The sequence below is a fragment of the Anopheles moucheti genome, chromosome 2 (genome assembly GCF_943734755.1).
Source record: "Anopheles moucheti chromosome 2, idAnoMoucSN_F20_07, whole genome shotgun sequence".
Lineage (NCBI taxonomy): Eukaryota > Metazoa > Arthropoda > Insecta > Diptera > Culicidae > Anopheles > Anopheles moucheti.
In genome coordinates this window covers 71,830,367-71,957,167 of record NC_069140.1, presented here as the reverse complement: position 1 = coordinate 71,957,167, position 126,801 = coordinate 71,830,367, and the positions used below count along the sequence as shown (strand labels likewise).

Here is a 126,801-nt window from a genome sequence, read left to right as displayed (position 1 = left end):
GCTATAATTCATGCCATAATTCCCAATTGGCAAATCCTAAACATCCCGACCACCATAAAAATCTTATTTTTATCTACTTCTATAAGTTCATTGATTAATATTCATGCAAGTTCAATTATCTTCTGTTCTGCTTATTTCACTAGTTCATGCAATTATCTTAAATTTTCTGCATCTTAACTGTTGCTCTCGATTTCCTTTTTGCCTGCTTCAATTGGTACAATACATATTTTTGTTGCAGGTCTTTTTACATGATCTGATTGAGCCGTTCGTAATGATACTACTCGCACTACATTATCCTTTCCGGGATGTACATCTGTAATTCTAGCTAACGGCCATTTTGATGGCGCCACGTTATCTTCCCGGACTATTACCATCATTCCTGGTTTAAGCTCTGTAGCAATCCCATTCCACTTTGTCCTCGCATTCAGTTGTTGCAAATACTCCTTATGCCATCGGTTCCAGAAATGTTGAGCGCGTTGTTGCGTGGCTCGCCAATGATTCAAACGATTTTCTGGGACGTCCTTCATGTCGAGGTTTGGTAGCTGCTGCATGTTTGATCCAGTTAAGAAGTGCCCTGGGGTTAGCGCTTCTAGGTCCGCAGGATCGTCGGACATCGGAGTGATCGGTCGCGAATTCAAACATCCCTCTATTTCAGTCAGCAAAGTCGTCATGTCCTCGTACGTCAGCGATGTGTCTCCAAGTACACGTTTAAGATGAAGCTTCATTGAACGTACCGCTGCTTCCCACAGTCCACCGAAATGCGGAGCACGAGGAGGAATAAATCGCCAGGTGATACGACTCGAGCTGCTCCACTCTTGTACCGAATTCTGAAATTGAGACGACTGTAATAGTTTATAAAGGGCGTTTAACTCGTTTGCGGCACCCTTAAAATTGGTTCCGTTGTCCGAATGCATCTCCGACACTAGTCCTCTCCTCGCGACAAATCTCCTTAAAGCCGCTAAGAATGCTTCTGTGCTGAGGTTTGAAACCAACTCTAGATGTACCGCCTTGGTGACGAAACAAACAAAAACTGCGATGAAGGCCTTAATTGGTGCTGCCTTCCGATGACTTCCTTTGATGAAGACAGGCCCACAATAGTCCACACCAGATATTGAAAAAGGTCGAGCCTTCATGACCCTTTCTGCTGGTAATTGTGCCATTGGTTGAACAACACTCGATGGCTTGGCCTTGAAGCATATCACACACTCACGGCACACCTTCCTAATAGTCGTTCTCGCGCCAAGCACCCAAAAACGTTGACGAAGTGCGATGGCTGTTAACTGCGGTGCTGCATGCAGTAACTTTCGATGATAGTGTTGCGCTAACAGTTCTGATAGCTGATGCGTCTTCGGGATAACTATCGGATGTTTCGTCCAGTCGCTCAATGATGAATTATCCAGCCTCCCCTTCACTCGTACTAAACCATGGTCGTCCAGATAAGTGGCAAGCGTTGATAATGGTGACTTTCCAGGTACTCGATCACCCTTTCGCAACTGCTTTATCTCTTCCGAAAATACTTCCACTTGAGCCAACCGACTTATGCGAATTTCAGCATTTAATATCTCCTCCGTTGACAGACTCGTAGAAAGCTGCTTTCGTTTCGATTTCATCGCCGTCCCAAATCTCATACAATATGCTACAACTCGACATAGAGTAGTGTACGACGATATTCGCTTGAACAAATGTTCACTAAACATATTCTTCTTTTCTGATGACTCAGTTGATGCACTGGCTGCAGCTCGCTCCTCTTCAATCGCTATTGTCACTATCTCCGGTGATGCTCCTGTCTCAGGTGGGTCCGGCCAATTTTCTTCATTTAGTGCCAACCATTCTGGCCCCGACCACCACAGCGAGTTCTTGCAGAAATCATCTGGATCACAACCTCGTGACACGAGGTCAGCTGGATTCTGCAACCCAGGCACATGTCGCCAAACGCAATGCTTTGTCAGGGTCTGGATCTTAGCTACTCTATTGGCCACAAACGTCTTCCAGGTATGCGGGGACCCATTTATCCAGTGCCAAGTGGTCATCGAATCCGTCCAGATGAAACATGGTGCTTCTTGCAGCTGTGCATTACGAATGAACTGATACAACCGACTCGCCAAAAGTGCTCCGCACAACTCCAACCTCGCGATCACCAGTTTTTTCGATAACGGTGCCACCTTCGACTTTGATATGATCAAACTGATATTGAATCCTTTCGTAACTGAGCCGCTTCGAATGTAGACACACGCACCGTAGCCTCGCTCGGAAGCATCACAAAAAATGTGATATTGCCAATTGGTGCCCAACTTCGGGTACCGTGGAACGACAATGCCATCCAACAGGTTCAACTTGCCGGAGAATACACTGTACTCTGATTGGATCTTCTCTGGTAGTTCTGCATCCCACGACCACGTTCTTCCATTAGGCTCCTTCAGTGTCCATAGGGTTTGCATCAGTAGTTTCCCTTTCATCTTGATCGGATCTAAAAATCCAAGAGGATCATACATCTTGGCCAGGTTGCTCAGCACGTTCCGTTTCGTAATCGGCTTGGATGTATCTATAACCGGTACCCGAATGCTGAAGACATCGAGGTTTGGCTTCCACACCAGTCCTAACGTGCCAACACCTGCTCCTTCAATATTCACTTCTTCGCTCACAGCTAGGTCTTCTTTCGGAACATCTTTCAAGGCATTTGCCGCATTCGAAGCCCATTTTCGAATTCTGAAGCCAGCGCTACCAAGCATCTCAACCAGCTGACTCCGAATCTGTTGAACTTCTTTTTCTGTATCAGCACCACTAAGAAGATCGTCGACGTAAAAGTCGTTGTACCAACACATAGCCTTCGGATGGCTTTCTTCGTGATCTTCGAATATTTTCCGCAATGTTCGAATGGCCAAATAAGGAGCGCAGGCCGTTCCGTACGTTATGGTGTTCAATTGGAAAGTTGAGACGTTTTCCGACCCTTCTTTGCGCCAGAGGATGCATTGTAGATTTCTGTCTGCCGGTGACACTAGAACCTGCCTGTACATTTTTTCCACATCGGCAACAACCCCTATTCTTCTCATCCTAAAACGAAGAAGAATTGATACAATATCATCTTGTAGCTGCGGACCGTTAAGAAGGATGTCATTCAATGATGTTCCCGTGCTGGTCTTATGCGAGGCATCAAATACCACGCGGCACTTTGTAGTTGTGCTCGCTTGTTTCAACACCGCATGATGAGGTAGATAATAACGACTTCCCTCCATATGCTCCTTCTCAGCGGATGAAACTTCGGTCATGTGACCCAGTCGAAGGTATTCTTCCATGAACTCGCTATATTGCTCCTTGAGTCTGTTGTCTCGTGCCAAACGCCTTTCTATTGATGCAAATCGTTTTACGGCACCTTGCATGGAATCACCTAGCCTTTCCTCGTACTGAGGTATCTTGGGGAGTTCGACTACATAACGTCCAGTTTTCTCTCGTGTGGTCGTGTGTAGATACCACTGTTCCATAGCTTCCTCTTCGCTGGACTGAACTCTTTCCTCCGGTATGTTTTCGAGCATTACTAGTTGTTCCATGGCTGCATTTAGATTTTCTTCCGATAATACGCAATTAGCTAGTGTAACCGAAGACTCGATGGAACCCTTACATACTTCACGTCCACTAATTATCCAGCCAAGTTTCGTTTCTAAAAGCATGGGTAGATGTGGTGCCAATCTTAGTTGTCCTTGTTGTAACAACTCTCCGAATATTTCTGCACCAATCAGTAGGTCTATCTTCTCTGGCTGGTTGAACCCTGGATCTGCTAGCGGCAAGTCTTCTGGAATTTTCCACCCTTTGATATCGATGTATTGCGCTGGGAATCTCGCCGTAACCTTCGGAAGCACCAAACACTCCAAACACGCTGCATACGATGAGTTACGAGATTTAACGTCTACCGACACCAAGGTTTCCACGTTGAACACTGCCGCTCCAACACCAGAAAGTGGTCTCTGCACCCGCCTTTTCTTCAGCCTTTGCAAATCTTGCATCTTTCTCTGCTTCTGCAAAACCGAGCACGATGGTTTCCCTTTAAACAGTTGAAGCACAAGGTGTCCGATGCTATAACTCGCTGTCGCTCATCTAGAGACATTTCCTCGAACTTCGAACAACTTGCCAAGGGGTGATTTTCGCTACATAGTGAACAGCAAGCCATATTTTCTCCTCGAGCTTCTGCCGTACATGCCATTGCGACCGCTTGTGAACCTCTCGGCTGACTGATACGCCCAAGTGCCTTTCCAGATAGTTTACCTGGAAGACTAGAAGACACATTATTAGAAGTTGCACTTTTCGTATTACTTGCCGATTTCGTGGTGATAACTCTGATACTATGACTCGAAACGTTGTTGAACATCTTCGTCTGCTTCTCGAGGAATTCTATCATCATCTTGTACTTGTCTTCCGTCGCATCGGCTGACGACCTCTCCCACTCCAGCAACTGCTGCTTATCCAGCTTTAGCATGGTCAATGCGACCAGTGGTGTATCCCAGTGAGTGATTGGTTCCTTAAGACGTTCCATTCCTCTAACCAGACGCTTGATCTCGTTAACAACACGCGTAAGCTCTGATACGCTATCCGACATCATCGGCTCCAGGTGCACTAACGCCTTGAAGTACTCTCGCCTGGTCACCTTGGAATTATCATAGCGATCCGTTAGGGCCTTCCATGTGCTAGCATAATTGCCGTCGATCAACTGCACATGGTCAAACTGCTGCGCTGCTTCCCCCTTCAGTGACGCTAACAAATACTGGAGCTTTAACACGTCAGACAAATCGGCGACATCATGCACCATCGATGTAAACCTGTCTTTGTAAGTGAGCCATTGCGTTATTTCACCACTGAATGTCGGTAATTCCATCTTTGGCAATCTCACTCGCGACGCTCCGTGTAAAGTTTGCGACAAGGTACTGTTCCCACCGAATCGGACACTCGTGTCCAGACGTGTAATATTCTCTTCGGCCATTTTGTTGTTCAAAAAACCCTTAACTTGGTAGTACTGCTGGTAGAATAACTCACGATCAATTCGCAATTGCTCCGAATCACAATCATCATTCTCGACCAGAAGCTTATCTCGAGCCACTTCAAACGCCAACCTTGCATCTTCTAAACCTTGTAACCGTGTCTCTATTTCTACACTATGCACTAATGCATCGTACTTCGTGATGAAATTAACGAAACCTTGTATAATACTCGCTCGATCGTTGTAAGTACGCGTTAGCTGTTGCAGAATCTTTTTTTCCTTGGTCGCCATTTTATTTTTTACAATTTGCGCGCCTTCTAGCAGCGATGGTGTGATGTCGTAAAAATGACGCTATCGGCACTCACTAGCGATCTCCTTATTGAGTTACACCTTACTGAGTTACCCGTGCCGCGCGGTAAACTAACACTGATGTCCAACTGCTTAGCAACACTATTGGCACCTGCTAAAAACGAGTAGCTCACGCGAGTTACGCTACGTACACTGATTACCGACGCTATCACTCAGCACGATAGTAGTTGTAACTAGTTGAAAGTTCAACGGTCGATCTTAGTGGCGTCACCTTGGTCATTCACCCGATCGTGATCCTCCACTGTTGCACTTACGATTCCATGACGGTTCGAACCGATAAAATTACACGAACCTCACTTTGCAGACCGTGGATAGCGCACAGAATGTTCCAATACGATGCGATACGATCAACCTTTACACACCAACACACTGCCAACTTACACGAAAAACTAGCCCAAGCACGATAGCGTCGCTGGCACGCACTCAATCACACTGTCCACGTTATTGTGTGTCCCGCAGAATTTCGATTACTTATCTGTGACACACGATTCCGTATGGTAGCGAGCAATAACCGCAGTTAACACTTTCACCTAAACTGCTCAAACACGAAATACTCAGGCCAAATATTCTTGGCGCCTATAGTGTAACTCGCTCGCGAGACGCCTTCGACAGTACTGCCATATCCAACAACGGCTACAGACGTTCGCGAAACTTTCCGAAATAACCACTCTTACAAATTCAATACAATTCTTCAATATCAAAATATCCGGTTCGAAGGACCATGTTCAATAGCTCGAATTTCGGATCGCGAAACCACGTCTGAGCCCAATGAGTGCTTGTCGAAGAGTCCTCTTTATTAATCCTTTTTATGATTTTTCGTTTGTCACTAATACTATCAGCTGCTATAATTCATGCCATAATTCCCAATTGGCAAATCCTAAACAGAAACCTTACAACAGCATTGCTGTTGTAAGGGGCTACTCTAGTGTAAACAACGCGCGTTGTGATAACAGTCACAACAAACGGTGTACGGATCGTGGAACCATCTGTTCCCAGGACTTCCAGCTCGTGAACGTACTGGGAAACCCGGTCGATATTCGGGCGTGGAACATCTTCGGTTTGACAAGTGATGCATTTTCAGTGGAGAGTGCTATCATCTTTCAGTAAGAATTGACCAGGGGCTTTGGGAATATTTAGAGAATAGCGATCGTGTTTTTGTATCGATGCGATGGTAAGACTCGAGATGTGAAGTGTAATGTGTGCTCTTTTTCCTCTTTTTAGCAATGCTCGACGCTGGCCTCTGATGATCGATCCCCAAGGGCAGGCTAACACATGGGTACGCAATCTGGAGAAGGCGAACCGTATTTGTATAATACGTCTCTCACACCCTGACTATACACGCGTACTGGAGAACGCCATACAGTTTGGTCTACCAGTGCTACTGGAGAATGTCGGTGAAGAGATCGAACCAATGCTGGAACCGATTCAGTTGAAACAAATCTTCCGACAGGGGGGAACAATGTGTATCAAGCTGAGTGACTCAATCATAGAGTACAATGATTCGTTTAAATTTTACATCACAACAAAACTCCGTAGTCCCCATTACTTGCCGGAAATAGCGGTGAAGGTGACGCTACTCAACTTCATGATCACCCAGACTGGACTGCAGGATCAGCTGCTTTCGATAACAGTGGCGCGCGAACGGCCCGAACTCGAGACAGAAAAGAACGCATTGATCGTGCAAGGGGTGGAGAACAAGCGGCAGCTGCAGGAGATCGAAGACAAGATCCTGCAGGTCCTCTCGTCCGAGGGTAACATTCTCGAGGATGAAACCGCTGTATCGGTCCTAAGCTCGTCGAAAACGCTGGCCAACGAGATCAACGAGAAGCAAATCGTTGCCGAGGGGACCGAACGTCAGATCGATGCGGCCCGTCTGCAGTACACGCCGATAGCGGCCCACTCGACGGTGCTGTTCTTCACGATTGCCGACTTGGCCTGCATCGATCCGATGTATCAGTACAGCCTGAACTGGTTCGTAAACCTCTTTACCGCGACTATCGACAATACCGAGAAGGTGGATGAGGTACCAGCCCGCTTGGAGGATCTTAGGACCTACTTTACGTACAGCCTTTACGAGAATATCTGCCGCAGCCTGTTTGAAAAGGACAAGATACTGTTCTCGCTATTGCTGGCTACGAATCTGCAGCAGGATGCCGGCCAGCTCGGGTCGCCCGAGCTGATGTTTTTGCTTACCGGAGGTGTTGGATTGGACAATCTTGATCCCTACCCGCCAGCCGTTTGGCTACCGGACAAAAATTGGGATGAGATCTGTCGTTTGAAGATTTCGCCCCGTTGAAGGAACATGTGGTTCAGAACTGGAAGCGGTACTTTGACGACGATACACCACATGAGGCATCCATTCCGGAGCCGTGGAATTCCACGGTGATAGCGTTCCAGAAGCTGCTGGTACTTCGATGTTTCCGGGCGGATAAGTTGGTTCCCACGATCGAGTTATATGTGGCAGGTAGGTGAACAGTTACCCTATAGGATATCGGAGATTTGATTATTGTAGACTGACTGTTCCAATCAATCAAGCAATCAATTCCAGAAACAATGGAACCGAAATACGTGGAACCTCCGGCCTTCAATTTGGCTGCATCGTACGACGAATCGAACTGTTGTGTGCCATTGATCTTCGTGCTAACACCGGGTACCGATCCGATGGCCACGCTGATAAAATTTGCTGACGCCCAGGGTCTGGGGGCAAATCGGCTCTTCTCACTATCGCTCGGACAGGGTCAGGGACCTATCGCAACCAAAATGATCGACGAAGGTACCAAGTTCGGCAATTGGGTTCTGCTGCAAAACTGTCACCTCGCCCAGAGCTGGATGCCGACGCTAGAGAAGATCTGCGAAAGCTTCCAACCGGACACAACGCATCCCGACTTTCGGCTCTGGCTAACCTCCTATCCGACGGAACACTTCCCGGTGGTGGTACTACAAAATGGAATCAAAATTACCAACGAACCACCGAAAGGTCTACGCATGAACGTGTCGCGCTCGTTCATGAGCGATCCAATATCCAACGTCGAATGGTTCGAGGCGTGCAAACAATCGGCCAACTTCAAAAAGCTCCTGTTCAGTCTGTGCTTCTTCCACGGTGTCGTGCAGGAGCGGCGCCAGTTTGGTCCGATCGGTTGGAACATACCGTACGAGTTTAACGAGACCGATCTGAGCATCAGCTTGACGCAGTTGCGAATGTTTTTGGACGAGTATGAAGAAGTACCGTATGTGGCACTACGCTACCTAACCGGAGAGTGTAACTACGGTGGCCGTGTAACGGATGATTGGGATCGTCGGTGTTTGAATACGCTTCTAGCAAAGTTCTACACGGCGCAGGTGCTGGAGAACGAGAGAACGGACACTTTGTTGGCCAATACGCTCAAGACACAGGTATGTCGGTTGTTAGGTGTAGTACATCTGTAGTCAGTAACGCCATTTTCTTATCGGATTCAAACTGAAGGATCGTACCGTAAGTATGCCAGGTATTCTTCTGGTTAATTCCCACAGTACCTCACTGATTAGTAAATATAGGTGAAATACATTTAAACTGCCTTGACTGTCACACACTGGAACTTTAAAACAATTTACTTTTCAATGTTAAGTAACTTTATTATCTGAATTTAATGCTACATTCCCAAAATACCCACCATTAGCATTTGCTGCAAATGAAGATAATGTAAAATTAGGTTAAATTGCCAAACCTGGTTCAAAAAATTTTAAACAAAAATTGATTATGTTTCATTCTACTAATTGGCTAAATTTCCATTGGATTTCCACATTCAATTGACAATGGTAGATTCTTGAGGATTTAAAGGTTTGTAAAAAATTGGAAACTGTTTGATTTTGTTTTTAAGTTTCATTAAATTACTGTAACCAATTCTTGATTTTCTAAAACATTAACGTAACGTAAGTAGTCTACTAATTGAGTATGTTATTCTCGCACAGAACACATCAACCGGTGTGTTCAGGGAAACTCCTGCCGAGCTTGTGATTAGCGTATCGTCAAACATTTTGAAGCTTCTTCCGCCAGAGTTTGATCGGGACGCCGCACTGGAGAAGTATCCGACCGACTATCATCAGGTAACTCGTCAGTTCTCGCACTGAGATTTCTCTCGATTACAGGAATGTTATATACACGATACTCCCTTATCTTCTGCAGAGCATGAATACGGTACTGGTGCAGGAGATGGTACCGTTTAACAATCTACTCATCTGCATCCGGGGTAGACTCCAGACGGCTCGCAAAGCCATGCAGGGTCTTGTCGCCATGTCACCAACCGTGGAAGAGGTGGTCAGCGCGATACTGGTCGTCAAGATCCCATCCGTCTGGGCGAAGCGTTCCTACCCGAGCCTGAAAACGCTCGGCTCGTACATTGCGGACTTTATCGCGCGGTTAGAATTCCTGCAAAAATGGTACGACGAAGGCCCGCCAGCAACATTCTGGGTGTCGGGCTTTTTCTTCACCCAGGCATTTTTGACCGGCGCACAGCAAAACTTTGCCCGCAAGTACGTCATACCGATCGATCTGCTAGTGTTCGATAATGGGATAGGGAAAAGGGCAGGATGGGATCTGCAGGAGTCTATACCACGCGTCCTGTTTGATACCGTGCCATACGTGAGTACTGCTTAAGATGGTAAGGTTTTCCTGTCGCTAAATTCATATTTGCTCTTTTAGATTCTGCTGAAACCGATGAAAAAAGACGATTTTGTTCCGCGGCACACGTACCGCTGTCCGGTATACAAGACGGCCGAACGGCGCGGTACGCTTTCCACGACGGGCCACAGTACTAACTTTGTCATAGCGTTGTTGCTAAATTGTGATCCCAATGTGAAACCGGACCATTGGGTTTTGCGTGGTGCGGCTATGCTTTGTCAGCTTAGTCACTAACCGGTTTCAACGCACAGCACGGAGGAAGAAGCATGAAGTATAAAATAGGCTCCTAATGCTTTTTTGCCCCTTTCTGCGATCAATGACGTAGGGGATTTTCGTTTAATGAGGGTTTTTCAGAATTACAAGTCATTTTACAAGCAAATTAAGACATGATACGAAAATAGCACGATATACATATTTAACAAAAGCAACTTTTTTACGTCTAAAATATACAAAATAATTCAATTTTTACAAATATTTCATGGATATCTTATTAAAATTGGTTTGAGTTGCAAAACATAATATAAGCTACACGTGTACTGCTACCGTTCCGTCGACTCAACAATAATAAAGCACCAGGCACCGACTGATAAAAAATTGAGGTTGCAGCACTAGAAAACAAAATTCATCGCATTTAAACTAGGTCGTTACGCCAGGAATAGTAGTTGGAAATTATCACACAGGGAAATCAACCACCACCACCGAATCAACCACCGAAACGGGAAATCAACCACTGATCAGATGCTCTCACTATGCGGCAGATCTTGGAGAACTGCTGACGGAACAGCAACTCTATTCTTTCCATCTCTTCAATGACTTCAAGGCCGCATACGATAGTCAGGTTAGCCAGATAACGGTTACGACGCAATGAACTCTGTTGGAATCCCGGACAAACTTGCCATACTAGTACGAATGATAATGACCAAAGTCGCTAATGACCAAAGTCGACCAAATTACGGGGACCATCTTCTATAAGTCAAAGTGATAGACTCTCGTGACAGCTAGAATTTACGTTTAGTTATCTTCCCAAACGTTGGAGGACTCAATCCCCTCCTTTTCTGCGCTGCGTCACCATCTACTTGGGGTTGTCAGGATCATCAAGTGGCTTCGGATCATACCCCATTGCAAGAGCAAGGTAAATTGATTTGAGTCAAAGAAACTATTAAAGTGAGTATAGCGGCGGATCAAACGGTAGGCGGTGTAGGCGGTCGCCTAGGGCCTCGCCGTGTCGGGGGCCCCAAAAAATTTGTGTAGTAGTAACTTTCCACTTTGCACTTTGCACTATGCAAAATTTGCCTCTTCCTTTCGAAGAAACTTGGTGAGCGAGAGTGTAACTTGTTCAGTTTTTCATCGGAAAATGTTTGCCACTTATTTTTGACGAAATTGTTGTTCAGACTATTAATACGGTTAGATTAGTGTTTTAAGATGTAGAGAAAGACAATTTATTATAGGACTTGTAAATTCAGTTCACCAAGAAAGAAAATCTACAGCATTTTGGATGAGGAACGATGTAACAAAAGAATAAAAATCACTGTAACGTTTAGCATTACACAATTAACAAAACAATGGCTCATAAAGTATGAAAAGAAGCTAAAAGAAGAGAAAACAACTTGCAATATAAATATAAATATAAAAAAGGTTACTTTAAGGTTAGGTTACCACGGAATTTAAAACAAAATTTAACAAACAGAATGTAAAGAAATTACCATTAAAATTGAAATTTATGTAAAAAACCAGGTAAGATAATTTGTTATAACTTTATTAAAGCCTTAGCTGTCTTCGCTTGACTTGCATAATTGCCAAACATTTTCAGTAAAAAATTAGCTATGCATCATAGGTATAGTACAGTGAAGATATATGTTCTCGTTGAAACAGATGTGATTTAAAACACACTTTTATTAATTTCAACTATTCGACAACGTCAATACTAATTCACCTTCTCTTAAGAAAATGAAAACATATTACTAAAGGGTGCACTCCAACTCATTATTGCATCATTTAATTGTTGACGAGTGCAAAGCGATGACATAATGGCAACATGTGTCACCGTTCCCTTTTTAATTGTCACGAGGTTCACGTTAATTTCCACTACGAAATTATGCACTATCCGAGAAATTATCTTTCCCCTCCACATTTACTACTGCTGAAACTGCTGGCAACTAAATGTGCCGAATCTAAAGCCGTGTTTGTTTAACTGTAGCTGTAAACTGTAGCACAAACGCTTCTTAAAAATGGAAACATGCAGAAAAATAACTATTACATTATTTAATAAAAAAAACCTTCATGCAGTACTTTGTTTTTAGTATCTTTAATTTCATCTTTTATTAATACATTCCAGATTTACTTGATTGGTGTAACAAAGTACATGTGTGATATTTGCCATTTCACTAATTCGATGTAAAATATTATTTTTTTTATCCGAGAATACGCGAATTTCTATTTTTAGTTCCAAAGGTACGATACAAGATAACGAAATATGTGTATAAAGAAATAAGATAAAGAAATAGGTGTATAAGAACGGCTGCGATTAGTCGGACATGTTGGAGAAATATCCAACAAACCGAACAGTATCGCCATCTGACGGCATCGAGGCTTCAAAACGAAACACTAACTGTTGTGGTGTGATTTACTTTTTGCTGCCCTTTCCAGTAGGTTTGCTTTCCTTCGCTGCACCTCCACCTACTCCGGGAGCTTTGGATTTGACATCTTTCCGTTGGTGAATCGTTGGTTTCTGCTTGTGATCCCCTTGTGCAGGATCATCCGTACGGAAGCCGACTGTTTTTTTCCGCGAAACGGGTACATTGTCGTTGTAGTTTTCGCGAATCTGTGCCGCCCTGACACGATCTTTGCCATCAGCAGTCGGCTGGTTGGTAGCGGGTTTGGGACCGTGGGATGGACGACCGATACGCCACGGACGACGGGTAACAGGTCTGGCCGCATTGACACGATCTTTGCCATCAGCAGTCGGCTGGTTGGTAGATTCGTTGTTGTCATTTCCCAGCATAACGCAGGCGGGTTTGGGACCGTGGGATGGACGACCAGTACGCCACGGACGACGGTTAACAGGTCTGGCCTTTGTGGCCGTCGTTGGAGCGGTTGCAGATATAATCTGTCGAGGAACACAGCTGAAAGAGCTGAAAGAGCTGGACGATTTGGACTCATCCTTCAGACTCATTTGGTATGCGCAATCGATACAACGAATTTGGCAAATGTGGCACAATCGACACGATTGGGAACAACACGATTGGGAACTTCCATCGACACGATTCGGAACTTCCATTGTGTCCAAACCGTAGAAAGATGGCGTTTTTCCTTTGGGTGCCGGCCCCAATTCGGACGGGTCGTTGAAGCAGGTTGGCAGCATAGATTTTGCCAAAGGTTCATCCTTTTGAGTTTTGTCGCCACACTTTGAACAGCAGCACTCGATTGACAGCCACTTCAAACAGGCCTGGCAACGTTCACAACATTTGAAATATTGCAAACAGCGATTTTCTGCAATTTGGTGCACTGGTCGTGTTTGGCTGGATCGCAAACCAGCAGCTGATTTACAAGTTTCTCCGGTAACGGTCATGTTGTCGTTTATGCGATAAATAATGTCGGAAGTAGTCCTGGAATCTGCAATCGCAACATCATGCACGACTTGCGGCATCATCGTAATCGTTCCTACCACTTCGTTGTCGGCGTCGTGTACGAAAAGTTGAACTTGCACCGGTGAACCATCTCCGGCAGCGCAATCGAGATTCTTCGTTAAATACGCTTCCTTTATAAGAAGCACCCCCTGGAACACGAATCCACTAGCGGGAATCCGTGGAATGCGTAGAGGCACTTCGATGAACTCCATCATGTAAGCTGTGTATAGTTGAACGTATGGTTGCTTTGATGGTAATGTTCTGAATGATTATATTTCAATGTTGCTAAAGGTTTATATTAGACGTATGGTTGCTTCGATTGTAAACTTCTGACAGTAGTTACAGTAGTCCTTTGTAGAACTGTCAAATAGTGCAGGATTTGCTTTCCTAACAAGTTTCAGTCGTCGTAAACAAATTCCTTCACGCTTCTTTGCAGCCAATCAACGAAATGAAAAAGACGTCAATCTGTTGTGGACACTGCTCGGGTCACTATATCGGACGGTGGAAGGTTACGATATCGATGCGGTGGCGTGCATTCAACGAACGGTTTGCTGGTACGTGAAGGAAGCCACCATAGCCGTCGCCGAAAGCAAGGCAACCTCCATTGACACTATCGTGGAAGGACTTTCGAGGGCCGATTGGATGGGACAGTTCATCAGCGGTACCGCCATCGAAGAAGCGGTTCGGACGGCGCGAGAAGCTCGGAAGGGCTGTGAAAAATCATACCCCAAAACTCACATTTAATCATTTAGCCTGTAGAAAATGTTCTACTTACGTTTGTTTTATAATACAGATGCTTATAAAGCTTATTGTAACACATCTTCAAATAATTGTATTTCACCAATGTTTGCTTAACACTCGCTATAATTTCAGGTTATCTCAAGAAGACGATCAAACGGGACCTTCACAGTTACACAGCTTCCCCGCTTCGGTTCAGGAATCTGTGTTTAAAATTGAAGAGTGGTCCACACTAAAACGAAGCAAGGATCGCATCAACGCACTGCGCAAACTGGATCACCAGCAACCGGTGCACCAAGCACAGAGCAGTCAATTGGATCTGACGTCCAAAAACTCCACCGGAAGCGAAGACGTTACTGGCTCGCTCGATTGCATTCATCCCGTGAAGAGTTCTCGCCCGTTTCCATCCTTCGAACATCACGCGGCAAGTCTCACGCGCGTGGACAGAATGACGCACGGTGAATCGTCGGATCCTTCCCACATATCATCCACACCGGATCCATCTTCAGGATGTTGAAGCCTACCATTTATGATTTTTTTTTACTTTATTTACCCGTTGGATAGTCAATGCTGCGTACGGAGGTTTGGTGGTTCAGATGAAATTTTTCCGTGGTCTTGTGCAGACAGGATGCGCTACCAAAATCTATTTGATCGTCTTCCGCTCAAGTATGGCTATACGAGCTTCATCAGTATGGGCTGAATGATCATGTCGAGGTTTGAACCCAAGTCGGATCTATTGGTGCACGAATATCACGAATATGACAAATATGGAAGCAAGAATATTCTCCAATTATTTTGGTGCTTATAAATTAGAATTTTAATTCTTATATTATATTTAGATATATTTAGATTTATAATTTAGAAGAGAGAATTCTTAAATTTATTTTTTAATATATTTTAGAAGCTAGTAGCATAGAAAAATCATGAAATCATCACTCACTTAATGTTAGTAGTTAATGATTTTACCTCTCGCTAGGTGGATTTGTTTCCAGTTCCCCGTAGTACGTTTCTCTGGTGTGTATATTCGACCAATAAACGTACACTCGTACGCAAACGTAAACAACACCAACACCAGCTGGAACGTCGTGCACGCGTTTTGCGGCAAACGCTGTCGCAAATGTATAAATAAAATCGTTGCGCTCGCCGCTGAACCTATTCACGTTCGAACCGTCTTCTGATCTAGCCGATCGCATCCAAGTGCCTTCACCCTGCTAGTTGCATTTCCATTTACAGTGTGTCCTATGTCTCGCTATTTTACATCTGTGTATTGCGTATCATTCGGGTCATCCCAGCCTACCGTTTGACAGTTGATGCGAAAACCAACAAAAAGAACACAGCACCGTTTTTGGTGAAAGTGAGCAAGTGTGACAGAGAAGCACCGAATCAAAACAACCGTACAGCTTTGTGTAGACGGCTGTACGTAGCAGACCCATTTCGTCCTCACGTCTGGTCAATTGAAAGGAATGCCCTTTAACTGCAGTCGCGATTGTGTAGGTATTCGATACCGCATCAACTCGCTGCACCAAACCTGGAAGTGGCTTCACCAGACTATCGCCCTGCACGAGTACCTGATTTCGATGAGCGCAGCTGACACGAATAACAGCAGCCGAAAGTCGCACCATCCACTGCAACAGGGAATCAACAGCACCAGCAGCATTACCGTGGCGTGTTGCTAAATTATCTACCACAGGCAGTTCAAAGCCCCCGTACGCAGTGTAGTGACGTAAAAACGGTGCATTATCATTCCAGTTCCAGTGTTTTACTTAAGGCATTAGTTAGTTCTTTAGACCTTAATAGTGTGTAAAACGAAACTCTTCCAGCCTTGCATTTTCCGCTTATTGTGTTCTATGTTTGTTAGTGATCGCACACCAAAACAGTGTCTTCGGTCTACATAGTCAGCAAACAGTAATCATAAAACTCTAGTCAAGAAGTGACCATCATCTAATGTCTTAACCTGAAAAGGACTACGAAACTATCATCGTTAACTGTGTGTGTGAGCATTCATGAGATTCTCCTTGGAGGTAAAAATAGAATTTGACTTCCCTCAGAAACCATCCGTAGCTAACGTGTGGACACTGCCAATCTTAGCCAACGCGTAGCAAATAGTAGTCCGAAGACTGATTTACGTAGTGGGAGTGTGTCCGAGAACACCTCTGAAAGAACGTTACGAAACCAGCAACTGATTGAGCCAAAATTTGATCCAGTGACCTACGCCGTCAAACCAACAGGTGGTTACGAATTTGCGTATCAAAACAAAGGAACCGGCCAAAAACAGCGGTTGGCTGGAACGCACAACGCAAAAAGCAAGCGCACGATCCACAGCCGATATAACAAAGAAAGTGCAAGCGAAGTCGCACATATACAGTGCGTCTGTTGCGTCCGTTTGGCTGAGTGTTGGTGATTCTGATCGTAGCGTGTGTGTTTGTGTGTGTGTGCGTGCAAACCCCGCGAAACAAGCGAAACGAGCGCATCGCGAGCGGAACAGCTGGTTATCAAAGTACGAAGAGTGAAAAACCTCCCAACAACAACACCCCCCTGTGCAAGATGGCTGCCTTGGTAGTGAAACGATCGGTGCGATCACTCTGCCGGATGTACGCCCTTTCGTCCCCGTCAGCGACGTCGCATCTTTCCCAGCAAGCACAAACGTGTGGCTACTCCTCCTCCACGAAGCATCCGTTCCAGGGCAATGGAGCGGGCAGTAGCCCGACAGGTCATCTGACCATGACCAGCAGCAGCAAGCAGCTGTCAACGGCCGACATCAAGAAGATCCCGGATGCGGAGGTGCGCAAATCCGTCTTCATCTCGCAATCGAACGATGTGTTCACGAACCTCGCGTTGGAGGATTGGATCTATCGGAACTTCGACTTGACCAACCATCACATACTGATGCTGTGGATTAACAAGCCGTCGGTGGTGATCGGCCGGCACCAGAATCCCTTCTCCGAGACGAACGTTTCCGCGCTGGAGCGTAATGGGATCGAGCTGGCTCGACGGAATAGTGGCGGCGGGGCCGTCTATCACGATCCCGGTAACCTGAACTGTACCTTCTTTATGCCGCGGGCCCGGTACGATCGGAAGTACAACCTGACACTGCTGACACGCGCCCTTTATCGGGAGTACGGTATCAATGCGGAACTTTCCACACGGGACGATATTGTGCTGTTGGGCAAAAAGGTAATTCTGGAAGGAATTATTGTATTAATGAAATTTACTTTTAGGTCAGAACGCAAAACTTTAAAATTTACAAATCAATGTATGGATAAACATATACGTACAGGGTTCAAATTCTATCAGGATTCATCTTGCAGTTTCAGCTAAAAAAAGAATACACCCTAGAATGGATTCAGAATTCTACTGCGAATTACACTGCATTACTCGTACGATCGTTTGAAGATGTTAACATCTCAACGAATTAAAGAATAATGATCTTTAGTGGGGCTATAACCTCAAGAGGTCTAGGCCTGCGATTTCTTTGACTTTATTTACCCGTAGCTGGATAATTATTCTTGCGTACAAGGGATTGATTCGGATGGGATTTTGTACTGGTTATACCCCGTCGAACCAGCGGCGCTACCAAATACACCACCTTAGAAGGATTAAACCCAATGCGAAAATTAAGAAAAGAGATCTGTACTACCCTCGATGATTAAAATACGGCATTGCCGTCATAATATAAATTAAATAAAAAAATACCCTTAATGAGATGGGGTTTACTTTTCTTTCGAACAATTTAATAACTTCCCATGAAGGACACCCACTTAAAGAAAACATATCGTTTTCTTACGTGCAAACAGTCACGTCCTCAGTGCAAAAGATGGAATCCACGCCACATTTATTTATTTTTTCCTGTATCTTCCGATGCAAAAGAAGGTATGTGTATCTCGCGGCAGCGCAGGGTAGTTTCACGTGTTGTGAGCATGACCCATCAAACCGGTTCTACCGTACGCGTCCAGTTCGGAAGGAAGAGAGAACACTACAGGCGACGCGGTTTCCGCACACACATTCGCGAACTCGCGCACAAAGCAACAACCTCACACTGCCGGTGCACGTGCACCGGGTGCGAATTTGCATGCCGTACGCACGCCGCGCGCTTCGTTTGAGTGAGTACGATTGTATGCGTGTGTGCCCACCCATGATTCGGCTGCGTGAACAAGCCATTCCATGCGAACGCAACTTAGTAGAGCGTAGAGGGTTTTTAAGATAAGCCGGAGGAAGAAGCGGAATGGATTTCTTGCCTTCTTGCTCTTTGCTAGGCAAGCTTGTTCCAATGACGCCTACCGGAATGGTCCAATGGTTCGCAGCTGACCGCGCTTCACCCTTGAACCTTGGGCGCGTTTCGAACTCTTAAGCTTAGCTGGGGGCTATGTAGGGACAATAACGAGCAGATTGGTCTTGTTCGTGTCTGTTACCAGGCCAACTGCAAGAAGAGTCACCGTTGTTGTCCATGTTTTAAGATGCCTCCTTGTGCCGTTGCTAGGTGCTTTCATTGCTTGCGCTGTGTACACCCGTCTGCTGAATGATATCTAGTGACTCGAAGCTATTAAACCGGACCCCATCATGTGTGTGTGTGGACTCTCGTACTTCGCCCAGCTGTGGGATGCCGCGATGTCAATGACATTTGCGTCGAAGATATTAAAACACCTTCGCAGGTGTACGTGTACCTCCGTTTTCGTTTGCTACGCTTACCATGAATACTTATAGGAAATGATTATGAAAATCAATTCCTTACTTATGGAAATGATTTAAAAACGCATCCCTGGTAACATATCGTTTCATAGACAACAGGAACGGCTTATCTGTCTCAAGATTTTGCAAAAAAAGAAGCAAAGTCATCGCGTCTGCCATGCGGCCCTGGGTGGTAAACCATTGGCGTGTAATTTGATGCTTATCTGGAAAGACATTAAGAATAGAAGCTGATTTAGATTGTACACTAATCTAATCGGTTGTTTTTGTTTTTCCACCTTGCAAACTGGACTCTGTTACTTTGTGAAGAAACTTTATAAGAAACCTGAATCTCAACGCTCTTTGGATTAGTTCTAATAGACGATTCGTTTTTCAAACCATATTTTACAGATATCAGGAACCGCTGCTAAACTAGGCCAACCGAACGCTTATCATCACTGTACGCTGCTGGTAAACTCGAACAAGCTTCACCTGGGTGCATCCCTTGCGAAAGATAACGTAAGTATAGAAGGCTTACGCAGCAAATCAAAAACAGCGTTGAGAAGAAAAACAACACACCGATGTGCAGTCCGAACGCATCTGTTGCTATGCCAAAATTCGAAACAACAATAACAAGCGACCCGGGACGAATACGCGCGTACGAAGATGGTCTGATCTAACAAGATAAACCGGTTGGTCACACCATACCATAAATAATGTCCCGCGTCTTCCAATGCGTCCCGGCATCTGGGAGGCTTACACAGAACCCGACGAAGCACAGTGTAAATGAAAGCGAGAGTGTGTGTGCGCTTTTGTTCTCACCGGGTCCGCAATGGAAAAACACGCATACACACGAACAATGAAGCTTTGTGATGATAAATTATCATAATGATAACTCTTTATGGAACAGCTGATAGGGAGATATACCGGGGGTGTTTGTTTGCTCAAAACAAAATTCATGCAATTGCACGCGGTGTTCCTTTGCGCAGCATGTTTATTCCGCTTTGTGCGGAATTAAATCTTCCACATACGATCATTCCTGTGAGTGTTTTCCATTCTATATAATTGATAGAACCTACTTTCACTCACTGCAACTGCAACTGTCCATTTCTGTATCGTTCGCAAACACGCAACACAGCTCACAGCTGATTGGCGTAAAATGAATAAATTGTATTGCATCAGCCTCTCGCCTCTATCGTTGGCCCTTTGTTCGTTCGCGTACGAATTCGCGGATGAGTTCATCGTATCGTTGTACCACGCAAGGGGTTGCTTTACCCCATATCCTTGACCACACTCACTGAACTTTAGACGGTGAGTCTTCCTTTTTCGAACACTGGAGAAGCATCGCAACAACAAAACGCTCAACGTTTCGCACGCAGGCGGGCGAAACCATGTGCGAATCATCGCTGATAAATTATATCCCCGATAAGATGCGAGTAGAGGAGAGGAAACAAAACATGCCCAACGGAAGCGGGTGAAGATGTGTATGTTTCGTGCAGAAATTAAGGCCAAATGTCTATGAACTGGTTCGTCACACCGGTTCTAACCGGTACGTCCTGCTCTATGTAGATAAGCCTTCTCTCCCGGTCTTTATGTATTTTTGGAAGAACGGTGGCGAATGCGTGAGGTAAGAGCTTGTTTGCTACAAAGCAGATGATAAGCGCTGCCTTGGTGTGGGGGGACCAAATGTCTGATGGAAATAATGTGCCCCTCGGCCCATGTGCTTGTGATATGGGAGTTTTTTTTCCCCATTAAAAGATTGTGTGTTTGCAGTGCTTCGCCTAGGGCCTGAATTGAACGATAATGATTGCCAAACGACCTTATTTTGAAGCTCAACACGCCGGCTAGAAACTTTCCGCTGTCAATGGTGGTTAATGGAAGGTTGGACCATCAACGCCGAAAGAAGAAGAGTCTTTCGCGTGTACAAACAATGGGTCGTTTTGCGACAAGGGAGATAACGGAATAACCGGCGAGTACACGCTTTTGGTGCGGAGATGTATGGAAAAATACCAACCCCATCCTTCCAGATAAAGTCCATGATCTTCTCAGCAACTGTTGGTAAAAGTAATTTTCGACAAAAAAAAAAACACACACAAGATAAGCAAATCAGTTCTGAGAATGCAATTGAGAAATGATAAGACGGGACCCTCATCATTTAGTACATATCTCTATGCTGCACTCTCCGAAACAACACAATAACTCATTATAGATAGAGAATGTGTAGACATCTCATAACACCTAGAAATTGTGACAATTTAAACATTTTTACGATCATAAGTTATATAGCAGAAGAACATTGAAAAAGTCAGTGATCGCTGGTACATAACAGAATAGAGAATTTATATATTTCGGGTATATCCCCAATGAATAGTAAATTTCTCCCGAACGGTTGAAATTTTCTCTTGTATGATTCGAAACCCTGTAGACCCCTCTTGAGCTTGTAAGCACCGCTAAAGACCTCTATAGGACGCGCAAATATTTCAATTGTGTGAACTTTCTCAACAGTTATGTTTAAATTATTTTATAGCAAAAAATTCTTATTTTGGAACTCCAGTTCGTTCAGAATTCGTAAGAATAACATAATTCCTTAAAGTGTAGTTTCCATAAAACTCATTTGGCTGAGGCAACTGACTAACTGGAACATAGAGTCACAGATACTCAAAGCCATGGTCAACAATTGGGAGGGAATAGAAACAAATACCACCGTTAATAATAGTATGCCGTAAATGAACGGGATATCTCCTGACATAACCTGTGTACAGCCTTGAACAACGTCTATGTAACATTACATTACAAAGCGATCCCCTTCCCTTCAAGCTGGAATGTAAGATCACAATACGAAGACATTCTGTCAGATCGACCACGTCGAAAATACCAGTTGTTACATTCGTTACATTGTACGAGATGCTAGTACAACAAGCTCAATATACTCCGTTTAACTTGCTGACTGCGTTGTCCCGCGTTTCCGCAAATGTCTGCCTCCTGTACCGCTCGACTACCCGTCAACTCAATCTCGGTCATATACTATTCCCCAGACCAGGCCATCAATTTATCTTGATTAAAATCGTTTGCTTCAGCTCGTCGTTTAATGAAAACTGGCGCGAACCGGTTCCTCATCGATAGAGCGAACCGGAATGATGAAGGGCCAGTCTGCATACACACGTATGCGTCCCCTCTGCACATGAAGGGGCATCTCTATGCGCAGGTGGTAGTAGCGCACAAAGCACCGGGAATGTACGGGACGACGATGCGTTTCTAGCGCTATATGACGCCGCAAAAATGAAGCTCTCGGCGCAGCCACACGCGCCCTTTGTACTGCGGACAGGCTTTTGATTTCGATTCTGGAATAGAAATGAAGGACACCGGTTAATACGGGGGCGCTGTTTTGGGAGGTGTTTTGTAAGCAACTGGTGCGTTGTAAGTGGGAAGGAGAGAGGCATTCGGTGTTGATAAGGGACTGTTAAACAATCTCGTTTCATTAGCTTTGGTTTGTCCAAGCTGGGGGTTCTAGTTTCCCCTCTTGCTTGGGGGTTATCGGTGTAAGTTAAGGATGAACATAAGCATTTTGGTGTAGGCTTCGTACAGCATATGCCAAAAGAGAGATGCCATGCCTGTAGCTTTGAGCATTGTATAGAATTAAATCGTTGATTTTGTTTCTTTTTCTCCATTTCCGTGCAGGTTGAAATAACAAGCAAGGCTACCGCTTCCATTCCATCGCCGATCAAGAATCTTGTTGACGTAAACCGAACCGTAAACATCCAGCAACTCCTGTCGGCCATTGGGTAAGCGATTATCTGCGATCCGGATTTGCGACTATGTTGCAATGTATCAATGAAACACAAATTTAATCCGACACACGCTCGGTGTTACTCTTTGTTGCAGCTACGAATTTCTTCGCACACCCGCCACCCAACTGACCGACGGTGGTCGCGAACTGTTGATGAAACAGCGTGGCTTCCAGCTGATCAATCCTACGGACAAGTGGTTCCCGGGCATTACCGAGCTGCGCGAAAATTTTGCCTCGTGGGAGTGGCGGTTTGGGAAGACGCCCAACTTTTCCGTACAGAAAACGATCCAGCTCAAATCGGCCGGAGAGCATCAGCATGAGATGAAGGTGAAAGTGGACGTTGAAAAGGTGAGCCTTATCAGCTATGGATTAGGTTAAGCTTTCCACCAGGGGTTTGTGTTTTAGCTGACGGTGCAACTAATCGCAAAAAATTGTTTTGTCTTCCTTTCTTATCACAGGCACTTATTAAAGAAATTAGTCTCGTCCTGCCCAACCACGAGCCGATTCCGGTTGTGTCGGATATGGTGGGCCGCATGTATAACGAGGATTGCTTCCATGGTATCGCGGAAGCACTGCGAGGTGCAAACACCGAAAATATGCAACAGGCGATGGGATTATGAAGGTTAGTCCTGCCAGCGACTGCTGTATCTTCCAGCCCATCTGCTAACTCCTCGTCGACGATCGTAGAAGAAGGTGGCGGACCGGACGATGGACGCAGTTGAAAGCGAACGCGTTCCGTATGCTGACTCATCGAACTACGTACCTCTCTAGAGTTCTTGAGCAAAAAAAAAAGGGGTGTGTAAGGAGGGAATGCTGAAGTTATTTGAAATTCAAACGCCACAGTTAACAGATGGTACTAACCCATCACCATTAGTGCAGCAGTAGGTACAGTCCGAGTCGAAGGCTTGTCCAACCGGTTGGCAACAGAGTAAACAAGGTCCGATCGTACGATCGTCCCCTTTCAGTATACCTCAACCCTGAACTTAAGCGACGTTAAACGGGGCAACAAAATAACACACTCGTGTGCACAACCCATCAACCTGGATAGGCGTGTTTAGGGAGGTTAATCGATGGGTACACCAATACTTCCGCTCTTTGTCTACCTTTTCGGTTGTTGTAGGATTAGGAAAGCAAAAAAAAAATCGCGACATTCATAATGCATGCGGTAAGGGTTTGATTCGTGCTTGAATCGGAACCGCTAAACGAACCTAGTGACAAACCTTTTGTGCAATACGCAAGCAAACAAACAAAACAACCTTCAACGACGGTAAACGACGAGGAGCTTGTGGTCAATCGATCGACCTTGCATAACACACCCGACCACCACAACGGGGAACATTATGCACCGCTAATCAGCTGTTGTTTGTCGAAGGAAAATGCAATCGAAAGCACCGAACGACCGACCCGGCTGTGGACGTGCGGGGGTAGAGCCTTCTTTCCGTGCCTTGCTGCACTAGTTTGCATTTCACCGTGTTTTTAAACCTACTATTGACTGAAACCGATTGACAGGAACCATCTGGAAAAAAATCCTCATTTAGTAAAAATCATCAAATTAGTGCGAGCAAACTTTTCTGTTTATTTCTTTTGTAATGCCGTCAGAAGGCTTTCGTGAGATAAGGCTTGTATAGGTTTTGTGTTTAATTTTGAATGTGAGTTGCACATAGACGATAAATTGTGATTTGGTTAAAGTTGAACTATACAGAGAGCTGCGAAATTGGTATCACCTGGTTTAGTATCTGCCATTTAATTAAAGGAAATATTCGTTTTCATACTATTAATTCTAATCAGTGCGGACTTTAGCCCCAATGGCAATGCAAGTATAGGACAGCTTACAGTTACAGTATGGACACAGCTTCAGGCAGATCGCTATCAATTATTCCATTTTTGTTAGGGTTTTAGTTACTTATGTTAGCGCTCGTCTTAGGTGTGTAGGATCCTCGAATTGTGAGGTCCACCACCGTGGCTTGCCAATGCAGGAGGATACATCAAGAATACGATCATATCATTTCGTCTCGACATCACCGCTAACAAGTTTTAGTTGAATGGCCGGTTGTCGTTTGGTAGGTTAACCTTTACATGTTTATTTCCTCGTTTCTGAGCTCCTGTATTTTTAACGTGACCTTGCTTAGTGTTGATACATTTTTTTCTATTCCAACAGAGGTTAATAATATACTGGTAGTGTTGAAGTAGAGATTTGTAGCGTAAGATTCGAACTTTAACGAAAACAATCAAACCAGTTCGTAAAATTGTTGATCATAAAAACCAAATAAGATAGACTCTAGTATGAGTGCTAATAAATAAATAAAAAAACATGTATAAAACGAAATGACGATCTTGTTTGATGTGCTTCTTGCAACCTCGTATGTGTACCTAAAGTATAAGAGAAACATTTTACTCTAAAAAAGAAAAAAAAAGAAAAGTTTTAAAGAGAGTCTTAAGTTGTCTGGCGATCTTAATATACCCATTCTAATAAAATGATCAGCCAAGCGCAAGGCAGCCTGCCAATACAGTGATATGAAGAGGTTCTCAATAATCTGCTACGAATCATTATTTTTCCTATCCGTTGCATTATTCAATCTCTTTTTCGGTGGCCTTCTAGTGCGAACCGAATTTCCTTACCTTTTGTCAGATCGAGCCATTGCTATGGTAAAGATGGATCATGTGGTTTACACTAGAGATGTGCGCGCTGAGTAAGAGTGAATGAGTGAGTTGAAACCTTCGAGAGAGTGAATGAGTATAAATCAGCACAAAGAGTTTTTATGATTCCTTTAACCTCAAATCTCAATCTCAAAAGAGTTATACTACTCTTTTACTCACTCTTACAGAATGATTATTAAGAGTGATAAAACAGTTTTACTCACTCCTGAGTGAGATTCTAGTCGGCACAGAGAGTGAGAGTGAGTATACACGCAAAAGAGTGGTAAAATCATTAATGCACTGCAATACTCTTTAATGAATCTCAAAAGAGTGAGTAAAGGTTTCAAATCTTTAAACCCATTCTTTGACTCTGTATATCTTTACACTGTATATCTTGAATTGATTCTATTGATACTACAGGCTCCAAATGAATTTGATTATGTTTAGCGAATTATGTTGAAAATTTATTAAAAAGCCTATTATGATATTATTTTTGTTCATAAAACTGTGGTGTTACAGTGAAATCGTACAGTAAATCGACTATTAAAACGAAGTAAAAACTGTAAATTTCAAATATTTTTTTCCTACTTCTCCAAACACGAACAGATAACATGCTCTAACTTACAACTTACAAGAATACAGTATAAACAGAGCGTCATTTTGACATCGTGCAACTGACAGCTGCACTAGACGTTCGTCCGAAAACGTCAGGCACGATTTCGTTCTCATTTTTGCAAAAAGTCGCAAGTTTGCTCCCAGCACATCGGAGAAGGTTTTACTAACTTTTTTCGACGATCAAAATGTCGTACGTTGCTCGCAAAGGACCCGCCATCTACTGTGAGTGTTCTGGAGGGGTTTCAAACGTTCAATGTTGATTCTGCAATGGATTTTTACCGCCCAAAGGTTTTGTTTTGGCGGCACAGACTGGTGCATTCGGCTCTGTAAATTACATAATGTTATAGAAAATTGAATGCCTATGTTGAAGCGAGAAAAGGACTGTTGAATGGTTTGTTTACTAATTGCTGTGCGTTTTATCGTTCTTTTGCAGCTGCCCTCGGAAAATGGGCCTATAACATGGCCGGTTTCAACCAGTACGGTGAGTTTTGTTTTGTTGTTATAGCGAGAAAGGATCGGAGCGTGCTGGACCCGTTCTGTTACCATTGTTTATTGTATTCTTTCTTACTGTACATCGTAGGGCTCCACCGTGATGATTGTCTGTACGAGAACGACGACGTAAAGGAAGCGATCCGCCGCCTGCCTGAGAAGCTGAAGGATGAGCGCAATTTCCGCATTACGCGCGCCCTGCACCTTTCGATGACGAAAACCATTCTCCCGAAGGAACAGTGGACGAAGTACGAGGAAGATACCAAATACCTTGAACCGTACCTGCAGGAGGTGGTCCACGAACGTGAGGAGAAGGTTAAATGGGAATCGAACAAGTAAATTGCGACGCGGTTCGAAGAATACGCACAGCCGTGGGTTTGACCCGTGCATTGACGATGGGCTGTTAACATCTTGCTTGGGTGTAGTGTAGATTGCACCCAACCTTCCCATCATCACGGCCTTTGTGTATTATTGTGAAAAAAAACAACTTAGGAATAAATCATGTACCGTTGAAACACATATCAATAGCCGTATTCATATTTAAAAGAAAATTAAGTATAAATCGCATATGAATCCAAACCCATCTAAAACACAGAGCTGCTGCTGACGGTGCTGACAGGGAAAGCTTTTTCTAAGCAATGCCATAAGCTTTCCTGTTGTCAGCTGATTTTGACGGCAGTGTTTGTTTACATGCGGAAGCTTTGTTAGTCTGGCTGAAAAGAGCACCTTTTGCAAGATGTTTTATTTTGTTGTCGAAATTTAATCAAAAAGGCCACAAATGACTGAAAATGGAGATATAATTATAGAAAGTAAGTAAAACTATTGGATAACTAAATGTAATGTGATATATTGTTAGTGATGAGTGGCATAAACGTTAGTGCGGTGTCGTAATTGAGCCCTCCAGGAATAGCCAGGGCAGTGTTTGCAATGGATTAATTGCTCCCCCAAGAATTTTTTTATCTGCATCATGCAAGTAATTACAGATTATTCGCGGAACATTAGGCCGTTTGATAAGAGTAGTTCATTAATCGATACTCATTTTTCTTAGCAATGAAATTTATCGTACTACTCGTTGAGTAGCAAAACCCGACCGATGAACCGAGCTGTAGGGAAGTTTGGGAAGCTGCTTAAGGTGCATGTACTTTACCTTATGTTTAATAATCTGTTTCGTCTATTTTCGTGCTATATGCTTTTGGCATTGGTTCGCCAACAAAAATCACGCCCCGCCCCGTGGTCACTAAAAGGGCAATTATGTTTGTCATTAAAAATGTATCATTTCAGCGAATGTACTTCTAATCGTTTCCGTAACCTATTTTAATTACAGCTTACAAGTGCAATTACATCACCAGCTGGCCTGTCCACAGACAACCGTCTGCCCGCTTCTACCGCTAGCATCGGACCGTAAACTCTGTTCCTGTTTCTTCCTTGCTTACGTTTGCTGTGTTTTTGTGACGATCCAACGAACGTCACGCCGCAAAAAAAATTCCGTGTGCCAAACACGGCTAAACATACGTCGTAATACACATGTGCCAATCTAACACACCAAGCAAAAATGGTCGCCCTGAAGATTGTCCTAAATATTTTAGACTTTGGTCGTTTTCCGACAGTTATGTTAGCGAAATGAAAGTCTTTGCGTCGCATTTCGGATCGTAACATCGGAGGACAAGTCGCAACAAGAAAGTTGATCTTTAATGTTTAAGCCGCCTTCCCAGCGATACCCAATTGTTGATACGTTTTCCACTTCGTACCCGGTCTTAATTAATACGCAAGCAAACCTGAACATATAAATCGGCTACGTGCTGCACTTTCGCTCTGCCGCCGTAGAGCTCACGGAAAACGCGGGGAAAAAAAGACAACGCAAATCGTGGTACGCAACGCGCGCATCTTAACTGCTTGTCAAATTTGTTCGCGCACTGGGAAGATTTTGCGAGCCGGTGTATATTTTACCGCGACCTTTACCGACTATTAATGTACCACACGAAGCCGTGCAACTGATGTCCCAGCATTCATTGGAAGGAAACCCCGAGCTAGCGAACGGAATACGCTACCGGTCAGTTTTGTAACGCATTTCATACTGCGTGAATCGCGTCGCTTTGCTGCGCATAATTTTCGTGTGCAGTGTTTTTCAAGCTTGTGGCCATTTGCAAGAAGCAAAAGTAACCAGTTTTATGGTTCACCGGCGTATAGTAGTAATTTTGTACGGTTTGGCAGTTGCCTAATTACGCCATCAACTTGTGCGTCACCGTGAGTGAGTGTATCAGTGAATGTTGTTGATACACAGGGCCGCCGGATGTTGATGCAGCTGGAACCCGGTTGGCCACGATAGTGTGGTTTGCTGCAAGTGTGGGTGCAAATTGCCATTCGCAACGCAGTAGCGCGATTCCGTATCGCATATCTAGTGTGTGTGTTGTGTGTGGGGCGCGGAAAACAACAGTGCGATTGTTAATCGCGGCTCCGGTCGGTCGAGCTCATCGTCAGCATCGCGGGAATTGTGCGTATTCAGCGGCCATACCGTACGCAGGCATGTACTGGTGTCCAACCGTCAAGCGGCGCGCTCTCAAAAGGTGATTACGAATAGCAGTGCGTGGCTCCAGAGTCGGTATCAGATGTTTGCCCTTTTTCCACCCGATCTGATCGGCCATAGTTGGTAGTGTGCGAAAGGAAGCTAAAAACGACAAAAAACACAGGACAAACAAAACTTATTGCGTGTTGTGTATACAGGGAACGTTGGCAGTAAAAAGGGCGTCTCCATGACGACGTCGAACGGGTGCGCTGGGAATGTGTGTTAGTTACTTGCTGCTGCTTGTGTGCGTGTGTGAAAGAGGGTTTGTGTGAACTGCCCAGCATAAAAAAACTCCCTATGTTAAACATCAGCGAAATTCCAACAGGCAGATCGTGAAAAAATTCGCGGTGTCAAATTAACACAACACAATAAAAAAGCCCGTGTGTTAATATGCATTTGGCAGTTCGGTAGTTTCGGCATTGAACCGCGCGTGCGATCCGAGAACCGACGTGGCGGTGTATAAAATCCGACCACGATTCTATAAACAAATCAATCTAATCGTTCCAACGGCGAGAAAGTGAATCCTCGAGCGGCCGCCGGTTTGTGCTGTTCCCTTTGTTCAAACAAAGGGCGGCTTGCTTGGCACTGCATGGGAAGAACCATTTCCTTCCTGCCTTGAGCTGCAGTCAGTGTTGTGCGTGATTCATATTTCTGCCTACTGTGCCGTGTACATATGATCAGCTGCTACCAGATCATACGCATCATCTAGTTCGCTCGTTTTGATTTGCAGTGATCCTCCCGAACAGTGTTTGCTGTGTGAAGATTGGCGCTGCTTTCCTTTAATCCCCACCAAATTTCCCACCAAATCCTTGGCGAGACAAAGGAGGCTTGTGTGTGTGCGTGTGTGATCCCCCTTTTGACAGGCTTGCGGAAAGTTTGGGCAGCAATAACAATCACCAAAGCAAAACGCAACAAAACCATGGCAATGTTCGATCTCGATCGGCTCATTACCGATCTCTTCAAGACGACCGTCCTGCCCGGGATAGCGATCGGGCTGTGGTTGACCGATTTGTAAGTAAAATCATCCGATACGGATATGCTGCATACTCGTGGGTACATCCTCGTCCTTCGGGCGATCGCCAATTCCTTTGTGTTGTGTCGATCGTGTTGTGATTTATTTTCTTCTTTGCACTGCAGATTTGCCATTCAATGTTATGTAAGTCGGGTACACTGCCATCGTCTGGCGATCGTTGCTTGTGGTGGGCATAAACATTGCAACCTCCACCCCAGTTCTGGAAGGATGTTAATAGAATTAAAGCGACTAGCAAACGGTCAAGGGCGTAGAACGGTTGGCTAGAGATGGTTCTGGACACATTCAAATGGTGCTCGCAAATGGATAGCTGCCGTTCTTGAATGAGCTGGTCGAATGATCAACGGGAATCCATTGTTCGCTTTCGTTTAGTTTGTTGCTAGCTTTTTGCTTTCCTTTTGCTGGCTGGATGTGTGTCTTTATAAAAGAAAATAACACATGCTTTTATAGCGCCATCGTGTGCTAAATTAGGGACCATTTAGCATATGCTACGCGGTTTCGATCCCGCTGCTCTTGTTATCTGTATCTGGTTTGGTTGTTTTTGGTTCTGCGCGCTGCTTTTGCAAATGCCGTAACGAAATCTGAAAGATGATTTATAAACAATTGTTGCCTTTACGTAATCGATAGATGAACTTTGTATTTTCTGGTTATCATGCTGGCAGCATTCTTGACGCATTTGCTATTGAAATGGGTGGGGGGGTTAAAATGTAAAACACTCCTAGCTGGTTGCAGTAAACAGATTTACAGATCCCTTTTGCTGTCGCTCATTTGTGGGCACTTTTCTTTGAAGTTGTTCCATGTTTAAATCACAATTTTTATACCTTTTTAAATAATGTTCGTTTGTTAAACTTCATGTTTTAACTTCATAATGTGAACAACTGAGGTCCATAGATCCGCTGCAGCATCTGTAGGATGTACTTCGAACAGAATGTTTTTATTTTAGATACTAATAATGAAAAATTGCGTAAAATCGTCGTCGAATCTTTGAGAATTTACGAACACTAAAAATATTTATAAGTTTTTAGGATCCTTGAAACTAAGGAGGGTAAATATTTTATGAACTTCTGAACAGAGAGTATGAGTCATTTAATTCATACAAATATTCATGAATTCAGATCAGATTCTTTTAAAACTTCTAAACCACCTTTTTTCTTTTGTTATCGTGTTGTTTTGGTTAGTTCGATTAACCTGTTTTATTTTAACACTGTGTTCTGTCTTTTTATATGAACATACTTGTTAAATGTTGCATTGAAACTCGTCTTGAAAGATTCGAAAGTTACAATTTATTCTTTATTGTATGTTTTCTGTCCATGCTTTCAATCCTGTAAAATGCAAACAAGGCTTTTGTTAATTCTTTCGGTTTCGCACTTTTATTCTTTAAGTTTTTAAAACACAAATTAAGCAAGTTTTCTTTTAAATTATGCTTATAGAAACAATCTTAAGTTTCTACAGCTTTCGCAGCCAATTTTGTTAAAGTTGTATGCTTTAAAACAGTGCTTTACATACTTACAAAATAACAATTGCCATGAGTGTGTCATCGTGTTATTTGTAAGACTCCAACAACTCCTACACTCAGTTTGAACTTATCAGAACTGAAGAAATGTTTTTTAATCACACCCAAGAAGCTACTAATCATACGATCAATGCATGCACACAATAAAACTCTATTATTTACTTAAATAACTCATAAGCAGTACGATTCTTACCGCTGCACTTAAGAACAACTTCGCACGGAAGTAATAATATGGAGTGTTTAAAGATCGTTTCGTGTTACGAACGCAGATAAGGCTGCCGCAATAATTCTCACTTATCTCGGTTCGATTGCGCTGCGTATTATCTAAGCTCCTGCATGTGTTGTTGCTTTCTTCCAAGGAATTCTTGCTCGACGTTACTCACTGGTACACACGTGCATCTATTGAACCGAGCAACATTCTTGATCGTTAACTATTTGCAGCTATTTACAGCGAGCCCCAGCTTCCCTTATGCTATATCTCGAAGCAAATACATTCTTGTACTAACATCAGCTCCAGCAGTGTGCAATGTAGTATTCCGGTGTTTGTGTAAGATTACCAAGATGTGCAGATTTGTCAGAGATTACGCGATACGCGCTAGGTATTCTGCCGTTTGCTTACGTTCAGTGTCAAGTGCAGACAGGCACGACTTCACGTACAAATGCGCAATGTATTCGCACTCAGACAAACACACACACAAGCATACAGCTCCACCGAACCAGCCCCGGTTCAGTTTTAGCCCACCTTCGCGAAGAAGTAGTTTCATTCGAGCACACTAATCGTACTAATCACATGCTAACGCATTGCCCATCCGAATGCAGCGTAAAACGATGCCCCTGTGTTGCAAGTAATGCACTTTTGTGTGTCGTATGTTTGAAGAAACATCGTTTCGCACGCGTAAATGCGTGAGCGAATGTCGAACTGCAGAGACCATAATCGCATCTAATCGGGTTCCGTTCTCTTACTTCCAGAATCGGTAAGCTGACGTGTACGGTAGCGCTGGTACTGTTTGCCATCGTGTTCGTCATACTACCGATCATCTTTAGGTTCTCGGTCACCGTTCAAAAGCACATCCTGTTCCTCACGTTCAGTAAGTAAATTGGCCCCCAGGGTTGTAGTGTGTCGAACCTGAATTGACTCTAATGAAATTCTATTACACTCTCGCTACGCACAGTAACCTATCCGCCGAACCTGGACCTAAAGCGGCCGGAAAAGAGTGGCCTGTACGCGACGAGAAACTTCTACATCAATCACCGCGATCAGGAGGAGGAGATCGATGTGAACATTGCCGTGTGGCACGTGCTACCGAACGATTTGGTGCGCCGTTACGCGAAGGAACTGCACGTTGATGAGGTAAGACAGAAGAAGACGGGTGCCCACCTTGTGGCCCCTCTGCGGGCTACGTCTACTGCGGCTTGCAGTGGCTCTGTTCGGAACTCGGTGCCATTTCGTGCAAATTCGTGCATGCACGCTGGCCTCGTGGGGGAAACCACCATCGTGTGTCGGTGTGGTGCTATTTTTACGAATTTTTGTCACAAAGCGGTAAACCGAGGCGCACGCTCGCCGATGGTCACACGACGCCATTGTTGAGGCACGAACGATGTTTAATCCAAAAGCCGCGGGATCAGGCCTGACCTTACCAAGGGACCAAGGGGTATGGTTATGATCATTTTGATCCATTATGCAATTAGACAGGCCGTTGGAATGGGAAGAAAACTATCCAACGTACAAGGTTAAGGGTGTTTTTATTTTTTCTATTTTCCTTTCAAAACGTTCGAGCACCGTCGTACTGCTGCTTTCTCAAGGGAAACATACTGCACCCAAACAGCTGCCAGGAAAGTCGATAAGAGAAATGAAATTATTAATACAACTCGGTTAAGGTTTTGCTTTGTACGATTGTTTGTTTGACGTGTTTCGCCGTACAGGTGTTGGGAATGAATATTGTATAACCCAATTTCACCGCATGTCCGGTTTTACACATGACACTGATTGACGTAGACGAAGGAAATTGAATGATAAGCAACGGAAAACAAGTTTCCCTCGGATTTTGGAACTTTTTTCTTGTGTGGTGTTTTTTTTATCTACCTATTTTTTCCGTAATTGTACAAAGAAGAATTACTGTTTTTCTTTTAGTAACTTTGTTTGTCCTGCCGCAAATACTGGTCTCTCTTGATGAATAATGCGCTAAAACTCAGTGGGCATTACACTAAAGGCTCTTTTTTGTATAAAATTTTTCGAAAGTATGCTCCATTCCGAAAACCATTCCGATTTTCAATTAATCGTTAATTACTATAATACGTTAAAAAGAATTTTAGAAAATGTAGACCGCAAACTATTTCTTCCCTACACTATCTACCAGACATATAATTTCTTCAATGGTTGGAGGTTTTAAAATGGTCAAACGTCATTTATATACATTGTAGATTCTTTTTTATCTCTGTTACCTTACTGAAACACTTGAACCATTCATAAAAATAGTGATCTTAGCATGACTTGGATCTGATCTTTACATTTCAAATCTTGTAATTTGAATAGGATATTGTAATGTCTATTTCTTCATAAATCTGCAAATGGATCTATAAACGAGATCGAACGGCGAATCGAACTTTAAAAGACAAATTAATTTTTTAACTTCATTATTAATCTTAATCTCATCTTATCTCATATCATCTCATTTAATCTCATCTCATTTTCTTAGGAGGTATTCACTTCATTAGTTTCAATCCTATAGAATGCTGATTCTATAGTGGTGAAAATGATCATACTCGGTCGAGAGATCAGAGTTATTAATCGATATATTTAAATAATAAATAATATTAACTCCACTACATCCCCAATTTTTACCATTTTCATAGATTTTGAAAAAATATTTTAATATTATGCCTATCCTGAAGTTTTAAATGGAACTGTATATATTTGGTTGTCGTATTTTAAAACAATAATTTAAAACAATATGATTATTGCAATGTTCTAACCGTACCGCTTTGTCTATTCTTTCCAGCGAAAGTTATCGAACATAACGCTCCCAACGATAGATGGCAGCACTAGCAATGGAGGAAGCATATCGCACGACGCGACGGACTCCGTTGGCGATGCATCGGATCGCTATAGCCGGTTGGAAAAAGTGCTCGGAGCAGACCATTTTAAGCTAACGGATGAAGCACACCAACGGGAACTATTCGAAGAGGCTCTACGGGCAACGACGAATGATGTTGTACTGTACCTGCACGGCAATACGGCGTCCCGCGGTGCGCCGCATCGGGTCGAGCTGTACCAGACGCTGCGTGCCCTTAACTATCATGTGATAGCGATGGATTACCGCGGGTACGGTGATTCGGCCGATGTATCACCAACGGAACGTGGCGTCGTGTACGATGCGCTCGCCGTCTATCAATACATTACTAGCATTACCAAGAACCCGGTCTATCTGTGGGGCCATTCGCTTGGTACGGGCGTTTCCACCCATCTGCTGTCGCTGTTAACCGAGATGAGCCTTCCCGGTCCACGAGCACTTGTGCTGGAAAGTCCTTTCAATAACATTAAGGAGGAGATATGTGCCCATCCATTTTCGAAGGTATATGACCGGTGGCATGATGTGGAGTTGCTTGCAGAGATAATGTTGTTTGCCTTGTGTTCTAGCTGTACCGTCATCTACCTTGGTTTGACTTCTTGATCTCAAGACCTATGTACAATAATAAGCTGCGCTTCGAGTCCGACCAGCATATAGCCGAGTTCCGTCAGCCGGTGCTGATACTGCACGCGGAAGATGATCTTGTCGTCCCATTCGAGTTAGGTTATAAGGTACGTATCGGTGAGTTGGAAGGCGCAAAACAACATGCTAAAGGTGATGTTTCCGTTTCCATGTTTCGTTTTCGGTAGCTTTACCGCAGAGCGCTAGATACGCGGGGCAAATCGTGGGGTCCGATCGAGTTCCATCGGTTCGAGAAGAGCAGCCACTACGGACATAAATATATCTGCCGGGCACCGAACCTGCCAGAGATTGTCGTTCGCTTTTTCCATGCCTACCGTAATGAGCAGTACTAACCGGCAAGGGGAAGAAACAAGAATGTGCGGTTTGTCCGAGTCTCGACGATACGTGAGACACTCGCTTAAGACACTGGGCCATATAAAGCATGCGAATGAAGCCTTTTACCATGTAGAAGATGAAGAATAGGTGCAAAAGAAGTTTGTATGCATAGAAGAACAGGGATGTTATTTGTGTGCGTGTGTTACATGCAATCAGAAAGTGCTTGCGGAACGGCGATCCATTTTGCATCCGTTTCCGTTCCACCTGCAGTAGTATACAGTTGACCAAATGTTAAACACAAACCTTCGAATTTAGCGGTCAGGGTTAGTTGCAGTGAGGTGTGGGAATGTTTCGTTTTCCACGGGGAAAGCAACTGGAAGATACGAGAGCGTTGTTTACACCCTTTCCATCGTAATGATGTGTACCTTTTTAGATGCACTATTTCGGGGATTAATATCTATAAATAAATGAACAACCGAGGAAATTACAGTCAACGCTATCGCTATACTATTATTGTTGAGAAATGATATTATTTTAGTACGAGCATCTACTGTTTTAGTGTGTTTGGGCTGCTACAAGAAGGGAACTCCCTTTGGCATTATCTGTATCTGTGTTTGATTTCTCTATTCACCGTTCATTTATCTCCTTATTGTGCGTTGCATTTAACATTTTCAAACCCCGGTGATCATGTTGGTCCTCCGATGGACCTCAATCGGTTGATATTCTTCCCAACCCTAAGCTTAACTCCCCATGGTGCTGATATATGATCTCAATAGGTTCCAGCCAAAGAAGGGTGCGACTGACCGGCTTCGTATATTACATAATCTATCAATATAGGCCGCATATAGGCTTGTGGGGACTGGTCGATAGCAGTAACTCTGATCTTGATAGCCTGAAGTCCTAAAATTAATAAAACATTCTCGAGTTCTTCAAAGTTGTTTACAAAGTGACCATCAATAACTAAATGCATAAAACACTTAGAAGTTACAGTGTTAACAGATAATGGGAGGTCGTCAGCTATTTATAATTAATCACTGTACGCAATGTTCCCTGAGAGAAACTCCCAGCCTAGAGCCACTCATGAGACTGCGTTACATGATCAACCGAGTAAATTTACTCACCACGTGACTGATACCTGATGACTTCAACTTTCACGAGGCAAGGTGGACAAAGACAAAGAGTCAATTGTGAAGACCGTTCAAATTCACAAAACGAACATCAGTATCTAGAAAGTGATCTATACCTGACATCTCTACTGCAGTTTGTTATCCGGCAAATGATTCCGAGGCTCGATGTGCCCCGTGGCTTCCCCATCGTCAGATTCCCGTGACAGGTTATGGTTGTCTATGAAAATTCTATTATAAATTTATAGTAGAATAATTAATTTAAGTAATTTAAGATTAATTTAAGATAAGCAATTAAGTAATTTATAGATAGTATTTATATTTATAAATTTGGAGCGACCCGGTGGCATGATGTAGCGGAGCCGGTCTTCACACGAACGGACCGGACCAAATCCCATCCGGACCAATCCCCCGTAGCAAGGACTGACTATCCGGCTACATGGTAAAATAAGTCGATACGGCCAGGCCGTTCTAACGAAACAAAAAAAATCTATAAATGTATAGCATAAAAGCTAAAAAGAAAGAAAATGAATTCATCCATGACACCCACCGTAAGACAGATAACGTCATACAGATAAAAAAAATAGGTCATAAATCCACATCGTACACGTTTGTAACAATATATTAACGTTTATTCATTCACTTTCACCCTTAACTGAACAGTGTTTTAAATTAACCGTTGTGTGTCAACAGAAGTTTACAAAAAATAGACTCGTACTATAACAGTAAGGGTAAGAACAATAATATTAAAAGCAAAATTCATGATCCAGTTACATAAAACGCCACATCAACAGAAACAACAACAGTGGTGCAAGCTAAAACTTCACTTTCTACGGTGTCCATCCGTTGCGATTAATCCAGACTGACTGACTGTTCTACCGATTTGACTAACAACTGTCGTTTTCTAGTGGAGAAGGAGTGTGAGTGTGTGTATTTTGATTTAGTTGATTGTTGTCACGTTTTGGTCACCACTTTACGAATTCGAGAGAGAGGTATTAACGATTGCTGGCAAACACGCTTTGTATCGAACGGGTTTCAAAGACGCATTTGTTTCTCGCAAAATCCTACAGTCAATGTGTCGTACACAGGTAGGAAATCATACATATTTTGGCGCTAGTAAATCAATTGTTTCTCCTGATTGGGTTTTGTTCTGTTCTTATGTAGTAATGACTAATCACGCTCAGATTCATAACCCGCTTTAGGCACTGATTCGATATCCTTTCCCAAGCTACTACTAACACGATATACCCTCACTATTCGTCCCCGCTATTGTACAACCTTAACGATTTTGTGTTTAGTGTGATGAAATTCTTTACTTGTTAATCTGAGAAACATGCGCGAGGAATACGCGCGTATAGGTAGTGTTTTTTTGTGAAGGAGAAATAGAGAGAGCTGGAAGTTTTTTAAATAAGTGAGCTATCCGCGCATATAGAATGCAAACAGAAGCGTAATTAAAAAAATAAACACTACATTTCGTTTGCTTGTTTTGATTCTTCGAAAGATCGTTATCATATTGTTTTACGTATAGTTAGGCACTATAGCGTTCGAGAAATGTGTGCATTTTGTTTTTTTTTGTTAAATTTTAAAGTTACAACTTTTTCATTTTTTTACACTATTTTTGTTATCCACTTTTTTAAATAGTTCAGCAAAATAAGCCAAGAAAGCTGAAATCGAGGATGCGAAGCAAATTTCGTATGGCTGGTTTTTTATGCACGCGTTGATGCATTTTTCTAATGTTTGTCCCAATTTTTTTTTCTCGTGTTCATCTAATGTTTGTGTGTTACTGCTGTTCCTGTTTACTTCTGCATCTGCATTTCGTTCTTTATCAGTCGCCTGTATCGATGATAGGGTATGAGTTTCTCTGTGTGTAAATGCTGCTTTGGCAGAGTTGTATCTGTTCACCGTGTGGTTTGGGGAAGTGTCCTTACTGCGTCCAGGGCCACCGTAAACTGGAATGGAGAAGACTGTGCATTAGTAAACAGTGGAAAGCGTCTGATGTGGTTGTAGCATTTTTTTAGTATTACACTCGCAGGGAAAAAGAATTCAACAATAAAACATAAAAAAATAATTGGGGATGAGTAAAATTAATTGAAAAAGAAAGATAACAAGAATGAAATAGGTAAATAGGAAAAAAAGAATTAAAAAACAATAAATTTTAATATAACAAAAATACAATATAAGACTGAGTATAGAATAACAGCTACATAAAAGAATTATCAAACAAAAACCAAAATGATGTAAAATGAACAGAAATACTTGTGAAACACAAGTAATTAAATACAGCTGTAGTTTCGCAAGATGTAATTTTGTTAGCACTTCAATTAGTCACGGAATATGATTTGCTTAGCCAAATTAAAATCGCCAGCCAATTGGTTAACACATTTAATACAAAACGAGCTAAAGCCTGCAACATGTACATTCACACCGTAAGCGTTGAAAACATGGAACGGAAAGCTTAAGTGAACGCTTCATTCAAGGACACTTACGAAACGGTTCGCAGATATGTTGAAGTTGCGATACGGATGGGAAAGAATATTGTTTGTTTTGGGCAAGCAGCAAAATTTGGCGTTTAACATTATCCAAAGTGAAGCAAAGTTCAAAATGTTTCCTTTACTTCCAAAAAACCAATCCTGAAGGAGGTGTCCAAAATGAAAGCCAAACTACTGCACTATGGACATGTGGGAAAATGATGCAGACCAAAGAAAAACAGATGGTACAGGCAAGCACGGGAGTTGGCATCGGTGTTGGTACCGCTCTAATCTCTAAGTACGGGTAGTGAAGACCTTCGGAATAAATTGGGGTAAGGAAACAAACGATAATTTATGTTTCAACAAAAGGAGCTCAGCTTTTCGCGTAGTAATGGTTTTTGGACACATTAGAGGGAAGCTCCCGTCACCAAAGCGGAGATGTGCTCGCTCGGACGGTACCCGTTGGTACTTACAGCTGCATGGACAGTATTTTCGGATTCGGACAGGCTTGGGGAGCCCGCACGTGGCACGGCTTGTGGCACTGGATCGCACAGTCCCGGCATTCGTAGCCCTGCTTTCCCGGGCGCCTTGGTATGCTGCGATTGCAAACAAAGCACAGAAGTCCACTAAAACATAACCATAATGGAGTAAACGTTAAAAATCAATCATTCACACATTCGACAGCATATATTGCGCAAACTAACCCAGGGATGTGTTTTGCAACGAACGTGTGATCGTTGTAGATGTGTAGCTTGGTCCCTTTGCGCTTCCAGTTCTTCTGCTTGTTGGCCACCTCGAGCGGGACCAGATAATGGCGAACCACATTGTTTTCCGTCGTTTCGAGCAGTAGCGTTGACTCTTCGTGCACGTACGTTCGCCCACTGCCGGTGGACAATCCCGATATGGCGGACGATTCCGAGATGGATGACTTGCGCGATAGGTTGCGGAAAATGTTCGATCCTGGGGAGGGAAGAACAGGGACACGAATCATCATCATTAGTTCAGAAACCATCGCACCGAAGCGCACGCATGAAATGTCGCAACCAACTTTGATCGAGCGACGATCCTCGACTGAGCGTTGACGATGCGCTGCGCACGTTACCTCCGGTTGCGGTTGGACTGTACTGGGGCACATCCAACGATTTGGACTTCTTGGACGGTGTCAGCTTGCTGCGCAACGTGCCAAAGATGTTGCGCGGTTTTTTAACTGGCGGCACTGAGTTGACGCTCACCGGCGCACTGTTGCTTAGGTTGGCCGTCATGGACTGGGAGGTGGCTGAGGCCGAGGAGAGCGCCGGCGAGGCGGGCGTCGATTCCGATTTGCCACCGTTGAAGCTGTTCATGTGTCCAGCAGCGGATGGTTTCAGGAACGAGTTGTTCTAAAATTTAAAAAATAATCATTGTGTTGAACAGCACAGCGCCATCTATTGATGGGGGAGAGTACTAGTATGTCTTTTAGGCTGTGTATCGACGAGTATATTCGCTACCATTGACTGCCATGATAACTTTGAATATTCGAATTTGATGAATATTATAATTACATTATATGAGTATTATGGGTATTGTATTGTAAATTATTTTCAAATATTTGTGAATTTATCGCGAATATCTTCTGATCAGTTCTGGGTTCTTTTCAAGTTGATCTGAAATATGTTGAGATAAATCTGTAATACGTTCCATTTTCTGAGTGATTTCTTCGCAGCTTTGTAAGTGCCAGCTGTAAGAGCATTGTGCAGGGATCGATTTAACCTTACCAAATGTTCATGAAGGAGGGAGAAATTCCAAATCTACCTTAATATGCTCCATTTCAACTTGAAAATAATCCATAAACGATTCCAACTTGATCAATCAATTGCAAAAATTGTTTACCATTCGATTAGCCTCTGCCGCTTGGAACCTTTGGTTGCGTTCTGCCATCGCCTGTGCTTTGTTTGACAGTAGCTTGGACGGTGAGGACGGAGACATCGGTGATCCGGTAGTGCCCGTACCACCATTTACCGCATTCGGGCTTCCCGGGCCGGGCGTGCTCGTGATGGCATCTGAGAAAAAAGAACAATAATGAGAAATCAATGCAATAAATCCAGTTATGTGGAAGAACCAAACACGAATTAAAAAAAATTAAATAAAACAATCTGAACGACACACTGTAACAATTCAATAAGTTTTTCAAGCAGTTTGGAAACGGCCAGATCCGAGGATTTATAGGCTGTACGGTAACACTCTTGTAGGAGAGGATTTTCACTACACTCAGGGAATTGGGAGGAGGGAAAAACAATATCGGACCCTCATTTTTTACTACTGTATTAACCCGTTTTGAAGAGTTTATAAGCTGGATGGAGAAGCACATGCAAGATGGATGGAAAATATACGCTTCATCACAAATTATCGATACCAGCATGAACTGGCAAACTGGTGCTGGTGTTTTCTTTCGTTCTGAAAACTACTTTTATGAGTTCCAAACATGATGACATCATTAGTCTTAAAACGCTCATTAATATCGCAAACCATATACCGATTAGTTGTGGATTAATGCTTGTCGGAGCTGAGCAGGCAAAAATATCTTTACTCACATAGATCTCTCTTTCTCTCACAGTGCAAATAAATGAATGGTTACGTTTTTCCGCTCAAAAATTTTGAAATGTTTTTATACAAGCTAATTTTTTCCGATTAATTCCTACAAAATTTACTGCTGCTTTGCAGTGGTCTTTAAGTGATCCGTGTATGCATTGCGAGCTTGCGTGAGTGTACTCATCGATCAGTTTTCGTATGGTTACTATAACTGTCTGTCACCGGTTGGTCTGGCGTAAAGCTGATGTGAGTAGAAAGGTGCGGCTGTGCTGTGAACTGAGCTGAAAATCTGCCCATTGCTACTGACACTTAGTAGCAACACTAGTGACATTTAGTACCATCGACTGTGGATTGTCATGCATACTGAACCTCACAGTAAGTATGTAAAGACATTCGGAAAACTCACGTACATTCCCTTTTTTCCAATAAATAAATTTCTACACTTCGAAATTTTCTGATTACACCAATAACGAAAGAGGTTTATTTTTCATACATAACAATGCCGCGAATTCACGAATTAAAAATATAACAGATATAACTTTGCACAGACGATAGGGCTACTCTGAGCTTATTGTGTGTTTTTCAATTAGAAATGCGAGAACTCAAAGCGATTTTTAAACATCGTGCCCGTTGCAAATTGAATATTTTGTTATCAGTACCGCATAACAAATAGCAAATGGTTACCCAACAAAATTTATTAGCGAAAATTCTGTTCAGCACTGTCCACGGTTCGATCAAAGCTCTCGATGGCATTTAGTAACAATTGAAACAAAAGAAACCCACAGAAAAGCATATCGTCTATACAAACCCTAACATAAATAGTTCAACTGAAGGTGGCATTTAAAATAATAAACAACAAAGCGAACATATTTGCTACCAACGAAATTACACCTTAGAGACAGAAACAGAAGAGAGCAGCATTAGTATATTGGTTGAACAGCGACTTCGAAGATTGCTACACGAATAAGACGGAAGCGCATTTATAAAGTGTGTGTGCGTGTGTGTCGTGTTTGAATAAAATTTCGAAAGTTTTAGTCTTGTGTTTGGTATTGTGTTTGATTTAGTATTCTGAAACAAATAGACAGAAAAAAAGAAAAATAGATAACAGACAGATCAGGGATTATGTGAGAAAATATACTTTGTTTACTTCGTTTGTTTTTCGATGAGGTTAGACATAGTTCTGCCCGGAAGTAAAGGTTAATAGCTCTACGATTGTTTTGATTTTTTTAAATGTTACAGTAGAGTTACATCTGTGAAAATGCGATATGCGTCGGGAGGAACGATACGGAATTCCAATAATCAATATTACAGGAAATGTGGCAGGAGTTGATGAAAATGAAATGATTCGTGCATATGCTGCAATGTGTTCGTGACCCTCTGCTTTCTGACACTAAACCTACATTTATCCTGCACTAAATGAAGGAATAAAACGAAAAAACCAAAAAATACAAACAAGTGCACCAGCAGTGAATTTAGTTTGTAACAAAACAAAAAGAGAAAAAGAAAAACCTAATAAAACTATTATCTAATAAAATAATGAAAACAAAACCAATAGCAAACATCATAACATGGCGCAACGGTAAATAAACAAAATCGATTTCATCAACAAACTAAATTGCAAAACTAAACTCAACGTAACAAAAGTAACTAACTAATCAAATCAACCAAATAAGACACACAAGGTGCAAGAACGATTTATATAATACGAAACAAAAAGGTAACAAATGGGTCGCAATGAAGAGTCACGGAAGAGAGAATGAGATACGATCAGTGTGCTTTGGATAAGAAATAAGAAAACTTCAAATATACTGATGCTAGGGATTTATGATGAGAGTGTTGGTCCGAAGAAAACAAAAAAAAACAAAATAAAGTTTGCCACAGTATATCTTACCTCGGGCAAAGTTGGACATTCCATTCGCGTGGAAAGATTGCTGAGTGTACTGTCGCCGTGCTGCAGGTACCGGTGGCGAATCGATGAACACAAACTGGAAAAATAAAAACAAAGCAATTTCACGGTGTTCCACAATTCCAGCAATCGGTCGAAAATAAGTCCTTAATCAAACACATACCTCAACCGTTAAGGAACCGGTAATGGTTTCCGTTTCGTATGGACGGGGCTGCAGCTCGAGTATCTGTGTTGTGGCTGGACCGTTGGCCAATTCGTCGATCCCTACCAAACCCAATCCAAGGAACTTTTGGCCACCAGCTGTATTGTTGCAGGAGTATATAAAAAAGTAGAATATGAGCAACAATGCAGAACTGTTTTTTTTAATTAATGTGTCGTAAGGCATCATTCTGTTTATTTAATTGCTTTAAAATCTTATTTCATAGCATGCAAAAATTACTTGCATTGTTCTAGTTGTTTAATACAAAGCGGCAAAATATTTCCGGGATTATAGTAAATACTCTAGAGAAACAAAAAATATGGTTAGATAAAAACACTATTCGAATACTTTAAAATTCATCGCAAATAGTCAGAATTGACTATTTTGTACATACATTGCATACATTCAGGCTTCAATGCAATGTGCTTCAATCATGAATAATTCACCTATAATTATTATAGCTACTACTACTTTACTCAATACACATTAGTAGTACAAGCAATGTGCTACAGTATGTTTTGTTTGTTATACTCAGCGTGTTACACTCACATGCATTACGGGATTTAGATTGGTTAGTATCAGAACATGCAGGTTCGCCACAGGAGTCAGTAACGGTAGCTTTGGCGGTTAGCGGATTGACGGTATCGTCCTCCGATACGGCACCCGGTTCTGGACATTCGGCAACGGTGGCTAGCATACCATCGCTGCCATTGCCCAGTTCGTTCGGTTCACACGTGTTGTTAGTACTATCGACGACCGGCGTCGAAGGCATGCTCGATGTCGGCGTGTTAACCGTCGGAGAAGGAACCGCTTGAGGATCGCCGCTAGTCTCAATCCCAGCGGTTCTTTCCTGTTCGTTCATGGATGTCGAATTATCATTACCTACGGCTACAGTATCGTACACCTCGAACAGAAGTTCGGTCGAATGGTTCGACAGATCACTACGGGAAGGTGGAGAGTGGAAGGAACATCGATCGTTTCGTACATAAAAAAAACCGAGGAAAGAAGAAAAATAAATCGATACCCCCACATTACTACTCCGCACTTGCTTGCACTAAGTAACATTTTCTAAGTCTAACATTGACATCTGGCCAGTTTAGTTAAACGCGACAGAATCTACTTACAACAGGAAGGTTTCGTCAAAGAACGGATTTTGGCCTTGCTTGGTCGCAGATTGATGCTTCTGGGCAGGTTCGTCCATTTCGATCACACAGTAAGGTTGAGAGCACTACAAACCAACGAAAGAAATTTAAGTTGACTCTGTTACTCTCAGATTGATACGTGTTTACAACGCACCTTCAACAGTCCTTCTGCTTTCAACACTTTGACTAGTAATTTCCTTGGGGATGCTGATAATCCGGTACCGTAAGCATCATCTTGATAAGCGCGATATCCATCACTGTAGCCCTGCAATATCAAACATAAAACTATCAGGAATACTGTTTGTGGCAGCATACCACGCAAACATTCTTACCCCGTAGCCATAATCAGAAGTGACCTCCTCGGACTCTTCGCCCATTATTCTCGGACAGGTGGAGTAGATGGAGAAGTCAATCGGATACACTACATCACGGATCGAACCGATCAGCAGCTCCGTAATGACATCGATCTGTTTCTTTTCGTCCTGTGCGTTTGCTGTTTTCAGTGGTCCAATGCTGTTTAGATGAATTTTTATCTACAATAACCCAGAATGTTTACATATATACCGAGATAAACACACCTCCTAGCGCTCGCAATCTTACATCAGGATAGCCTTCGAGTTTCATTTCTCCCTTGAGTGCGAAATAGTTGACGATAACGCTAACACGGGACTTCAAGCGCGCGACGGTTGCCTTGTAGTGGGACACTTCCGTTTTTTGGTTACTGGACTTGAAGGCTTTAATCTGCAGCACTGGCGTAGTATCGACATCAAACAGTAGTTCGACTTCGTTCGATTGATCGGTCGGTTCGCACAAGATGCTCGACAGATTCGGCGGCAAACTTTCCGGCAGTACGCGCACAATTTCGACAATCATTTCGTGCTGCTCGACGTGCGTCAGTAGTGCCGTGTTGACAGTGGACACCCAGTCCTGTAGCAGCTTGTTCACTACCACCAGATCCGAGTACAACCAGCGGAACAGATGGACAGCCCACTGGGTGATTTGCTATCGGAGGGAAGAGGATCGCCATTAGTTTGTGAAGGTACAGACGAATATCTCATGTGGTACACTTACCGGATCAGTGCCATTAATGTTTGATGGCGGTATCACCGGACGCTTTTTCTGACTCAGCTCGGGGCCTGGACTCATGCGGGAAATGCGTTTGCGGGCAATCGTGGGACCGCTTGCGGCACCGATACTACCGCCACCGAATCCACCACCAGTTCTTGCTCCACCGCCCAAGCCACCACTGCCGCCATTGCGAACTTGGGACAAAATGGCATCCTACAATAAGAAAAAAAGACATTAGTGAGACTTTGTTCATATCCTGATGTTGAGTCTCTGTGTATATGTTGTTGGCACTCATAGCTACCACAGGAGTTTCGTGATAACTATGAGTGAATAAATAAGAAATACAAATATTGTAGGTTAAGTTGTTCTGAGGTTGCAGCGTTAAGTGAGAAGAAGAGTCCAGGAGACAAATTGAACGATATTACTTTAGGAATTAATTTAAAATAATCTGACACTCCCACAAATTGATCAATATGTAACATTTAAAACGAAATTAGCTAATTAGAGAATAGCTAATAAAAAAATCACACTAATGTGCTCCATCACCTGTTGAGTTTTCATGTCATGTAAATGACACCAGACAATCTAAACCACAGACTATCTTTATAAATGTGTTAGATCTTTGATTGATGGAGCAGATCAAGACCATGATCATGAAGCAAATTTGGTGTATTTAAGTAAGTAGTAAGTAGATGGATTGTGGAACTGAGCAATAAATAAGTACACTGAAGTGTCGATGTTTTGATCTACCTTTTTGGTGAGCACCTCCTTCGGTTCGGAGGCACGCGTTCCCGCGGTCACACCCGTTGCCGCAACCGGTGACACACCACCGGTCGCCGTACCGGCCGGGATGGGGACGGTGCCACCATCGGCGGTCCCGCTGGCCGTAGCGCCCTTGCGCAGCACGTACTTGTCGTAGATCAGTTTGGTCGCAAACACGAGCGATATCACTACCACGATCAGCGCGAACAGTAACATTACGAACGTATCCATCGTTAGATCACCGGCTCCTTCAAATACACAGATATAGTCGTCAATTTGATCAGCCAAATCTTCGGCCATAGCAGTTCGTTCCTACGCGGCCACACGACATACCCGGACGGGCGCACTTGGTGTGGGTCGGGTCGGGTCGGGTAGGTGAAGGTGATGTTGGTGTTTGGTAGTGGTTGGAAGATGAAGCGGGTGACGAGAGCTGGTGGTAATGTATGTTTTTTTTTTTTGGACTGTTGATTACAAGTAGTTGGACATATATATTTTTTACTGTTCCGCAATTATTCACACCACACCACAAAACGTTCGCACAACTTCACTTCGGAATGGCTTGAGAGATTCGGTACTCGGGTGGATACAACTAACCAAAAAAAAGCACGTGGAACAATGCAAACTTGTTAAATACACAAGGTCGGGGTTGTCGTTAAACACTGTATAAGATTGTTTGCATCATCTGAGAAAAGAGTAGGTAAGACAACAAATTAAGACGAAGCAAAACAGTAGAGAAGGAATTACAGAAAGGAGTCCTCATTACACATATCTTATGGAAAACACGATGTGTTAAACATACTTTTCAAGGAGATACTTTTATTACAACAATAATACGTCATTAGTTGACTTGTGGTATAACTCTTCATGACTTATAGGAAAGCTGATATCATCGCAGTTCAAAGGATAACAAGATGGAGGTGGAGCTTTAAGGAACAGATGACAACTCTTAAACCCCATTACGACAATTAAGCTAAACATGTATCCGCGCAACCGGAAGCCTTGTTTGGATTAATATAGATCAATTTATAGCCTTAAATTTTGAATTACATTTAATTAACGCAATAAAGATGATTAAAATGGACTTTGGTCTATTAGTTCCTGAAGTTTATTACCATGCTAATATAAGCCAAGCGATATAAACAAAATAATTGGAACAAATAAATTTGCACCAATATATATTGACTACTTGAGCAGAATAGGATCCGTAGAAGTAGAAGATGAGTGACATATAAGCATCAAACAAGAACCAGACTGTGCTTAATTCTGATGTATTAAAGCCTTAGGAGCAATATTGTAGTGTCGTGCCCCTTGCTATAAACGTAAGTATTGAAAAAATGGACACATTTTGAAGGACGAAAATTAAATGCGATAAAGTTTGCTTGAATCCTATGCTTAAGAAGCATTCAGTAAAAAATGCTTAGAAGTCCTATCGGGTGGCCATACGCCTACTGATCAGAACCTTAGCTAACGCCATTTAGCATAAAAATGTTAGCATGTTTTTAGCTTTATCGTAGCCTTGGTTATCAAATGTCACTCCGTGTTGGTCTGGAAGTTATAGAATTTCATTATCTATATTATTATCACACTTTTCGAGTTCCACTAGGAGGTTTTTTAAGTCTTCGTTGATACGTTTTAACTAACCATTTTCGGTTTTCCGAATCGATCCTCCTGGAATCAAAAAACTTTCACAAAAAATGTCCATCTTGTTCAAATACTTGTCCACTATTTGGCCGATTGCTACAACTTCCAGAGAGAACGCAGGATTTACCTTGTCCTCGATCCTCATATTTAGGCTCTGCCGCACTGTAGCTGCCAAAACAAGAATACCAATTGACACTGTGGCCTTTTCAAGATAGGAGAAGGCAAAAAAGATGGCAGATCGACCATGTAAAATTTGTTCGGTTCGGCTTTTTTCAGTTGCGGGTTGAAAAAAGCCTATAAAATAGTTGCCTTACAATTTTGGTAGCGACTATTACACATTTAGGAATAACGTTATCAAATTTGTAAATTATACTTATTGGAAAAAGAAACTGGTTTTGTTGAAAAAAAAACTTTTCCACACTTCCACTGTTTCAAATTCTCAAAAAATGATGTGATCATCAGATACCCATGCACTTCCTATTCACCAACTCCAAGAAGCGACATGAATCTTGGTGGTTTGTATAAGTGACCATGCAACAGGTAGAAATGCATGTTTGCTATTCAATATCGCCCAGGAATTTCCTATATTGAAAATAATGATAGCGAAGTCTTTCAGGTACACAAGACCAAGACTTCATTGAACGCTCTCAGCTAACGCAAATTTAAGAACGACGATTATAGTATTACGGATTATCTTTTAAAGGATTTCGAGAGTCATGAACTTAATGAGTTGTTACTGAGGCAGCTCGGAAGTTCTGACGAACAAAATACGACGACCTTGACGTATTCATCATTGCCAATCATTAGTCATATAAATAACCACCAGAATATCATGTGAATAGGTGAGTCAAAATTGCAAAAAGCCATTTATAAACAAATTTAATAAAATCCTTGCTAATTGCACGCTCGAATAAATAATATTACATCTTCTTTGTTAAAGGCAACTCTGTCTAATTTTCGGTCAATTGATACCGTGATCTCATCGTACGCTGTACTGGTCCGAATGTTTTAAATTATACTTTCCACTTCTGCCAGCTAATTGCGATGCCAGCCTCATGAAGTGTTTTTTTGCGAATGGACAGGAAGCTTGAAATGCGATACATCGATCGATTCTATTCTCAACGATGATCGAATCGATTTCGACAAATTTTTCATCATCATCACCAGCAAAAATTGGCGAATCCCCGAATCAGTGAACACATTTGTCAATAGTTCAAGTGGTTGGGTTGCAATTCTGGCAGCACAATGCTACACCCCTAAACCTCATCGCGTCATTCGCCCAAATGTTGAGTGACGCGTGCGGGGTCGTTTACATAATTCAATCTGTCCCGCGCGGTTGGGAGTTATCTTCCCAACTCCCCACAGATGGAGAGGTGTTTTATTTGTGAATTTATCGACTCCGCATTAGCGCAATCGCATTGCATATAATCGACCAACGGAAGGCTTTCCGGGTCGTCTGACTTATTGTAAATCTTTACACCCGAAACAGAAGGTGCAATCCGGGGGTCATTTTTGCAAACGGTACTCCCATGCATTGCAGCTCGAGTTGAGACCACCGGCTTAGCAATGGTACGATAACAACGCGCGAGACATGCCGTTTTATTGCATTATCCATTGCTGACTCACATGGTTCGGGGTAACACGGGCTGTTTAGGGAGAAAACGTCGGTAGACATTTACGATGACGTTTATCGCTGCGGCGGGTATCGAGGTTTGGGATTAACGCATGACAAATGGTACGATGATTGCTAGCAAACGTGCAACGAAAATGCTGACATGGTTATGCTTACGACGGATTTATAGATAACATCCATTGCCTTGAAGCGTTATAGCTAAGAAGCACTTACTGCCATGGACTAAAATTTCATGCGGCCAGTATCGGACAACAAGTTGGAATGCATGAAGCTGGGCTTGGATAATTTGACGACTGTAGCTTTCGTTTAACAAATTCAAGGTAAGGCTCGGTCATCACTTTCAAAATTGATTTACAGGAATACAGTTCAAGCATATCTTGCTAAGAGTTGGACATACTAATAACATTTTAGTATTGTTAAGATGTTTGCTTGTAAATGTCATCGCTAGCGACATCTGTTGGAAATTCACTAGTATCAATGACAATGACAACCTCAAGAAGTGGATGTCTGCCATTTATGGCTTTCTGTGACTTTATTTACCTGCGAATTGATAGGATTTTGGTCCGGTCCGTTCGTGTGAAGACCGACGCCACTACCATTATGCCCCCGGGACGCCCCAATGAAAATAGAATGGTGTTGGATATTATCATTACAGAAAAGAGGAGATTAATCAAACATAATTTTACACTTAATTGAATTACTTGAAGAATTACATTCTGCATGGCAATACAAATTAAACTATTGCAGCTTAACGGTATAAACTCATTATTATTGTATTCATCACCATTAAACTCTTTTGTTCCACAGGTGATAAAATCACGTGGCAGCAAACAGAGCGAATAACATCACATGTTGCCTGTCTGTCCGAACAAATGAAGCCAGCTCGCACTGGCCAATTAAATAAATCACCACCGTGGCTAACCTTTGGCCTAACGCCCTCGCCCCAACGATGCTACTCGACCCCTTTTCTTCTACGACGATGAGTCAACGAACGGAGAACGATGATAGCAGCAGTCAACCTGCGAGTTTCCATTTATCACAACGCAAAATCCGACGAAGAATAGAACATTACGCATGCCTTCGCCGTGCGAAATCCGTGCTGCAGCAGTATGACATCAGCTTGCCCCAGCTCTCTGGTGGCCGTATTGTCAATGGCTGTTGTGTTGGCTTGGTTGAAAGAGGGAAGTGGAACCCTGGCATGTTGCGGTGCAGAGCCCAGTGTAAAAGTGCCTGTAAACCGGTGACCGGAGGAATGCGCCATTCGTGTGATGAAGTAAAAACGAAGTGGAAGTGGATTTTTGTACGAACCCAGCCAGTCCTTCGTTGTCGCATCGATTTGCGAACCGTTTGGAGAACAGTTTGGAGTTCGAGATGACGTGACACGGCCCGGTGGCGCGACGATAGCATTCGGATTTATCGATGAAGTTAGAGTTTGCTGGTATCAAACGAAAGTAACAACAAAATAAAGAAAAGCAGCACAAATAAAACTGCCAGAAATAATGAACCGGCACGCGGTCGACCGGTTGAAAACCGGTCATAGCGGACAGTATCGTCGTAGCGACGCGCACTACTTTCGCTGTAAATGGTCATAGAGAGATGGTCGGATTTGGATGCCTTTAAACGGTCGATGGCAACATGCCAAAACTAAATCCAACCTTGAAGGGCCATTTTTCTTGCACTTAAGCCTTTGCAGGATGGTGGCAGGTGATATAATGCAGGGTGTCCCCTTCGAAACAGGGCACAAATTTTGCGGCATTTTGTAGATTTGAAAGGGTGATTTAGTGGTCGTAGCCAAATAATGCTCATTTTTCTTTTCAGATTCAGATTTCAGGACAAAACGTCACTGACCTAGGTGTGAATCCGGTTTTGAAAGCGAGATGCATTTCCACACAAGAGCTAGATATTACATTGCATGTTGAGGGAAAATTAAAATAAGCACAGAACGTTGGCCTTGACAATTGTTGACAATTAATTCAAAATAGTAATTCATCTAACCGGAAAGAGTATAATGAAATTTACTTCGAAAATATTAAACATACAGTAGATCGTCGATTATCTGGGCAACTGCGGACCGGTCGGATCCCGGTTAATCGATTTTCATAGGTCTTTTAGCTACAGAACGTACAATAATTGAATAACGAGGCCGACAGGTCAACGATAAAAGCATTAATATGTTTTTAATATTAGAAGTTATTGGTTATTAACAGTATGGAGCAATGCAATGCAAAATTTAGCATGGTAAATTCGAAATAGAATACTCTCAAGGTTCTCTCAGGCCAGTCAAAAGAAAAATCCAACTTATTCTACCAGCTATCATTTCTTAGCTCACGGATAATCCAACAGTCACGGTTAATCAGGCGCCCGGATAATTGACGTTGTACGGAATGTCAAATAAATAGTAAAACACCCTACTTTTGTTTGTACTAACCGTATTATTTCCAACAGATGACACTATTAGAAATATAATGATATTGCAATGATCATAATTTAAGTGTTTGAAGCTTTAAACGTAAATAGTTGGATCTCGTAGTAAAATAACCATCTGGTAATAAATAATTACATTTACTGTTAACTCATCCCACATCCTACATCCCAGAGGTATAATATTTTTATCTAAATAGCATTAAGCTCTTCTAAACCCAAAACGGGGGGCTAGAACATTATTTTCTTTTGGCCATCTTCAGAACTCGAAATATCTAAAGAACAAAAATACAATTTTTCCAAACAAAAATTTTACTTTTTCCGGATTTGCTTCGAGTTTTGTAAATAACGAAGAAATTAATGGACATCGAACGCAATATAATCGACCTGAATTGACCGTCAAACTGTTCCAGTCAATAAGTAACCTCTTTAAGCTTTCACCTCATAACCATGAATGTGAAAAGAATATGGATCATTTAATTTAATAAATAATTAAGAGAATATTAAATACATGTTTAAAAAAGCGTAATTTTGTAGATGGCATTTCGTGCACTGAGATGTAGTGGATGAATTAACAACATAATTCTACATGATAAGGTATTTTCTTTTCGCGACTCTTTCAAAAATCCCTAGATGGTTGATCAGTTTACCAAAAAAAACGACTTATTTCTTTAAGATTATAACTTATAAGAAAAACAATTATTTTGTTAGTTTAAAAGCAACTGGGTTGTGAATATCATATACGCAGAGCTCATTATTAACCTAGAGGTGCATCTTCTACAGGCAAGACAAATAATTACGTTGTGAATGATAAACCATTGCAAATATGTTTTAATACTATGTATGCCATTGGCCGCCCGATGGTATCGCATGGTGACATTCTCCAACAAAATCGAAAGCGAACTAGATGCTAAACACCATTGCACTAGGCTATGCACCACCTTGCAGAGCACTTTATCTGCCAACTGTTTGCTATTTAGCAGTAAAGGTACTCACTACTAACTAAACGGCTCTGTCAACAGGTTGGTATGTGCCAATGGGCTGTTTCACTTTCCCGTTTTTTTTTCGGCAGTGTGCAGAAGTGTTTATCAGTTCCATTAGGCGATACGCTCGAAAAGCTTGTACACTGCGCATCATTCATGCTATTGTGTTGAATATATGTTATGCGATACCACACAACTTCATGCAACCGTTGTGGTACGGCTAATGTTGAACTTTAAAACTCCCAAACCCACCACTGCAGAGCGAGTTTTTCAGGGCCATCATCAACGTTTTTTTTGTTATCTCGAAATCACTTTACCCGATCGCGTAATTGTTTGCATAAATCGACACAAAAATTGCTCACCGTGGGCTTGCGTCACCGTTCAGATAGGATTCGCGCCCAATACCTTCCGAACCGGGGAACGCCGAGCTCCGTTTTCTTCTTTGCAAGGCGGAATTCAAACGTCAATTAGTGGCACTGTGTTTACACCATCACCAGTGCTACACCTTCCAGCTTCCGTGGTCTGCCTAAAAACTGGGGATAGTATCACACCGTGATAGAAAAACTGCGGGGTGCAGAAAGATGCAGTAGTGGGTAACGCTCTGCCAAGAGATGTGGCAAATCGATCGACGGACAGCCGGGGGTGGACCCGGTAGAAATAAACTGCCAACCAGCGTGTGTCGCGGCGCGGTGAAGCAGAATGTAAACATGGTCCCGATTCTGCTTCACACCCAAGAGAAACCGTGATGATGCCCCGACACACCGGACGAAACCGTCGGGGAGACCTTCGGTCAGATTATTGGCTATTAATAACGCGCGATTCCTTCTCTCGCGTTGTGCGCTCACAATACCAACAGCACAGGCGCGATCATTGAGAGAGAGCACGGGAAGCTGGTAGGAGATTAGGTGGCATACGGGTGGTAAAGGTTGAACTCTCACGCGAATGGATCTAGCACAGTGAACCTCACCGGCGGTGTGCGGTGTCGCAAATGATGACATCAGACCACGAATCTTACCAGCATTCGCATGGTTTAACTCGGCCATATCACTCGCGTTCGATGCAGAATTCCTCTGCAATCGAATGTTTCCTATCGATTGGCAGTTCGATACGTGTTGGTTCCGAAGCACTGAAGGTCGACGTGACTTCCAGTACATGAATTTTGGCGTGATGTTTTGTCTCTTGTTGTTATGCACTCTCTCACTAGTCACTGATAACGCGGAACGCCACACCGTTGCCATTATCAACGCGCCATCCGGATGTTAATTAAAAGTCGAATCGAAGAACAAAAAGTGAAACGCACGCTGTGAAGAAACTGTGTATTTTTTTTTATTCTGCTTGCTATTAAAATGAGCAACCGGTTTGAGGGGATTTTTTTTTTTGCCATTTTCCGCACTGTTGGTCATAATGCGTGTTAGCGGATTAGAGATTGATAATTAATTACAGCGATTAGGCTCTAGGCTGGTCGATCACCGAGCCATCAACCCTTGGTTGGCATAAATGAGACGTGGCAGCTATCAATTAAACAATCGAACTGAAGCAGAACAACCCTAATATAGGAAGGAACACGAAAAATAAAAAAACTAACCAACCCATCACGTAATTTACTAATGGTGTAAAATTTAACCGACCGTGACGACATTGACATTGGAAAGGGTAGAGTAAGGAACGCAGAAACAACTTTGAAGAGGGCTCGGTGGTATCCAGTCCCCCCAGTAACACTTGTATCGATGGTCCACCTATCGGTAAAGGTACATATCTTTGATTTTTTTGATGCTTCTCCATGTGCTAACACAGTGATTATTGATTGTGAAAACGTTATCCGATACAACTTCCGAAAAATGTACAAACAAATCAATACAAAACGTGACGGCTCTGTTGCTCTGTTTCGAGTGTCGATTCTAAAGTGCGGCTATGAAGTTGTTGCCGAAGGTCGTAAAAGGAAGAAATAAAGCTAATGATCCGTAGCTGGTATGTGATGACATTTACTATTTTATGTGTCACTTAACTTCACCCGGATGTTTTATCTAGCTTTTCATCGCGAATGCCGGTGTGTAAAATCGAAACATTTTAACGATGCTTAATTAACGTAAGTGAAGGTAAATAAAAAAAGAAGATGAAACCTAGCCCACACTTCCAATGCGTCATTCAAGTAAAAACCAGACAAGAGTTGCTCACTACCGCTTGATAGCTATACGTTCCAGGCTAATGATAAGGAAGATCGCCGCTCAACATTCAGATACGGTAATGCACTACTTAACAATAATCCTAGTTGGAGATAAAACCATTTAGATAGACTGCCCCAGAGAAGGCAGAAAGCTTTTTCGAGGAGCGCCCTACAATGACAAACATTTTGAGCTACTAAAATAAAAATTATTAACTTGGTAACTTACCAAGGTAACTACCACATCAAATAGCTACAGTTCTTCATCGCCAAGGACATATTTGATGTCTGGAGAATTTAAAGTAAAAAAAATCCTACAAAGTTTACCATGAAACACATGATTTGGCAAGCGATCTGCTCATGTGTTCAAACAAAGTAGTGCGCGTTCGTTACTGTCGAGACTGTAAACGTGTTGATTTATCTCAAAAAGTGTCTACAGGTGCGTCTGTTTCATCTAAAGAAAAAATACGAGGACCTTACGATTTTTTCGCCTGATTTAGTTTTGTGTCGCTGTTCTATTTGGTTTCAGTCATGGCCATGAATCCTCCAAACACACTGAAACTAAGCGCCTATCGAAAAATACTAGGCTATTACGAAGCGTGCACCATGGAAGTATCCTGAGGAGAGCAAATCTGAGGCAAACATAAAAAAGGGAGTCTAAGTACAGAAAAAAACTCCTGACAGATGTTGAACAGAACCTGATAAGTGGTGTTGGTTATGGCATAAAAGATAAAGGAAATAAATTTGTTTAATTTTATTGTGTGAAAGTTTGATCAGGATCTTGTTAATCTGTTAATTTTCTACAGCGTTTCAACCTTGATGAAATTTGATGTGAGACACCCTTTAAATAACTCATCTGGAAAATTATAAAACTTCAGCAAAAACATCGATAAAACTACCAGTAAAATATAAATAGTAAATAAGCCAATAAAATGACTTTAGATAATAACAAATAATAAATAATAATAAATAATAATAATAATTGAGTAGATTTTTTTCACATTTGAGGCACTGTTTATGGCATACTCTTAGAACTTACTTATGGCACTTATGGCAAACGCTGGGCTCCAAGACTTAGTACAGAGCTAGATGCAAATGACTCAGTGTTGAGTTGAGATGCACGAATTGAGTAAAACATTTGCCAAATTTTTCACTAAATGAGGCCACTCTAGATAACTTATAATATTGTGTACCATAATGGTGTTTCAGAAGCGCATTTTTCTACTTGAAAAGCTTAAATTCAAAATATAAAAATTATTCATAATCAAAACTATGAGACACACCCGCCGTGCTGTTGTTCATCGCTGATGACTTCACATCATACAGTTCAAGGACTGTGCATGCGAGAGTACCTATTGTAATTGCTCAGCAAATTTGATACTTAACCGGTGACGGGTAACAAGACAAGTACGTCGATTGCAATTACTAAACCAATGATCCATGCAATTGAGCATGCGCGGAAGATGAGTTAATCTTGCATCTAAACGCTACAAACAGGCGACTGGAAACGGCGCACAGCGCCCGAGTGCCCCGGCCATCACGTCGTCGTTCGTCAAAATCTGTATAGATTTATTATTATTTTGCGCACCATACTATCAAGCGATGCGAAACGTTTTTTGTCGGGGGCTATTATTTTCTTCCCCCGATTGAAGCACGCACGCATGTATGGAAGCGTATGGGGCAGAGCATGTTTGTGATCGATTCGATTCCGGTCGCTTCCGATCCCACCGATGGAGCGGATAATAACGAACCAGGTAATAGCATTCCGGTCGGATTGGTGATGATTAATTTTTAAAGGCCGCAGTCAATGGCATTCGTTTGTTTTACGTGTGGCCAGCAATCGATAAGTTGCCGTGCACACCGCCTTACACGGCATTCGCACACGAGTGCATCGTGCGTGATGGTACAAAGCGAACCGGGCCGGTTGGTGTGCGTGTTTCAGGGAGAAGAAAAGCATTTTTGCATTACAAGCTGTGAACTAATCCCGACTCTCTTCTGCAAGTGATGGGATTATCGGTCTGTTGCTTTCAGTGAAATCCGCACCATGTGCTCTTGTACCTTTCAGATGTTTTCAAAATTTCGTGTACATCAAGCTCTACCATTTCATACCACAATATGGTAAAGAAGCTGATTTAGAACGATTTGAAATCTTAAGCATCTTATTACTACCAACATCATTAGCTTCGATAACAACTTCAATCTCTACCTCGAAAACTGAAACAAGTGGATACCACAGTTTCCCTACGTAGGGTCCCGAAAATTGATTTTATTTATCCTCTCTGATGTCTTTAATTCGATGTATTTACACTAAAAATTTTAAAATATGCAAAAAACCACTAACCACTGAAGGTAAACAAACGAAAGTAAGAATGTCAAATTTAACCCAAACACCCTGTAGAATTGTGAAATTTAATAGACAGAATTCAATAAATATAATTCTGTTAATAAAATTACTTGCTTTTTGTTCGTACTGACTGCAATCTGTGTGAAAACAGAGTACAATGTCATTATAATAGATTATTAACAGTGGTACCTTCGACCTTCAACATCAACACGCACGCGATATTTTTCAAGTGATTGTATCAATTCTGTTTTCAACTCAATTTTCATACGAGATTGTTTATTTTCGGTTTGATTTTGCCAGTTTTAACCATTACAGTAGAATTTCGATTCCCGGTGCCTGACCAACGGTCAGTTGAACGTTTTTAAACATCTTGAATCAGTAAATAATAACTTTAAATACAAAGTTATTGGTATTGATTTTTCGTTAATTATTTTACCAGTTTTAAGTATTGAAGCACAATGGAATTCAATTGACCGACTGATGACTAGAATTAGGTCCCATTAACTGAACCTGTACTGTTTGATTCACAGGCTTTTAAGTGACCGAACGAAATTCGTTCATGTTACTATTACTTGATACTTGTTACTTGTTACATGTTACTACAGTTTACTAAATGTCACCAAAAATAACTATCTATACAGAGAGGAAGGTTTGAATAATGCTTTCAATGTAAACGTAATTAATCGAACTGTACATCTTGAAAGACGCGAGTTGAATGGCGTATAAAGTAGATTGGACTACACGTAACACAGGTAAGAACGACGCAGTTTGAACGGATTGAACCTGGAACGAACTAGAGTGGCAAATTGAACGGTGGACGTAACGTAGCTGGAACGAACTAGAACGACAGATTGAGCGAACTGTTCATCCAGTAAGGGAATGATATGACGAGCGACATTGAACGACAGATTGAGCGAAATGTCCGTCGAATGTAGGAACATTTGGAGAGCGACCTAGAACTGGAGGTTGAGCGAACTACATGCATGAGAGTAATGACGAGAGACACAGAAGAACGGAAGATGTATACCGTTCATTTAGTTCTTTACAACGAACGATCCAGTTCGCTCACCGTCTATCAACACTAATAAGTTTCCCAACTCTGTTCATAAAACACACCTGAATAATGAAACTACTAAGATACTACTAAGCTCCATTTACCAGAAAAACTTCTTGGGTATGTGAACTAACTTTTTCCCAAGCTTTATTGCCATAAGTTCGAATCTTAGAAACGATTAGAATGTGAGTTTACATCATCATTTTAAAATATTTCTTCCCCACCTACAGACGGCTGGAGAGTTGTTCCGTTCTGGCATACACTCACACAAAGGGTTCGTTTGTAAACATGAATCAACAATAAACAAATTACAGACGTTACATGGTGACGTTAGCAGTTTGCGTAGTCACACGCTGAAAGCAACCATATGTGTCCCATGCAGCCGGTTGTGTAAGACGTAACACACTCGTCGAGTGTAAAGGTTACATTATGTCGTTCAAAACCACATGAAAAAAAAACATAAAACAAAAACAGCTCCCTGTAGTAACTACACAAAAGACACACACTTACACAACTTCAACAACAACACAAAACTATTAGGCGCAAGTGTAATGAAAAACAGAATTCACCTCGTTTTTTCATCGTTGCCGTAAGACTTTTAAGCATCGTTCGTTCCGGTTGCGGGTTTACTAGAGAGACTGTGGAGTAGGCAAAATGTTAAATCGCATTCGCTTTGATCGAAAAAAAAGGAAGGAATCGCCAAACTCTCCGCAGGCAGCAGTGCGGAAGCAAACGGAGGCCAATAATGGAGTAACAAACGTAAACAAACAATGATGCACGACGATGGCCTAATTCCTCAGCGTGCCCCGTTTTTGGCTCCATTTCCCATTGCGCTTTCCTCGGTTACGCTGGCCCTCACGCGGTAACTTCCATATTCCATATTCCGATACTATTCTCAACCCAAACAAACATTCAGCTGTGTTGTGGAGCTTCTGTAACTTGCTCCCCTGCAATAAAGACAATCAATGAATTGCATCGCTATGGTCCGTTCTCATGGTCCGGCAAGATATCGACGATATGGCTAGAAGTCGCCCAAGCCTAGAACACCTCACAGGCCGGCTTAAAACAGGCAAAAGTGAAGGCATTGAAAGATTATCTCCCAATCTTTGCGTTTGATGCGTTTGCTATTTTTCGCCAGAGACATACCGCTTTTCATCTTCAAGTCTCCGCGGCCTGGCGCGGTTTATGTCTAGTCGGTGGAAAATTCGTAACTGGCAGGGTGCTATTTTTAGCTAGCAACAGCCCGTACACACCGTCGTGGTTGGCCTTCGTGTCCGGCCTTTTTTTTGTTCTCGCTTTTGAAATATTGAAACATTTCTTCGATGAGAATTCTTACATAGGATGCGAAATATTTTTTTCTCTTCATCCGTTTGAATATCAGCTCAGGAAGGCGCTGAACCAATCGACTTTCGTGAAATTGAGTTCTTCATTAAATTAACTGGTCGGTATGTAAGTGCGTGGTATGCTTTTATTTGCTTAGCTCACGAACACAATAAATCTTCACGGAATAGATAGGAAATGCAGCAGGGTGCGCTGGGAATTCGTTCCAGGCAAGGTGTCAAACCCTTGTGTGTGACACGTGATCCCATTTCCTGCCCGTACGCATGACACTAAGGTGCGGATAAAAGGGCTATTTCCTGTGACCCAGTTCCGTCTAGCATGGCTCTTTCTGTCTGCGTTTGTGTGTGTGTTTGGTAAGCATATTTTATGATATTCCACTCCATTTTTCCGTTTCCGTTTCGATCCCTTTTTGGTTGGCAGAATGGAATGGCAGTGCGACAATAGCCAACATAAGTAAACATTTTTCGGCAGATTATTTAGCAAGGAGTTATTTAAACATTTTGAGTGCCTTTACACTAAAGTGAACTGCGATCAAAATAATCTCATGAATCGCTTCATCCACATCAGAGTCTCACGAGCGGTCGGTTATAACTGCACTATTATCTCATCGCTGATTTCATCAGTTTTCTAATCATTCATCCCCAACCAGCTACCAGCGGCAAAATTGCTTACCGTGCGCGAATTTAGCTGATGCTTTTTCGTTACAGCGGCAATTCTCATCAACCGCAAAAGAAGGGATGTATTTTCTTGGCATACATTTTATTTGTTGTCTATCCATGCCATGCATTGTGTGTGTGTGTGGATCGGAATTCGCTTTGAGTTCGCTTATGGGAGTGTGTGTGTGTGTGGGTGTTTTTTTTTGTCTTACATAATTCTGATTTGTTTAGCGAATGTGGCATCATAACGAAGACAGTTTATTATTTATCAGATGCAATATTAAATAAATCGATGCAACTTTTCCACCCTAGATTATGCTGCTTGATGACGTGGCCTTAGTTACAGCAGACGCAAACGTTACACTTATACACTTTTTTGTTTTATCTACTTTAATGTTTATTGTTAAAAATTTTGTTATAATTTAAGATCTTCAAAATTAATTAAGTAACTACTACTGTCCTACTAGAAAACTACTCTATTACTAGCAATTACTAGCAACTTCCTTCCTTACTTTTCAGGTGCATCCTCCTGCAGCCTGCAGCCTGTTCCTTATCACGAGGACCTGAACAGTTCTACCTCAATTACCAAAGGGTACTATTTTATATCACTTATTAGGGTTTAGCTTTGATAAGTTCAATGCTTACTAGCGTTGTGCTTAATAAGTATTTCAAACGAGCAGTTTATATAAATTTTTAATGAGGAATCATGCAAATCAGGAATCGATTCTTCAAAGATTCTTGAATCTTCAGAACGGTGATGGATCATGCCTTCGATTGATCATGCCTAATTGAGATTCAGATTCATTCGTTCAGTACAAAGAAGATTGAATCTGAATCAGAACTACCTAACAATAGTACTTACTATTCAGTTAGTGATAAATTTGGAGAATTACTCTCATAAACTTTTATAAAACGGTTGTGCAGTTTCATAAACTTTAAGTTATATAATTAGCACAAATTACATTAAAATATTATTCATTGTGATTACTGGAATCAAAATGTACTCGCCTCCAAGAGAAGAGGAACTTCTCCTATAACAAGGAATAATAAAAACCTTTACAAACAGGCATGATTTTACAAGTCTTTCTCGTTTCTTCCGACCCACGAGAAAACAGCGTTTATGATGTGCAATTGTGCCAAACCCAATTACGTTAGCTTGCTCCGTATGGCACGGTCCGGCCCTTTGGTTGTACACCTAACCTAGGCAGGTTGGAAATAAAAAGAAATAGGAAGTAACGCTACCGAGATGGTGGGCTTTGAGCTTCGAATCTCCCCTTCACGCAGCTTGAACTTCACATGGCCCAGAGGCGGGCATAAGTTTTGCACACACACACACGGCTGGCGTATGACCGACACATAACACGGTAAAGGTGTCTCCTCGCATCGTTGCACTCTGCCATCTCGAACCCCGCGTATGTGCCACGGTTGTGGGCCATTCCCCGCCTTCGGCTCCGGTGTTCTGACCCCCGTACACACTAACCATGCCCTAATTCTTGTTTACGGACAGTTCGTGCATTGGTTCGGTGATGCGCATTGGTTTGGTGCTTTATCCCAAGCACAGACACACCGTGCTACGCTTCAAGCGTTTCCTCCGCAATTTTGTTTGCCGAAACTACTGTACATGAAGTTGCTAATTTTGAGAACGTATACGTGTGTTTCTGGTCACAGAAACAACAGAAAACAAGAAAAAAACAAAACGGATACAAAATAAATGAAAATGATAACAAAAAACCCCTCGGTGCTGTGAGCCATGCTTTATAGACGAAATAATGTTCTTAATAATAATAATCTTAATAATCTTCAAGTCGTTTGGGTCAAAGTTTAAATTAATTCTACCATCAGCCAAATTTCGCAAATTCAAACGAGTAGTACGCGAAACGGAATGGGACTTGTGGAATCTGTCACATGTGCAAAGCAGCGTATGCAGTTAGTATTTCTCGTCTATTTAAGAGCGGAATACCGCTGCTGAACCTGTGTGCTCGGAAGTGCTGTGATAGGATCTGAAATATTTTTAAAACTCTCACACAGCTGTTGAACTGGCTGAAGGTGACGCTGTTATGTGTGTGGTTGGGTTGTGGGAAAAATGAAAATAAGCAAGGTGGCGAAAACGAAGTAAAAATAAAAATGCCAAAGAAAATGCTTTACATCCATTCATAGTCGTTTTCCCTCCACTTCGATCGATTTTTGCTAATAATTAGCATCGGATTTAGGTGTTGTTTTAGCTTTTCTTATCAATATCGCCTTTTCAAATTGCTGAAGGATTTTAGCTCGAACACAGCCAGGCTTCAAGATACACTATTATAGCGGACCACTATAACCTGGGAATGATCTGAGTATGCCGAATACTGCTGTAATATCGTTTCTATGGCAGAGTTATTAAGTCGTTGTCTGCTCTTTATTTATTCAGCAATTCAAGCCACCTTTTGGAAGACACTATTAACAAAAAATAAAAACAAATGTTTTATTCTACAAAAGAAGGCATTTTCAACCAAATTTTCACCATTTTGACTAGAGTGTGTGCCTTAAATTATCTCAGCTGTCAAATTTCCGAAAACCGGAAGAGGAACAGTGTATCTCGGTGACTGTCTGCATATCAGTGTTATCTGTAAATATTGTGGGAAAATACATCCGTATCCGTATTCAAGTAAGTCGACTCTCAAGAACTTCTTCGACCCTCCAAGATACATGAATCCTTTAATAATTTTTAATAAATTTCCAAAGATACATTAATTTTCATAGATTCATCCAGTTTAACAAGTGGATGATTGCTTCAACCTTTATAGGAATCGATCCTTCATGTAACACACAGTTCCTGCTGTAGCTAATTATAAGTCCCATCCTCCGTACGCTGGACTGACTAACCGGCTACGGATAAATAAAGTCAAAGAAAGGCAGAAATGGCAGATCTAGACCATTTGAGGTTGTTGTGTCGATAATGATGAAGAAAAAGCAGGTTCTACACTAGTTTTAAACTATGGACGAAGTACATGCTGGTAGTCTAGTCTACGCATTTGATTTTATAACATCTACCACGTAGGGTCGCTGGAAACTGGATAACGTTCTCTAATTTCTAATACTAGCTGTCTGGCAAATAATTGAAGGTTTGAATGCTGTATTTCCAGGGCTACTATTTATTTGATAATAATGCATCTTTGAGGATTAATGCATCTTCGTGGAATATAAAATTCATTTATTCAGCTACACAAATCTGTATCGTAATGGTCCAACGAAAATAATTCTTAATCAAGGTAAGTTTTAGTCAGAATTCTAGAGTAGTATTGCAGAAAAAGAAAGGCAAATGAAGGAATCTGTAATAATAACGTTTTGTTAGGTGAATTGTTTAATAGTAATCAATAAAAACATTAGTGTTTTGATAATCCAGCTGTCAGCTGTCAAATTGTAGTGTGCTTTTCATAATAAAGTAATGCATAGTAGGCATGGATTTCACAACGCAAACCCTGTCACATTAACATCGCTACCAAGTTGGCTGCTGCCGGAAGCGAATGCTTACTAAGATCGCGCCTTTTGCTCGTCTCAACCAGCATCCCTATTTGGGGCAAAAACAATCAGCTGATCCATTGCCGCCGTATAAAGCGGACCTTCCGCGTGAGAAAACCAATAGTGACCATCGCCAACACTTCGTACAGTGACATTGCGATGGATGGGCATTGGTAGCACACGCGTACCGCAACAAGTTCGAACGTATTCCAACAAACCCCCTTCAGCTTAACGCACTTTTATGCACGATTCTTTCGTTCGGATTCTTTTGATTTTTAGCCTCCCATTACTCTACCACTACTGCCACCCTTATTCGTACGTCGCTCTAACTCAAACCAACCCCATCCCCAACGGGTCGAAGCACCAGGTACACGAAAATATACCGCCAACCGGGACAGCGGTTTTTGAGCTGCGCTTTGACACGTTTTTATTTTTACACACGCTGCCCACCGCACACGATAGCGACTTTCCGACACTCGGATGCAAAGAAAGCAACGAAACGTAGGTACGGCAGCAACACTCGCGGAATCGCGCGCATCGCAACGGTCGGCTGTCGCTCTGCCGCAATGATTCTTGGGGTTGGTGTGCCGATTTTTTTCGCTGCCGCGTGCTAGCTACTAGGCTAGGCCACACAGCTCTAGCCTCCCCCCAATTTTCCGTCACATCCACATCACCGAATACCGAAAGTGACCCAAGCCATGGGTGAGAAAATTATGCATTTTTCAACCCTTTTGCTGCCCTGTTGTTGCTCTGTTAACGCGCGCGCACACACACTAATCGACACTTTTGTTTCGTTTGCTTCCTGGCGAACCCTAGACAACAAGGGCAAATGATACCGCAACAACAACAAATATTTTTATGCTTCTATTCGCGTAAAGCACTTTTGCCAACAGCACGTACACACACACCACACTTTGCACCACGTTCTATTTTGCTCGTGCACCGGTTTCCCTTTTTTAACACCTTTCTTACCGAGCGGTTCAAGCAAATACGTTTGTGTTCTATCGCTTCGCTTTCCTTCTTGCACTCGCACCCAACATACGTATCACGATTTGGTACACTTTGCTTGTGGTTTACGTTAATTAATTACCTCGGAAAATGGTACTAAAACGAAAAAATAAAAACGGAGCGGAACACTACGGCCGCGAGTAGCCGCGCAACCGGCCAGTTCAACGTCGCGATGAGTTTTGACGGTTATTCGTTCGCATCAGGCCAGTCAAGCGAATGGAGCTGGTTTTTTATGGGAAACAAATACTATCACATCGAGGAGCCATAAACGTCAAGTTTGACAGGCGTGTCAAACATTTCTACCAATAGCAATTTTTTAGCAAAAGCAATTTTTCTTTCGAAGGGAAATTGTTCGTGCAATTGCAACGGGTACAGTATTCGGTTTACCAACTAAACTTTTCACTTCTTAAATTCTTAAAGGAATAAATGAATGCAAACCCCTAAACTAACATAAATTTTATCACATTTTCGGACTGAATGGAAACAAGAATGTTAGTTGTTCATTATTTGCAAAGGGCAAATAAAGATGTACTAGAGGAATAAACATTAGCTGCAATATTTAATAATTATTCATCCTAAAAGTAGACGGTCAACTTTTTCTTTGTGGATCCTTATGATTGGCATCAAAAGGGTTTATACACTGCGCGACAAAAATGCTTAGAAAATAGTCGAGCACTTCATTGTTTTGTTTTCTTCAGACGCGCCAAATTGTATTTCGTTTGTAAATAAATGCATCAAGAGGAAGGTAAAGTAACCGGCGTTGGCAATGGAACCGGGAATAATTCGCAAACTAGACGAGGTGGTCGTAAATCGCATCGCTGCCGGTGAGATCATACAGCGACCGGCAAACGCACTGAAGGAAATGATGGAAAACAGTCTGGACGCAAAGGCAACGAGCATCCAAATTACGGTCAAAGCCGGTGGCTTACGTTCGCTTCAGATTCAGGACAATGGAACCGGCATTCGGCGGAGCGATTTGGCGATTGTATGCGAACGGTTTACCACTTCCAAGTTGCAATCTTTCGATGACCTGTCGTCGATCAGTACGTACGGGTTTCGCGGAGAGGCACTGGCCAGCATCAGCCATGTGGCGCAGCTAACCATCATAACGAAGACGAGGAGCGAAAAATGTGGCTTTAAGGCGTGCTACGAGGATGGTAAGCTTAAGGGTGACATTAAACCGATCGCTGGTAATCAGGGCACCCAAATTACGGTGGACGACCTGTTCTACAATGTGCCGATGCGAAAGCAGGCGCTGAAAACACCGAACGAGGAGTTCCAGCGCATATCGGACGTGGTCGGCAAGTACGCGGTACACAATCCGCAGGCGTGCTTCATCCTGAAAAAGTTCGGAGAACCGGCATCCATTCGAACGCTACCAAAATCCACGATCGTACAAAACATCGGTACGATCTATGGGGCTGCTATCGGGAAGGCGTTGGTACCGGTCGCAACCAAGGACGACATCCTGCAACTTTCGGTGGACGGTTACGTGACGAATGTAAACTTTTCGCTTAAGAAAGGCATCTCGCTTCTTTTCATTAACCACCGGTCGGTGGAATGCAGCGCCCTTAAGAAAGCGATCGATTCAATCTACTCACTGTACCTGCCCAAAGGGAATGCCCCGTTCGTGTACCTATCGTTGGAATTGAACCCACAGAATGTGGACGTGAATGTGCATCCAACCAAGCACGAGGTACACTTCCTGCACGAGGAGGAAATAATCGAGAAGGTAAAGTTGCTCGTAGAAAAAGCTTTACTCGGAGGAAATGCGGCTCGTTCCTACACGCAAGCATTGTTGCCCGGTGCAAACCATCCGTTGGACACTACGAAGGCAAACGAATCAATGCTGGGAGGTGACGATAAGCCTCGGCTAGATTACAAGCTCGTTCGCACCAGCCACAGCGAGCAGAAGCTGGAGAAATTCTTCAACATCAGCGGAAGTGGTAGTGGAGTTCAATCGAAGGAAGATGAACCGCAGGATGAGAAAGCGTTGGAGCCTAAACTCACGCAACCCTCGCCTTCAAGGAAGAAAAAAACTGTTAGGAAGTTAGTATTATAAAGTTGCTTAACGATGTGTGTTTTATCAGCTTCTTTCATGTTATTCACCGACAGGGAAACGAGACTATTCAGCATTCACGCGCTTCGGCAACAAGTTGATTCGGATGGTGACGATAATCTGCGCAAGATATTCCGCGAGCTCACCTACGTCGGTACGATCGATCGGGACCAGGTGCTGATACAGTACGACACCAAGATGTACCTTGCCAAGACGCAACCACTTGCGGCGGAACTGTTCTATCAGCTGTTGCTGTTTAATTTCGGTAACTTTGACCGACTAACGCTTTCCGAACCGCTCGAATTGAACCGACTGGTTCATCTTGCACTGGCCGATCCAAACAGTGGCTACACTGAAGAGGACGGACCAGCTGACGAGCTGGCGGACATTATCGTGCAGAAACTCGTGACGAAAGCTCCACTTTTGCGCGAATATTACAATCTTTCGATCCGGGAGGATGGTTACCTCGAATCGTTACCGAAATTGCTCGACAACTACATACCCTCGGTGGTGTTTCTGCCCATGTACATCATACGTCTGGCCACGGAGGTTGAGTGGGAAGAAGAGACGGAATGCTTCCGGACGTTTAGCCGCGAAACGGCACACTTTTTCTCACGCATTGCACTCACGAAACCCACCAAAGAGTACCGTTGGGAGCTGGAGCACGTGATTTATCCGGCCGTACGGAACCAGCTGATTCCGCCGAAAGAATTCTCCAAGAACGGATGCCTGCTACAGCTCGCCAGTCTTCCCGAGCTGTATCGCGTGTTTGAACGTTGCTAAGTACACAGGGTTTTGTATTTTATGTTGCGAATAAATACTCTTATTGTTAACGAACGATTAGTTAGCTTTGGCGTAAAGATCCGGTTGCACGAACCGCTGCTCACGGTTGTTGTTCTTGACGTGATCTTTCAGCATGTTCATCACCTCGTTGTCGTACTCTTTCGGTGTCGGTTTTACGCCCGTAGCCCAGTAGAAAATGTCCCAATCGTTCGACGGTAGGTTAATGAGCCGATCGTACAGCTTCGTCTGTGCGGGATTCATTTCGGCAAGGTATTTTGCTGCGAACGTACTCAGCAGCAAACCATTCTCCAGCATTCCACGTTTGCGCGATTGGTACAGCAGGCTGCAAGTTTTGAAATTAGTATTCCGGCCGTTAATCGCACGCTTTAAACAATTCTTACCGAGACTTTTGCAACTGAAGTGGTTCATTTTTCTTTTCTTTGTATTCCGGAATGGGGAGCGATTTGTCTTCCAGATCAATCATCGGTGTCGGTGGACGGTATCCTTCACTGCAAACTGGAGCTCCGGTGGAAACAAACCTCGAACCAGCCCGTCCATTTCCCAACACCGTGTGCTTGATGAAGCGCTAAAAGTAAAAGCATTTTAGTTATAATAAAGTCAACATTTGTCACCGAATAAAAATAATTACCAGCACCGGAATACGAAACATTGCGAAATTGTTGCGAACGTGTTGCAGTAAATATTATGTAAAAAGCTGTGCGTTCGCTGCAGGACCAAAACAAACCACCCGCGCGTTTGACGGCAAATGACAGCTGCGGGGAAAAACTACCCGACTACTCGAAACCTCGAAAAAGAAAATGGAAAATGAATTTTCACGTTTTTTTTAATGAAATTTTCCTCCATTCTCTGTGGCATTATGTCTATTCCATATGGACAAAAACTAAAGCAAATAAATTTTACAAAATGTCATCAAAGACAGACTTGTGATGAACAGCAGTGCAGGAGCTTTGAATGTTGTCAATTGTGCAATACAAACAATGGTGTCGGAAAGGAGGATTTTTCACTGAGTTTACCAATTTAGACTATTGTTGGTGTTGAATGATATAAAAAAGCGTTCGAAATGTTTTATTAATACAACATCAAGTGTAAATAAACGATCCACCTAGTAAATATCAACACCCAAACGGCCACGGGGTTATGTAAAATGTTCCCATTGCTTGGGAAGTCGGTGCGGTCTGTGGGAGCGATTGTGTTGCACCGGCAATATTGTACACCGGTTGTAAATATATTCGACCGTAATGTGAAACGATTGCAGCGGGAACGTGCAGCCAAAAGGTACTGGATATTCCTAAAAACCTAAATAAACATTTTACGCTCTACTCACCAAATTTCAGGGAAGACGTGGAGTTGTACGATTACATTAAGGAAGAAGTTGGTTACCGGTTAGCGGATCGTATTTTCGACATCAAACGCCAGTTTACGAATGCTGTCGATCTCGGAGCCGGTAGAGGATACGTTACGAACCACGTGCTGGGTGAAACGGTACAAAAACTCACCGCCATCGATCTCAGCGCGGCCATGCTGTCACAGATCAAAGGTACACCGGGTTTAGATTTCAGCGTCCGTGAGATGGACGAGGAACGGTTCCAGTTCGAGGCCGATTCGTTAGATTTAGTTGTGTCCAGCATGAGCATGCACTGGATCAATGATCTTCCGGCGTGCTTCCGGGCGGTAAATCGGGCCCTCAAACCGGACGGCGTGTTCATCGGTGCGATGTTCGGTGGTGACACGCTGTACGAATTGCGCTCGGCACTACAGTTGGCCGAACAGGAACGGAGAGGAGGACTGGCCCCCCATATTTCTCCCTTCACGCAAATCCGCGATGTGGGGATGTTGCTGAACCGCGGTGGCTTCACGATGTTGACAATAGACACGGATGAACTGGTAATCGGTTATCCGTCCATGTTTGAGCTTATGTTTGATCTGCAGGGTATGGCCGAGAATAATGCGGCCTTTAATCGACCACTGCACGTCGGACGTGATACGCTGATGGCGGCTGCCGCAATTTACAAGGACATGTACCCCCGAAAGGAGGAAGGCGTTTCGGCAACGTTTCAGATCATATTCTTCGTCGGTTGGAAACCTTGCGCCAGTCAACCGCAGCCAGCCGAACGTGGATCTGCCACAGTTTCGCTGAAGGATCTCGGAGAAGTTATGACGCCGAAGGGGGGTTCGGGATGTAAGAGTTGAGAGCAAAAATAAAAACCAAACGATGCGACTAAACGGTCTTTTAGTACGACCACGTTTATTGTTATATCTTGAAAAGATTTTGGTTCAATTATTACGACGAAACAAAAAAGCCAGCCCTTGCTACAAGCACTTCATAAACACTAAACAAAACGAAAAAACTAAACGTGTAACGAACCGATAAAAAACTGAATAAAATAAACGCGAATTATAACAATTCCTTGAAGTACTTGAGCGCATATATGCCTACGTGTAAGAGCAGTTTTATAAACCGATTTCCATCACCATTATTATTTTTTTGTTTCTGTGGCATTTATACACGTTATGTGCTTAAGTTTAATAAAGGGGCCCTTCTTAAGGTATCTATATATATATAGGAAATAACAAAGTACAAAAAAGAATACATTCTAATCGGTTACAGTTAATTATAACTTTCAACGCGTGGGTAAAAGGTAAAACTGAAAACGAATCAAGCTAGTAAAGTACTTCGGGTAAACGCATCCCGCTTGTGCGCGTGGATAAAAAATAAGAAAATTTATCGCAATGAATCAAGGTAAAGTACAACGAGTATAAACACTTCCGGTAAGTACATCATTCTCCGGTTTAGGTAACGCTAGGACAAAGAGAGATGTTTGAGCAGGATTAACTTGCGCTGCCGAAGGAGATTAAACTGTAAACACTGTGTTCTTCACTATATGGCGAACTAATGCTTATATCATTGCAATATAACCTACGATGTAATTACTAACACTAGATTTTGCTTTGCTGCGTTGTAAGTAAGGAGTTAAAAATCGTTTCAAATGTTATCCGGTTTCAGGATCATTAATGTACGTTACATGGCCTTGGCATAAGTTTAAAAATGTTGAACGGTTATAGTTAGCTTTTAAAACCTTTGTAACTATTCCACCGCTAACACTCAACCTTTCCTTGGAACACAAAAAAAGAGGAAGAGATCCTCTCTTGCCACCCTGTAAATCACGATCAATGGCAAACAAGTCGTGTGCAACAAATAGTATGCAAAATCTAGCCCAGAAAAAAAAACGAAACATTTAAAACAAATCACCCAATAAATGCCTCCTGCAGCATATGACACATCAGTAAATGGTTAATCTCTTTGCTTCCCTTCTTTGCGCTCCTAGCCGTCGCCGTGTCCTAGGATTCGTACATCAAACGTTGATAGTGCGGATGAATTTCCTGTGTCGGTACGTGCAGGCTAAACTCCAGCGCAACCAGCACGGCAAACTCGGAAGCGATCAGTTCCTTACGGTTCAGACGAAAGACGCTTTCCGTTTTCTGCAATTGGAAAATAAAATGAAACCAATCACGGGGAATAACACACAACCAACACACACGCGCGTACGCACCTCAATTAAGCTCTTGAGTGCCTCACCCTTGATGTCGTTCAGCTTAGCACTCAGCAGCAGGCAAGCGCCGGCACACAACTTCCGGTTCTCCTTGTTGACCAGCTTGGACAAGATAAGCTTCTCGAAGTAAACGTACGCTTGCGAGATGGTCAGAAAGTCGATACGATTGTCCAGCTTGTTGATGCGCTTCATCTCCCGTTTAATGCTAAAAGAGGAAGTGATCTTGTTAGCCATTATAGCTTGTGATTGAACCATGTTTGAAAGAAATTGCATTGTGCTGTAGCAGTAGTCATTATTTAAAAGCCCCTGGTCATTCCTGTTTGCATGGAAATTAATCTTCTCTGTCATGAATCTTTCGTACAGCTCAAAACGTAAGCATCGAGAGAACCGAATAAGCATAATTTGGTTACTATTTCAAGGACGGTCACCGGACTGTTGTCTATCGCGGAATTAAGTTTTTTTTGTGCCTTATCGCCTTTCGCAGCTGGTTCGATGAACGGAGAAGATGTTTAATTCTATTAAAACTTCCTTATTGCCCTTGAAATATTAATCGTTTTCTTTTTCGACCAGTCCAGTGCGACTTACGGTGTTGAAAACGATTAACAATTTTAATGCAACCATGACGAGCGGGGACACAATGAGGAAAGTTGGGGATTAGCAAGTGATTTAAACCCTTGTCATCTTTTCCAACCGGAGTGTGTAATTAAACAACAGCACCAAGCAAATGGTCACGATGGCCTTGTTCACCAACAGACACAGAAGACAATCGGCCACTCTGCTGACGCTTGACCCGTGTGGCTGATAAAGAAGATTACACTCCGTAGGTGTAACACCACGAAACAAACAAGACGAAAGCGTACCGTCATTATCACCGTCAACAATAAGATCAACACATCTCATCTCGCCTTACCAAAACGGTACGACGGTAAAGATGCGGTATCCTGCCACACAGACGGGTTGATAAGGTTGAAAAAGCGATTAGAACTGGTACCAATTTAAATGCTGTTAAATGTGTGATTTTTAATGTATTTCCTATCACGTCTCATCAGCGTCAGCATATGCTAACACGTGACGTAACGGTGGGCGAGCGAAAAACGGTGTCCACTAGGTTTGTCCACTCGGCACAATGTTGATAAGATATCGATATGGTTTAAATTCATATCGCACGACGAAAGTCGTTCACATGTCGTGGTGGTAGTTGGTTGTTGCCATTTAAACCGTCTAAAGCAAAAGAAAAAGGAACAACAAAGAATGTGCTGATGTGGTGGATGAGGGCTTTCAAAACATAAACGTAGCTTTATAATTGCGCAGCTATGCTGTTCCAGCACAAGCTACGGCACCGTCAGAAGAGTTCGTAACCGGACACAGTGAAAATGTCACCTCCAGCGAAAGACGAGGGCGTCAAACAAGTGTGTGTTGTTCCCGGTTTAGTTTGCGCGCAAGCCAAACAAAACAAATCATGTATGCATGCACTCGTTAATCTGTCCTGAAACAGCTGCAAGTGGAGCCAGCGTGTACCCCCGTGTGTAATCGCTTCCGTAAGGAAACACAAAAGTCTTATCGCGCGACTGATTGTGGAGAAGCACAGTAACACCAGCAACCCGGACCTTTGTTGTTATTTACTCTACTCTTGTGGCGGGGGGATGTTTGAGAAGATTGATTAGAGAGGATGGATTTTAACAGGGGTTTTACGAGTTCAAGTGGTAACGTTGGAACTATTACTGGATTGTTTCCAAGTTGAATTGGAATGTGAATATGGAGCTAGATGATCAAGGCTCTAGATATCCTACCTCAACTAGAAAGCTCCATTTTTAGCAATGAATTAGAGAAAAATGTTCATTTTCCTGTTTTCCACTTCAACATAAAAACGATCCAGAAATCCAAAAACTCTCAAAAATATTTATCTCTACACATTCTACTTCATACTGAAAAACGAACAGAAAAGATTTCTAACTTTACCGGTAAGCAAGCTGCTGCCCTGTTAGACTATTCGATCACTCACCTGCGAAGTTTGCTGAGCGTGAGCTGGATTTGTGGGAACTTCTCGCGGAACTGATCGTTCAGCTCCTTCTTCAGCTCGGATGGCCGCACATAGTCAATGACTGATGTTACGTACGAAGTGAATGTTAGCAGCGTACGATGCTTGCCCGCGATCAGCTCCGGATCGTCCAGAATGTTGGCCGAGTATTGTATCTATGAACGAAAGTCAAATGAAGCAGTAAATTAGAATAAGACCAGTCGACTCTCAAAAGATTGAAGGATTTTTAAAGATTGGGAAATTTCTTTGAAGATTTATTATTCTTCAGATTTTATAGATCTCTAGAGTTCCATGAATCTTTAGAAATTTATTATTAATGATAGATTCGGAACCATTACTTACCCCGGAGATGGAAGTGTACCCATCTTCGTACTCTTTCGAGATGTCCAGCAATCCTGACGACGGTCCACTACCAGCACCAGCACCACCGACCCCAGCCGATGTGGCCACCGTCTGCGACGGACTTGCCGCACTGTTACGATTCAACGTATCATAGTACCGTGCCGCGGCATGATTCTCCAGCGACGCGAAGTTCGTTATTTCGAACCCACTCTTGATAGCCTTCTCGGTGTGCTTTTTCTCACGGTGATAGGCCCGCGACGGTATCAGCAAATATCCGTACGAAACTTCCTGGCCCACCTCACCACCCCGTTCGATGCCGAGCAAACGGAACGCATCGAACGGTGCGTCATTAATCGACGACAGTGGACGCGCACCGGACGGGTGACGGCGGCGCTCGCGGCGCATTTCGGACCGCGATGCCTTGCCCTTGCAGTACGGCAACACCGAGAATATGTGGCACGGTGCCTTCTTCGCCAGCAGCACGATGCGGTCCTCCTGGAAGCCGGTCGGGTGGCGCCGTACGTCCATCTGGTTGTAGTAGCGTACCTCGCGCGGATACGCACCACCGCCACCACCCTGCTCGTTGATGACGACCGTCCGGTTGGGCCTTCCCTGGATGAGGCTTTCCGTGCTGCTGTTCGTATGCCAACCCATCGCTGCACCGCCGGGCCGTTGTCCGGGATCATCTGACCCATTTCCACCACTGCCGCCGGACGCACCACCACCGGTTACGATTGCACCCGCGCTAGTGTTCATCAGCAGTGACCGTTTCGCACCGGTTGGACGCTGCGTGGCGGAGTTCGCTCGCGAGCGCTTATCCGCCGTATGGTTCAGCCGTCCATCGTTGGGATTCCAATTTTCACTGGAGCCGAAAAAGGGGAAGACCAGAAAGAAACGGAAACGAAATGAGAGTTAGAGCGGTCGGTCGTGCGCCACGCGTGCTGCAGGTCACGTAATTTGTCGATAGGTTGTTCTGTTGTGTTGGGTTAAACGTGAAACAAACAGTTGCCAAATGATGCGTAACCAGCTAATTGGGTTTGGATGTTCATCGCGTGTTAAACTTGTGCCGTTGAAACAGCTTTTTTTAATGTATGCACAAGGAAAATCATTTATAAGTTGGTTCATCACATGTATTATGTTTAAATAATATGAATATGAAGCAAATTAATAACGATAAAAGCACTATGATGTTGGAAAAATAATTATCTAATTAAAATGTCCTGGTTCTTGTTATATTTAGTTATATAATGAAGATATGTAAGGAAACAAATTATTGTATTGGGTGTACAAGTAAGTTCCAAGTGTTATCCTCCCACACCACAACTTATTAAGGATTTGTAGAGCAAATTCCTTCATAATTCTAATCAAATTTGTTGCCTAATTTTCCAAATAAAATTCAAAAACTCTAGACTGAAACAACTCTGGAATTTTGAGCTCTAGAACGAAATGAACTGAATTGAAATTTCCTCGAATAAAACGAAACATATTTCCGTAGGTGTTTTTGCCTCGATCGAAACAAGTTGTAATTGGAGAATTTAATTCCGGTACTATACAGGGAATTCGGTTTAAATGGAATGAGCCTATTTAGATATGAAATCCTTTTGCTCTCCTCAACAGGAAGTTGATTCTGTTTTTAGCTTTCTCGACCGAATTTCTAATTAGGGATTTTCATAAGTTTTTTTAAGTAAAGGACAGATGTCAATATTGAAAATATTAAGATCTTGCGAAATGACATTCCTGCCCGTAACATCCCAGTGGCGTCAACTATCCTTAGATGTAGTGTTGCGTATATCTGATTCATAGTCCTGCACCTTTGAAGTGGATGAATGCATCTGAATCGCTAATCCAAAGATTCCATGATTCCATCCATAATTAATGACCTGCAAGGACCCCAACTCGCCCCAAAGAACCCTCCAAAGGGCTTGATCCGCCACATCTCTTGGGATTCATGCACGTTTTGACAGTCGATTCTTGATTGAAATGACACCTCGCTAAAGATTCATACTGAATTACTCTTCTCTAAAGATTCATTAAGCATAACTAATAAAAAGCTGAAAACTTACGTGTAGACCCAATAGTATTGGAATGAAAAAAAAGAACATTATTCAGCATATTATAGGGGCCAGCATATTCCAACATCATGTAGAACAACCCACACGGGTGGAATCATAACAAAAAACAGGGATACGCAAACCAAGATGCAGCATTATGTTACCACGAAAGAGCGCGCATTTCTCTTTTAGCAGTTCGCCGGATGCATTCGTTGGGGGGTTTAAAACCGGCAACGGACAAACACAACACAAATAAGAGAAATAAAACCCAACGGCAGATGTGGGGTTGTTTTGTTATGCTGTTTTGCAATGTGCCGCTTTGTTGTGTGTCAGCAAATGCGATCGCAGGTGTGTGTATGTGTGATTGTCTATTTTGCATTAGGGTCAAGATTAGCAAAAAGAAGGAAACGAACACTATCGAACCTTCCTGGACAAATGCAACCTGCCACGCACACCCTTGTAAGGGTGGAGAATGCTTCCCTGCGTTAATCTAATAAAGAAGGAGACATTTTTTTGTAAAACAAACGGCTGACTGACCATATCGATTGCGGATATGGTGCGTAGTGTTACGGTATGAAGTAATTATACACAGCATCACTACAAGAACTCGAACCGCGAAGGGAGATTTACCACAACGGCAGTGTTTCGTACCTCTGCTTCCATCATACAGCGATACTATAAATAGTCCCCAAGGTTAAGGCACGAGTGATCACGGTTGGCTAATATTAGAAACTTAAGAAGTTGCTTAGTTTTATTGATCAGTGGGCAAATGACTTTGGTGTTTATGTTTGCAGGATGTATGGTAAAAGCTAAAACAAAAAGGAAAAGATAATTAGAATATCTAAACAGGAATGAGATTTTCACGTGACTGGCGTACAAATCATGCACTAGTGAAAATGATAGACACAAAGAGATAGCGAGATCTGGCTATTTCTGGCTAAGTGAGTCATCGTCATCAACCGAATATTGAAACGAATTGTCAATTCTCAACAATCACTCACTTGACTGATAGCAGCGCAAATTTGTGCAGCTGGAAAAATCGAACAACACAGTCATGTAACACAGTCGTGTAACTCGTATCTATGTGTCATGCGAAGACTAGTAGGCCATGATACGGAGAAAGTTAAAAAAAAGTCTGATGATCGCATGATCTCATGATTTCGGCAGGAGTTCCACACTTCAATTGTAATTTATCTCGAAACAATAATGCTATATCCTACCCAAATAGAACTTCCCTGACGTTCCCGGATCACGCATCTGTGTCTGCGTAAAATACGTTATGAAAATTCCAACATTAATTATAACAAATTTGCTTGGAGCTTATATGAATCCTTTTTCAACCCATTTCAGGGATTAACTCACTTTGGAGTAAAATTTACCAATAATACAATGCTCTTATCTCGGAGAATACCTGCTATACGTATAGTCATGGACGAGATCAATAGGGGATGGTTTCAATGCCCTTGTTCCTAGCAAATGTATTACCTTCACGCTAACCACTACTAACGATTCGAAAACGGTACTGGGGATCGACCACTCAGTTGTAAGAAACTCTTGTACTTCTATTGTTCTACGAGGCACACCCTGTTCTGTCACTTTCGGGAAAGCAATACTTGGAAGTTAATAAATGTAAACTGCAGTTATGTACATAAAAAGGTATAAACATCCTATTTTGCCATAAAAATGGTCATTACATCTCAAAATAAGCATAAATCCTCAGGCAAACTACCAACACACATACCGATCCTTGGCCGGTGTGCCCTTGGCCGATGAGCCATTGCTGACCACCATATTGCCCTCGCTGTCGATCCGCTTTCCGGCGTAGCGTTCGGGACTTTTGCTAAACGTTCCAGTTCTGGCCCGTGCCCTCTGCTGCCCATCGGCAGCGGCCAGCGGGTGGGCCGTCCCGCTCAAGCCGGCCGCAGCACTCTCGCCCGGTTGCCATCCTGCTCCCCGTTCCCTGCCGGCAGCAACTGTCCCCCCAGGCGCATCGGGGCCATCCTCTCCCGACTCGTCATTACACGTGCCGACACCGTCCAGATCATTGTTGTTCAGCGCTAGTGCCGCACTGGTGTGGCTAACCGTACCACCCGCTCTACCGGCAAGTGACGCAACGCCTCCTCCGCCTCCGTGCAACGGACCGAGCTTCGTGTCCCGATGGGTACCGTCCAGCGAGATGTTGGACAGAAAGGATATCGCAGCCAGTCGACGACGAATGCGGTTCCTGCTGTTCATAGAACTAGCCATGTATCGGATGCCGGGGCGGTCTTTGTTTTGTCGTTGTTGTTGTTGTTGTTGCCTTGGTTGCTTCACCAAACAGTTACGAAAAAAAGTCGTACACTGCCCTCAGTGCACCTTATTTTTCGGGGAAGGGGGAGCTCTTATTCACGGTCACCACGGTTCCGGCAAAACAACACACTCGCGTACACGCAAAACAGCAGCAACAGCAACCTGTAAATACAGGTTTCTCAGACGGCGGGAGAGTAGGGATGATCGAAGCAAACTGGAACACGCGGCACACCGGTATTTTTGAGCACCAGCGACGACGAACAACCAAACCGAAGGAAACCGAAAAAACAGACCGCGAACGATCAAAACAAAACACTCACACACACACTCCCGCTCTCGCGGACACGCACTCCTGCTACCTCCTTCACCCTTCCAAACACCCAAAACACGAGCTGCAAGCAGCCGTATATCAGTTCGTTTTATTGGGAATCATTTTGATGCGGGGGGGCTTTGTGTGCGTTTTTGCTTTTCTTTTCCTTTCCTTTCGTTACTGGTGCAACCTTTAGTCCAGCACTGCTCGAGGTACGTTGGAGTATGTTCACAAGTCGCAATTTTTCCGGTACACCGAAGAAGGGAGGCTTTTTTCGGTGGTGTGATTTAAAAAAATGGCAGAACCCTTTTTTCTTCTTCGAAACCGCTACCAGTAGGCTCGCCTGCTGTACCACCTTTTCACTCTACTTCTCTTTCTTGCTTCAGCGGTTTTCACGATCTTGTTGAATCCTTCTCGCTCTAGCCGCTTGCGACCCGATGTGTAGCTCTGTAACGCAAGTGCGGGGTTCTTGCGTGTTGTTTCGATTGAATAAGAACTGACGACCTGGTGCGTGAAGAACCGCTTTGACCGATGCGAAGAATGGAAAGGGAAAATGGCCACTTTTCCTTTTTTTTCTCGCTCTGCTTCACCGTAACGTGACGTGGAGGAACGGGAATGGACTTTATTCACACAGCAGCACGAAATGATTCGCCGCCATACGTAAATGCACACGGAAAAATACTCGCAAAAACACGGATTATTTTCGCGCAACAACCACCGTCACCCAGAGACACTGCCACCGCGGGCGAAAGAGCAAAGAGAAGGGAAGAAGCGGTACGTTAAGTTCCTTTCATGGAGTGTTTTTTCCGCGCACGGTGAACGAGCATAATAGCACTGGTTCGGTCGAACGTACGGTACAGATTGCAGCACTTAATGTTTCAACGCAACGCGAGGAGTATGTTGATTAGATTAGGTGTTTGTTGAAAAACCTCCAAGGTCTCGGCAGAAGAACTTCGTATGCGTATGGCACCTTGACAAAAGCTGATCGCACTGGCAGAAGACTGGACCAAAACAAACCAGCGTTTGACAGCTGCTTGACAGATGGAGCACCATTCGGGCAGTTCTATCGGTACTCGAAAGCTCGCATGGGGAATACAAATTGATTAATTTTAATATGTTTTTGGAAGTTTTATTGCACAAAAAACATGTATTCAAATCTTAAATTAAACTGCGTTGGTTGTAAATAATTTCTGTTGCAATAGTATCCACTGAACGTCAAGATAAAATACTGCGTGCGATGGCATTGTGCGGAAGCTTTCGAGCGATGCTAAACCGGGTAAATCTAAACAATGCGTCCGGGAAAAAGAAATTTGCCGTTTCATCGGAAAGGTAAGCAAAAGCAGATGAAAAAATGCGAGAAATGTGCCATATATGCTACAAACATAGTTCGTAGTTTCTGACATGCAAGGTAACTATGTGCGAACGGAAACACTCGGCATTTCCTCTTCGAGTTTGTAACGCGTTAATTCTGCTTAGTTTTGCACCGTTTCAAGTATTTGAACATGAGCTGGCTGATCGATGATTGCGTAGTTTACTAGTGTTTTTAGTGTTTTTTTGGTAAGAACACGTTAGCTTTGGGCCATTTGTTAACATTAAAATTTGTATACGCGTTTAACTCAAGCATTTATTTCTTTCCAGGCAGTAGATCACGGATAAACCGTTTTTATTGTACCGACAATAAACCAGGTAAGTTAATTAGGAATCGTTTCGTTTAAAATCAGTACTAATTTCAAATTGAAATAGCCCAACAATCAACGATTTCATGTTAGATTTATTTGTATGTTGAATTTTAAACAATGCATAAGTTTTTAAATTGCATCAAGGAATTGTTTCAAACTAAGCATACTCAATTGCAATCAGACCTCCATTAGCAACTCCTCTATCACTGCGCATAGCATTAAAAATAATCACAATGTTGAACAAACTAGCATCGTACAACAAATTAACTGGACTATATGTTATCATTAGAACCATTCTTCGCGGCACTGTTGAGACCTGTAAAATGCCTCCGGCCGGTAAACATAATCAGCGATGCGATGAAAAATGTCCCTCCTGAAGAACGTATGCACAGCGTGGTATGAAGGTTAGGTCAAAATGTAACGATCGATGGCTAATATTTCTAAACGCCGCGCAAAAGTGTGTATGGTAACAAATAACAATATCGTTATGATTGATGCGATGCGAACACAGGCGAATTGAAGGTGGCCGGTCTGAGAGCTTCACCTTTCGCTGCGGACGATATATTTTGCTGCACGTCGTCTGTACCCCGTGCTATCCGGCCGGTAGGTTCGCACACTTGCAATGAGCCTTGACATTATGTTGCAAGCTCCAAAGGGTGCTGAAAGTGTCGATACGGATTCTGAATCAATCCAAACGTGCTGTGTTCTGCTTTGGCGCGGGGTTGATGTTTATGCAGTGATATTATTATCTTTTTTACTTCTCTCCTACTATGCATGCTGATCTCCTGCGAAGCTACCACATTCGTCGGATGTAATGCAATGTGTGTAGCAGCAACAGCAATCGGATGATCCATTCCAGTGGAAGCGGATATATCATTAAAATGCAATAACATATTCATCGACAGCCAAACAATCGGCTCGTTATATGGTTATTACTCCATAAGCATGTGTTACCCGGTGGTTTGCTTTCAAAGCCTTTTCCCCTTTCTGAGGAATTGTCCTTGCATACCAATAAGATTACAGTTGAGCTCTGTCCAATCGCACAAATCGAACCACAATCGTACGAGGATCAAACGATTGATTAATGGCCGATTTATGAGAGTGGACTTCCAGTCGGATAAAGACGCGATGGCAAGAGTTTTGAACTGTGGAGCTATCATAATTACATCTCCAATGACTCAATCGATCGTATCGCATGATCTTCATAGCCATCGCTAGAACAATTCACTGCACCGAGCGTCCCGGTGGATCGGTCCACTTTCTTCCCGCAACCGGAATACACATCCTTTTAATGTGTAATCATGCTTCCACCGGGCAGCTTGCACACAAATTAAATCATCATCCAATCGAACGATCGTTAACATCGATTGTAAAGTATATCCTTTTTGCATTTTCCTCGAACTTACCCTCCCGCAGGTCGCTATCTTTGCCGTTGGCTACAGCAAAGGGGTTACAATAGACTAGTTTCACCGCTGGCAATGCAGGCAACACCTCTGGCCCGGTGGAGAAAACCTGTTACCGCATAGGCATCAGCATTCTGCCAACGCTCGGCAAACCGGTGGGTAAATTATTTGTGTACGTGCGTTTAATTTTTAATGGCCCAATCGACGCCACGCTGCTGATAATCGCTATTGGCATGATTGAATTGATAACATTGGCTCAATTTATTAATCAACGGTTAGCAGAACGTACTACGGCGAGATTCCTGGCGGCTTAACGATTCCCTTATGGTGGCACCATTATCGAGGCTACTAATTGGCTTGTTTGTTCTTAATGCCGTGTTCCTTCTTGCACGTACGGTGCAAGGAAATCCGTACGCGGGTAAGCTGAGCTTTTGCACCGGATCGTCTTTGATGTCAGATTTCATTCTCTGTTGCAAAATGTGTGGTAAGGTAATGGATAAGCGGAAGGGCTGTTAGTTTCAAAGCAGTATTTAACTATTGTATTACTAGTTTCAGGGAAATTTAATATCAATAATTAGGAGCACGCTTGGGCGAAAAACCACTGGCCCTGGCGGCCCATCTTTCCGGTGTGCCGATAAGCGTGCGTACGATCCGTGGGCAGTTTAGATCAATCCGTTAGGCTCAACTGTACTTCGGTAATCGTGTCCGTGGTTGTGGAGCGATCTGATAAGACAATCTGTGGACACTGTGTAAATAATGACCGATAGATCGGGCCCCATCATTCAAACGTGATGCTTATCTCGCTAGGAATCGCTGGTTGACAAGATGAGCGAAAGGGACGGGGCTTCGCTGAGAGCGTCAAGAATTTATATCTGGTTTATTGAAATAAGGGGTTAGTTCAAAGTCTTTTTTCCCTCTCTGCACCACGAATGGATAGCTTTAATCGACAGATAGGTCCGAAAGAAACCAGAAAAAGAATGGACATTAAAAAGGGAAAAAGGACGAGGAAAAAATCACTTTGTGAAAGGAATGAAAGTCCTTCACGCAGCAAAACCGATGCCGCAATATTTTCTTCATAAGTCCAGTGGGAACATTTTCAAAAGAGCTCTTTAAACCGTCTGATGGTACTTTTATGTAGCTTAAATCACTAAACAATACACAGTACGGCACAGTCTGTGCACTGTTATGTGCAAGATATTTGAAGAAGAATAAAACTTCAATCTTGTAAACCTCACATTGTGGATGTCCTTAACGGCAGTCAACCAGCTCTGTAACATAAGCGAAAGTTATGCCCGCATCGTCTGCATGCGAATCCCAAGCAAAGCGAGCGTGAAACTATGCACAACTTGTGCGGTGTATATGGTTGGATCTGCTGCTGTCAGTTGTTTCTTGCACGAAATTTGGTGCACAAAACCGCATTCGCCAGTTTCGTGAGCAATGACGAAAGAATGCTTTCGGTGAACATTCCTTATCGGTAGATAAGTCTTTCTTTGTGCGTTGCTTTGTGATGCGTGGCGGTGGTGTAAAAGCTTTAGTCTGCCGATGCCGAGTCTGACGAGCAGCAAGTAATAACCAGAAGGCTTTATTACTTTTTGATAGCACACAGGGATATGATGTGTTATTATCGTTTGGTTCCATAGGAACCGGATGTAGAAATTCTTTGCCTACATGTGTAAAGCTTAACGATGGTAAATTGATAAGAATTGGCATAGAATGGTGTCTGGCGCGTTTGAAATTTAATTTAAAAAGGTACAGTAGAACGACGATTATTCCGGACCTGATTAACCGGTGGTCGGATAATCCGTGAGTGAGTTAATAAATTACAGCTAGTAGAAAAGTTGACCCGAGAGGAGTTTTGAGAGTTTGATTTTAAGAGTTTATTTAGGTAAACACACTCATAAACAATAACTTCTAATATTATAAACTTTTGAATGCTTTGAATACCTGTCATCATCATCTTCAATTATTGCACGTAAAAAGTTGAAGGTCTGCTATCTCTGGAACTTAATTAACCACCTTGTGGCCGGTTCAAAGTTGCCCGAATAATCGAAGTTCTATAAATAAATTGTTCTGTAAATAATTGAAATTTATAAGTCTTGTCTTCAGAGGGAAATTTACCCTTCTCGAGGCCTCAAGCGGTCGTGCCTAATGGGACCTTTAACCGACTCCTAAAAGTATGTTTATAATTTTAAATATTGCACAGTAATACTTGAAATAAATCAATAAATAATAAATAATAAGTGCTTCTGCCACATTCAAGATTGGCATTCTTCTGCTTTTTTTCCCGGCGCAAGAACCTCGAGAGGTCTAGAAGGTCTGCTATTTCTGGCCTTACTTGATTACTTTTACACGTAGCTGGATAATTAGTACTGCGTACGGTGAATTGATCCGGATGGGATTTTGGACCGGTCCTTTCGTGCGAAGACCGGCTACCAAATATACCAACGGGGCCACCCCAAAGATGGGCATGATCAATCATATTTTAACCTACATTATAGTCAGGGTTATATTATAAGAATGGTTCATAATATTACTCATGCTATTTTATATACAACTCTGTTGGTTTTAACGCCCTAGGATTTTTTTCTTAAACTGAAACGTTGTGGTATTATTATTAGAAATCATTAGAAATTTACTACTTATTTTTAATTTTATTTTCTTTTAATTTCTTTTTAAATTTAATTTTAAGTTGAATTTATTATTATTAGATTTTTTTTGTTTACACAAGAGTTTTATACTTCCTTAAATAAACCTCATAAATTAAAACATATTACAACCTTACTGCTCGTTACGGTCTAGTTATGGCTTAGATACTTAGATAACATGTATAAAAAATGGGTGACATAAAACCATGTCGAAAACATACTTTTAAGTTATCCTTACTGCATCTGTGAGCTGTTGCATGTTGCATGTTGCATGCAAATTTGGATTGAAAACATCAGCAGTGCTTAATCAAGCTGTGTGTAATTGCTTCCCGCTAAAAGCATTAAAACTTGATTGTGGAATACGGAAATAAATTGTTGTGCAGTCTGGATCCAGCTCAAATACAACTTACCAGCTTACAAATCCTTTGATGTTAATGATGTTAATAAAAGCTGTCCACTGATTAATAGGATAGAAATAGAAATAACGTTGTGTTGGAGGCGGGGCTCTTGGTATAATCCTTTCGTTTTAATATTTTCTCAAATATGCTGATATTTCAGTGCAATATTGGTACGTGCAGAAACAAAACAGAAAAATTACTTTTCTATAAATATAATATAGGTCTGATCCCCTGCGGTCACTCAGTCCGCTTGTATAAAGATCTACCTCTGGTTAATATTTGATTCAATGTAATGTGATAAGTGACCATAATAGTGACAAAAATCACAATACGGTTATTTTCTCATCCAAATGGTATAATCTTATTAATTTTGTATTGCAAATTGCATACTTTGAGGCGAACATTTCGTAACAGGATAAATTGAACAACATAACAATTGCAAAATTGAAATGGAGATAATATGCTGAGCATGTCGATGACGCCACTTGATCGTTTAAATTTAAAAAGATAAACAAATAATATAATGAAATACAATAAAATAAAAAATGTAATCTTATCATAAGATACTTCCGTCTTGCTCAAGCCTGTTTTGGGGTAAGAGGTGGAACTCATCGTCATTTATAAAAGTAATATGAAGTCGAATAAAGCCAGGAATTGCAGGGGCTACACCTCCTGTGGTTGTTGTGCCGATAAAAAAAGAAGAAAGTACTGAAGATACTGTTTAGGGAATCGCAGAAAGAGCAAATCAAATTAATTATTTTATACAATGCAACATTGTTGTTTGTTATGATTAAATATAGGAAGAGACAAATGGTACAGATTTATCATACTTATGCTAATTGCAATTTCGTTCGCTAATGAAGTGGAAGTGCCTTCAAAACGGCGATCGCAAACTACGTTGCTTGTCAAGAACCGCTTGGAGTTACGCTCTGCATTAAGCCCTTCGCACGATTAGATATTTCGGCCGGTGCATGGTTTGCGGTGCATATAATTTCGATCGGTTTTATTAAAAACCAATCCGTGGAATAAATTATTGCTTCCTTGTGTGTGATGACATCGATTATCCCATCAGCCCTTTTAATGTTTTGTTCCTTCCATCTTGTAAGAGCGTTGAACTGAAAGTGCCGCCCGTTCTGGTGCACCAACGCAACACTGAGGGGTATTTTTTTTTCGGTTGGCTTTAATCGTTGTTTTTATGCTCGATTAAGTGCAACCCGGGCCGAAAAGTAGTGTTGCTGCCATTGGCGAAGGATTTGTTTGCTTATTTCTCGTCCGGCAGAAGATTGATGCATCGTTGGGTGCACTTTGCAGCTCGTCATTCCACCGGCGGTCGCCGGCCCTACGTAGTGCATTCATCCGCCGTCCAAACATCTGCCATTCATTCGAACCGACAGCGCGACAGAAAGCGAAAATCTGTACCACCGTGTGTCCGGTGGTAACGATATCTTAATCCATTACCTTGAACTTCAGCGTTCCCAACCGTGTTCGGTCCCTGCTGGATGGACATTCGAGGCGGTAAGCTGCATCTTGCAGCTTTACCAACTCGTCTCCGTTGTGGCTGAGTGGAATCCTTTTTTCCGACTCCGGAATTGATAGTAATGAAAAGGAAAATAAAAGCATAAGGAGAGCAAATAGGGAGCGCTTCTTTTTTTTGTGTTAACTCAAATTGCTCCACCAAATGAAGCTGAAATGTCAGATTTGGAATTTATTTCACCTTTTAGCCATTCCATTTGATACGCAAAAGGGCTCTTCTTGTCAGCGAACTTGCGAACGGCAATCGATGGTGAGCGTTTCTCGAAACACCCTGTTCAAGGGCGTCGGGTCCTTATCAGGATTAGGTGCGGATAAGCAGCGCGCTGATTGAAAGCGACATGTGTGAGATGATTGGAGAAAACTCTGGAGAAGTTATTCAGCAGAAAAACATAAAACCTCGAACCTTGGCCGAATTCGTGAGTTTGGTATGAGCGGCAAGGTGTGCATGTTTCGAAAGTGTAAAGAAAGGGCAAGGCTAGTCGAGATTTTGGTGTACGTAATAGTGTATTCCATTGTTTAATGATTATATGATTGACCACTTCTCTAAGATATTTGTGCAACTCAGTGAAATAACAATATTATCTCACTTTCTTTTCCTCTCGAGCAGCTTCATATGAGCCTTCAACAGGCAAACAGTTCTAGCAATAATCGCATTTTTCACCACTAATTGATAAAATGTTCAAGAAAGTTCACCAACACTTTAAATCTGGCACGTTGGTTTTAATAGCTGCTGTGCTAAATATTAATGTTTATTACAAAATTAAGTTTAATGATAATGCGCATAGTGCTAATTGCTCTTTGGTATAGCTGGTTGAATTAATTATGTCCTTTTAGACATCACAGTTAGCGTCTAGACCTTTAGTCCTGTTTGTCCTTATCGTAATGAATAAATTAGCATTAACTGTGCGGTTCTTGAATTCTCCTTTAAATCTTACAACTTGAGAGGTTCTTATCTAATCTCATAATGTTTTGTATATAAAAATCACGAAACTCCTGGGCTGCTTTGTTCTGTTTTTAAAAAGGTACAATAAAAGGGATAGATATCCCTTTCTTAAAGGTTAAAATTTATTAGAATGAAAAAGAAATTTAAAATTTATAAGCATAAGCGTCAAAATGATTAAACATTAACTCTCAAAACTTGTGGTGGACTCTTTATCAGGACAAAGGGTCTTAGCCGCGTCGTCGGACTTTTTCTTGGCAAGGTATTCACGCACCTTCGCAATATACTGACGGCATGCATCTGGTGAGCTCCAATCCACCGGCTGACGGTCAACGATCCAGCGTGTGTGCGCGAACTTTTGCGGCGGTTCAATCAGAAGCGTGCTAACCGCCATCGGTGTGCGTGGATTCACGTGGAACAGGTGTCTGCCCTTTGACGGACCGGTGTCCGATGGCTGCAGATTGTGGTGAGGGCGCATTCGACGATCCAGTAACCGATTGAACTGCTTCAGCTGATGAAAGTCGATTGGTTCCTGGGTACGCGATATCATCCACAGCATCGGAGCTACCTGTGGTCCATTCCGGGTGCCTCCCCAGTACAGGAAGTACTCGTCTACGAACGCGTGGAAGAGGTCAATCAGTGGGAATGGTTCGAGCTTGGTGTACGATTCTGGCAATACCGTACTGCCGAGTCCCTTTACGACCGGGTCAATGAAACGGTTCGGATTCGATTTCAAATTGAACAAGTACACCAAACACAAAATACCGCCAGGCACGGACAGTGCCTCATCCTGGTCGCCGAATCGTTCGGCAAAATGAATGATATGCATCTCGAGTGGCAATCGGTAGCCGTCGATAGTATGCTCACTTCCGTCGAGTGCCGTTTGGCCCCAGTGGAAGTGTAGCTGCGAGAAGAGATAACGCCCATCCAGCGCGCCACCCTCCAGCGAAGGACTTTCGCCATTCCAACGTGCGCTTAAAATAACTGTCTCACCCGTGTTGGTCAGCTTTACGCTGGCCGGAAGAGTTTCGTAGCGATTCCAACGGAGAGCAGGAAGTTCTATACGTTCCGCCCGGCCCACGTTAATGTCGATGGGTGCGGGTTGGTACGCCTCGACGGATGCTAGCGACCACACCAAGGCTTCGTTTTCGAGTGAAATGGCCGACCTTGATTCGAGCGGTTGTTGATCATCCGGTTCGGGTTCATCAGGCGTTTGCATCATTTTAGAACGGTTAGATTTTGATACAGTACGGTTGGTTGCGAAAGTGAGTTGCTTCGATTGTAATGGTTATTGAAAGTGATGTAGTTAGCACGGCATATGAACGAGCACAAAACCAGAATATGAAAGGGATAGCAGATTGCACCAAGGGCTTACACAAATGCAATAACAAATGTATATTTGATCTGTTATTTGATTATTAGTAATTTTATTTACCAAACACTATGTTATTGCCTCCCTGGGAGATTTAGTTCTTGTTCGGTTAGATGGGAACTTCTCACAATTTCGATCTATAATTACATACTTTTTAATTCTCTTTGCTTTGCTTCTAATTGTTTATATAAAGAGATGCTCGGTGCTATACCTAATCCCAAGGTCTTTTGACTTTAAGTTACTCCTTATCCGCCTTTCGTTCTCCACTAAATCATACTCTCTAATTTTCTTCTATAACTGCATACAATTCCAAATTTTTTATATATTCGATGTAATTATAGAGTCAGTTTAAGAGATCAAATTTTTCTTTAGACGATGTAATTTATTCTTTTGAATAATATTAAGTGTGATTTCAAGCAAGGTTCGACAAGGGTTTTCTAGGTGATGTGAAAATATCCATTATTATTTATTTATTGTATGCTAGTACTGTGTGCACCGGAATCAAATATGCTATACCTGTTGCTTCCTCCCAAATGAGGAGCGAAAAGATCCTTTAAATGTTAGATGTAGGATTAGCAAAGAATCATATATAGTCAAATTGTTGAAAATCTTCCATTATCAACTAAAATCTCCTTTGCTCGGTTCCCGGCCATTGCGAAAAAAGAGTTTGCGGCCAATGAAGGTCAAGAACATGTATCAGGACATACCGAAACTCTTTCCAAACAAGGAAATCAACAAATGGACATAAGACAACATTATCCAGAGATTGTTCTGGCATCAAGTGTTCAGAACATCAGTAGCCCGAGGACGAGAACAACGGTTGCAATAATGAAGAACAAACTATCCTTACTAAATTGGACATACACAACTCACGCACAGCCACCGGATATTGCAATCATATTCTGACAAATTGTTCCTACTGTGGGGACCTTATGTCAGGCACATCCTAGCCGTATGCACAGAATATGATAAAGAATGAAAAAAGAACGATATAGTGTATAACATAGACGGAATACAAGCATAAAACGATAAAAAACTTCGAATTGTTTTAACCTTTATTAAGCATATAAATGTGGAATGGCAATGGAATGAAATTCGGTGCACTCAAACATTTGTAAATTAAATGTACAGAACAAAAAGATGTAAAGTAAAGAGGAGAAGGTAAGCCAATAAGCATAAAGCTTCTGCAAAATGAAACAAAAGTAGTGTCATTAATTTGGACACGTTCCAATTTAAAAACATGCTACTTAACAGTCTTATTTAAATTTGCATTTTAATTATACTGATGGAATGTGATGTACACGACATGAACGTTGCCTAGCATGGGACACAATTGAACTTTGAGGACACTTTCATTGCACATATCGTGCTCTTTGCATGTAAATTAAAAAAAAAATAATATAATAAATATATAACATATAAGAAAAATAATAAATTGAGAAAAATTCGATAGAAATCTCATTGCGAGTGGCTATGAATTACGGAGTTGCCATCGCTTGCAACAATGCCGAGCAGTTCAAGTGTTAGCCCCCTGGCGGACGGGAGTTCCAGCTGCGTGACGTTCAATGATGGTGTCAATTTGCCGCTACAGTTCAGTGTGTGCACGAGCAATTTGAGCGTACATCGTGTCGTTGGTTTGGTCTATCCAATTCCTGTAAAATGATTTTGGCTTCGCTATTGGACTTCCGTTTCCGGAATTGATTCCCGGCATACATACATTTCAGCATTTCGGCTTACCGTTGCTCCAGTACGGAGAATGCGTATTAAAACTTCCGATGTTTAAATTGCATTCTCCTCCTGGAAGGCAGGAACGATTTCGGGATGGCTTTGGAAACCGGTTGGCGACCGGAGGTTTTGTTTTTAAAGACCCGAACAAAACGAACAGCGGTTCATGTTCATGTTGACTGTGTTTGTGTGACGATTTCATACATTTCAGCATAACTGCGAGCAAAGTAATTGCATTTTTGCTCGTTACTTTTCGTGTACGGTAGCGAAAAAGCCACGGGAAGTGGAAGTTGTCGATGTGGTAAGCCGTTCCCAGCTGTTTGGTGAAGTAAGAGCCACAGTAAAGGACCCAGCGACAAGTGATAAATTGGCAAATGAAGACTGACGTGAGAGGTAATGGAGCGTGCAATGAGTATGAGTAATGCTACATTTGTTTACATCTCCGAAACAACCGGGATGGATCAGGGTGGTGCATCAAAACTCCATCAGAACCTTATTTCACAAGTGACGTCCACATACCCACAGCGAGTGAATCAATTTGCTCCTGAAAACCCATTTCTTTCCATGACTTTTGGCTGCTGTTTTGGTAACCTTCTAGCTTGCACCGTTGCATGGGCGCCAAACAGCAAAACGGTCGTCCCATAATACGACAGATAATAATGAGCGAAACCAAAGCCCCCCCAAAAAACTGGACCATTTGCTGGAAGCTATGTGCAGAGATGATTACCAGTAATTTATGGGTAATTTGAGAAAATCCTCACTCGAATCCTCGTCGTTGCACGTGATGACGTTTTGAGACGACCACCGATTGAGTGGCTGTTTATTAACGAGGGTAGAATGTGGTGCAGTTCGCAGGCCGGGACACACCGGGTTGTTGGAGAAAGCAGCCACAGACGGTGCAGCCACGGATGTTCTTGATGAAGTAGCATCCCTGGAAGCGATACGGTTGTTATATTTGGGTTAATTTTTTAATACGTACCTTGGTTGATTTGGGAACGAGCTGTTACGTTCTGCGGTGAGCTGTTTAATAGGCAAAAAGGTATGATTGGTTTGAGGATATGTTTTCTGATGGCCGAGCAACGATGCGAGCTTCATTTCCTGTCGTGTGAGACGGTTCACGTACCGGACAGGTCAGGTCCCGAGAGTGATGGGATACACGAACCAACTAAAAGCGGTGCATTTGTGCACTCATCTGGGATTTCCCGCAAAACAAACTCGGCTGAAACTCCACGGGGGATCCTCGGTGATGAGCACGCCCTCTCAGCCCACATCCAGATGTAATCAGCTACATTATTTACTTTGTTTGGCCAAAGATCTAGCGCTTGGATAATATTGCTGATATTTTTCCCTGCCAGCAATACACGGCAACAAGGGATGGGAAAAGGTCACATGCCTTCACTGCTGCGTACAATGTCATCAAAAGCTCCTGAAACTCCTGGTGGTTCGGCTAGGTTAGGCATTAACTCTCGTCTAACTTCTGCGGTCGGTTGTAGGCAAAACATGCAGAGCGCATCACCGACTGATGTACGTGCAGAAATATGACGTGATGAAATTTCCCATTAATCTAGAATGTATTAATTTGTGCCGCAGAACCGAAACGATTTCCTAGCTGGAGAAACGGTTCCTGATTGCACTGCTCGCTCGCTCGACCACGTTCTACGGGTGGTAAATCTGAGAAGCAACCACGAGACACGACGGCGGTATGAGAACGGTTGCACTCGAGGCTATCACACGTCTTGATCACCGTTGATTCCGTGTGCCGTGCAGTGGGAATGGTCGGAATGGATTCAAATTAATCCTACCGAAAAGCGGTTCGTACCCGGCAAACCTGTCAGGATGCGGACAGGGCGTCGGGCCCTTTAATTAAGGTCGGCTCACATGCCCCCGGTTGGCAGCAAGAGGTTGGGTTTGCACACTTTTTCTGACAACTACACGGGTTTATTGTGCTTGAGGTTTCCTGGATGGGTTGGATTTCCGTCCCCGCCCGGGAGAATACGATTGCAAAACATTTCTGAAAATCTAGACGAGAAGCGGCAACTATTTTGTGCGTTTCTAGAGTATTGAGTTTTGTTGAGTCAACTTGGAAATGCAACTTGATTCTAGCAGAATAACACTTGGGACTTCTTCCACGGAGTTCACATCGTTGCTGGAGTCCCACGGCAACTAAGAGGTAAAGAGTGAACTCAAACGAAAATACCTAAAGATAATGTTTTGAATGATCACAGGTTGCCTGTCAGGGCAGATTTCCTCAAATGAATCCTCTAGTTGGAATTTCGCCGGACCCAACTTCCCAATTCTGCGGTAGGCCACTCGAAAGGTCCGTTACAATTCCCTGTACGCAAGATTGACCATCCAGCTGCGAGTAAATACAGTTGTAGGAATCCATAATTAACATATGTAGACCTCTTGTGGTTGAAGTGCCGCTAAATAAGAAGAAAGTCTTAATTATATTAATTCTCATACTCATTAATTAACAGTTAACATTAATTTTTAACAGTTTAACTCTGTGTTTTTTCAATGTTTCTTTTTGCAATGGATTATAAAAATGTATTTTCTTTTATCTATGGAAACTTAGTGAGGTTTGTTTCGCTGGGGCTACACGTAAAATGATTATTAATGTCAAATCCTGTAAACAAATGTCAAGACATCAAATTAAATTTATTTAATTGAAGATGTGTACTTACTTACTTACTCATCAGGCGAAACAACCGCTTTGCGGTCTTGGCCTGCTGCAGGAGTCCTCTAAACCGCTTACAGTCGAGAGACGTCGTTTACCAATCCATTATAGTTTCTGACGGACGCATCAACACCATCGCTCCATCTCAATTAGGATCTACCAAGTCTCCTTCGTGCACGTGGACGATATCCTTTAAAGGACTTTAGGGGCTGGGTCGTTCGAAGTCATTCCCTTGCCTTGGCGAGTCTAATTTGCTGTACGATAGTAAGTTCGTCGTTTGTCTATTGTCCTTCTACATATACGTGGCCAATAATCCGTCTAAGCGTCGTTCTCTCGAACCTAGCAAAGAGGATTTACTTTTCAGTTTAGGACAAATTTTATGTCTCAGAAGGGTATTATTTAATACATAATTTAAAAATAACTTAATTTAAGATATGTATTTATAAATGTAACTTTGCTAATACACTATCCTCTGCCTAAAGATATGTCTCTATAATTAGGTAAAGAATAAACAAATAAAAACCAATGCCATTGATGATTAAGGCTATAGACATTTCTCTAACATATTTAAAACTTTTCGTACTCTATCAAAACAGTCAGAAGTCTCAACAAGATTTCAAAAATATCTATCAATTAAAAAATAATATCAAGAGCATAAAATAACTTGGAGGAACCAATTTCAAGCAGCGAAAGTTGTGAATAAAAAATAATGTTTTCATGAAAATGTTTCTTCCACATTCAACTGAAGTAAGTTAAAAGGAAAACAAACAAATAAAACAAAATACTAGTAATGCTAGGTGAAGTTATTTAAACAATATTTTTATAGTCAACAATGTTGCCGCATTATCGTTGTTATTTTGCAAAGAATTAAACGTTTCGTTTCAGTTATTTTTAATAAAATCATTTATTTGTATGTAAAATGCATGGAAACGTGCTACGAATATTGATGATGATTTGACAAACCGAAGAAGATAAGAAAAATCGCATCCCGCAGTCCATTATATCATGTGGTGTGAAAAAAATTATGACGAAACAAACAACCTGTTCCTTACCCCCCCAAAAACACTGCCAACAAGGATTTCGTTATGCATCGTCAACCGTAACGCGAACGCACAAACATGCAATCTGGGGCAGGCAATAAAGGGAGAAAAAATTCATTGCCAGATTCTTTACCAGCGCAACAAATCTTCATTCCTTTGTCCATACTCATCCGCAGCACAGATTCAGCAGTAAAAACCGGGAGGAAAACAGGCACAGGAACTCAAGAATGCTACTATACGGTGGCCAACAAAAAACAAAGGGACAAACTCGCTACTATTTCGACCCCCATTTGACCGGACACAGGGCAAGTAAGGGAGTAATAAATATTCATTATATGTAATTTTGGCGACTGCCATCGATTACCGTTTCGGTCTATTATCGTAACTGTACAAGTTACGCGACGGAAAGACGGATTGATGGCGTGCAGTCAAAAGCCACACACTGATCGGAAAAGGGAACCGGCCCAATTCATGGGTTTGCGCTGGATAAGATTTCTTTGCGAAGAAACAATCATTCAACGAGGAACCAACTGGCACGAAATCATTCTTCGATTCATCGATACGTCTGTACGGTTCCGTGGGATGTTTTGGGAATTTCGGGGAACAGGTCCTGCACAAAAGAGGCTACCGTGATGGAGATGCAGCGAAAAGATCATGTGTAAACACATTATTATTGATTGGTTTTGGATGAACCTTTCAGGGAGCAGTTTTGTCAGCGGAAGAGCCTCCATTCAGAATCCATTCTAAAGGCGGGCAACCAGGATCACTAGCGGCGAGCGAAGGTTGTTATTTCTTTCGTGAAATTAAATGATTCCCCCGGAATGACGTGCTAAGTTTGAGCTTTTATTTTCCCGTTGGTTCCCGTCGCCCGCGGTCTTTCGTCCGCGGGCGTAACCTATTTTCCTGTTTGTATGTAGATGCTTCTACTGATGAGACGTTTCTGCTCTGTTCTGTGCTGTAAAGTCTCAAAAACGTCCCATGCTTCCAACGGTTCTGCCTGTTTGACAGTGCTGCAATAGGGGATGGTCATTAAAATTTTGCGCTGCATTACGGATGCGCTCATTCCATTGCTCTGTTGAATTGTAGTGGCAGTAGTCGGTGTGCAAAGGGGTGGAATCTTTCCTTAGAATTTACCCAGTTTCGTTGGATTCAGTTTTAATGATAATTAGTTCACACTAGCAAACAAGCTAATATCTTCTCCGTAAGGGCAAGTTAACCCATTACATCAGAAATATACGAAACGGCCTGAAACTTTGTAGCCCATCTGGGAAAGTTCCAAAACGCCGGGGGCTAGTACATTATTTACATCTTCAGTAGTATTCAGAAGAATCAGAAATATTTGAAGAATAGAAATTCAATTTTTCCTGACACAATTCGATATTTTTTATTTGAATTGTGTGAAAATATATGCTTTCGGGTGCCTATAATCGTGTTTATCACAAATTTTGAATAATACATAATCTGCTAGAATGCATATTTTTAGAATTTTGGTTGATCGTTTCTTACATTCGATGTTTCCCTTACTCGGCACACTACAAAACACAACATAATCGACCAAAATTAACACAAGAAGTATTCACTGGAAGCGCTTTTAAATTATCATCTAGTATTATTTAAAACAACTGTCCTCCAGAGGAGGCCCGGTGGCATGATGGTAGCGGACTTAATTTACGCGTACTGGTTGTGACTTTATTTACCCGTTGCTGGATAGTCTAAGCTCGTCTAGTTTAGTAAAATAAGTCTAGTAAGCCAGAAGTGGCAGACATGACCTAGTAGGTCGTTACGCTGAGAAGAGTGAGAGACAGATTTTTGCGTTTGACATTTCGTAAGCTGTGATGTAATGGGTTAAAAATCAACAGTAGAAAGATTTTATATAAAAGAAACATTTTCACAAAAGGGTGACTTAGAATGCGGAGTTAGGAGCTAATTAGTTGGCTTTTAGTGTGAAAAATTGTGTTGAAAATGGTCAACGGAGTAGGTTCCGTCGTACAGTACAGTGCGAAATGTTAGGATTAGTCTTGATTTTCCGAACGACTCTCAATCGCATTTGATGATAATCGGTTCCACTCCGTCGCTTAATTAGTTAGGGGCAGCGTTTACCGATGGATTATGCAGATCATTGTGCACAATCAGGATTCGCTTCCCTTCTTGCAAGTCGAATATCTCGGGGAATTAAAAACGAAGTTCCGTAGAAATTGGACAATCCGAAGTGTTTACTTCTGTCAACAAAACGCTGTCTAAAGTTTCCATTTTGAACTGTTCAGGGCATTGAAAAAAAGTGCCTCATTTCTAAATGAATCAAGTCTTAATCCGCCTCTGATTCCAGGATTTCTTAGAAATTGTTAGCAAATGATCAATACAACTATGAAAAACGCTTGGTCGTTCTAGAGTAAATGTCCACAAGAAATCTTAATAAATCAATAGAGTAATTGAGTAATAAAGTAGCAGTATATAATTAAGTGAAGTAGCAGGTCTTCCTCCGAAACAGGTCGAGCTGAGATTGAGGAAGAATTTTATTTTAGGAAGAATGCCGATATCAAAACATTGAAAGGCTTAGACTTAAATTACGAAGCTCAATTATTCCTGCATTGCAGCTGAGAAATTCGACGCCAAAATTGCTGTCAGCATTCCATCATAACAGGTGGCCAGTTAAATTCTCAAGTTAATTTTCGAAATATGTAGCAGCATTAACTGACATAGTGTGGAATTTAACTCTCGCCAGCGAATGTTGCACAATGAAATATTTTATTAATTAATTTAATTCATAGAATAGTTTAAAGCTCTTTTGATGAAATCTGTTTGAGTGTAATGCACAGTGTGTATACATTAAACATATTAAAGCAATGAAAGCAATTATAGAAAAATTAACGGTTAGATTGAGAGTTTCTTCAACAACTCATTCGAATAAACATCGAACATAAATTATGCCTCAATATATTGAGCCGTTGTTAACAACTAATAGGATTAAATTTTACATTCAAATGCCTAATGCAATAACGACGTTGAAGGTTAAGCATGTAGCAACAACTATTGTACCGAGCTTTCATGACTCGCAAAACATCGTTTATTGAACCAGGTAAAACATCGTTTCATGATCTCTATCCTAAGGACTACATATAAATGAGCAGACAAACAGCTGTTTGAGCACTTTTAACCCAATGCTCGATCTTATCCAAACAGCAGAAGGAAGGTTAACCGATTCCATTCGCATGCTCCGACCGGAGTAGATCATCGGGATGGGAAGCGCAAAAGTGAATGTTTGGACTCGTCCACTTTTTGGCGAACGGTAATGGATTCACGAAGCGCTGCATCAATCACGGAGGTCGGCAGTTCAAAATATGAAACGGCACGTCCCTGAGCGACGGTGAAGGGGTTTCGTTCCGAAACTGTCCACTTCCCCAACGGCTGTGCTTGGGAGGGGTTTGTCGGATTGAAACGGAAGTAGCGTACCGTAGACAGAACGCCCTGATCGGGCAGGATCTTCTAGAATATCGCTGCCCATCTCTGCCCATTCTGAGGACTTTTGATTGGCGTGCATATGTTGGAACTGATCTGCAGCTCTGCACGCTCGTTTGCATGGCTCGCCGGGTGTCAATCAGATGCCCGCTTATCGGGCGTACAATCTGGTAGCAATGTTCTGATGCGCTCTGGATGCAATGAGGGGCTCGCTCTAGCCTGCTATCCAGCCAGGACAGATGGGCTGTTACCGATCAGCTCAATCTTGTAAAGTGGGAACTCGGGTTTCCGTTCGGCTAGAAGTTGCTGATTAGAGTTACCGTCCAGTGATGCTAAAGCCGTTCCTAACCTTTAGGTGTAGTTTAATTGAGCGGATAATCCGATCGTTCGGGGCATGGTGTCTGTACAGGTGACTTGATTTATAGATTTGCCACCATCACTATCTCCCTGGGGAAGTCCGAGTAAGAGAGTACGAAAAAAAAATGGTACGTGAAATATAAGCAAACGCAAAAAACCAGTCGAAAAGTCACATTCCGAGCGGATGAATCGTGCGTGTTATCGGTTTATGCGTTGGTAAAGGGTTTGCCAAGGCAGGTTTAACGCAAGCGGTTGGCTGAATGTTGTAGACATTATTTAATTAATGCCTGTTGTCGCTTAACTTCAGGATGCACCAGCCCGGGCTAGTCCAGTACCAACGCAACTGCAGCCCAGCTTATCGCATGTTGTATATTTATTTGTTTTTATTTTGTTTACTTCCATTCTAGCAGAAGCGTCACACCACGCCGAGGGAAGTCACTTCGTAACACACACCACGCGCACCTGCCGAAGACGATATGATTTTAAATGGGGTAATTTAGAGGAATAATTACACGCCCCAGGGATGTGGATTTAAAAGTAGCATTGCGAGCCTACATTTTAATCCCCGCGTTCCCGCGAGTCCTTTGTGTGCCGTTCCGCGTTCAGCATCCGTCTCGTGGTCATATTAATTGACGTAGATTGCATAGTTAGCGTGCGATTGAACGACAACATCCGTGGCAAAAGTAGAAATACTCACGCTAGAACGATGGTGCGCTCGCGTTGGAAAACCGTTTTTTAATGACCGCTGCCAACGGACGCCAACGCTTCGTTTCGATACGGTCGTATCATCATCCCGCGTCCGTTCGTGGGCGCTACCGGGAGGATGTGTATTGCTTGTGTATTGTAGCGGAGCGGAGCGGTGTGGCAGAGGTGTGGCGTAAGAATTAATGCACAGATAGACACGTCAAATGATTTGCCACTGATGTAAGAATTCCAAATCTTTCAAGCGGCGATGACTCATTGCGTCACGGTACCGGCATCGCGAAATGTTGACCCCGGTGTGGGAAAATCGTTCTCGACTGGAGCCACCCACACGCGCAAGCGTCAGTGAAGCGGAACGGTGGGGGTGCGTACAACCTTAAACACCATTCAATCATAAAATTAAAAGCTATTTTTAATAGACCAATTGGCCCAGGCAATACTGACAGGGCGAAATTTGTGTACTTACTGTTGCGCACGATGAATCTGTGCAAATCAAGTATGATTTTAGCTTGATCTTGTATTTTCTTTTGCAATGTTGATATGTCCACTTAGTTTGTGATTTATTTTTTGATGCATATTGAGACATTTTTATTTATTTGCGTTATTTTTACTATAGTTCTTGTGATTACCTTTTTATTCTGATTAATTATACTTTAGTATATGCGTCGTTTACATTTTATTTCATTTGTTTATATTAGTTAAAATTATGTTTGCTCAAAACTTAACACAATAATTAATAAGGGATTTTATTTTTACTTTTACGAAAGTAAAAAATTGACAGTAAACAACATTAGAAAAATAAGAATCACCGGAAAAATTTAAACTACTACATGTAAATAATGTATAAAGAATGTTACTAGAAAATAAAGGAGATAATAATAAAATAATAACGTACAGTGGAGCGCCAATTATCCGTGCTCATCGGGACCTACGATTCCCGGATAATCGGATAACACGGATAATAAGCACATATTCCATTTTTGTTAAAATTAGTGTATAATGTGTCATAGTTACGTCTTTTTTAAAGGAATATTTATTTTTCTTGCGTGTTTTATTATTGCAAACGAAGTTGCAGTTGTTTTCTTTACGAATTTGAGAACATTTTTTTTAGAACAATTCAATTTTTCCGTCAACGGTGTTGCCGGAATATGTCAAATTTCCTTTGGAACTGTCATTTCCGAGCTGCACGGATAATCAGACACCCGGTTAAATCGCACTCGAAAAATCCACTGTATAATCAAAATTTTTAGTGTGTATGCTAAGTGTTTTAAATTATCTCAAAATTTGTTGCAAATTCAGACACTTACACTCACTACTACACCAAGTATTGCATTTTATATCGCTTATCTAACAGTTTATCGAACTTTCCAGGAACTTTATTCGCGTTTGTTGTCTAGCATCTTAGCCGCTTTAAAAGCGATCCGGCTCGTTTGAAATTTATTGACAGTATTGTTATGAAATTCGCCACTAAGCTGTCCGGTGTGTATGCGCGTGTGTGTGCAGCTTACATCCCGGTTGCATACACATTTCCTCCAAATGGTGGCGAGCCGAACCAATCTTTTACCCAGCGTTTTATTTGTCCACTGACCTTACCGTAGCCACCCACACGCGTAAAATCACCCCAAAAAATCCGTAATAAAAACTGCGTGCAGACGATCGCGGCTCTGGCGGTAAACGTTTCGTTTGCTAATACACAAACAAGCTCTGCGCATTTGAGGGAAAGATCCGAAGTTGCCGGTGGAAGGGTCTCTCGCACGTATGGCGGATGTCAAATGGGTGAAGTAAAGATTGCAGCTAATCATTTGAGTGACTGTAATTTGGACGGTGAATAGCGCCTACCTATGAGCCTTCCTCCAGGGGATGGTATGATCATAAAGTGTTGCGAGCTGTATGGAGGCAGCCAATGGTTTGGTTTGTGTCAGATTTAAAAGTTGGAACTAGATCATCCTGCAGATGTGCACAATTTGATGGTTTAATAGAAAAAAAACTATTTTATTTTAGAATAAGGATACTACATATTTTGATTTATATTTCATAAATGTCATTCTTTTCCTTTTCGTTTTCTTTGATTTAGACTAGAACCTTTCCAACATAAAAATGACTGCCGAGAGCAGTATATTACATAAGTTTATTTGCAATTTGTTTGATTCCATTCTTAAAACGACAGACAACAAATAGGATTTTTGGGCCCGGGCAGTTCGAAATAGATAATTTAATTTCATAAATTCTGAATCTAGTGATCCTCCGTTCTGACTGATAAATGCTTACCATGCTTTGTGTTATAATATCTATTTCAGTTTAAATATCCTAAGGTCTTGTTTACATAGTTCAATTAAATTATTTTCCAACGAATTATGTTATTTTTTTCTTAGCTATAATCGTATTACTTTTATGATGTTTATGTAGATCTTTATCGATGGACTATTTTATATGGGGTAAGTTAATTGAACTTTCCGCCCAACCACTCAATTAGTTAAAGTCCACTTAATTGAATTACTAAATAATTGAGGTTTTGAGGTCCTACCCAGAGAAACTGTAGTATCAGCTTGTTCCAGGATTCGAGGCAGGATTGAGGCAATTATTGAAATTAATCGTGGCTAAAAGTATTCTAAAATACTAAACACTTAAACTTAATTAAAATAAAATTAATAAACTAATTAATATAAAACTAATAGTATAATTAATATATCAACTTAATTTTTATAATCCATTAAGAATAAGTACTTCTTTACAAGGATTATCTTTTTCCTGACGTAACATTCTAATTTACTCCGTACATTCCCTGTATGTAAATCTTGTCATTATCATTTAGACATTCTTCAACTTCAAAGTTTTTACAGCCGTTAGTAACATTTCGAATATTAAATTTGAAAGGTTTGCATAATTTAAATAACAGAAATGCAAAAACAAAAAATAAGTAATCCATTAACTGTAACAATAAAAAAAAGTTTTCGAGGGATACAATTTCACATTCCAATATTTCTACAATATAATAGTTATGGACACGTGTCAGTAAAATAATTAGTCACTCTCGACAATTCTCAAATCTCAGTGAATTGTTTTACATGAACTTAGTGTACTTTTCTCTCTCAAATGATCGGTCAAAGATCATTACCCAGGACCACACAAAGCTTCTGCAAGTTTAAACCATCGCATACTGTATCCATTCCGTCACGTAACGCATGCAGCATGCACCCGATCGTGAGTGACCGATCCGAACGAAACTCATTCGCTTGCTGAAACGCTTCCAAGCGCAACGGCGCAACGCTTCAGCGTTTTAGGTGCGTGAGAGCTTTACCGTCTGCTCCAACCGTTGAGTTCCCGGTGCGTTACGTTGGATTGTCTCGCTTGCGCAAAACGTGGGCCGCACACCGCATAGTGGCAGTTTTAAAATCGAAACGTTCCCCATGTTCCCGCCAGTGACGGTGTAACGGTCGTGTCGTGCGGATCGCGTATCTTTTCTCCGCGAGTGCTCACATTTCCCAGCGCAGCATCCGTACGTACGGCTGCGGCTTCGGAGCTTTTCCATTTCGTGTGCGCGCGTATGTGTGTGAGTTCTGGGCTTTTTTTGTTATCTGCAGCGAGACAGAACACAGGATACACGGGATACGGGTTTCGCTCTGGAACTCGGGTGTTCTTCCTGTAGGATATAAAAAGCGCAGCTACCGGGTGCATAGGATGCAGTCGCTTTTCGCAACCTAAGCCGGCCGGATCGTGGGATTCGGTTGCCGTTTTGGGGGGATCATCCTGTTTTCAAGGGCGTCCGGACGTGTTGCGTACGGTAGTGAAGTGGTGCGCTTGCGTAGAGCTTCGGTGTGGCAAGTACGACGGCAACAGCTACCCAAAACCTCGTCCAAGAATAGGCAACGATCTAGGTGTGCTCTAGTGTGGTTGGGTTACATGATGTACGAGACCGTAATACCCGGACCTTTCAGTGCGGTGTGAGTGCAAAGAATGTGCGAATCTTCAATCTAAGCAATCCGTGGGCCGCATACCCAACCTCCAGCCATCCAGCGGGGCGTCATATACATGAGCCTCACCCACCTTTAGCGTAGTTGATCAACATATAGAAGCTCCCAGAGTTGCCCTTTTTTTCGCTCTCTGATGCTACAGAACAGTGTGTAAGTGTGCAGCAAACGGGAGGGCAGATCAGTTTGTGTGGGAAAAGCGGGTTCGTGGAAAGTGACGATCGTGCAGCTTGCAATCGCAAGATCCGGTAGCTTCTGCTCACGCAAATAGTGCACTTGATTCTCGCCAGAACGGCATCGTCGTTTGTGGCAGCGGCTTTGTTTGTGCACCGAACCCCACCTGCGTGTGTTGACAAGTTAAGGGCGTAACAACAGTGGGTTGATTGATCGCTGCCAGTATGTCACCGTGCGGTAGATGGCGTTACTTAACGTCAGTGCTGGTAAGTGATTTCTGTAAAAGTCTACACCACTTCCTCGTTGGGGGTTAGTCGGATCAGCTGATCCGATCTGCGCAGGTTACTAATTACTATTCCAGACAATAGAGGTGGCGCAAGAGTTATCTGTGTGGTGTTATTTTCGAGGGTAAAAGGTCAACATATTACCTGGACCACCGGTAATAAAGCATGACAAACATCAAATACACCAAACACAACACCGAAAGGGGCAGCGGGGATGCGTACGGAAGCGTTTTGCGGGGGATTCGATAAGCGACCGCGTGTGCCATTCGTTGTTACGCCATTCCTGCCCGCGGTAAGAGAAGGGAGCTAACGGCTAAAGGCCGAAAACATGGTCGGTGCGACATTTGGCTAGACCTTCCGTTTTCCCCCCCACGTTTGGTCTGGCCGGGTGGCCGGGGTTTCAACAAACCAACGACAGCCAGCGCTTCTGTTGGCACATTAAACTCGGTAGGATGGCACTCAGCTAGCGCCTGAAGATGTTACCGAGGTCAGATTCAAATTTTTCGGCGGGGTTTGCGTTCGGATCGATAAACAAGCAATGCCAGTAGGTGAAACATCGAAGATGCCACTCAGTTGGCGAAGTCGCGGCTGATGATATTGGACTGTGATTGTCTTTTTTTTGTCAACTCCTCATTCTTCTTATTCGAATACTTTTTTATGTTGGGATTTAGCTCTCTCCATCTCTCTCTCTCTATCTGTCTTACCCTCCTCAAACGCATCTGAAGGTGGTATCTATTGCGGTACTTTTACCGCTTGGAAGATGCGGGATTTGTGGTGAACGAGCTCTCTGCTTTGGGCACGCTCACACACTGCCAGCGTGACAATCAATTATGCAATCGAAACAAATACGACGCGCGTATTTGTTTGGCAGCTCGCGGGCTGTGCGGACACGGCAACCGGTTGGGATCGGCATGGATGAATTTTAGCGCATCCGAGACCGTGGTGCGTACCCTTGTGCATCGATCGATCCGATGGGCTGTCGAAAATCCGGAACGCATTACTGCACCGGGCTTGTTTTGTGCACACTTTTGCGGCACAGTGCACAGATCCTAACGTGGTGAGCAAATATTTTAGAAAGGATTTTACTATCACACCTTGCTGATTGGGCATTGAGCGGTTGGATGAAGTCATGCCGCAACGGCGTGGGAAATGATGTGCGACAGTTGGAGTTCACCGTTGGTCTAATTAGCGTGATGTTCTGCAAACGTTGAAGGTGGTGCCGAATTAGATGTGCAAAAATCTGTATTGCTTTATTTATGGCGTAATATTTTAGCATCAAAGGTCAAATTACTCAACTCTCTTTGTTATTCCTGGCATGAATAACAACACAGCAAGAATAAATTGTAAAAAGTTTCTTCATTTTTGGTTTCCGCTCTGCGGGAATGTGTTTATTTTCAATTCCATTTTATGATTTAATTTATTTTAACAATTTATTTATCAATTTATTGTTGTTAAATGTATTACCAAATTTATTAAATTGTAATGAATTTTTATAACTGAATTAAAGCTTTGAGTATTTCTTTTAAAAATAACTGCAATTTAAAAAACGTAATTCTAATTGTGCTTTTAATATAGATTTGTTTCGAATCGACTAAGGAGATTAATTAAAAATTTATTTCATTTTTTAATTTATATGAGAGTGAACTGATATTTTCTTTTAACTTTCTATTCCCTCCAATTTTACTTGTCATTATTTTGTTCGTGTTTATTGAACTATATTTTTTATTCTTTTTATTTTTTCTTGTTCCTTTTACCTATCATTCAAAAGTTAAAACATTTTTACATTTTTTACTGTTTTTTTATATTTTAAGAACTATTATGAAATATAATATGTGTTAGAAATATTTATTATATACTTATAATTAATCTCAAATTTGTTATTAAATTAACAAATAAAGTCTATTTACTTATTTCATCCAATATTTGGTCTATTTGGGACTTTTATTAAAAATTGATTTGAAAATTTTAAAAACAATACATTATTACGATTGCTATTACAAATGATGTTTATGTCAAATTGATACCAAATATGCCTTTATAAAGGATTGGCTGCAAAAGTGACATTTGATAGAACGCGGAAGAGCATACGTCGTCTTCACATTTAAAAGCCAAAGTTAATTTTCATATGTTATGCTGACATTAAGTTGATAGAAGCTTCGATTTGATGGCATTTGGAGCAAACCCAGAGACACTATCTCATCAAGAGCTTAAATAAAATGTCAAATCAGAAATCGAGCCGTTTTTATGTTTTTTTTTTTACATTGTCTTTAGTGGCGATGTAGGAAGAACAGTACATTTGTTTAAAGAGTTTTAAATACTGTAACCAAATACCTGTTTTAATACAAAAACCAACCAACCTTCGAAATAGTTTCTAAGGTATTTTTTTCAATTAACTCTTGCCATTGAAAATGAATTGCTTGTCTGTTGTGTTATCAACCAATAACGACCCATTGACATTGGCATCAGAGAAACACAAACACGCGGTGAAGAAAAAACCACGCACCATTGGATACTCCACGTGCTGCACGGCTGCATCAGCTGACTGCAGCCGGGGGCCGGCATCTAGTTGGAAAACCGATGGGAATCGGCTACTTGTGGAAACAAACAAAACGTACTACCCACTTCCTGCCAACAGGGGAACGTGCGGAGTTCGATGCGAACCAAAAAAAAAAAACCCTTCCCCAACGGCTTGCGGGCCGGGTCACTTACCGTTGGCATGCTTTTGTGAAATGCTTTACAAACGACCTACCGGCGTTATTGAAAATTATTTAAATTATTGGCTCCAGCGCGCTGAGCCCGCGCTTGTAATTATCATCAGCTGTCCTCCACCATGCCACCGATCCGTTTTGACAGCATGTGTCAAATTCACATCGTTTCGTACCGTGGTGTGATGACGAGCGCGTTTACGCACGTTTCACGCATTGTTTCCCATGCCGTGGTGGGCGTTGTGCGGCCACATACTTCCGTTATGTTGTGTATGCTCGTCCCATCGTATTCCATCCACCGTTCCGCGCGATGAAACAACGCGTCGAGCTAAGCCGGTTTATGGCTATGGTGCTTGGTGCTTTACGATCGCGCTCAACCTTTTCCGGGGCTAGTGCGATCAGGCGCGGGGTGCGATCGTTACGCAGACAATCGTTGTCCGGTCGGTGGTGACGACGGCTCACGTGGTGTGTGTATCTTTGCGAAAGAAAACAAGAATCTAATTACACCACCGAACGGACGTAAATATGGCGAAAAAATGCCGCGAGATGGCGCTGCGGGTTTCGGTGGGCGTAGTGCTAGTAATCGCATTAGATTGCAACGAAAACTCCAAACTGATGCGAAATGTTTGGCGCGTTCCCATTTATTTTATCAAGCAACTGGGTAGCAATTTCGCTCCAACCCGCAAACCACCTTGGGAAGCATGGTCTAACAATCGAAAAAGCTTTCAAGACTAGCGGACAACATAAAGGAGCATAGTTTAAAGCGTAAATCTTCAGTGCACTAATTGCTGAAGTAGCACGCGCAAATTGCACTCGAGGTGGACAGAATAAACTAAACAAATTCATCGCAATTGTCTGTCATGAATGACGGCCGACCGTCACGAAGCCGCGTCACCTTTAGGACAAATTACTCAAATTTATATGATGCTTAATCAAGATCGTTACCACGGTAACCGGTACCGGTCACTGAGTGTGGGTTTTTTTTCGGCGGTACCATACTGACGAATATTGCGGAAGGTGTTTAGGAAGAATCGTTCACAGTCGGCGCGCCGAAGTGTTGGAGATGTTTTTAATTTTTCATTTCACTTTTGGCCAAATGCCATCCACCATATCCAGCATGCTGTGGTGCTTGTAAAGGTGCGCGAACGCACATCATCTGGGGAATCTGTTGAGTGCCGTGAACGGCTGGTTGGTTGTTGTTTTTTCGTCTTTCTTCAGCAATGCTTATTCAAGGTCTACGAGGCGTTTCAAAGCGGGCACGCGGGAGAATCTAATGCAATGATAAAACTTTATTTTCGAGGGTAAATAAACAACAAGACTTGAGGATGTACTTAGCCCACGGGGGTGATACAAATCAGACGCATCGTCCATATTTGGGTGTGCGGTTTGGTTTGCGCGAATTATAATAAAAATGCGATGATTTGAGTGTGAAGATGGGAACATAAATGGATATAGTTTCGCTCGTCCCATGGACATTGGTGGCGATGCTTAGTCACAACTAGCGAAGCATCTGGCGCTGATGGCGAGTCAAGGAAGACACCCTGGAACGACACCACTTCAAATGCTTAACGTGTGGATAGAGATGCGGTGATATAGATAAATGTGAAGGATAACCGACCGACCGGCGGACGGAATCGGTCGTGTTGCGTTATGCTGCTCGCGAGTGTGCCTTTCGGTGGGTGTGTTTCGAGGGAAGCAAGCATTATAAAGCTCGCAAGGTACGGCACAAAGCGAATGACAATATGTGCGAACGTTAACGTAGTGCTTTGATGTTATAAGTATTGTAAGATATGGTATTAGAAGACATTCTCAGATATTTCGGAATTGAAAGTACATGTTTATAGTTAAGTTACAGTTGTCAGAAAATTGAATAGTAAAAAATAATTAACTAGTAAAATTATGAATTTTAATTAAATTAAATATATTTAAGGTTTTAATTAAACCTTAAAAATGAAAATAATTAATATGTTATATAAATACCCAACGAGTAAACAGTAAGATTGAAATTAATGCTTCTAAAATTACAATACTGTAGTATTGAAGAAAACGAAGTAATTGCAAAGCAAAACAAGATAATCACATAAAAAAGTAGTAATAGGAGTGACAAGAAAGAAAAAAAAATCAATTAAGTTCAAACTAATGTAACGAATGTATTACAATAGATTAATTGATTCAATAATAGACATTTGTAAAAAAGGAATAAGTTCAAACTAATTTAACGAATGTATTAGAAAAGATTAATTAATTCAATAATAGACATTTGTAAAAAAAGGAATAATGATTCATTCAAATATTTTTACATCTATTTCTTTTATGTCATTTTTTTGAAGTTGTAATTCAAAGGATAATATTTGAAGCTTTTCGGTTCAGAAATCATATTAGAAAAATTAACTATAAATTATTCAACAATCTTTCAGATCATCGGGACAACAGCTCGAAACATATGTGGTTAAGAGATCTTACATGTTGATGGTATTCATTCATCCCTTTCGAAGTCTTTTGTGGAACATTGGAATTTTGTGCGGTGCTGATGGCAGATGGGACCCAATATGAAACTCGCTACTTCGCTAGTGAACTGATAACTAGTTCATCTTCGTATCAAACTGTCTTTCAACCAACGAACGACAACCTTAATCTAGAAAGTAATATAAACAATCGTATCCCACCTGATCCAGGGATAAATTGTTTTGGCATTTGCTGAAAACCAATCGGTATGCTCGGTAGCTTACATATCCAAACAGTAAGGTATACCCTTTGATGTGTTTTTTTATCTCGCACCTTTTGCAAACGTTATCCTACTTGATGCTGGATTTTACCTGAGTATATGCTTTGTTGATTGACTATCCGTACCCAATAACAAGAAGGATGGCATAATTGATTTACGTGTCAAACATATAGGACAAAAACAAAGGCGAACCGATGCTGCAGGGAAACTTTGCACATCAGCAACCTAACAAGATTAGACGCCAACGTTTGGCAACCTTTGGCACGTACTGTTTTTCCCATAATAAGAAAGGGATGTTATATTGTGGCGCATGCTGTGTACACACGACACACTGCGGTGTTTGCAGTCCGTACTTTAAGTTGAAAATAGCTGAATTGCTTTATTAAGCATGATACAAGGATGTTGCTTAATGATATATTTTTGATATAATGGGATCTAACTGGTTAACATAAATCAATATTTTATATAATTTTTTTAAGAAATTGAGCCACTCATAGCAATATTTTGCCTTAAAGCGATTTAATGGAATAATATTTTGAATTCCAGCTTCTTTTTTCTTCTTATTAAGTTTTTCAGTCCTATTAAGTTTCAGGTATTTTTCCTCTCTCTCCTGCATCTCTATATCTCATTCTGCGGTTTTGCGACCTATTGGGTTAAACCTGCCAAGATTTTTTCGCATATTCTCGTCATACCTCAATAATCTAATCTTTGAGGGATTTAGACGAGTTTAATCCGTTATTTTCGGTGTTTCATGCCGCAAACTGAGCATCTTGCCGACGGACACTTACAAAGGTGGTCACTAAACGATTCCTTTATTTAGAAATTTATCATCCTTTATACCACCGTTTCGAAAGTAATTGTGGTATTAAGCTAAAACTTAATTTAAAACTACAATTTGCTTGTGTTTATTTCAATGTTTATTTCAAAGTTTTATTTCAATGTTTATTTCAATGTTTTATTTCAATGTTTCAATGTTTGATGTCATAACGAAATCATTTTATTTATTTCTATTTAATTTTTTTTTATTTATTTATTTTATTTATTTTTTTAATTTTCTATTTATTTTAAGGGCCTGTAGGTATTTCCTCATTGGTTCAATATTTGAAATAAACTAAGCATTGCCTTAAACTGATTTTTAATTAGTTATGTTTCTTTGTATGAATTAAGAAACAGAAAAAAAGAAACTGTTATAATGTTTTGTTATGAATATAAATACAAACCAAATAAGGACATTTCAACAAATATTCATTTACAAACACTCCGCTTGTCATTCAATGCCGGATCAAGAATCCTCACTTCAAGCTCAAACATTAATCATAACCAACATTTGCACACACACACTCATACAGTGCAGCTCCAGAATGAAATAAATTACGCAATAAATCATTGTTTGCCGGCGTTTTCGTCTTCTAAGCTTTACCAAAACAAAGATTTGCATACGTTTCGCTCGCGCGACTGTGTGGGGCGTTTCGGCTTCGGTGCTGGACATTACGTCATGTAAAGCGTAACACCTTAAAAGTAACATCAGCGCCGTGGGGTTTGGTCGAATCGAAACCGCTTAGCCTATGTCTGTACGGTGCGGCAGGCGACGTTGTGTTGGATATTAGTCAACGGGATTTTTTTTTGTGGCAGCGATCCCGTTGCCCAATACCATCCCGGGATTCGACGGCAGACGAACAAAAATTGTATCACCCTTGTTTAATGGGAAGGCTTCACCGCACACACTCGATCTTTTGGGGTAATGGGTACCCGCTCAGTTAATGTAATGGGCAAATAATCCTTATCCAGGGCGCATAAGAAAAACGTCGCTGCCAGGGTTAGCAAAAAATGCAAACGAAGAAATAAAACTGTTGCTTACCGTTTTGCTACTAAATGATGATGCAAACAAAAAAAGTTCCTGTTTTTGTTACTCGGAATGCTGCAGTGTTGAATGTGAAGCAATTAATTTTTTTTTCTATTTACCTTGAAGGTGGATAGCATAAACCAAATCGACCATTGCTGCCAGGGAATCTAATTAGCAATCTAATTGTGCAAAGTCAACGGGGCCAACCGACAATTGTGAAATATGCGCTCATTATGTTAAGTAGGTCATTGGGAAGCTGATTTTTTTTTCCTGACCGTGTTAATATTAATTGATTCGTATTATAACAAAATTCCAGATTGATTAATCAGTTTACTGATGAGAATGATAAGTATAATTGTAAAAACCACTTGTTTTCATATCGTACGATGTAATTAAGTTTACTTGAACTGAAAGGGAAATGAAATTATGTTTTTCTTTTCAATCAATTAACAACAATCAGAAACACACACACAAGCATAACAACAATATCGAAAGCATAATGCTGCAGATATGTCATAATGTAGTTAAGTGTAAGTGCCGTGATGGGAATTATTTTTGCACTATTTTTTGTGATCATCTCATTCGCAATTTTCAACCAAAAAAAATATGCCAAGAATGTTGATCGATGCACAGAACAGCAGTATCGGTTCGACGTCATTACAGTAAACAAGCGGGCAGGGACAAAATGACAAGCATCGTTACGGGAAGGGTGGCAAGAATCTCGAACCTCTGACTCCGGAACATTCAATTACTTCATCACGCAGTGGGCCGTGGCACGTTGGCTGTACAACCGGGGCCAAACAAAACACACGGTATTGGTGCGAAGGATAAAGTGGCAATGAAAAACGGCTGACACAGTGTGAGGTTGCCAGGAATGTTCAATTGGAAAAGTTCTGTCGAGTTGCCGACCCGAAGTGCAAGACAAAGGAAAAATGCAGCAAATTAAGCGTCGCGAAAAAGCTTACAGTTTCGGTTCTAGTGAATTTCTAGACTATAGAACTATTTCCAGTGGAAATAGTGGTATGCTTGTGCTGCTATACGGAAGCTAGCGGCTAGGGTGGACGTGCATACGACCTGCATTAAACATGACCATGTCGTATGCTTTCGGTACACAGTGTAACCATTAAACGTTTGCTATTTACCACTTGGTGGCAAAATAATGCAGTCCCTTGTTTACCCTTCCGCTTGGTGAGCCTACTCGGCTCTATGCTTTTATCCATCCGCCACCGTCGCTACGGTGTTGTATGAGAAGAATCGATTTTTGCTGCTTCCTTTGGTGAGCAGCGAGCACGTATATGCGTTTGAGGTGATAAAGAAATAGCAGCATAATCATGTTACAGGACGCTTCTTCGTTTCACTGACGGAGGTCCACAATGCCACAGAACGCCAAGAGGCTCAAAGGGCAACGTGCGATTGTACCGGGATCAGCACGCCAGCATGGCCGTACCTCCGGTACCACCGGAACGCGTCCGGGAAGGCGACAAGATAAGTGCAAGACATTAATTGAATTAAAATGTTCCCTGTGTATTGCGGATAGGAAAGCGGATCCAATTCTTACCGCACCGTTCATATGGGTTGTGCTTTTGCAGCGTATAATTGTAATTGAATGAAGAAGGAGACATACGACGAACACTGCGCTATTTATGCTGCGCTAGCATACGTTGGCGAAGAAAATCTAGCATAAAAGCCATCCGCCGGTCTGTTGTGGTTGATTTTGCTTCTTGCAAACGATAGTTCGATAATGATGATGGAGCGTATTTCAATCTGTGGATTGTTATCATTTGCTACATAAAAACATGAGATGTGTAAATGAGATAAACATTGATATTCTGTTGTTCATTTTAGCTTATTGAAAATAATAAGCTTATCGAGTGTTTTTTTAGGTTAAACAATTGTTCATTAGTTGATGAATGACTTTTGTTAATATCTCTATCTTAATATTCATTTCCCGAGTTACGAGAATACTTCGTGCCAGAGAAATTCGTGTAACTCGAATTCACGTAAATTGACTTCACTTTACAATATTGTTTATATTTAGTATTCAGAGATCGAAGTCTTCTTTGCACGTTTCGATGCACATTAATAATAGATATTGTTTTGTTTATTTCGACAACCAGAGTAAAATTTTAGCAACAATAATTTTTATTAAAGTAAAATGCAACGTATTTGAGGGAAAATTTAAATTTGACAAATACAAATTGAATTTTTCATACTAAATTATACGAAATTTTTTTTAAAGATCCGCGTGTCTCGAATTCGCGTATCTCAGAAAATGACTTTATATTGTTTGTTAAAAGCCCATCACATAAAAAAAGCTTTAAACTGGGTGGCATGATGCTGACCTAGTAGGTCGTGACGTCAAGAAGGAAGAGAGACAATACAAATGAGATTTTGAAATGGTTATTGCATACTTTTGGGCGTTCTTATTTTATGGAACTGTTGAAATGTTAGCCATTTTGGAAAATTGACACATAATATTTTATGCAAATGCATAAGTTAGATATTTATTTTCTAAAACAATTGAGAGCGTCATGTCATGAATCAGAGGTAATACTCATTTGAAAATTGAATTGAACAGATTTAATTAAGATTCTCCCATTTCATTAATACCTTGCCCTTGGTTAGAATATATTCCCTATTTACTAATTTATACTACATTCTGCAATTGTTTGAATTCCTCGATCGCAGTAAGAACAAAAATATTAATAGTCCAACTCTTTTTTACTAACTTACAGATTAAATGATGAGCTTTGATTAAATAGACTTGCTTATTAATAGTTATTAAAAATTAATGACTATTTCAAGAATGGTATTTTGTAAATTTTTCGTAAACTTGATTCCAATCGTACACTAGCTTCACTGATTTAACAATTTCTCTATTGAACTAATTGACCGATGATTTTATGATTTTATATTAAATCGTTGTGAAAAAATTTTCTTTTCCGAAATTTGCTCAAAAAATTCGTAAAAGTGATTTGTGAAATTATACAACTTTGAAGGTCGTTCGGTTTTATGAGATTAATTTCAACCACAAACCTCACGCAAAAGCAGCAATTGCAACTCATTTCAATTCAAGTAACGCTATCATTGTTTACGACAAAATCTTCAATTACATCTTAGAGCTGAAACACTCGTATTACCACCCGTGATGAACACGACACGGCAGTAGGCAATAGGCGGCCATGTGCCAGCGCTCACAGACCAACGATGGCACCCATCATGCTATCAAATTTGAAACCATATTATCTTGCCAAGCTACTTTAAAAGAGATCCCTTTTTCTGCACTTTACATTCACCTTCCTTTTATCCGGCATGGGCGAGCCTTCCTGGAAATGGTACCAACCGAATGGTTACATCAAATCGCATCCATGGCTAGCTGTTGATTATGGTGGGAAAAAAAAACAAATCCCAAACAAAGAGCTTTACGTGAGTGTTGGAGTCATCCGGTAGATTATGCTATCAAGAGTTTTCTCGGCGGTGGGATCAGGATTAAGGAAACGATGTTTTGCGTTTTGGGTGGTTGCGAAATTTTGCTTGCGTTTGCATTTATTTTCCACTTTGTTTTCCACTCGTTTGACGTGGGTTTTGCTGGAAGTGTAAACTTTGAAACGGGTCTGAAGTGTGCTGCCAGATTGTCGGTCGAATATGAAGGCGGCACAGCAGTAGTTGCCCAAAGTTGAAAGACAATCCAGCCGACAAATGGCCACCTCGAAAGGATTGAAGGTTTTTTTTAGTGGTACTTTGAGTGGGTAGCGACCATTCGGATGGAAGTACGAAGTCCCGAAATGCTGAATAGGATGAAGGTAAAGTTGATTCGAGACATTGGTACAGGATAAACTGTTGCAATGGAGTTAACGCACGAATCATGTGGGGCAAAAGCAAACACTTCAAACGAGTTTAAAACGTCTGGCTTTGAGTGATGTCCTTAGTCGATCGATGTGTCACTGGTTCGATAACATATGAGGCGACAACTGGAAAGAATTTTCCTTTTCCTAGCAAAGCAATTTTCGTGCATAGAGATTTTAAAAGTAGGCCGTACGATAAATGGTCTGAGAATTTTGATTAGTTTGATTAGTGATTAGTTTTTAATTTAATGGATTGGATGGTTGGTTGATGGATTTCTCCTTTTCATAATCCTCACTTTTTGTAACAAAACTTATCGTACAGTTTACTAGAATTCCACGAGTTGCTCCAATTATCACTACTTTAATCATTGCCCATCGATTATCTGCAATTTTCTTAAAAAAATCCTCACCCAGCTTGGACAATTGATCTTTTCATCAAGTCCTTTTATTACCCTACATCTAGTACCCATGTATTTTTCAATAGTAAAGCGACCCACTGTTTTATCAAGCTCAGTATACATTACTAGCTAGATATACACTGCTTAGCATATTCCCTGCAAAATAAAAATTTATGTTATTGATTCGCCATATCTGTTGCCCAGATTTAATATAATTACTCCAATACTAAAGAGTTGGTTTAAGAAGGTGACACAGCTACTCTGAGGAACTCTTGTAGTGCTTGTTTCGTAATTTTAATTCTTCCTCATACGCTCGACACGTTAAAACTCTACCTTCTAAAAGTTCTTTAGATAACTTTCTGATGTCAATCGTTAGAGTAGTTATAGTTATATAGTTTAAAATAGATTTAAGTGCTATATGTTACATTGAGGACCATGCAATCATTATAAAATATCGATATTAACATAAAGCATAAATTATACTTTATTACAATTATAAATAATTTAAGATTACGCTGTTTTTTCACACTTAAATCAGCCTCAAATCGAACTCCACCTTGATATTTAGTGCAGCATACACCCGGAATGGGGCAGATTCGTTTTATCTAGGCACTTTATCTGTATCTTTTCGTCACCAGCATCAAATGCATCGTGCAACGTATAGCTGAAAGTCGCACAACAAAAAAAAAAGTGTTTCGGTCTCGATTCACGCTGTCAACACCTTATCGATCATCAGACAAATAAACCCTTCAAACCGTACAACACGCTACGGTGCGTTTGTTCGCAGATATTTGAACCGAAGCTAACGTTTACCCGGTTTTGGTACACTGAATGACAAAAAAATCCACTCAATCGGTCGGTATGAGCAAAACTGAAAGACAAGCAGGCGTATACTTGGCTGTGGCCCATCCATGTACCACCCGTATCGATACCCAGCGTTGATGAACAATGTAATTCCTCGGGTTTTTTTTGTGTGGTGCGTTGGGATGCCGATGGTTTCTGACTTGCTGTCAGAACAAACGGCTTGACAAACGCCGGCGCCTAACGCACATGAGCCGAGGACATCGGTGCGATTCGATCGCAAGGAAAACAATTGTATGTCAACCGGGTGGGGGGCACATCCCCCCATCCAACCCGCCACCGGCAACTGTCACTTCCGAAAGAGAAGGGAAAATGTCAGGTTGTAAGATTTGCGAACGGCCGGGAAGCAGGAATGTGGAGATTGTAACGATTTGGAAAGCGTGCGCTTTCTGGAGGACATCTTTCATGCCGCGATATTTGATCTCGAATAAGGCATTGAATGTGTTGAGTTTGCTCAAACGTAACTACTGTGGTCCTTTGTCAGTCATTGTCAGTAATATGCGAATTGATACTTGAATTAAATAGTTTAAACTTTGCTGTATGGTTCGTTTGGGGCTGCTCGGGTGGTGTATTGGCAGCCGGTCTTCGCACGACAGGAGCGGTTCAAAACCCCATCCGTATCAAACCCTCGTACGCAGGACCGATTATACTGCTGTTCATTTGGTTTGTTTTAATAATCATTTACTCGTAATTTAACAATTAAAATACGAGTTTAAAGAAATATCAATTGCATCGGCTCAACGTTTCAAGTAAAAAAGATGGCTTAATGTTTGAACATAACCGTTTCAATTGCAGATCCATCTCAGTTTGGAGATTTGACCATGTTTAGATGGGATTTTTTATAATCTGACAAATAATGCATTAATCTTTGTATTAAACTATATGGACGAACAATAATTTTTTTCGGTTTCTACCTTGATTACAGATGGTAATGGTCCTTGCCACCGTAATTAGCGCTGAGCAAGAAGTTATAGTGGCGATTGATGAACCCGGCAAAACCCAATATCATGAAGCAAACTTCAATACAAGTAAGTAGGAATTGAAAGTGGACTCGAATGATCTCGAGATATTCACTTATTGTGTTTCATTCTACCGCAGGTTCATATCAGTATGGTTACGAGGTAGGACCGAACGGACAATTTCATCACGAAACGCGCGGTCCTGACGGTGTGACTTACGGTTGCTATGGGTATATTGATCCCAACGGACAGTTGCGTGTAACACACTACGTGGCGGATACACACGGCTACCGGGTGGTGGAACCTAATCGACCCGTCGAAATTTTCGTCGATGCTCCCACACAGTACAGCAAGTAAGTGTTGTCGATTCGGTTACGACAAATGGTTTTCGAACAGTGGAATAGTTTTCAATCATCCTGCATTGTTCCACTTTCCTTTGTAGTTCGATTTCGGAAGATGAACCACAGGAAAGACGGCGGGGAGTGTTGCGCCCGTGGACGGAGCTGTATCTTCCCAAGGGATGTGGCATGTTTCCGGGCGGAATGCGTCCGGATGGATCAGGTGGTAGCACACCGACGGGTAAGTATGTTAGAAGTGGTTTAGTTTTATTGATGCAATGAACCACGGCAGGTTTAGTATCACGAAATAGCAAGCACATAGTCATAGCACAATGTATACTTTTGTTCTGCACAAATTTCTGTAGCACCAACAAATCCAAGCACCGGTGGCAGTGGCAGTTCACAAGGTATAATGGTTTTTAAAATAATTGATCACACTGTATTCTAGATATTTACGTAAACTGACTGTATTATAGGAAATAAACCATCCCAGGGTCAAGGCCAAAATCAAGGCCAGGGTCAAGGTCAGGGTCAAGGTCAGAGTCAAGGTCAGGGACAAGGACAAGGTCAAAATCAGAATCAAGGACAAGGGCAGGGGCAAGGGCAGGGGCAATGGCAAGGCCAAGGGCAGGGACAGGGACAGGGACAGGGACAGGGACAGGGACAGGGACAGGGACAGGGACAGGGACAGGGACAGGGACAGGGACAGGGACAGGGACAGGGACAGGGACAGGGACAAGGACAGGGACAGGGACAGGGACAGGGACAAGGGCAGGGACAGGGACAAGGGCAGGGACAGGGACAGGGACAATGGCAGGGACAAGGACAGGGACAAGGACAGGGACAAGGACAGGGACAAGGACAGGGACAGGGACAGGGACAATGGCAGGGACAAGGACAGGGACAAGGACAGGGACAAGGACAGGGACAAGGACAGGGACAAGGACAGGGACAATGGCAGGGGCAAGGTCAGGGGCAAGGTCAGGGGCAAGGTCAAGGACAAGCACAGGGGCAAGGGCAAAACCAGTGGCAAGGGCAGGGACAAAACCAAGGACAAGGACAATGGCAAGGTCAAGGCCAGGGTCAAGGCCAGGGTCAAGGCCAGGGTCAAGGCCAGGGTCAAGGCCAGGGTCAAGGACAAGGTCAAGGATCTGGTTCCGGGCAAGGGCAAGGACAAAATCAGGGCCAATGGCAAGGACAGGGACAACGCCCAGGACAAGGTCAATCTCAAGGACAAGGTCAAGGGCAAGGTCAACGACCAGGGCAAGGACAGACACAAGGTCAAGGACAAGGGCAAGGACAGGGGCAAGGACAAGGGCAAGGGCAGGGGCAACGTCCAGGACAATCCCAAGGACAAGGACAAATACAAGGCCAAGGCCAAGGACAACGTCCAGGTCAAAATCAAGGACAAGTTCAAGGACAAGGACAGGGTCAGTGGCAAGGGCAAGGACAACGTCCAGGCCAAAGTCAAGGGCAAGGACAACAACAAGGTCAAGGCCAAGGACAACAACAAGGTCAAGGCCAAGGACAACAACAGGGTCAAGGTCAAGGGCAACAACAGGGTCAAGGTCAAGGGCAACAACAGGGCCAAGGCCAAGGACAACAACAGGGTCAAGGCCAAGGACAAGGGCATGGGCAGGGTCAGCATCAGGGGCAACATCAGGGTTCACATCAAGGACCCATAAGCTCTGGGCAACATCAGGGTCAACATCAAGGTAGTCATCAAGGCTCTAGTGGTGGACATCAAGGACAACATCAAGGATCACATCAAGGTCCTATTAGCTCCGGACAACATCAGGGTCAGCATCAAGGCAGCCATCAGGGCTCTAGTGGAGAGCATCAAGGCCAACACCAAGGATCGCATCAAGGTCCTATTAGCTCCGGACAACATCAGGGTCAGCATCAAGGCAGCCATCAGGGCTCTAGTGGAGAGCATCAAGGCCAACACCAAGGATCGCATCAAGGTCCTGTCAGTTCTGGACAGCATCAAGGACAACATCAAGGTAATCATCAAGGCCTTCATGGTGGGGAACATCAAGGCCAGCATCAAGGGTCACATGAGGGTCCGATCAGTTCCGGTCAGCATCAGGGTCAACATCAAGGAAGCCATCAAGGCTCCAGTGGAGAGCATCAAGGGCAACATCAAGGATCACATCAAGGACCTATTAGTTCCGGACAACACCAGGGACAACATCAGGGAAGTCACCAAGGAATACACAGCGGCCAGAATCAGGTATGGGATAAGCAATAAGGGAAAGGAGGGTTCTATATTCAAACAAACGTATCGTTCAGGGAGAGCATCAGCATCAACATCAGGGTCCGGTAGTAGACAATCAGCATCAGACCAGCCATCAAGGAAGTCATCAAGGCTTATCGCAAGGAGAGTTCCAGGGTCAACATCAAGGGCAACATCAAAAACCGATCAGTGGTAACAAGGAAGAGCACAATTTACAGGTGCAAGTATCTTGGGGACAAGGTCAGCAAGGTCAATCCCAAGGCCAGCAAGGTCAAACCCAAGGCCAGTCTCAAGGACAGCAAGGCCAAACTCAAGGCCAATCTCAAGGCCAATCTCAAGGACAGCAAGGACAATCTCAGGGGCAAGGACAACGTCCACCACATGGAGGTAAAGTGTGTTACACCCGGAAGGATGATCCTTCACTTACAACGTATAGTTTCTATTCAACAAAATTTAATATGAAATACATTTTAATGCTCGGTGGTAGTTGTAGAGTCATAATGGAAAATTTGAATATTACCTATATACCTTATTCTAATGATGTTGTGACTAATCAAACACAAACATTTTACACGTTTTCTTAAACGATCGCCACACGACAACATCACGACAACATAAACACATTCACCCACGCACTTGCATTCCGATATGCACACCAACACTGATCAACAAACATGCACATCACACGCACCGCACACATCCAGTACACATTGGGATTGGGTTTAAGCCGGGCAATGGGGGACTACAGACATCGCTGGGCCTGGGTGGATCGCACGGTAAATACCTGCCGATGAGTATACTGCATCACGCATGTGCTGCGCTACTTACCACAACTAACGAATGAACTTTCATCGATCGATTCACGATCCGATGGCAGGTGGCATATCTTTAGGGGCTGGTATATCAACGGCCGGCATTAGTGGCACGGCGAGTTCTTCCCATACCGGACCGAACCATAGTGTGGCGGGCACAATCGGCGGTTCCATAGGTTCGACGAGCGGCGTGCAGGCGACTGCAGGTGCGAACGCATCCGCCTCCATCCTGGGTGCGACGATTGATCATACGCACACGTCAAACGTCACGGTGACAGGAGAGGGCGTACAGGTGTCGCACAGTGGCCAGAACATGATCGACACGCAGCAGGTGACTGTAGCAGGAACCGTCGGTGTATCGGTTGGCGTCGAAGCAGGTTTGATAGATACCTCTCTTAATCATACCGGGCACGTTTCGGTCGGTGGTATCGACGTAAGTAGCGCCACGACGGTTGGCGCAGGAATCGAGGCTAATCACACAGCGGTCGGAGTAGGTGCACAGCTAACGCACAACGCCAGTATTTCGATTCCATCCGTCGTTCCAGGTAGTATGCCACTCTGACTTACACCATCTTTTTTGCATCCGAAATGTTTGCCTGGTGTTGGTGTAGGGTAGGATGTAAGGGTGTAGGAAATAGTAGTGCATGTAAAATTTCCGCTCAAAACTGTCCGTACAGGTATTGACGGTTTTGTTGTATTCCCACAGAACCAACAACCGTGCCGCCTCCAGAAGAAATGCAGCCTACGCCCGTTCCGGGATCACCCGGTACTGCAATTGGCGTGTATCCACCGACGAAGCCGATCGATACTAGCTCACCGCCTGCCTCATCGTCATCCTCATCCTCGCCACCACCATCGTCACCTTCATCTCCGCCATCGTCATCCGGTGGTGACAACAATGCTCCGCCTCCGAATTATCAGATAGCCGTATCGCAGTATCCGTACTTCTTCGTTCCTTATCCTTATCCTCCACCGAATGTGCCCCAGGCACCCTGCAACTGCCCGGCCGACCAGCAAAATCAACCGGGTCAACAGCAACCGGCCGGTTACTTGGGCTTCATACCGGTACTCTATATCCCGAACTGTCACGCTCAGAAGAGTGGTTTGCCGGCGAACTTCAATTGGCCGGCACCACCGCCACCGGAAGGATTCGGTCGGTCACTGGACGAACTACCAGCGCAAAGGTTGTTCCAAAAACCGGACGGAAGCTGGGTGCTGCAGCGTGCACGCAATCGCTCGCGTCGACTTCGTGTCCGTCGTCCGGCTGCTAGGCGATTTTATACCGGGCAGGAGAATCCTGGCAAGAAGTAAATTCGAGCGAACGAGCGGTTAGTGGCACATGCCGTGAAGCTACGGGAAACAGTATGCGTGAAAAAATACTCATTTAATATTTAGTTTCATCTGGTTTAGTACATTACACTCACTTCATAAAGACAGGATAGTGGCTAAAAGAAACAGTGACTTATCGAACGACGTAATGGACGTGACTGTATTGGACTGTGTAGTACTGACCGTATGCCGGTAGTGAAGATATTTATAGACAGGGTTTCGTTTAAGGATGCATTCCTTTTCCTCTTGCCACTGTGATTAGATTTATTCATCAAACAATTCGAAAAGCATGCACATAAAAGCATAATTGAACAACAAAGGTTGTTGTAACGATGTTCTCCGGCGGATATCTAAAAGAAAAACAGAATTAATGCTTGCCGTGTTGAGTCACGTGGTGCGAGAAGAACGGATCGTGGCTCAGTAACAGACAAGGAAAAGACTAAAAGCAGCCCCAGGAGCAGTTTGGTGCAAAACGCATAGTAAAATCGGTTTCCTCATGATTGCAGATTATCGTAACTTATTTAAGTAGCAAGAGATGATACGATCGGCACAAATAAATAAAATTTATTCGATGCAATATTGAAGACTTTTCGTTTTATGCTTTTCTGCTGGCATAGTTTTAAAAAACTGGGGTTTTGTTGAAATAATCTTGTAAAGAAGCAAGTGCCTCATGGTATTTGGATCAATTCATAAATACCTTCAAATGCATTAATAAGGGAAAATTGTAGGGCATCAATTACTTGAAAGGGCCTTTTTTAATGGTTAGTCTGTTTTAATATCTATAATTACCTGTACTTTGTTGCAAAAGTTCGGAAATTTTATTTATTCAAGATTGTGAAGCGTCGAAATTAGTTTGCTCATCACTGTAGTGTAATGCGGTTTGCATATCTTCAGGCGCTTTTTAATATTCCGTCCCCCAGATACTGATTCATTTATCAGATAGTAATTTAATTACAGATAAATGTCGTGTTTTGTTAAAACTTTCATGTGCACTTGATGTACTGAATGTTATTATTTTGCAAAAGCAATGAATTATGATGAGAGTCGAGTCTTTTTTATAATTTATATTCTACATTCGAGTCCATAGCACGAGGTGATCGGAGTGGAGGAGGGATCGGTTTAATTTAAGGTGTGATAAAACATGGGTCTTCCAATTTCGCAACATTATAAAATGCATAGCTTTGCGTTTACGGTGTTCCCTCAGATTAAAATCTTCCCAAACAGGTGTTAACGATCGATAAAAGCAATAGAGGAACGATGGACAACCAAGAGTAAAGTTTATAAATGTGGTACGTAGTCTCGAAATTAGTCACAAATTGCTGCTCATTTAAGCCCATTATGCATACAAATGAATTTTATTGAGATTTATTAATTGTTATCCACTAAAACTCAATTATAGGATTAATCCCACTGAAATGTTTGAAATGAAAGAAAAGCACTACAATAAGCCGCCTGAAAGCAAATCAGTGATGCTGCATTTTACGGTTTATACTGTTGATGGGTTTGCAGTTTCGTTGTTTGTTTCCCTCTAAACAAGAATCGTTTTTTTGCCCTTTTAATCCATTTTGCTTTCGGGAGGCATCTTTTCGGAAGGAAGAATGTGATGTGTAAATTTTGTTGATAGTAAGATAAGAGGAAAACACTTCGCCAACCAGTTTGAACATGGGCCAGCAGACGAAATGTCAAAGGATCAGGTCAAACGGTGGATACAAAATTTATAGTGACAACGACGAGGTTATACGATCGATTCACGCGAGGATACGGTAAGAAAAACAGTCGCTCACTAAAAGGCCTATCGCTGGCCAAAACACACGAAGAACGATACGCAGCGGCAGATGTCGCTGAAAATTCTTACACGCATAGCCAGTGAATGGGGTAACAAAAGTAAGCGAAGCTAATATGCTAATGCAGCGGGAGAGATGCCGAGAAAAGTTGAACATGTTCTTTCTAAATCTCGCACAACAGAGCAGCAGAACTTGGACGGTAAGAAAAAATCGAATGCATAATGAGCAGAAAGCAACGCGATAAAAGCGAAAGAGCGAAGTAAAAAGCGAAACGCGATATGCAAAGAAAAAAAAATCACCCAAACGAGAGGGTTACGTCAATAGCACAGGGTGGTACAAACTAAAGCGGAACCAGAACCGCTTCATCATCATCTGCCCGATAGCTTGTGAAAATAGAAAGAAAATCGATCTAAAAACTTTTTGCATAGTTATAAATCATAAATTTGTTCCGCTTCTGCACTCTGAGATAAAAAAGGTTCACTGAAACTTCAGAAGTGTGGTTAAACGGAAAAGGTTTCCGTCAACTAGTCAAGGGCCACTTCACATAAGCTTACGCGTGAAAAAAGCATGAACTTAAGCCAACGGTTAGGTTATGGTAGAAGTAAAGACATTTGATTGTTTTTCCTACAGCACAGCTGTTCAAACACCAAGCAAGTACGGTTTTATACTCATTATCCATGTCAATATTATGTTTAATTATTCCACACGTATTACTCAAAATTAATAATCACAAGAGTAAAATGATCACTAATTAAAGGAATGATAAGTCGTTAAATTGTATGTTATGGCCAAAATTTAATGATGGCAATAATTAATTGTCATTGCCAATCAACGCTCAACTGACGGCGTGTTGAACTTAGGTTGAGGTTTCAACCGGGTCTGAGAAGAAGAACCTATGGTTTATATTTAAGGGTTCTATAGCATCATATGCATACCTGTACTGATTAAAAATTGAGATATAAGAATTAATTAACGACTCATATCATATGTTCGAGTTCATCGTCCCTGTCTCCTACTTCCAGTCGAGTCTTCCCAATTTCTAATTCCTTTTCACTTTTACCTTAGTTTAAGTCAATTTTTTATAAACCCGATTGAATCAAGCAAATAAAGATAATACTTACTTCCTTCTCCGGCGCTACAACCACTTGACGGATTCCCCTGAACCGCTCACGATCGAGCGCATTCGTCTGCTAATCCATTATCCTGGCCTTTCTGGCAGACGCATCAATGCCATCACTCCATCTCAATTTTGGCCTAGCACGCTTCCTCTGTCCATGTAGACGATCTAAAAGGACTTTACGGACTGGGTCGTCCGGTGTCATTCTCATGACGTGACCAGCCCACCGGAACCTGGCGAGTCTAATCCGCTCTGTGAGAGAGCGCTACAGTTTTCAAAGTTCGTCTTTTTGTGCGACTCCTCCATTCGTCCTTCCACGCATAAGGAGCCTTTTGAGCATCTTTCTCTCGAATGCGGCTAAAAGGAGTTGGTCAGTTTTGGACAGAGTCCATGTCTCAAAGGCGTATGTGAGTACTGGAATTATATAGGCTCTATGTAGTCCCGGTTTTTTTGTCACAACAGGTGTTTAGAGTGGAGCAGTTTTCTCAGACTGTAGAATGACCCGTTGGCAGACAGCACCCTAGCGTGTATCTCAACATCAACATTATTGTAGATGCTGACTTTTCGGCATCTTTGTTTTTTTCAAATCGGCTTTACGCAAATTTCTCTGACACGCATTATTCACGTATTTCCCAAAATGTAGAAAATTAAATTTATTCTGAACTCTTGATACATAGATTTATGGCCACTAATTATGGCCAAACCAACAGAGTAACTAGGCACGGCCCTGGAAGTTTGCAAGTTTGCAAGACGAAAATCGTTTGCAAATGTAGAACTATTCTTTTTTAAAACATATCGCCAAAATGACAGTGCCAACAGTATTTTATTTATTTATTTATTTATTTATTTATTTATTTATTTATTTATTTATTTATTTATTTATTTATTTATTTATTTATTTATTTATTTATTTATTTATTTATTTATTTATTTATTTATTTATTTATTTATTTATTTATTTATTTATTTATTTATTTATTTATTTATTTATTTATTTATTTATTTATTTATTTATTTATTTATTTATTTATTTATTTATTTATTTATTTATTTATTTATTTATTTATTCTAACATAACTAATCAACAGTTTTTATTGCAATCTTTTGAGCAGTACATGTAATGAATGTATAGAATGTAATGTACAATGTATAGAATGTAAGTTACCATGTTTCTTTTTTCAAATTATACTTCATTTAAAAAGTGCATTTATATTCATATGCCCAGGGTACATGACTCTAGTAGCCGAAGTGTTTGTATCCTGTAATACGGCAGAGGAGGTGAGAGTTCCCTCGTCATAGAAGATAGTATCCTACTCAAGTAAAAATAAAAGAAAGATGTCCATGATTAATTAACCTGTAATTTCAGTGGTCCAGTTCTTGCAAGCTCCTCACATAATGTCATTCCAGCTTAGTTTTTAACATAGTAAAAGCTTTGATTGACGACGAATTGGTACCACAACCCCCCCCTAAAGTTTAAAAAACAAAGTCTTTGTAGGAATAAATTATTTTATAAATAATGCCCAGCAATAACGACCTTGCCGTTCTCCAGGCATAAAAAAATAAATAAATAATTAAAACCCATTTTTTTTAACCTTCCGAACCACCATGTCCCATGAAGATGCGCTCACAAACGCGATCAAACAGCATGCGTGATAAAGCAAGCTCGTCAGAAACCAGCTGATGCATCGACCGCGTCACTGTTAGGGGTAAAACCGAGCTCATAAGCACCAAACTAAACCACAGTGTATGGTTCGGTGTAACAGGACACTCTGCGAAATAAAAACAGGTGCTTTATGAATAATGCTAATAAATCTTTCCTTCAAGCCTTGGCAAAAAGCAGGTCCAGTTAGGGAACGTGATCGTGTTGTGCTACGGCCCCGCTGGGTTGTAAAGTTGTCTAGCAAACTCTTGTGAAGCATCGTTTAGAACACGGGTGATTATTGATCGATCTAGATCTAGCGTGCACAGAATAGAGAAAAATACATTTACGAATTTTAATCCGTTTTGCGATCCTCCAAATTGCGTTGATTGTGAGGCGGACTACGGTAAATGACTGTTCATAAATTACTGTACCATAAACTGTCCGAGCCGGAGTAAAGAAGATCCTCCGATGCGGTAAAGATGCAAGATGGGTGGCCAACGCAGGGGTCTGCCGGAGGGTCCTGGCGAAGAAGAGTGGCGGAAAAACTGGTCCATCCATTTGGCGATCGGTCGTTTACAGCAGGTCCGCTGCTCAGACGGTCCACCGTACTGATCGGACGGGGCAGATACACCGTGGCGTGTCGGTTCGCGTACCAGGCCCCGCATTATTGGGGTTTTGAGAATTTTGGAGAATTTCGCTTTGCTTCACTGTCCGGTCGCGAAAGCACAACACCGACAGCATCCAGCGTACGGTCCG

The 126,801-nt window shown here is 42.2% G+C and overlaps 10 protein-coding genes and 1 pseudogene across 18 annotated transcripts; 7 read left to right on the top strand and 4 right to left on the bottom strand.

The window, feature by feature from the left end:
* Positions 1–6,056: 6,056 nt before the first annotated feature.
* On the top strand, positions 6,057–10,412 carry LOC128298850 (dynein axonemal heavy chain 7-like; annotated as a pseudogene).
* A 5,117-nt stretch (positions 10,413–15,529) lies between these two features.
* LOC128296914 (uncharacterized) lies at positions 15,530–16,567 on the top strand. The gene is made up of 2 exons (XM_053032445.1): positions 15,530–16,088; positions 16,215–16,567. Exon 1 carries the CDS (start codon positions 15,820–15,822, stop codon positions 16,030–16,032), a length of 213 nt encoding a protein of 70 aa, XP_052888405.1. The 5' UTR covers positions 15,530–15,819; the 3' UTR covers positions 16,033–16,088; positions 16,215–16,567.
* A 9-nt stretch (positions 16,568–16,576) lies between these two features.
* On the top strand, positions 16,577–25,124 carry LOC128296913 (lipoyltransferase 1, mitochondrial). 2 transcript variants are annotated; one of them, XM_053032444.1, is made up of 6 exons: positions 16,577–17,031; positions 17,089–17,530; positions 19,430–19,537; positions 22,697–22,800; positions 22,901–23,153; positions 23,264–25,124. In XM_053032444.1, exons 1-6 carry the CDS (start codon positions 16,901–16,903, stop codon positions 23,423–23,425), a joined length of 1,200 nt encoding a protein of 399 aa, XP_052888404.1. In that variant the 5' UTR covers positions 16,577–16,900; the 3' UTR covers positions 23,426–25,124. The 2 variants fall into 2 exon arrangements, with proteins under 2 accessions (XP_052888404.1, XP_052888403.1); XM_053032443.1 differs by having other exon boundaries at positions 16,577–17,530.
* Positions 25,125–26,166: 1,042 nt separating this feature from the next.
* Positions 26,167–27,065, top strand: LOC128297231 (cytochrome b-c1 complex subunit 7-like). Its single transcript, XM_053032840.1, has 3 exons — positions 26,167–26,279; positions 26,491–26,538; positions 26,638–27,065. The coding sequence occupies exons 1-3, from the start codon at positions 26,243–26,245 to the stop codon at positions 26,883–26,885; spliced, it is 333 nt and encodes a 110-aa protein (XP_052888800.1). The 5' UTR covers positions 26,167–26,242; the 3' UTR covers positions 26,886–27,065.
* Positions 27,066–28,947: 1,882 nt separating this feature from the next.
* On the top strand, positions 28,948–36,166 carry LOC128297620 (lysophosphatidylserine lipase ABHD12). 4 transcript variants are annotated; one of them, XM_053033299.1, is made up of 7 exons: positions 28,993–29,110; positions 29,840–30,120; positions 32,622–32,740; positions 32,825–33,003; positions 34,652–35,224; positions 35,290–35,451; positions 35,530–36,166. In XM_053033299.1, the coding sequence occupies exons 2-7, from the start codon at positions 30,029–30,031 to the stop codon at positions 35,692–35,694; spliced, it is 1,290 nt and encodes a 429-aa protein (XP_052889259.1). In that variant the 5' UTR covers positions 28,993–29,110; positions 29,840–30,028; the 3' UTR covers positions 35,695–36,166. The 4 variants fall into 4 exon arrangements, with proteins under 4 accessions (XP_052889260.1, XP_052889258.1, XP_052889259.1 ...); XM_053033300.1 differs by lacking the exon at positions 29,840–30,120 and having other exon boundaries at positions 28,948–29,110; XM_053033298.1 differs by having other exon boundaries at positions 28,982–30,120.
* A 1,241-nt stretch (positions 36,167–37,407) lies between these two features.
* Positions 37,408–65,820, bottom strand: LOC128304697 (uncharacterized). Of its 4 annotated transcripts, XR_008287422.1 has the most exons (16): positions 65,737–65,820; positions 46,903–47,162; positions 46,156–46,365; positions 45,685–46,086; positions 45,417–45,617; positions 45,239–45,349; positions 45,067–45,170; positions 44,825–44,883; positions 43,907–44,043; positions 43,729–43,822; positions 41,139–41,308; positions 40,318–40,648; positions 39,974–40,229; positions 39,743–39,895; positions 39,288–39,584; positions 37,408–38,750 (listed from the first exon to the last, which is right to left on the bottom strand). XR_008287422.1 is itself a non-coding variant. In XM_053041907.1 (14 exons), the coding sequence occupies exons 1-14, from the start codon at positions 47,212–47,214 to the stop codon at positions 38,726–38,728; spliced, it is 2,898 nt and encodes a 965-aa protein (XP_052897867.1). In that variant the 5' UTR covers positions 47,215–47,313; the 3' UTR covers positions 37,408–38,725. The 4 variants fall into 4 exon arrangements, 1 of the variants encoding a protein (XP_052897867.1); XR_008287420.1 differs by lacking the exon at positions 65,737–65,820 and having other exon boundaries at positions 46,903–47,313; XR_008287421.1 differs by lacking the exon at positions 65,737–65,820 and having other exon boundaries at positions 40,372–40,648; positions 46,903–47,313.
* A 580-nt stretch (positions 65,821–66,400) lies between these two features.
* On the top strand, positions 66,401–70,737 carry LOC128299342 (DNA mismatch repair protein Mlh1-like). 2 transcript variants are annotated; one of them, XM_053035274.1, is made up of 3 exons: positions 66,401–66,751; positions 69,741–69,792; positions 69,852–70,737. In XM_053035274.1, exons 1-3 carry the CDS (start codon positions 66,421–66,423, stop codon positions 70,705–70,707), a joined length of 1,239 nt encoding a protein of 412 aa, XP_052891234.1. In that variant the 5' UTR covers positions 66,401–66,420; the 3' UTR covers positions 70,708–70,737. The 2 variants fall into 2 exon arrangements, with proteins under 2 accessions (XP_052891234.1, XP_052891232.1); XM_053035272.1 differs by lacking the exons at positions 69,741–69,792; positions 69,852–70,737 and adding an exon at positions 67,779–68,496 and having other exon boundaries at positions 66,401–67,703.
* LOC128299344 (succinate dehydrogenase assembly factor 2, mitochondrial-like) lies at positions 68,494–69,166 on the bottom strand. The gene is made up of 3 exons (XM_053035276.1): positions 69,146–69,166; positions 68,898–69,082; positions 68,494–68,839 (listed from the first exon to the last, which is right to left on the bottom strand). The coding sequence occupies exons 1-3, from the start codon at positions 69,164–69,166 to the stop codon at positions 68,554–68,556; spliced, it is 492 nt and encodes a 163-aa protein (XP_052891236.1). The 3' UTR covers positions 68,494–68,553.
* LOC128299343 (CDK5 and ABL1 enzyme substrate 1) lies at positions 70,731–80,035 on the bottom strand. Its single transcript, XM_053035275.1, has 5 exons — positions 78,241–80,035; positions 74,449–75,310; positions 74,071–74,261; positions 72,069–72,273; positions 70,731–71,997 (listed from the first exon to the last, which is right to left on the bottom strand). Exons 1-5 carry the CDS (start codon positions 78,744–78,746, stop codon positions 71,857–71,859), a joined length of 1,905 nt encoding a protein of 634 aa, XP_052891235.1. The 5' UTR covers positions 78,747–80,035; the 3' UTR covers positions 70,731–71,856.
* Positions 80,036–87,880: 7,845 nt separating this feature from the next.
* LOC128298838 (putative carbonic anhydrase 3) lies at positions 87,881–88,918 on the bottom strand. The gene has a single exon (XM_053034639.1). The coding sequence runs from the start codon at positions 88,916–88,918 to the stop codon at positions 87,881–87,883; it is 1,038 nt and encodes a 345-aa protein (XP_052890599.1).
* Positions 88,919–116,758: 27,840 nt separating this feature from the next.
* On the top strand, positions 116,759–122,046 carry LOC128309814 (uncharacterized). The gene is made up of 10 exons (XM_053046292.1): positions 116,759–116,856; positions 116,927–117,140; positions 117,230–117,366; positions 117,491–117,532; positions 117,650–118,243; positions 118,544–119,358; positions 119,418–119,748; positions 120,066–120,137; positions 120,239–120,718; positions 120,880–122,046. Exons 1-10 carry the CDS (start codon positions 116,760–116,762, stop codon positions 121,482–121,484), a joined length of 3,387 nt encoding a protein of 1,128 aa, XP_052902252.1. The 5' UTR covers position 116,759; the 3' UTR covers positions 121,485–122,046.
* Positions 122,047–126,801: the final 4,755 nt, after the last annotated feature.

Coding starts and splice junctions, on each gene's coding strand:
- LOC128299343 (XM_053035275.1), bottom strand. CDS start 78,746: ATGGCTAGTTCTATGAACAGCAGGAACCGCATTCGTCGTCGACTGGCT. Junction 74,262..74,448: donor GGTACACTTCCATCTCCGGG/GTAAGTAATGGT, acceptor TTTCGTTCATAG/ATACAATACTCGGCCAACAT. Junction 72,274..74,070: donor ACGCTCAGCAAACTTCGCAG/GTGAGTGATCGA, acceptor TTCCTCTTTTAG/CATTAAACGGGAGATGAAGC.
- LOC128304697 (XM_053041907.1), bottom strand. CDS start 47,214: ATGGCCGAAGATTTGGCTGATCAAATTGACGACTATATCTGTGTATTT. Junction 45,171..45,238: donor AAGCAGAAGGACTGTTGAAG/GTGCGTTGTAAA, acceptor GTTGGTTTGTAG/TGCTCTCAACCTTACTGTGT. Junction 38,751..39,742: donor AAAATACTGTCCATGCAGCT/GTAAGTACCAAC, acceptor TCTCCATTCCAG/TTTACGGTGGCCCTGGACGC.
- LOC128296914 (XM_053032445.1), top strand. CDS start 15,820: ATGCCCTTTAACTGCAGTCGCGATTGTGTAGGTATTCGATACCGCATC.
- LOC128299342 (XM_053035272.1), top strand. CDS start 66,421: ATGGAACCGGGAATAATTCGCAAACTAGACGAGGTGGTCGTAAATCGC. Junction 67,704..67,778: donor AAGAAAAAAACTGTTAGGAA/GTTAGTATTATA, acceptor CAGGGAAACGAG/ACTATTCAGCATTCACGCGC.
- LOC128296913 (XM_053032443.1), top strand. CDS start 16,901: ATGGCTGCCTTGGTAGTGAAACGATCGGTGCGATCACTCTGCCGGATG. Junction 17,531..19,429: donor TTGTGCTGTTGGGCAAAAAG/GTAATTCTGGAA, acceptor CATATTTTACAG/ATATCAGGAACCGCTGCTAA. Junction 22,801..22,900: donor CAACTCCTGTCGGCCATTGG/GTAAGCGATTAT, acceptor TCTTTGTTGCAG/CTACGAATTTCTTCGCACAC.
- LOC128309814 (XM_053046292.1), top strand. CDS start 116,760: ATGGTCCTTGCCACCGTAATTAGCGCTGAGCAAGAAGTTATAGTGGCG. Junction 117,141..117,229: donor GCTCCCACACAGTACAGCAA/GTAAGTGTTGTC, acceptor TTTCCTTTGTAG/TTCGATTTCGGAAGATGAAC. Junction 117,533..117,649: donor TGGCAGTGGCAGTTCACAAG/GTATAATGGTTT, acceptor GCCAGGGTCAAG/GTCAGGGTCAAGGTCAGAGT.
- LOC128299344 (XM_053035276.1), bottom strand. CDS start 69,166: ATGTTTCGTATTCCGGTGCTG. Junction 69,083..69,145: donor TGTTTCGTATTCCGGTGCTG/GTAATTATTTTT, acceptor TTTTACTTTTAG/CGCTTCATCAAGCACACGGT. Junction 68,840..68,897: donor CTTCAGTTGCAAAAGTCTCG/GTAAGAATTGTT, acceptor CAAAACTTGCAG/CCTGCTGTACCAATCGCGCA.
- LOC128297231 (XM_053032840.1), top strand. CDS start 26,243: ATGTCGTACGTTGCTCGCAAAGGACCCGCCATCTACT. Junction 26,280..26,490: donor CAAAGGACCCGCCATCTACT/GTGAGTGTTCTG, acceptor GTTCTTTTGCAG/CTGCCCTCGGAAAATGGGCC. Junction 26,539..26,637: donor GGCCGGTTTCAACCAGTACG/GTGAGTTTTGTT, acceptor TGTACATCGTAG/GGCTCCACCGTGATGATTGT.
- LOC128298838 (XM_053034639.1), bottom strand. CDS start 88,918: ATGATGCAAACGCCTGATGAACCCGAACCGGATGATCAACAACCGCTC.
- LOC128297620 (XM_053033298.1), top strand. CDS start 30,029: ATGGCAATGTTCGATCTCGATCGGCTCATTACCGATCTCTTCAAGACG. Junction 33,004..34,651: donor AGGAACTGCACGTTGATGAG/GTAAGACAGAAG, acceptor TATTCTTTCCAG/CGAAAGTTATCGAACATAAC. Junction 35,452..35,529: donor CATTCGAGTTAGGTTATAAG/GTACGTATCGGT, acceptor CGTTTTCGGTAG/CTTTACCGCAGAGCGCTAGA.